Raw genomic sequence first — 144,179 nt, 5'->3', positions numbered from 1 at the left:
AAAAGGGCTCTCTGGCAGAATGGTTACAGTGCCGGTTCATATTTCAAAAGAATAGGATGTTGCTTACTTCAATGTGGGGTGGCCTGGTGGAAAGAACAAGGGCCTGGGAGTTAGAGGAACTGAGTGCTAATTCTGACTTTGCCATTTACTTACTGGGTAGCCTTGAGCAAGTCACTTGTCTGTGCCTCAGTTTCCTCATCTGCAAAGGGGTGATTAAATACCTGTACAATGCTTTGCACATTATAAACACATAAATTTCTGAACCATTTCAACCCCTTTCTCAATTTTCTCTTTCTCGATCCCTTCACCGATCATCAGGGACTTCAAAATCCACATGATTATTCCTGGTGACTTTTGCACTGCCCAAATGCTTTACCTCCTGAACTCCACTGACCTCCTGATTCACCCCAACTGACCTCCTGGGCCACATACTCGATCTCTACTTGCTGTACAATTTTCTACTTCATCAACTTTGAGATTCCACTCTCCTACCATAACCTCCTGACCTGTCTACTCACCCATAATCTTCTTCCTGGCAAATCTATTTTATCCTTTCCCCTAACCACCCCCTTCCCCAGACCTCTGGTCCTTTGATCCCATCTAATTTTCTAAAGTCATCATGCCCCATCTGTTCTCCAAACCCAAGCTACCCTCTCAACACAAAAATCCACACTGCCCTCTCACTTGAACTCAATTCCCTCATTCCCCTATACTTCTGCCAATCTTGTACCACCATCCCACAGCCTTGAATCACCTCCCCTCTTGTGTATGAGCTGCATATCACTACAGGCAGAAATCTAATCAAGAGTCCAAACTTATCCATCTTGAACTCATTCTTACCGCTTTATGTGCTGCCATCCACCCAGCAACAGTACTTTTCTCCACATTATTAACTTTCATGCTAATTGCCCACAACAGCTGATTGTGACTTTCTAAATTCCCTTCTCAACACCCCCTCCTAGAGAAGTAGCATTGTGAATTGGTGAGAGCAGGGGCCTGGGAGGCAGAAGGTCATGTGTTCTAATTCAGGTTCTGCCACTTGTCTGCTCTGTGACCTTGGGCAAATCGCATCGCTTCACTTCTCTGGGTTTTGGTTACCTCATCTGTAAAATGGATCATTTTTCTGACAAATAATTTAGGCCATATCTCATCACTCCTCAAAAACCTCCATTGGCTGCCCATTCACCTTTGTATCTAAGAAAAACTTCCTACCATTAGCTTTAAAGCACTTTATCACCTCTTTCCCTCTTAACTAGCCTTGATCATTTCCCAGTACAACCCAATCAATCAGTCACTTCTATTTGAGCACCTGCTGTGTGAGGAGGCACTGACCTAAGCGATTGGGAGAGTACAATATAATAGTTATTTTCATTTTACCTCTTCTGGCACGGATCCCTTGCCCCCATTCTCCACTGGGCCTGGAAATCACACCCCCTTCAATAAATCAATCAATTGTGTTTATTGAGTGCTCACCGTGTGCAGAGCAATGTACTAAGAACTTGGGAGAGTACAATATAATTGAGTTGGTAGACACATTCCATGTTTACAGTGAGATTACAGTCTTCATATGACAGACTACCACCCTACCCACGTTCAAAGCATTTTAAAAATCATATATCCTTTAAAGCCTTCCCAGTCTGTCATTTATTTCCCCTATGCACGCTCTCCTCTGCTTTGACTATATGCTTGACAGTGTATCCCTTAATTATTTTGACTTTTAGCCCACCACACAGTACTTATGTAATTATTCCCATCCTCTATTACTTCCCTCATCTGTTGTCTCTTTTAATGGCTGTCTCTTTTTGTAAACTCTAAGCACCTTGTAGGCAGGGATCACTTCTATTAACTCCATTGGATTTTCCCAAGTGCTTAGTATACTTGGGAAGGTATCATGCTGTTGATTAACAAATACCATAGTTATTACTGTGTGATCCGTGCCTCTTTCCCCTTCCCGAATCTCTGGGTCTGAAGGATGAAACAATTATCAGGGTAACATGCAGGCATGTACACCACTGGGAATCTAAGCATTGATTTCATGCTTCCTGTTTGTGCCTAGAACAAGACACTCAGGTACATCAGTGGCAAACAAAATATATTCTGGAAAAAAGAAAATATGCATTTTGCTACAATTCTATACACAGTTTTCTCATTTCCTCACCACCATGGCACTGTTCCAAGAGTAAGAGAAGTCATTTGATCCAAATAGGATTTAGGTCTACAATCACAAATGGGGGGTGGGGGAGGTAAACTCCACACATTTTAATGTTATACAGCAGTTCAGCTATATTGTGACTATTGTTTCCTAAGTCTGGAAACAAATCTCTTCCATTCACTTAGACTCTTTCCACATTTTACCAACACTTGGTTTGCACAAGCAATATGTCAATAAATGTAATTATAAATCAGTTGATAATGCATATTGGAATTTGTTGGCTGTTCTAGACAGTTTTAGAAAATAATATATAAATGTCCCAGAACTGGGACTGCAGCTTAAACAAGTCAAATATTTTCAACTGAATCCCAGCTAGGATAATTTTCAGTGCCGATGACATCTATGTCTGGACTCCAAACTCTGTTACATCATAGTCTCCCAAGCATTTACTAAGTTGTTCTGGGCACCGTAAGGGCTCAGTACCATTGATTGACTTAAGTATGCTCAGTTTACATGCCACAGGATTTTGGGACTCGTGTCAGTGATGACTAGAATGACAGTTGACTTTAGCCACAAACTGTTTGCCTTCCTCTCAACTCTAATGGTCCCTGAGAATAAAGGGAAAGGAAAACAAACTTGGAATGGAGTACCAAAATCCCAACATCTAGTTATAGATAAAACCAACATGACACTGATTAAGCAGCTCACGGGCAGTTTGGCTGACTTCTTTTGCAGAGAAAAGCTATTTATTCCCAGTTCATGAATACTATCAATCATATTTACTGAGTGCTTACTGTGTGCAGAGCACTGTACTAAGCTCTTGGGAGAGTACAATATATCAGAGTTGATAGACACATTCTACCATTGACTCTCTCCCATGCTGCTGCTGCCCAGCACAGGGGAGTTTTGACTTGAAGCACTTGCTAGCCACTGCCTACAACAAGCTAAACTAAGCAAGCTTACACCTCTTTTTTTTTCTTTTAATAGTATTTGTCAAGTTCTTACTATGTGCCAGGCATTGTATTAAGCACTGGGGTAGATACAAGGTAGGACACAGCTCATGTCCCACCTGGGCTCCCAGTCTTAATCCCAGTTTTACAGGTGAGGTAGCTGAGGTACAGAGATGTTAAGTAACTTGCCTAAGGTCACACAGCAGATAAGTGGTAGAGTGGAATTAGAACCCAGTTCTTTTGACTCCCAAGCCCAAGATCTATCCATTGGGCCGTGCTGCTTCTCAAACATCGTCTTTGCTTGAATTATAGGCTTGATAGTTTCAATCCTGTAAAAGGATGGAAGGAAGAAGACAAGGAAAGAAGAAAAACAATTTCAGTCCAAAGATTTTACCTGAATAGAGTCAGGGGTAGGGAAGTAAAGGGGGCAAGGAAGGAGTAAAGGCTGTAGGGAGAATATCATCCTAATAGATCAGACTTCTAGTTTTATAACAGAGTTTGGTAGACACATTCCCCGCTAACAAGCTTACAGTTTAGATATGAAGGAGGAGGCAGACATTACTGGAAATTAATAAATTATGGATATGCCTTCCAAACCCACATAAAAATGTGCTTAAATATCCATTTCCATCTTTTCTGGTCAGTGCATATAGAAATGCATACAGAGGGGAAGATGATTCCCAAAGCATGTTACTCGATGTTTCATCAGAGTCAGTCAGTTATATGTGTCAGAGTCAGTCAGTTATATTTATTGAGTCCTTACTTTGGGCCGAGCACTGTACTTAACGCTTGGAAGAGTACAATATAACAGATCTATTTATTCCCTGCCCACAACAAACTTACAGTCTAGAGGGGGAGCCCGACACTGATATGAATAAATAAATTACTGATATGCACATAAGTGCGGTGGAGCTGGGAAGAGGAATGAGAAAAGGGAGCAAGTCAGGGCGATGTAATCCTGGCACCTTCCTGGACTACTGACTCACCATTGTAACACATTGCAAAGGGGAGGAAGTGGGATTCCTGAAGCTCCCTGGAGGGTGGAAAGTGTTTTAGGAATTTGCCTTTGTGTCACAAGTACTGGAATTTATTGTTGCCAATCACTCACCATGTGTAACCATAGCTCTGCGTGTGCTATCTCATCTCTAGATAGCTGCAAGCTTAGACCTGGGAATTGAAGGAAAATCCCTATTGGAGTGCTTGGGACAGTCTTAGATTTAAAATGACACCTTTAATTTGAGGGGTTTTCTTGCCTTCTGAAGAGACAGATATTCTAGTAGCAACATGTGGTTTTTGGACAATATGGGATTTTTTGTCATTAACATTCCCTTAAGGAATTGTACAGTACAGAAAAACTTGTCCCTAAACTTGAAGTACTTCATATAGACTGTGAATCCGTTGTTGGGCAGGGATTGTCTCTATCTGTTGCCTAACTGTACATTCCAAGCGCTTAGTACAGTGCACTGCACACAGTAAGTGCTCGATAAATACAATTGAATGAATAAATATTACCTAATCACTCATTTACTGAGCACTTAATTTAGGCAGTGCACTCTACTAAGTGCTTGGGAGAAAATAATATAATAGATATGGTAGACTTGTTCCCTCCCCACAAGGAGCTTAGTTTAAAGGGGGAGATGGAAATCAAATACATTATGGATATGTACATAAGCACTATGGGGCTGATGGGGGTGGGGGGGGCAAATAAAGAGTATAAAGGGTGTAAGGATGATGTGCAAGAATAAAGAGTATAAAAGGTGTAAGGATGATGTGCAAGGGAGAGGGAGTAGAGGATATGAGGGTTTAAGCGCAGACGTTTCTTGGAGGAGATGTGATTTTAATAAGGTTTCGAAAGTGAGGAGAGTGGGTAATTGCTTGGTTGGAGCTCTTTGACCAAAAGAAATTGACGGAGTCATAACCCATTGTTATTTTTAGGTCTTATTCTTGTTTCTGTGTCCCACAGCATTCAAGCATTATCTCAGCACACCATCTATCAAACCTTGTAAAAGTTTTCCTGTAGAACATATTATCCTTTTATGTTTGTGAGCCATCCTGTTTGATGGGTGGGAGAAGAGAGAGTAGGGTTTATTTTGTATTTTTTCCTTGTTTTTCATAGGATGTTGTTCAAACACTCCAGGTAGAAGTCCTGAAATAAAGCAATGGTTAAGGGAATATTGAAAATATGACATTAACCTCCTGTGAGAGCAATTTGAGCTTTCTTTGGAAGGTCTCCAACAACTGAAATGAATGGCTTTCTAGCAGTTTTGTGAAGCTGTTGTTGATAGAAACCTTTTATTTTGTGCTTTTATATTTTAGTAAATTTAAGAGCTTTCCCAATTCATTTGTAAGACCTCAACCATCTTAAATTATTTCTGTGATAAAATCTCAAATAAGAATTGTCTGTTCAAAGTTTGAAGCCTCTATTCCACTTGTAATGTGCTCTGTGGAAGATCTAGGCCCTTGCACTCTTGCAAAATATGATTCTGGTAAATGTTTGGAACTGATTTTTGAAGTTTAATAGTTGGCCCTGCCAAACTTTAGTGTACATAGAGATCAAAGAAAAAATTTGGCTGAATGTGCCATATTTTCTTTCCATCAGGAAAGTCATTGTGTGCAACTGTGCTTAGTTCAAATGATTTCAAAAGTAATATTTAATATTTAAAGAAAAATACTAGTTAAGTTTCTGTAGAGTTTCTCATACATTATTTACCTTGAAGAGACATGCTGAACTACATGATAAAAAATATAAACTTTGAAGTAGGAGTATATTTTCATTGCTCAATAAAGAATCTGAAATTATTTTTCAGATTATTTTTCATGTTCTAATAATAATAATGTTGGTATTTGTTAAGCACTTACTATGTGCAGAGCACTGTTCTAAGCACTGGGATAGATATAGGGTAATCAGGTTGTACCACGTGGGGCTCACAGTTTTAATCCTCATTTTACAGATGAGGAACTGAGGCACAGAGAAGTTAAGTGACTTGCCCACAGTCACACAGCTGACAAGTGGCAAAGCTGGGATTCAAACCCATGACCTCTGACTCCCAAGCCCGTGCTCTTTCCCCTGAGCCATGCTGCTTCCTTAATAGGTTTTTGAAACTAGAATAATGTATTGGAGAATGAAAATAAGCATATTTCATACTGCATTCATTAAATCAATAAAAAAATGTTATCTAACAAGGTAAGTTTTCTAGTTTCATCACTATTTCTTTTTTGTTTAATAGTATTTGTCAAGCACTTATTATGTATCTAACACTGTACTAAGTGCTAGAGTGGGTACAAGTTAGACCAATTACAGTCACTGTCCTATATGGGGCTCATAGTCCAAGTAAGAAGGAAAATAGAGACTGAATTCCCATTTTGCAGTTGACAGAGAAGTGAAGTCACTTGCCCAAGGTAACAAACCAGGGTTAGAACCCAGGTCCTTGGGCTCTCAGGCCCATACTGTGTCCAGATTTCTCCTCCAATTTTTACAACAAGGTAATATAACTAGAGCATCAAATTTTCTGTCAATAATCAAGGTATTTAAGGTGAAAGAATGTTGCTACCTGTTGTACCTAATCACTTCAGTTCCCAACTCACATTCTTATCAATCTATGGCATTTACTGTAATAATAATAATAATAATGGCATTTGTTAAGCACTAACTATGTGCCAAGCACTGTTCTAAGAACTGGGGTGGATACACGGTAATCAGATTGTCCCATGTGGGGCTCACAGTCTTAATCCCCATTTTACAGATGAGGGAACTGAGGAACAGAGAAGTTAAGTAACTTGCCCAAAGTCACACAGCTGACAAGTGGCAGAGCCAGAATTAGAACCCATGACCTCTGACTCCCAAGCCCGTGCTCTTTCCATTGAGCCACGCTGCTTCTATATGCACTGTGTGTACTGGAGAAAGTACACTGCAACAGAGTGGGTAGGCATGATCCCTAACAGTCTATAAACATTAAAATGCATTACAGGTAGGGGAAATAGACTGTAAAGATATGTGCATAAATGTTGTGGACTGGGGTGAGTATCAATGAGTCTAAAGGATACACAGCCAAATGCATCATTAAAGCAGTAGGGAGGGCAGAGAGGGGAATGAGGACTTAAAAGGAAGAGGAAGGAGGACTTAAGAGGAAGGCATCTTGGAAGCGAGGTGGTTTTAGGAAGGTTTTGAAGTGGTGGACTGTTGGATATGAAGGGAAAGGGTGTTCCTTTCAATCAACCAATCAATGGTATTTATCGAGCACTTACTGTGTGCATAGCACCCTAGTAAGTGCTTGGGACGATCCAGTATAAGAGAATTGGTAGTTCCAAGCTCAAGGGAGGATGTGGGCAAGTGGTTGGATGCGGGGTAGATGAGATGGATGAACCGAGAGACTAGGTTGGCATTAAAGAGGAGTGTGCTGATTGGGTGGTAGTAGGAGATCAGTGAGGTAATATGTGTGTGTATAGAGGGTAGTACGGGAGAGAGGGGTGTGCTCTGGGCATGAAGTGATTGAGTGCTTTAAAGCTGATGGAAAGCAGTTTCTGAATGATGCGAAGATGGAGGTATCCATTAGAGGCTTTTGAGGAGCGGGATCATATGGTCGGAACTGTTTTTTTAAGAAAAATAATCCACACCTCAGAGTGAAGTATGGATGGAGTGAGGAGAGACAGGAGTCAGGGAGGTCAGAGAGGAGGTTGATGCAGTAGTCATTGCAGGTTATAAGTGCCTGGCCCAGCAAAGTAGCAGTTTGGATAGAGAGGAAAGAGCAGAATCTAGAGACGTTACCATCCTCTTGTCTAATCTCACTGCCAACCCCTTGCTCACACTCTCCTGCTGACTGCAACTCCCTCCCCTCCATATTTAACAGACCACCACTCACTCCACCTCCAAAGACTGATTAAAATCATATCTCCTTCAAGAGGTCTTACCTGATTAAGCCCTCTTTTCTCCTATTTCCTCTTTTGTTGCCTAGGTACTTGAATCTGTGCGGTTTCAGCATTTGATATTCACCCCACACTCAGCATCATAGCACTTCTGTACAAATCTGAAATTCATTTGTTTTAATGTCTGTCTCCCACTCCAGACTATGAGCTCTTTGTGGACAGGGGATATGTCTACCAACTCTTGTATTATACCCTCCCAAGTTTGATAAGATAGGCTGTTAATCAAGAAAGGTAGCCTACAAGAATCCTAGAACTTGAGAACCATTAGCTGTGAGAGGTTCCCAAACTCCTTGTGGCCAGGGGATGTGTCTATCAACTTTGTTGTATTGTTCTCTCCCAAGTATTTAATACAGTGCAGTGCACACAGAAAGCACTCAATAAATATTACTGAACTACTTTCCCACTCCTCCCCCTCCCACACCACCCTGTGCCTTCTGGCAGCTCACCCGACTAATTGACTAATCTCATCAAGAGAAGAACTATCCAAATGGTCTTTCAAGAGCACATTCTAGTGCTCAACAACCACTTCAGTGAGAACATGGTGGTTTATTTCCTTATATCCAATTGAAATCCCTCATGCTAAAGCCTAAGTGTGCTTCATTTTTATCTTTTCTCAGTGGAGATGGTGAATACTTGTCCCTTTGCTCTAGGGAAGCACCCTTCATATATTTATCAGTCGATAGCAGTTATGGTTTGCTTACTTTGTACAGAGAACTGAACTAAGTGGTTGAAAAAGTAAAATGGAGGTAAGACTTGATTCATTCAATGGAGATGTTTACAATATAATGGGGACAGATGGGGAAACAAAGTAGTGGAAGCAAAAGGGAAAAAAATTATTAAAATCCTCCCTAATCTCTTTACTGTGTGAAAAATTTCAGTTCCTTGAATCTGTCACTGTTGTTGTTTTCCAAACATTTCTGATGATTTGCTAATAATAACGATAACTGTAAGAATCATTAGAGAAGCAGCGTAGCTCAATGGAAAGAGCCTGGACTTCAGAGTCAGAGGTCATGGGTTCAAACTCCGGCTCTGCCACTTGTCAGCTGTGTGACTGTGGGCAAGTCACTTAACTTCTCTGTGCCTCAGTTACCTCATCTGTAAAATAGGGATTAACTGTGAGCCTCGTGTGGGACAACCTGATCACCCTGTATCTACCCCAGTGCTTAGAACAGTGCTCTGCACATAGTAAGCACTTAACAAATACCAACATTATTATTATTATTATTATTAAGAATAACATTTTTAAGCACTTATTAAGTGCTGAATTAAGGGCAGATTGGACTCAGTCCCTGTCGCCCACCAGGGCTTCCAGACTAAAGTAGAGGGAGGACATGTATTTTATCAGCATTTTGTAGGTAAATGAACTGAGGCACTGAGAAGTTATGTGACTTACCCAAGGTCACACAGCAGACAGGGCAGAGCTGGCAATGGAACACGGATCCTCTGACTCCTAGACCAATGCTCTTGCTTCTTGGTACTTTCTGAACAGCTTAGTGTATTGTTTTTCACTCAATACATATCATTACTATTATATGTCATGGGTAACATTTTTGGATGATGATCTTCTTAATCTAGAAATCACTGGGTTTACAAAATTATGTGCGGCCCACTGAGCATTTCAGCTTTTCATGACCATCACTGTAGCCAACCCAATCTTGCTTTTTCCCACGCTTTTTGACTTCAAACTTTCCATCTCATCAAATTCTACTTCTGCATTCTCATTAACTCATCAATCACTCCCGTATTTGACCCATTCCTATGAAATCTACAAAGGCCGTAAGATAAAACAGTATATTTTGGACTTCTCTTATAATTGTGTAGATAAACGGAAATAAGTTATGGTACTTCTACATTACATCTCACTGAAAAAATGTATTTCAGTTTGCTCCTGATCCAAAACTGCCATCAGAATCTTTCTTTTTCCACCCAGGTCTCTTCCCATGCTGGGGACATCAAATGAAAATATTCAGCCTATGTTTTATGAGCTGTGCTTTTACTTAACCAGGAATTTGAAAAGGGGAAAATGATCTAGCCTGCCACACTTTCTTTATGAGAACATCTTCTTTATGATCTATGGTTCCACTGAGTGAATGTACAGATCCACCATAACTCTGGAATCATGGGTCAAGCAATGCTGCAAACATATATCCTTTCCTGTCAGACATTTCACCAATCCTGTAGTTTGTTGAGCCAATGTTATTACTTTCAAATTTGATTTGCATGTTTTCAACAAAGATGTGCGTATGCCTTTACATGATAAGTAGCAGTACCTGACTTCAATTTGCATTATTACATTTGACTTCCGGAATGAAAATGTGAAGCAGCTTATGATGGTAACTATAACTAGAATGATTTTGTGGTAGCAGAAGTGACGACCAGATGGGGAGCAGTGTGCTCTTCCTGACCCCTCTTTCAAGATCCTTGTCCACAGCCAATGGACCTGACTAGTTCTGAATGATCCTGAACCCCTGAAAAACACAAAACTCTTTTCCATAGAGTAGCTCTGGGGAACTAGTTAAAATGGTTGCTAGGCAGCCCGTTCATCTCTTTAGGATTGGTTAGAACTTTATTCATGTTTACAGAGATTTTCTGACAAATGCTATGATAAATAGTCCTTTAGCTTCATATCATTGGGAGAACTAATAACTAACAGCTTTGTATCTTTTTTATAACAATTGATTACAGAGAAAACTAAGTTTGTATAAAGATGGCAGACTCCCAGAATTCCATGTTTTTGCAACTTTGTATTTTGACATCAATTTCTGGGTGGCATACCAGTGGTGCACCCACTTCAGTTTTTTCAGACATTATTGTTTATATTGTATTCCTCTGTGGTTTACTTGGAAGCTCTATGCCCCAATACAGTCACTGAATCTAGAGTCTAGTTTTTGTCATCTTGGGAGATGTATAGAGCTCCCACTACGTCTTGTGGGATGTTGCCTACACGATTATCTGTTGGCTTTCATAATGACTGAGTCTTTTTTTAAATGGTCAACCTAAAAATTCCCTTTTTTAGTTTTCTCAGATTACTCCAAAGTATATCCCTTCAGGCCATACTGAAGAAATCATCCCTTGTTAGTAATTGCTAAATACTTATGGAGACATATTTCCTTTGGAGTTGCACTGAGTCTCTGTCTTTTTCCCTCAAGTTAAAAGCTGTCCTCAATCATCCATCAATCTTTGCCTGTTAAGCACTTGTTATTCGTCCTACTCTTCCAATTTCTTCTTCCTCTATGAATAAGTGAAACTGGATATCATGAGGGTGCATATGGCATATACATATATGATTTTTGATATAATAATTATTGTATTCGTTAAGTGCTTACTATGTTCTAGGCACTGTACTAAGTGCTAGGGTGGGGACAAGCAACTTGGGTTGGACACAGCCCCTGTCCCAAGTGAGGTTCATGGTCTTAATTCCCCTTTTCCAGATGAAGTAACTGAGGCACAGAGAACTGAAGTGACTTCCCCAAGGCCACACAACAGACAAGTGAGATTGTCAGGCTTAGAACCTATGATCTTCTGTCTGCCATGCTCATACTCTATCCACTATGCCATGCTATTTCCCCTGATGAGGATGAGACCATCCCTCCCTCCCCTCTCCCATGTCTAAGACGCATAGCCAGGCTGAATTGCCCCCAGAAGACATGGCCAGGAGCAAGCAAAGGCTGAGCTGGCAATATCAAGATGCCACAATTTCACCACTCTGAAGTCGTGCCCTGTGGAAGGCCTATTTTTTTCACACGTGGTGAATGTATTTCCTACAGTAGTCCCTTAGACTTTGAGCCCTATATGGGACAGGGACTGTGTCCAATCTGATTATCTTGTTTCTATTCCAGTACTTAGCACAGTGCTTGGAACCTAGTAAGTGCTTAACAAATATCGATTATTTCTTACTTTACAGCCAAACTCTCTTTCAGTAAATTGGTTGTGGGCGTGGTAGGTTTCTACTAACTCTGCTATATTGTTATATCCTACTCTCCCAAGCACTTAGGGTAGTGGTTTATTCATTCATTTAATCGTTCAATCAATTCATTCAATTGTATTTCTTGAGTGCTTACTGTGTGCAGAGCACTGTAATTAACAATTGGGAAAGTACAGTAGAGCAATAAACAGTGCCGATCCTACCCCACAAGGAGCTCACAATCTAGACGGAAGGAAACACACATAAATGCAAATGAACTGACATCAATGTAATCAAATTATAGATTTATATTAATTGCTATGGGGCTGGGGGGAGAGCAAAGGGAGCAAGTCAGAGTGATGTAGAAAGGGAGTGGGAGATGAGGAAAAGTGGGGCTTAGTCTGGGAAGCCCTTTTGGAACAGATGGGCCTTCAATAAGACTTCAAAAGAGGGGAGAGTAATTGGTGGATTTGAAGAGGGAGGGAATTTCAGGCCAGATGTAAGATGTGGGCCAGGGGTCGGCTGGGAGACAGATGAGATCGCGGCACAGTGAGAAGACTAGCACCAGAGGAGTGAAATATGTGAGCTTGGTTGTAGAAGGAGAGAAGGGAGTGAGGTAGAAGGGGTCAAGTAGATGAAGCCAATGGGGAGGAGTTTTGTTAGATAAGGAAGTGGATAGGCAACCATTGGAGATTTTTGAGGAGGGAGGTGACATGTCCTGAACGCTTCTGTAGAAAGATCATCTGGGCAGTAGAGTGAAGTTTGGACTGGCGTGGGGAAAGGCAGGAGATTGGGGATGCAGTAATCTAGGTGAGATAAAATGAGTGATTGTATTAACGTGGTATTAGTTTGGATGGAAAGGAAAGGGTGGATTTTAGCAATGCTGTGAAGGAGGATGTAAGCACTAAATAAACACGACTGAAGGAAGGGACGTGATATCATCCTTCGCACAAAGAAAAGAATGGAGCTAAGTGAATGACACTCGTACTGATTGGTTTTCCATATTTCCCTGGGACTCTATTTTCCCAGAATTTTTATTTTAATTTTTACCAAACCTGTCCAAAACAGAGGTCCTTATATCTTCCCAGTCAATCCCTGCTCTCCTCCCGACTTTCTCATCACTGTAGATGGCACCACCATCTTTCCTGTCTCACAAGCCCAAAATCTTGGTGTTATCCTTGACTCTCCTCTCTCATTCAACCCACATATTCAATCCATTACCAAATCCTGTCGGTGCCACCTTCACAACATCCCTAAAATCCACTCTTTCCTCTCCATCCATATTAATACAATCACTCATCCTATCCTGTCTGGATTACTGCATCAGCCTCTTTGCTGGCTTCCAGTATCTTGTCTCTCCCCACTCCAGTCCATACTTCACTCTGCTGCCCAGATAATTTTTCTACAAAAATGTTCTGGACACATCACCACACTCCTCAAAAAACTCCAGCAGTTGCCCATCCATCTGCGTCTCAAACAAAAACTCCTCTCCTTTGGCTTTAAAGCACTCCATCACCTTGCCCCCTCCTACCTCACCTCGCTTCTCTCCTTCTACAACCCACACTTCACTCCTCTAGTGTTAACTTTCTCATTGTGCCTCGATCTCGCCTGTCTGGCCACTGACCCTTAGCCCATGTTCTGCCTCTGGCCTGGAAAGTCCTCCTTCCTCTAACCCATCAGACAACCACTTTTGCCCACTACCCAGCCTTATTGAAGGCCCATCTCTTCCAAGAAGCCTTCCCAGAATAAGCTCCACTTTTCCTCATCCCTCACTTCCTTCTGTGTTTCCCTGACTTGCTCTCTTTGGTCTTCCCCCGTCCCAGCCCCAAAGCACTTATGTACATATCTGTAATTTATTAATTTGTACTGATGTCTGTCTCCCCTACTGTAGGCTGTGAGCTTGTTGTAAGCAGGGAATGTCACTATTGTTTTATTGTTGTATTGTACTTTCCCAAGCTCTTAGTACAGTAATCTGCACACCGTAAGAGCTCAGTAAATATTTATTCATTCATTCACTCATTCAACTTTATTTATTGAGTGCTTACTGTGTGCAGAACAGTGTAGTAAGTACTAGGGAAGTACAATTCAGCAATAAAGAGAGATAATCCCTACCCACCACGGTCTCACAGTCTAGAGTGGGGGAGACAGACATCAATAGAAGTAAACAGGCATCAATGTAAAGAAATAAAATTATAAATAAATACATATATACCTAAGTGCTTTGAGGCAGAGGCGGGCATGGAGGAGAGCAAAGGGAGTGAGTCAGGTTGACATGAAAGGGAATGGGAGCTGAGGAAAATACGATTGAATAATTTATTGAGTAAATTTTTCTTTGTTTTTATGGAATTTGTTATGTACTTACTATGTGCCAGACACTATACTAAGCACTGGGATAGATACAAGCTAATCCGGTTGAACACAGTCCATGTCCCAAATAAGGTTTACAGTCTTAATCCCCATTTTTCAGATGAGGTAACTGAGGCTTAGAGAAGTGAAGTGACTCGCCCAAGTTCATAGAGCATACAAGTGGTGGAGCCAGGTTTAGAACCCAGATAATAATAATAATTATGGAATTAAGCACATTGTGCCAGGCACTGTACTAAACCGTGGGGTGGTTACAAGCAAATTAGGTTGGCTGCAGTTCCTGTCCCACATGAGCATACAATCTTAATCCCCATTTTACAGATGAGGTCACTGAGACACAGAAAAGTGAAGTTATATCTTCCCATCCAATACCTGTCCTCCTCCCGACTTTCTCATCAGTGTAGATGGCACCACCATCTTTTCTGTCTCACAAAAGAGACAAGTGGCACAGCCGGGATTAGAATCCATGATGCTTCTGACTCCCAGGCCTTTGCTCTATCCACTAGGCCATGTTGCTTCTCTATCTCTCATTGCTTCAAGTTTGCTAATGTTTTTCTCACTCCCTTTGGGGTCCTCTGCTAATTCATTCATTCATTCAATAGTATTTATTGAGCACTTACGGTGTGCAGAGCACTGTACTAAGGCTCGGGATGTAAACTTCGGCAACAAATAGAGACAATCCCTGCCCAACAACAGGTTTACAGTCTAAAATGGGGATACAGACAACAAAACAAGTAGTCGAGCATCAATACCATTAAAATAGATAAATAGAATCATAGATTCTATAGCTAATCCCATCAGTGTGCCATTATCACCTTTCCCCAGACTTGTTTTGTTTAACAAAGAAAATTTTCTTCACTCTTCCTGATTCATGTCCATGTTTAGCCATTCCCTTAAGCAAGGAAGGTTCTGGGGTGGGCTCACTCTGGTACATGTCCTTTCTGAATTAACTCCCCCAGTGCTGCCCGAATGGTTTATAAATTACTCAGGGTTTGTGTCAGCGTGAAGCAGATCTGTTGGACTGTGTTCAACCTGATTAGCTTGTATCTACCCTGGCGCTTAGAACAATGTTTGACACACAGTAAACACTTAAGAAATGCCATCATTGTTATTATCTAACCACAGGTAGGAAAAATTTCCAGATTTCACCTTTGAGCTATTGATACCTGGCTCATTGTCCAACTAACAATAGCAGAAGCCACTCAGAAGACTTTGTTGTTGAGTTTAGGTGCTCAACAGCGAAAAGGAGCTAGGAGCTGTGTCACTCAATGGAGAGTGCACAGGTCCGGGAGTCAGAGGACGAGGGTTCTAATCCCAGCTCCACCACATACCTGCTGTATGATCTTGTGCAAGTCACTTAACTTCTCTGCCTCAGTTCCTTCATCGGCAAAATGGGGACAAAATACTTCTCCCTCCTTAACTGTGAGCCCTGTGGGGGACGAGGACTGTATCTGGCCTGATTATCCTATATCTACCCCAGTGCTCAGAACAGTGCTTGGCACATAGTACTCAACTACCATAACAAAGGGCTGAAATGTGATGCTCCTGCAGATGGAGTTTTGCTGTAAGATTTCAACCTCATCCATGCTACCTGATTGGCCTGGCAACCCATTCAGTGAACATCTTATGTTTCTAGAAATGGGGGCAACTTGACAACTTTCCTATCTGTAGGGCCACTGTTAATCTTCTTCTTTTATAAGGACTCAGCTGAGGCTTAAAATGCAGTTGCTAGTTTTGGTGCCATACTGATGTTGATTGTCCAAAGGACCAGAGGCGCAAGCAGCAAGCTTAAATAAAACCCAAAAAACCAAAAGCAAACAAACAAAAAATTTCTCCCCAGCAACTATTTATGTATAATAATGTCTGTCTCTCCCTCTAATCTGCAAGCTCATTGTGGGCAGGGAATGTGTCTGTTTCTAGTTATATTGTACTCTCATTCATTCATTCAATCGTATTTACTGAGTGTTTACTGTGTGTACAGCACTATACCAAGTGCTTGGAAAGTACAATTCGGCAACAGATAGAGACAATCCCTACCCAACAATGGGCTCACACTCTACCAAGTGCTTGGTAGAGTGGTTTACAGACAGTAAGTTCTCAATAAATACGATTGACTAATTATTTACAAGTATTTTGATTACTTTTATTTTTCTTTCTTGTAGCATGGCAGTGATTTTGATTGCTTCACAGTCAGAGATAGAGCTGATATGGATACTGTTGTCACAAATTCAGCAAAGCCACAGCGAAGTTTATGAAGCAAAGATGGGGGAATATTTCACCAAGAAAATTTGGTTCTTTTCAATTTTCTATTTCTCCACTCAGATTTATTTAAAACAATTTGCAACTAATATTTAGCAGCATCATGGGAAGTCAGTTATATTTCTTGAGTGTTTACTGTGTAGAGAGCACTGTACTCAGCACTTGGGATAATATGGTATAACAAAGTTGGTAGACCCACTCCCTGCCCACAATAAACTCACTGTCTAGAGGGGGAGACAGACATTAACATAAATTATGGATATGTACATAAATGTTCTGGGGCTGAGGGAGGAAAACTAAATGCAAGGGTGACACAGAAGGGAGTGGGAGAAGAGGAAATGAGAGCTTAGTTAGGGAAGGCTTCTTGGAGAAGATGTCATTAATTCATTCATTCATTCAATCTTATTTACTGAGAGTTACCAAGTTCAGAGCACTGTACTAAGCACTTGGAATATACAATTTGGCAACAGATAGAGACGATCCCTGCCCAACAACAGGCTCACAGTCTAAACAGGGGAGACAGACAACAAAACAAAACAAGTATTCTTGTGTCAATATCACCAAGATAAATAGGATCATAGATATATACACATCATTAACAAAATAAATAGAGTAATAAATAGTATATAGAAATATACACAAATAGTGTGGGGAGGGGAAGAGGGTAGAGCAGAGGGAGGGAGTAGGGGGAATGGGGAGGGGAGGAGGAGCAGAGGGAAAATGAGGGCTCAGTCTGGGAAGGCCTCGTGGAGGGGGTGAGCTCTCAGGGCTTTAAAAAGGGGAAGAGAGTTTGGCGGATGTGAGAAGGGAGGGCATTGCAGGTCAGTGATAGGGCGTGGGCCAGGGGTCAATGGAGGGACAGGCGTGAACGAGGCACCATGAGGAAGTCAGCAGCAGAGGAGCAGAGTGTATGGGGTGGGCTGGAGAAGGAGAGAAGGGAGGTGAGGTAAGAGGGGGCCAGATGATGGAGAGCTTCGAAGCTAAGAGTGAGGAGTTTTTGTTTCATGCAAAGGTTGATAGGCAACCACTGGAGGTACTTGAGGAGAAGAGTGACATGCCCAGAGTGTTTCTGTAGCAAGATAATCTGGGCAGCGGAATGAAATATAGAATGGAGCGGGGAGAGACAGGAGGATGGGAGATCAGAGAGGAGGCTGATGCAGTAATCCAGTCGGGATATTATGAGAGCTTGTACCATCAAGGTAGCAGTTTGGATGGAGAGGAAAGGGTGGATCTTGGCAATATTGTGAAGATGAGACTGGCAGGTTTTGGTGACAAGTTGGATGTGTGGGGTGAGTGAGAGAGTAGAGTCAAGGATGACGCCAAGGTTGCGGGCCTCTGAGATGGAAAGGATGGTATGCTGTCCACAGTGACAGAGAAATCATAAGGCTTTGACGGTGGGGAGAGTGTTTGTCGGATATGAAGAAGGACGGCATTCCAGGCCAGAGGCAGGGCATGGGAAAGAAGTCAGAGGCAAAATAGATGAGATCAAGGTAGGGCATTAGAGGAGTAAAGTGTGCAGGCTAGATTATAGTAAGAAAGCAAAGAGGTAAAATGGTGGGGGAGGGGAAGAAGTGAATGAGTTGCTTTAAAGTCAATTGTGAGGAATTTCTGTCTGTGCCTTAGCCAGTTTTTTGTCACCTAATTCATATAGGGGCCAATTATCACTGCTTAATGTGTTCCTCTGCCCCACCATCAATAAAATGGTGAAGAAAATAGGACCCTTAAACTGGAATGAAAATATTTCATATCTGCCTTTTAATCCCAATTTATAAGGAAAATAAAGGCTCACATTGTCCTTGTGACCTGAATTCCTAGTCCCTTGCCATGACACCATAACCAGGAGCCAGTTGTTTCAGTAGCTGCTGCAATCTTTGCCAACCATATAGTCCAGCTGTCTTCATCTCTGTTGTGACCAATATGGCTGTTGTAATACCAGTAATACCATGGTAACCATTTATTGATCAGCCACTAGGTGTGATACACTCTATTAAGTGCTTGCATTAAGCTGTAAATGGGTCTTGAATGCACATAATCTTTGCAAATACCTTGCACCTATTCATATTCACCTTCTGCCAGTCAATCATATTTATTGAGTGCTTATTGTGTGCAGAGCACTGTACTAAGCACTTGGGAGACTACAGAGAAGCAGCGTGGCTCAGTGGAAAGAGCACGGGCTTGGGAGTCAGAGGTCATGAGTTTGAATCCCGGCTCTGCCACTTGTCAGCTGTGTGACTGTGGGCAAGTCACTAACTTCTCTGTGCCTCAGTTACCTCATCTGTAAAATGGAGATTAACTGTGAGCCTCACGTGGGACAACCTGATTACACTGTATCTACCCCGGCGCTTAGAATAGTGCTCGGCACATAGTAAGTACTTAACAAATACCAACATTATTATTATTATTACAATATAACAATAAAACATACATGGTCCCTGCCCACAACAAACAACCAACCTGGCCAGGACAAGGGACTATGAGTGACATTGACTCAGACCTCCAATGCTACAGTCAACACCTTCATTGATTTGGTATCTCAGTGCTGAATTCTTCGTGACTAGACTGAGGCTCATCTGTAACTTAAAATGGGACTCTCTAGCTGTCGAGTTCACTAGAATGTGAATGGCAGTGAGGCACATTAGCAGAAGCAATCAGAATTTAGCCAAATCTGATCAAAATCAGCCCGAAGGAAAGGAGGACCTCAATAAACACCTCAAGATTAATTCAACAGTACAGACTCTGTTCTTCAAGTTACTGGTGCCACTGCCCTCTTCTGTATTTTCTATGCAGTTCGTTGTGGATAGTAACGAGTTCATGAAAATACGTTGGGTTCTAAGACATTCTGTGGGCAGAGAGAAATGTTAAACTTATCTGCAAGACTGTCAGTGATAGTTTTTGGACTTGGGAAGGATAATTGAAATAGTCTTTTAATGATTGCAAAGCTAAGGAGGAATTTAATAAGCCTTCAAACATCTAAAGAGTTACTACTTACATTGTGTGGTGAACAGCTGTTCTTTGTTTCCACTGGGCATTTAGACAAAGATCTGGGCTAGACATAAGGAATCTTTATTTAGAGATTTTAGGAGTGTTACCAAAAGGATTGTCTTCTGTTTCTTCACAAGACCTTGAATGATGATTTCCTATTACTTGATGCTGTGAGCCAAATTAGGAGAGGATCAACCTTTTACTCTTGCTGGAGTCAACTCTATCCCTGCAGCTCTAGGGCATAGAAATTTTTAGAACGTATATTACCATGGAAAGTTGTGGAATCTCTTTCAAAGAAGATTTGTTAAAAAAAAAAAAGATGTCTGGAGTCAAAGGGATTGACTAAAGGACCTTAAAAATTCCTTCAGGGTATATTTAATGCTCATAGTAATAGTAGGTTTGGTAGTTTCTTAACCAGTGAATCATTATAGTATTCATTTCATGACTGCTGTGGGCAGAGCACTTTCTAACTCTAACCCACTTCCACTCTCCCATCTCCATCCTCTTGTTCATGTTGCTCTCCTGGCTTGGAACTTCTTTCCTCCCTCCCCCTATCAGGCAGACCACAGCTTTCTCTACATTCAATGTGCTTCAGAATCCCCCTTCGACAAGCCTTCCCTGATTAATCGCCCAGACCCCTGGTCCATGTAATTCCAGCACCCAACTCTAGCACTTATGAACTTATATGCATCCTCAGTGGAAAGAAAATTGAATCAGAGAAGGCTTCTTGGAGGAGATGTGATTTTGAGAGGGGTTTAAAAATGGGGTGAGCAATGGTCTGTCCTATGTGAAGAGTTCCAGGTAAGGGGGAGAGCATGATAAGGATTAGAGGTGAGAGAGAAAAGATTGAGGTATAAAGTTGGCTTGAGGGGAACAGGCTGTGTTGGATGGAGTGGAAGGAGAAGATGAGTGGGAGGGAGAGAGATGATCAAGTGTCCTGAAGCGAATGATCAATAATTTCTGCTTGATGCATCACTGGAGAGTTTTGAGGATCAGGAAGATGTGCAGAATGACATTTTAGAAAAATGATAAAAGCACAGTGAGGTATAGACTAGAGAGAGGAGAGACAGGAGCTCATAAGATTAGCAAAAAGGCTAACAAAATAGGCAAGTCTGGCTGGGTTTCTGGATGGAGAAGATAGGAGAATTGTGTCTTTCCTGACCACCTGCAACTCTGAGGGCATAGTTCCTTACTTGGGCCCTTTCTCTACCCTATTTATCTGCTGTGTAACCTTGGGCAAGTCACTTAGCATCTCTGTGCCTCATTTACCTCATCTGTAAAATGGAGATTAAGACTGAGCCCCACATGGGACAGGGACTGTGTGCAATCTGATTACCTTGTAACTACCTCAGTGCTTAGAATAGTGCTTGGCACATAATAAGAACTTAAAAATACCATTGTCATTATTACAAATTATTTATATTAAAAATTTATTCATATTATCATCTGTCTCCCCCTCTAGACTTATTGTGGGCAGGGAATGTTTCTACCAACTCATTTGCAATGTATTCTTCCATGCTGTCAGTACAGTGCTCTATACCCACTAAGCACCCAATAAATACCACTGATCAATTCCCCTTAAAGAGAACCCCCAGGCCACCAGCATGACAGTGATTTGATGACTCTTGTTTCTTAGCTGGTGAAGTTGACACAAACAGATTGGTCCACTCCTAATTCATATATTGGCCTTTAGTTCTGAACCATTCTCGTGCAAGGTCCTAGGGAGATATCGAAGACAATCCCTGAGTTCTGGGAATTTGCATTCTACATGTATTGCATTCTTAATCTAGATTTGATCATATCTGGCACTGAACAAAGATAAACCCAAAGGCATGAAATAAAGCCATTTGTCTTAAACTGATTATTTAAATCCACCTCAAATAGTAAGTATTAAAATTCACTGTTATTCTGAACAGTTGATCTGGACTGAAAGAAGAAAGGGCATTTAACATAAATTATCTCTAGTGTATGCAATTTCTATTATTACTGGTGGTAAACACCTTGACTCCTCTTTCTTCCAAAAAGTCTGAATTACCCAGTAGCTATTTTAAACTCAAGTAACTATTGATTTTCTTTACTTTAATACTCAGACTCTTCGTATTTTGGACATCTTTCCAAATGTGAATTGGATAAACTTTTATAGCTACAAATTCATTTTGTTTTGTTTTGTTTTTTTCATCCAAAATGCTTTAACCTCAAGGTATCCTTGTGAGATGGGAACACAAACGTATATGAGGGAAGCAGTGTGGCCTAGTACAAAGGGAACATTCCTGGGAGTCAGGACCTGATTTTTAATCCCAGGTCCATAACTTGTCTGCTGTGAGACCTTGGGCAATTCATTTAACTTCTCGTGCCTCAATTACCTCATCTGTAAAATGTAGGTTAAATTCTTCTCCCGTGGATTTAGCTCCATCTGAGACAGGAACTGCCTCCAACTTGATTCTCTTGCATCTTCCCCAGCAATTAGTACAGTGCTTGACAATAGCAAGCACTTTAAAATACTATGTATTATATGTGTGTGTGTATGAGAAGCTTAAGAGAAGCAGCGTGGCTCAGTGGAAAGAGGCTGGGCTTTGGAGTCAGAGGTCATGGGTTCGAATCCCAGCTCGGCCACTTGTCAGCTGTGTGACTTTGGGCAAGTCACTTAACTTCTCTGTGCCTCAGTTACCTCATCTATAAAATGGGGATTAAGACTGTGAGCCCCACGTGGGACAACCTGATTCCCCTGTGTCTACCCCAGCGCTTAGAACAGTGCTCGGCACATAGTAAGCGCTTAACAAATACCAACATTATTATTATTATTATTATGTATGTGTATATCCCCATTTCCCAGATGAAGGGATCGAAGCCTAGAGAGTTTGGATGTGCCTGACTCTCTAAATCAACCAATCAATAGCCTTATGCTATTAAGTGCTTACTATGTGCCAGACACTATACTAAGCACTGGGTTAGATATAAACTAATCAGGTTGCACACCATCCATATCCCACGTGGGTCTCCCAGCTTAATCCCCATTTTAGAGATGAGGTTACTGGGACACAGAGAAATTAAAAGTGATTTACCCAAGATCACACAGCAGAAAAGTGGTTGAGCCAGGATTAGAACCCAGGCCTGTGCCCTATTCATTAGACCATGCTGCTTCTTGAAGAACATTAATGGGTGCAAAGTATTGTACTAAACATTTGGGAGAGTATAATACAACAGAGTTGGTAGACATGATCCCTGCCCCCTCTCATCTCCCCATTCTTTGGTCCAGTGTACTGCATCACTCATGCCCTTGAGTTTGTACCCCCTAAGCACTTAAGTACTCACCTCAACCCTAAAGCACTTACATGTCCTTATACTTATTTGTTTCCTATCCTGTTATTCATTTAAATATATGTCTTACTTGCTAGATTGTACACTCCTTATTCTTTACACAATAATGGCTCAATATTTTTTAGTACTGATTGATTGAAGTCACAGATTCAAGTGGCAGACCTAAGACTAGAACCCAGATCCCTTGAATCCCAGACTTGTGTTGTTAGTGAATAGAGCCTGGGCCTGGAGGTCATAAGGTCATTGGTTCTAATCCCAGCTCCACCGATTGTCTGCTGGGCGACCTTGAGCAAGTGACTTCACTTCTCTGTCCTCACTTATCTGTAAAATGGGGTTTGAGACTGCATCCAACCCGACTTCGCTGAATCCACCCCAGCTTTTAGTACAGTGCGTGGCACATAGTAAGCACTTAACAAATGTTATTATTGTTAGAAATCACACAGTAAGCATTTAAACATTATTATTATTATCATAAATTTTGTGATTATCTGGCTGGAAAGACTTCTTATTCTTTTCAGGAACCATACTCTGTGCTACTGTATCTCCCACCTCTGAGACAATTGTTCTAGAGAAGCAGTATGGCTTGGTGGACAGAGCACGAGCCTGGGAGTCAAAGGTCGTGGGTTCTAATTCTGGCTCCACCACTTGTCAGCCGTGCGACTTTGGGCAAGTCACCTAACTTCTCTGTGTCTCAGTTCCCTCATCTGTAAAATGGGGGTTAAGACTGTGAATCCCACATGGGACAACCTTGTATCTTCCCCAGTGCTTAGAACAGTGCTTGGCACATATTAAGCACTTCACAAATGCATGCCATTATTATTATTGTTCTTACTCAGAGGCTTCAGAAGTGGTAAGGCTGCCTCAGAGAATCTACCTCTTCTTCTGTGACTTTGGCATTGATTTTGATAGGGAAATCCCACCTTAAATATAAAGCAGTAGTGTTATCACGTTCAAGTGAAAGTCAACAAAAAGTTAAATTTGTACACATTGGTTATGGCTGTTTACATCATTATTCACCCAGAGAGAGTCTGGAGGACAGGGAATAAACATGTCTATATATTTCTTGGGAGTTTGGAGAAAATCATAGTTACATGCTGTGCCTCAATGCTGTAAATGTTAATAGCCTCACTTTTGAGTAATTGAAAAGGTTCAATTTGTCTCAATTCAGCATTTTAGGTTGAGCTGCTGTAGTTTTCTTAAGAGTACCTATAAACTGCACGAATATTCTCAATCCTTATTACCACCAACAAAATGGTTTATTGGGTGACTGGAGATCAATTGATTGGACCTGGTCCCCACCCTCAAAGAACTAAGTCTAAACATAGAAACAACAAATGGTTTACTAGAATCAATAACATCAAAGTCTATAAATAATGTAGGCTCCGCCCTAGTGGCAAGAGCACAGGCTTGTGAGTCAGAGGTCGTGGATTCTAATTCTGGCTCCACCACATGTCTGTTGTGTGACTTTGGGCAAGTCGCTTAACTTCTTTGGGTAAGTCGCTTAACTTCTTTGGGTCTCATTGACCTCATCTGTAAAATGGGGATTAAGACCTGTGAGCCCCATGTGGGACAACCTGATCAGCTTGTACCTACCCCAGCACTTAGAACAGTGCTTGGCACATAGTAAGCCCTTATCAAATGCCATTATTATTATTATCTGAAAGTACCCCCATTGGGGGCTCCAGATTCAACCTCCCTTCATTTCTGCAGAGAAGTCAGATTTAGGAGGCAAGATGGCTGCAGCACCTCAGAGAGGGATGTGGAAATGTGTGAGAGTATGGAATCCGGTCAGCCCAAGTCCAGTAGTAGAAACCTGGGATTGGTCAATAGTGGGTTAAACAGGGAAAAAGCAAATGAAGGATTCAGTTAGTCTACCTCACAACTCCTTCTTGGGATGCTAATAAACATATGCTCCCCCTGTCACTTAATTGGCTGTTAAGCCCCCTGAGACCTCCCCCCCTCGTTTTCTCTCTTCCCTATTTCCAGGCTTCCAGAGGGGATTAGTTGTAGGTAAAGGTCTGGAAAAAACTAGCATGATCTTAAGCAGCGTGGCTCAGTGGAAAGAGCCTGGGCTTGGGAGTCAGAGGTCATGGGTTCGAATCCCAGCTCCACCGCTTGTCAGCTGTGTGACTTTGGGCAAGTCACTTAACTTCCCTGTGCCTCAGTTACCTCATCTATAAAAGGGGGATTAAAACTGTGAGCCCCACATGGGACAACCTGATCACCTTGTATCACCCAGCGCTTAGAAAAGTGCTTTGCATATAGTAAGCACTTACCAAATACCGCTATTATTATTAATATACTAAAAAACCTTCTTCATATTCTTCCCTGACAAAGAAACTATCATAAAGAAAACAAGCCTATTATGAACACAAGATAATCAATCAGTACTATTAATTAGGTACATAGCCCTATATTTAGCACTTGGGAGAGCACAATAGAATTAATAAACATGACCCCTACCTCCAAATATTGCAACTTCATGCCCAGTGAGAAATGACCTCAGGAATGGCTTGTATGTCCATATACACTGTGCTCATGTCCAAAGCAGTTATTCAAATGTGGATGCCCACATAATCACACTTCTTTGAGTGCTTGGAGATGCTGAAATGATTTTCAACTACAACTTCAAGTGACTGAAATGCTGTAACACACACTTCAGGCATTTCCAAAATCGATTATCAAAACACCATAGAACTGGCAGTAGATCTGTTGAACATCCTAGCAGATTAATTAGGTCAGAAACACCCTACCTCACCACAACATTTCAAGATTTTTAAATAAACTATATTGTTTGTTGTTCTCTAGCTACAACTCAAAGAAGGGGGCTCGGGATTCATTATAACGTGGGGTCATTTAATATTTTGAAAATGCTTTTTTAGAAGGTTACAGTTTCAATCATATCTTCAGGCTTCAACTGCCAGTGCTGGGAACTTCCAGAACTGTAGAAGTTTTAAAACAAGTTAGATGTTTTGGAAGCTACTCAATCTTTGGGTATGTGAGTTTTGTTTACTCTTAGCAAAACATAGTTTCCACTTTGAAGGGGAAAATCCTTTGAATATATTATAAGGAGACTCATAGACCTTCTGGACTTGAAAGAGTATTTACAAAACATATTTTGATGAGTTGAGTAAAAGAAAGAAGCATACAAATTAAATTTCCCTTAAGATACACATGTCTAAAAATGAAGGCAAAATATAATTTGGCATTTATAAAAACAGTGGGAGATTTACCTACAGGCCAACACAAGCTTGGCATTGGAGAGCAGAAAATTATGAACGCCCTCCTTCCTCAAACCTGGCAGACAATTACTCTCCTCCCCTTCAAAGTCTTACTGAAGGCACATCTCCTCCAAGAGAACTTCCCAGACTAAGCCCCGCTTTTCCTTATCTCCCATGACCTTCTGCATCACCCTGACTTGCTCCCTTTGCCCTTCCACCCCCCCCCCACTTCCATCCCCACTTATGTATATATCTGTCATTTTATTTATTTGTATTGATGTCTGTCTCCCCTCCTCTAGACTGTGAGCTCATTGTGGGCAGGGAATGACACTGTTTATTGTTGTACTGTACTTTCCCAAGTGGTTAGCACAGTATTCTGCACACAGTAAGCACTTAATAAATATGATTGAATGAATGAATGATGGAATGAATGCAATTCTTACTCTGTCCCCATCCTCACTGTTGCTGGGGTAAGAGGATTGCCCTGAAGTGGCTGAGCAGACTTTAGTTTTTCCACTGATACTGTGCTTTCTCCTGCACCCCACAACTCCTATTAGCTGAGATGGGACATCAGAACTGAGGTGGTATCTTGCTGATTTACAGTAAGGTAAATTGTTAATCTGATTTGCTCCCTTTATTCGTTATCCCACCACCACCCCAGCCTCACAGCACTTCTGTATGTCTGTAATTTATTATATACTGTCTCCTCCCCCAGACTGTAAGCTCATTGTGGTTAGGGAATGTGTCTGCTATTGTTATATTGTACTCTCCCAAGTATTTACTAAGGTCCTCTGCACATAAGTGAGTCCTCGATAAATGTGATTGATTGATAAGACTCAAAATACCTACCAAGACTGTATGGTCCTAGTGGGCAGGGACTGTACTTGCCAACTCTATTATACTTTCCCAAGTACTTAGTACAGTGCTCTGCACACAGAAAGTGCTCAATGAATACCACTGATGAGTAAGAGTTTTCACCAAATTCATCCTGGGTCTACATGGACAAAGCAGAAGGTTGTACAACTGTTGACTAAGTCTAGGCAACCAGGACTAATTACAATCTCAGCTTGTTAAAGTGACATTTGGAGGCCTGGGAAAATAAGGATGCTTTCCTTTCCAGAATATTAAATAAGAAATCACATTAATAACACATTATCTGATCCCCAATGGAGACGAGTGGATTGCAAACTGGTGTCAGTCAGTCAATAGTGTTTACTGAGCACTTCCTTTGTGCAGAGCACTCTACTAAGGGCTTGGAAGGGAACATTCTAACAATAAACAGACACATTCCCTGCCCACAGTGAGCTTATAGTCTAGAGGTGTGTCTATATCTTTGATTTGGCTCAGGCCTCATAAGGCAAAGAGGGGAGAAGAGTCAAGAATGGAATGGTAGTGAAATGATTGACTTTTCAGAAACTTTTGACTAAGATGGAAGCATAAAGCCTGGTAAATTATCGATGAGAAAAATGTAATATGGGCAATATTGAACAATTGATATTGAACAATTGTGGGACTAAATAATAATATTTAAGTGCTTATATGTCAGGCTCTGTACTAAGCCCTGGCATGGTACATTCATTCATTCATTCAATAGTATTTATTGAGCGCTTACTATGTGCAGAGCACTGTACTAAGCGCTTGGGATGAACAAGTCGGCAACAGATAGAGACGGTCCCTGCCGTTTGACGGGCTTACAGTCTAATCGGGGGAGACAGACAGACAAGAACAATGGCACTAAACAGCGTCAAGGGGAAGAACATCTTGTAAAAACAATGGCAACTAAATAGAATCAAGGCGATGTACAATTCATTAACAAAATAAATAGGGTAACGAAAATATATACAGTTGAGCGGACAAGTACAGTGCTGTGGGGATGGGAAGGGAGAGGTGGAGGAGCAGAGGGAAAAGGGGAAAATGAGGCTTTAGCTGCGGAGAGGTAAAGGGGGGATGGCAGAGGGAGTAGAGGGGGACGAGGAGCTCAGTCTGGGAACGCCTCTTGGAGGAGGTGATTTTTAAGTAGGGTTTTGAAGAGGGAAAGAGAATCGGTTTGGCGGAGGTGAGGAGGGAGGGCGTTCCAGGACCACGGGAGGACGTGACCCAGGGGTCGACGGCGGGATAGGCGAGACCGAGGGATGGTGAGGAGGTGGGCGGCAGAGGAGCGGAGCGTGCGGGGTGGGCGGGAGAAAGAGAGAAGGGAGGAGAGGTAGGAAGGGGCAAGGTGATGGAGAGCCTTGAAGCCTAGAGTGAGGAGTTTTTATTTGGAGCGGAGGTCGATAGGCAACCACTGGAGTTGTTTAAGAAGGGGAGTGACATGCCCAGATCGTTTCTGCAGGAAGATGAGCCGGGCAGCGGAGTGAAGAATAGACCGGAACGGGGCGAGAGATGAGGAAGGGAGGTCAGAGAGAAGGCTGACACAGTAGTCTAGCCGGGATATAACGAGAGCCCGTAATAGTAAGGTAGCCATTTGGGTGGAGAGGAAAGGGCGGATCTTGGCGATATTGTAGAGGTGAAACCGGCAGGTCTCGGTAACGGATAGGATGTGTGGGGTGAACGAGAGGGACGAGTCAAGGATGACACCGAGATTGCGGGCCTGAGAGACGGGAAGGATGGTCGTGCCATCCACAGTGATAGAGAAGTCTGGGAGAGGACCGGGTTTGGGAGGGAAGATGAGGAGCTCAGTCTTGCTCATGTTGAGTTTTAGGTGGCGGGCCGACATCCAGGTGGAGACGTCCCGGAGGCAGGAGGAGATGCGAGCCTGAAGGGAGGGGGAGAGGACAGGGGCGGAGATGTAGATCTGCGTGTCATCTGCGTAGAGATGGTAGTCAAAGCCGTGAGAGCGGATGAGTTCACCGAGGGAGTGAGTGTAAATGGAGAACAGAAGAGGGCCAAGAACTGACCCTTGAGGAACTCCAACAGTTAAAGGATGGGAGGGGGAGGAGGCTCCAGCGTAGGAGACCGAGAATGATCGGCCAGAGAGGTAAGAGGAGAACCAGGAGAGGACAGAGTCCGTGAAGCCAAGGTGAGATAAGGTATGGAGGAGGAGGGGATGGTCGACAGTGTCAAAGGCAGCAGAGAGGTCAAGGAGGATCAGAATGGAGTAGGAGCCATTGGATTTGGCAAGAAGGAGGTCATGGGTGACCTTAGAGAGAGCAGTCTCGGTAGAGTGGAGGGGACGGAAGCCAGATTGGAGGGGGTCTAGGAGAGAATGGGAGTTAAGGAATTCTAGGCATCGATTGTAGACGACTCGTTCTAGGATTTTGGAAAGGAAGGGTAGTAGGGAGATAGGACGATAACTGGAGGGGGAAGTGGGGTCAAGAGTGGGTACAAGCAAATCAGGTTGGACACAATCCCCTGTCCAACATAGGGCTCATAATCTCAATCCCCATTTTACAGATGAGGCAACTGAAGCACAGAGAAGTGAAGTGTCTTGTCCAAGGTTATACAGAAGACATGTGGCAGAGGCAGGATTAGAACCCATGACCTTCTGACTGCCAGGCCCATGCTTTATCCACAATGCCATGCTGCTTCAACAGTGGTATTTGTTAAGCAGTTACTATTTGCCAAGTACTGTATTAAGCACTGGGGAGGATACAAGATACAAAATAATCAGGTCCCACATGGGGTCACAGCCAAAGTAGGAGGGAGAACAAGTATTGAACCCCAATTTGCAGATGAAGAAACTGAGACACAGTGAAGTTTACATGACTTGCCCAAGGTCACAGAGTAAGTGGCAGAGGCAAGATTAGAATCCAGGTCCTTTGAGTACTAGGCCTGTGCTCTTTCCACTAAACCATGCTGTTTCTAGGAAAATCATGAAGGGAAAGGATTCATGGAGGTCTGGATGTTTGTTTTTGTGATCTATATGATACTTTTTTATGTTATTTAAGCACTTACTAAGTGCTGGGATAGATAAAAATGAATCCCTGTCCCTGTCCCCTAGGGTCTCAGAGTCTCATTAGGATGGATCCATTCATTCAGTCAGTCATTTTTATTGAGCACTTACTGTGCACAGAGCACTGTACTAAGCGCTTGGGAAAGTACAGTACCAAAATAAAAAGAGACAGTCAAGAGACAGTCCCTGCCCACAATGAGCTCACAATCTAGAAGGAGGATAACAGGAGAACTGAGGCATAGAGAAGTTAAGTGACTTGCCCAAGGTCACAAAGCAACTATTTGGCAGAGCTGGGATTAGAGCCCAGGTCTTTTGACTCCCAGGCCATGCCCATTCTACTAGCCTATGCTGCTTTTCCACTTGTATTACAGGGAATACTGATTCTGAGACCTAATGATAAAAATTGTCATGAAATGCTTACTAAGTGCCAAACACTATACTAATTGCTAAGGATGATACAAGATAATCAGTTCAGACCCATTCCTTATCTTATATGGGACTCACAGTCTAAGTCGGAGGGAAAATTGTAATCTCACTGTGGGCAGAGAATGTGTCTACCAACTCTCTTTTATTGTACTCTCCCAAGAGCTTAGTACAGTAAGTGCTCAATAAATAAATAAATGATCCATTGATGACCATTTTACAGATGAAGAAAATGAGACACTGAAAAATTCAGTGATTTCCTCAATGTCACGCAGGTAACAGAACCAGGAATAGAACCTTGGTCCTCTGACTCCTAGGCCCATCACTCTCTCCCATCTTCCAAAATCACACCTCCTCCAAGAGATCTTCCCCATTTAAACCCCCATACTCCCTTCTCCCACTTCCTTATATGTCACTTATGCACTTGGATCTGTAGTTTTGTCAGCTGTGTGACCGTGGGCAAGTCACTTAACTTCTCTGTGCCTCAGTTACCTCATCTGTAAAATGGGGATTAAGACTGTGAGCCCCACGTGGGACATCCTGATTCCCCTGTGTTTACCCTAGCGCTTAGAACAGTGCTCGGCACATAGTAAGCGCTTAACAAATACCAACATTATTATTATTATTAGTTTTTAAATACTTGATATTCTCCCCACACTCAGCCCCAAAGAAGTTTAGAATATGTCCAGAATTTTTGTAATGTCCATCTTCTCTCTCTAGATTTATGGGCAGAGAACATGACTACTTACTCTATTGTACTCTCCAAAGTGCTTAGTACAGTGCTCTGCATAGAATAAGTGCTCAGTAAATATCATTCATAGATAGGGCATGTGGGGCTGAGTCTAGTCCCCTGATATTTATCACTATCTATCATGGGATGACCAAATTTGAGCATCCAGTTTAAAAATCAATCACTGAATCAGTGGTATTTATTGAGAGCTGACTATGTACTGTACCCTTGGAAGACTAAAATACAACAGACATGTTCCTTGCCCACAATACACTCAATCTAGATGGGGAGATTATTAATGTAAATGTTGGGGTTGAGGGGGATGGAGAGAATATCAAATATCCAAAGGTCACAGATCCAAATGCATAGGTGATGCAGTAGGTGAGAGATGGCCAGGGGAATAAAGGGCTTAATCACGGAAGCCCTCTTGGAGGAGATGTGACCTTAAAAATGCCTTGGAGGTGGAGAGAATGGTGGTCTGGCTTATGGGGGGGGGGAGTTCTAGGTTGGGGGAGGATTTGAGAAAGCGGTCGTCAAGAGAGACAGATGGGATCAGGGCACTGTGAGTGAGCTGTCAGGAGTGGACTTCCCCATACCCCTTGGGCAGTGAGCACCCCTGTGACCTCTCATTCTCCTACACCCAAGGGCATTCCATCCAACTACCACCCCTTACTCCATCACTACCACCCTTAAAATAGATAGAACTTGTTCCTCACTGAACATTTTTCATAACCTGAATTATCTGGATTATAGCTTCATCCTTTGCCTTGGTTCCTGCCTATGTAATCTTAGCTTTAATGAATGAAAACACTTTCCAAAAAAATGCTTTTGTTTTCGAGGGAAATAGTAGCAAAATCATTTCATCAGGAATATTTTCTCTTGAGGACTTGAAGCCTTTTGCAAAGAGAGCAAAGAGAGATGTTATGAAAATTCAAGGAATAGCAACATGGTTATCATGACGCCTGGAAAAATCCCCAATTTATTTCCAAATCCTGTTCATTCTGACAGATGAGGAGGAACAACCCAGATAGGAAATGTCGACCTATATTCAGCTAGTTTATTGTTGTTAATCTATCCGATGAGATAAAGTTTTTTAAGTAAGCAATTGCACAGGCCACGATGCATGTTATACTATAATAAAGCTTTGCTTGAGATGTTTTGTTAAGCATAAGGTTAAAGCCAAGTGTTTCTAACACTATTGAGGCTATTTCATTATTGTGTGAATTATGGAATAATCAGATTATTTCTTTAAAAACTCCCACCCTTTGGAGCAGTTGTCTTTGAAGTGTATTCTATATAGAGTTTTAATCCTTACACATATATTTCGAGTACTTATAACTCTTCCATTCATCCACAGATCTCTAATTTTTTAGTAGCAGTAAGAAGAAGCATGGCTCAGTGGAAAAAGAACGGGCTTAGGAGTCAAAGGCCATGAGTTCTAATTCCGGCTCCGCCGCCTGTCAACTGTGTGACTTTGGGCAAGTCAGTTAACTTCTCGGTGCCTCAGTTACCTCATCTGTAAAATGGGGATTAAAACTGTGAGCCTCACATGGGGCAACCTGATTACCCTGTATTTCTCCCAGCACTTAGAACAGTGCTTGGCCCATAGTAAGCACTTAACAAATACCAACTTTATTATTATTATTATTATTGATTAAGTACTTACCATGTGCAGATCACTTTACTAAGCCCTAATATTTTATTCCCTTTTCATGGAAGGAAGCACTGTATTCTTACTGGTGAACGTATAGAGTAAATCATTCTCAGAAATTTCCTCCTGCTGCTATTTGTTATTTAAGGGACCAGTTCTCTGGGCAATGTAACCGGGAGTGGTAAAACAGCATTAGGATGTCGAGGGTGTCTCCCCAGCCACTTCTCTGGAAGAATGTTTGTTGAGAGAAAGGGAGACTAGGCAGTGGCTACTTTATTCCCCTTAGTTTGCAGTCCATTTGGAGAATACACTGTTGCATGCTCTATGTCTACCGGGGGGAACTCAAATCTCACCTACACATCTGACACCAAGACTCTCCTCCCTTCTCATTCACTCCTATCAATTGATTAATGCTATTCATTAATAATCATCATAACAATATTAATAATTGTGGTATTTCTTAAGCACTTACTATGCACCACGCATTGTTCTAAGTTCTGGGGTGAATACAAGCTAATCGGTTTGGACCTAGTCCATATCCCACATAGAGTGCTCACTCTTAATCCACGTTTTACAGATGAAGTAAATGAGGCACAGAGAAAAAGTTAAATGACTTGCCGAGGTCATACAGCAGATAAGTGGTAGAGCCAGGACTAGAATCCAGGACCTTCTGACTCCCAGGCCCATTCTCTATCCACTAGGCCACCCTGAGCATTTACTGTGTGCAGAACACTTCACTAAGGGCCTCGGAAAGTACAGTGCAATAGAGATGATAGACGTGCGTCACAAGGAGCTATAGTTTACAGGGGGATTCAGTCATTAAAATAAATTACTGAGCAGGAAAATGGTTGGGTATAAGGATATTTACATAAGCCTGCATTAGTCACTCCTGTCATATTCTTTTTCCTTAATGGAAGCAATAGCTGGAAATGTGCTGCAGGAAATTATTTGGCCTTCAGGGCAAATCCTCAGATCTGGGTCAACTCTACCTAATACTGACCCCTGGAATCTAGGTGAAAGAATTACCACCCATGTAGGTGAAGGTTTGGTGATGGGTGATTTGGGGGGAAGAGTTAGAGTCTTGGGGAGTTAGTGTAGAAGAAGGTAAAGAAAGGATGAGTTTCCAGAAGAGAATGAAGGGAGGGTTAATGGGAGAATATGGGAAGGCAAACTGACAGAGTTAGAATGAGTCAGTGTCAGTACCAAGTTGTAGACTCTAAAGAGTGTTCAGTAGGTACTTCCCGACTACATGAGTAACCTGACAACCAAGCCACTTTGGAATCCTTACTTCAAGCATTGATTGAATTGCTCACATCATTACTCTTTGGCCTGATCAATCAATCCATCAGTGATATTTATTGAGTGCTTATCATATGCTTGAGAGAGTACAATACAACAGAGTTGGCAGGATCCCTGCTCTCAAGGAGTTTGCCATCTAGCGAGGATGTAAAATAAATGGCTTATATTGCTTATTTCTCTAAGGTCATTTTTGAAATTGGCAATTCTTTTGATAAGGCAAAACCAGAGATTAAGCTCTTGCCTCTTTTAAAGTGGTTATGCCAAGATTGCAACAGGTAATATGAGGATTCTTATCAATTTACATAATTTTTGCTTGAGTTGTTTCTACGCTTTAGATGTCTTCAATTCCGGTAAGAGAAATGTGAAACCACTTAACAACTAAATTCCACGGAATAGCATTTTTTTCAAATTCCTTTGAACATATTTAGCAATGCAAGTCCCATTAAAATCAATGATAGTAACCCTAACCCTACTGTCAGAAGCAGAAAATGTCATCCACTATGAACTGAGAAATTCTTAGACCGAACATAGTTCCTCCTTAATTTATTCAAGCTTCCTCTCTTCTCAGCCTACTTCAAAATACCCGACTACTTGATCTTATATGTATTCAAATGCTTATAAAATGAGCAGCAAGAGAACCTCAACAAAAAACATATTGTTCTAATCGGTAATGAAAACTCGCTAATGCACTCAGAATTGTACATTGTGCTGGTGCAGTAAACTGTTTCCTTTGTGGCTTTGACAACATTGCCTATGAACATAATTGAATGTCACTCGTTTATATGTTTGCAAATAAGGTCCCTCTGACATTCCACCTGGGAGCCTGCACACACAGTAGTCTGTTTACAACAGAGAAGCCAAGCATATGGGCTGAGGACTGGATTTGGCCCCAGAGCTGTGGCAAAGTCTTCCTACCCGTTTTCAGCCAGTCTGCCCATTCACAGTGAATCAGCTCCTTCAGAAGCAGAGCTCCCCATCAACCAATGAGAGGTGCAGCTTCCAGAACTGCCATCTCACTAGGGGACCGTCGGCTGAGACGTGGGGTAGAGGCCTTAATACACGTACAGGAAATCTTAGTCTCAAATTGGGAAAAAAAATTAGAAAAAGACAGGAAAAAGAATGGAGCTGCCAATTACATTGAAATCAACTCATCAAAATGATCTGATCCCTCCCTGCCATTTAGCACACTGATAAGCTTTAGAGGGTGGGAATTGGAGGTTAAAGTCAAAGGAGTTGCAGGTCTTCACTAATTGCTGTTGAACTGAAGTGTTGCTTTTTTCTTCCTCTGTTCCTCTGCTTTGCATTCTTTGGCAAATCAACCTAGGATGAATTATTAATAATAATAATTATTAGGGTACTTGTTAAGCTCTTATTCTGCGCCAGGCACTGTTCTAAAGGCTAGGATAGTTACAAGTTACTCAGGTTGGACACAGTCCCTGTCCCACATGGAGCTCACAGCCTTAATCCCCATTTTATAGATGAGGGAACTCAGGTCCAGAGAAGTTAAGTGATTTGCCCAAGGTCAAACGGCAAACATGTGGTGAAGCCAGGAACCTGATCACCTTGCATCTCCCCAGCACTTAGAACAGTGCTTTGCACATAGTAAGCGCTTAACAAATGCCATCATTATTATTATTAGAACCCAGGTCCTTCTGACTCCCAGGCCCCTGCTTTATCCACTAAGCCACGCTGCCTCTCTTATGATAGCAATAATAATAATGATAGTGGTATTTGTTAAGCCTTTACCACTTTACTAAACCCTGGGTTAGATATGAGATAATCAGATCAGATACATTCCTAGTCCCACATGAGGCTTACATTCTAAGTAGGAGGGGGAAAAGGTATTAGTCTCATTTTATAGATGAGAAAACTGAGGTACAGAAAAGTTAAGTGACTTGCCCAAGATCATATAGCAGGCAGAGCTGGGATTAGAACTCAGGTCCTCTGACTCTCAGGTTCATGCTCTTTCTACTATGTCACACTGCTTCAAATTAAAATATATATGTATGTTAGAACTGGAAGACTTTGTTGGAACTTAGAGAAACAAATTTCCTGAGACTTACAGCCATCCACATATGAGGATGATGCTGGTGACTAAAATTGACCGTCAAAGTACAAAGCATTTTTACTTTACAAAGAGCTTGCTTTCTCATGGGGAGCACATGGCTTTAGGATACTTTTAAAGAGCCTTTGAAATTTTTTTTTTTAAAAATCAGCTGGGTGTATATGCTAGTGAAAATAGTCAAAATGCTCAAGGGAATTAAGGTAGGTTAAGTTATTAGAATATAAATGATATTTGAAAGAGATTTGGGGATTCTATGTTTAGGATTGTAAGGTTTTGAAAGAAGATATTCTTTTTGACAATGATAAGTCTTGCTGCAGGGTTCCTAAATCTAATGTGAACACCTGTTAGTGATGCCAAAATGCCTGAATTAAAACATATTTCTGATATTTCAGTTATTAGATTAAAATCTGGAACCTTCAAATGCATGGTAATTTTCATAGGAATCTTTTGGGGCTGTCTTTAGTGTAAAGATTGGCTCAGTTTGATTCTGAAAGACTTTTAAATTGATAACTAAATGAATGTGCACTGGCCATATTGATGCAATTTTACTTTGTATCAAATCAAGAAGTCAGAAAAAGTAGTATGTGATAGCATGCTGTTAAGACATATTGAAATGATAAAAAAGTCTATTTAATAAACTCTTTAAGCAAAATGCTCTGGGAGGATGAAAATATTCAGGTAACAAGCTGACCTTAGGAGTCACATAGAAAAGATGTGTGTAATGTATTATTCAGGGGGTATGCATTACTTATTATAAAATAATAGAGGCTTCAGTCCTTTCTGTGTGACCATTAGAGAGATCAGAACATAATCCAGCCTTCATAATGTAATTGAGTACTGCGAAAATATCCCAAATGATTAATATCCCAGACATTATGCAATGCTACTACAAGGTAATTTTGTCTTGACACAGAATAATTGTTAGTCATCTGCTGCTTCTGAAGACATAGGCCCCTCCTCCCCCAGGTTTCTACATCCAATCAAAGGAGTTTCAAGCAGATATAAGGGCTTCTAAAACAAACACCAAAAAAATTACTCATTCAATGTTAGACTCCTAATAGGAACCTTGAAAGAAAAGAAAACACAAAATCCACTTATCTCATTCAGAAATGTCAAAGTGCTTCACCAAGAAACAGAATTGCTTCCACTTTGAGGCCAACAGATGATGTGAGTAGCTGAACAGTATAGCTAAAACAAAACACAAAGACTGAGTTATTGAAGCTTCATTTTCAAGCCAACAGATTGAGAAATGGCATCTGGTTCTAATCATTCCTGTTGAATACAGTTATCCTTGATGAGGTTCTTTGGGGTTTGATGAGGCTGGATAGTTTGTCTGTGACATCATTTCCTTGTCCATACTGACTGGTCCAGATGGAAAAATGACTGACAGCTGATATAACAATAATAATAATGTTGGTATTTGTTAAGCGCTTATTATGTGCAGAGCACTGTTCTAAGCGCTGGGGTGGAGATAGGGTAATCAGGTTGTCCAACGTGAGGCTCACAGTCTTAATCGCCATTTTACAGATGAGGGAACTGAGGCACAGGGAAGTGAAGTGACTTGCCCACGGTCACACAGCTGCCAAGTGGCAGAGCTGAGATTCGAACCCACGACCTCTGACTCCCAAGCCTGGACTCTTTCCACTGAGCCACACTGCATATCTGGAGGATGCTGGTTTCTCTGCATTCCTCCCCTCTCCCCAACCCAGGGATTTAAAAAGCCAGAGAGAGATTCTTTCTCTGTCAACATGCTGTCACCAAGATTTCTGGGGCAGATCTAGAGAAGTGACCAATGGTGACTTCCCAAACAGTTTTTGCATCCATATTGCTCATAACCTGAAAATCAATTTAAACTTTTTAGGCACACCTACCCTCAAAGGACAAACTGCCATCAAGCAAGGCCACTGGGTGGAGCGGCTGGAAGAAAGGCACTGAACAGGGATTCATTCAATTGTATTTATTGAGTGCTTACTGTGTACTGAGCACTGTACTAAGTGCTTGGGAGAGTACAAACCACAATAAACAGACACATTCCCTGCCCACAATGAGCTTACAGTCTAGAGCAGGGAAGATAGATATCAATACAAATAAATAAATTACAAATATGTACCTGAGTGCTGTGGGGCTGGGAGGTAGAAAGAGCAAAGGGAGGAAATCACGGTGACACAGAAGGTAGTGGGAGAAGAGGAAAGGGGGGGCTATCTGGGAAAGCCTCTTGGAGGAGATGTAACTTCAATAAGGCTTTGAAGAGGGAGAGAGTAATTGTCTATCAGATTTGAGGAGGGAGGGCATTCCAGGGCAGAGGCGGAATGTGGACTAGGGGTGGGTGGCAAGATAGGCGAGGTCGAGGCACAGTGAGAAGGTTTGCACTAGAGGAGTAAAGTGTGCAGGCTGGGTTGTAGGAGAGTAGTGAGGTGAGGTAGGAGGGGGAAAGGTGATTGAGTGTTTTAAAGCCAGTGGTGAGGAGTTTTTGTTTTATGCAGAGGTGGATGGGCATCCACTGGAGTTTTTTGAGGAGTAGGGTGACATTTATTCATTCAGTTGTATTTATTGAGTACTTACTGTGTGCAGAGCACTGTACTAAGGGCTTTGAAAGTATAATTAGGCAATAGGGACAATCCCTAGCCAACAACGGGCTCACAGTCTAGAATAAGTTTAGAACACGGTCAAGTCTAGTTCAGACATGTCCTGAACTTTCTTGTAGAAAAATGATCCAATCAAAAGAGTGAAGTGTGGACAGGAGAGGGAAGAGACAGGAGGCATGGGAGGTCAACAAGAAGGCTGATTCAATAATCCAGGTGAGACAGGATGACTGATTGTATTAACATGGTAGAGGTTTGGATGGAGAGGAAAGCGTGGATATTAGCTATGTTTTGAAGGTGGGACCGACAGAATTTAGTGATAGATTGAATATGAGGCTTGAATGAGAGAAAGAAGTCAAGGTTAACTTCCAGGATATGGGCTTGTGAGACAGGAAGGATGGTGGTGCCATCTATAGTGATGGGAAAGTCAGAGGGAAGACAGGGTTTGGTGGGAAAATGAGGAGTTCTGTATTGAAGATGTAAAATTTGAGGTGACAGGAGGACATCCAAGTAGAGATGTCTTGAAGGCAGAAGGAAATTCAAGACTGGAGAGAGGGAGATCATGGATGGAGGTGTAGATCATGGATGGAGGGTATCATCTGCATAGAGCTGGTAGTTGAAAGCCATGGGAGCGAATGAGTTCTCCAAGGGAGTGGATGTAGATGGAGAATAGCTGTGGACCCAGAACTGAACCTGGAGGGACCACCACCCCCCGCCACCAGTTAAGGGGTGGGAAGAAAAGAAGGAGCCCATGAAGGTGCCTGAGAATGAACAGCCTGAGAGATAAGAGGAGACCCAAGAGAGGACAGGGTAAATGAAGATAAGGTTGGATAATGTTTCCAGAAGAAGGGGGTGGTCCACAGTGTCTAAGGCAGCTTAGAGGTTGAGGAAGATTGGGATGGAGTAAATGCCCCTGGATTTGTCAAGAAGGAGATCATTGGTGACCTTTGAGAGGGCAGTTTCTGTGGAATGAATGGGAAGGAAGCCAGATTGAAAGGTGTATAGAAGATAATTAAAGGAGAGGAATTAATTTGAGATAGCTGGTGTAGACAACTCATTCAAGGAGTTTGGAGAGGAATGGTAGGAGGGAGATGGTGCTATAACTGGAGGGAGTCATGCAGTCAAGGGAGGGTTTTTTAGGGTACTGGAGACATGGGCATGTTTGAAAGCAGTGGGGAAGAAGCCACTGGAGAGAGAATAGTTGAAGAAAGCTAATAGAGAGGGAAAGAGGAAGGGGGCAAGAGTTTTGATAAGGTGCAAAGGAATGAGGTCGGGTGCACAGGTGGAGGGGCTTTTGAGAGGAGGCATGAGTTGTTCAGACATTGATAATGATGGTTGGGAGGGCTGGAGAGGATTGTTGAGACAAGTTAGATAAAGCTCTTTCCCATTCTTCCATTCACCAGAAAAAAGTTGGCTACCCTGGAGGTCAGAAAGGATATGGCTGAATGACCTTGTAGGTCATCTGGTTTAATCCTGATTAACAACGATCGTCTATTAAGGAGAGCAGAAGAACTGTGGATAACTTAGTGCATGTCAGTGTCTCAAATTAAACTAGTTTGGTCTGGCAGTGAATTTCAGTTAGTCAGTAATGGCTGAGTATGTTTCCAAGGAAACAGAGTGAAATATTAAGTGTAATGTAGACAACGGAACCATTTGTCAGGCTCAGTTTTTGGTTTTGTCATACAGTTCTCACTTGGATTACTGCCTACTCTTCCAACCACTCCATTTCAATCAATCAATCATATTTCCTAGGCATTACCATGTGTAGAGCACTGTACTAAGCAATTGGGAGAATACAGTATAACAGAGTTGGTAGACATGGTCTCTACCCACAAAGAGCTTACAGTCTAGAGGGGAAGATAGACATCAATATGAATAAATAAATTAGGGATCTGTAAATAAGTGCTGTGGGGCTGAGGAAGGGGTGTATAAAGGGTGCAAATCTAAATGCAAGGGTGACAAAGAAGGGAGCCGGTGAAGTTAATGAGGGTATAGTGAAGGCCTCTTGGAGACAGTGTGCCTTCAATAAGGCTTTGAAGGTGGGGAGAGTGATTTTGCGTCAGATATGAAGAGGGAGGGTGTTACAAGCCAGAGTCAGGATATAGGTGAAAGGTCAGTCATGAGCTAGAAGAAACTGAGGTACAGTGAAAAGGTTGGCATTAAAGGAATGGTGTGTGGGCTGGGTAGTAATAGGAAATCAGTGAGTTTATGTAAAAGGGAGAGAGCAGATTAAGTGGTTTAAAGTTGGTAGTGAGGAGTTTCTGTTTTACTCAGAGGTGTATGGGCAACCACTGGAGGTTCTTGAGAAATGGGGAAACATGGACTGAATGTTTTTGTAGAAAAATGATCCTGGCAGCAGAGTGAAGTATGGACTGTAGTGGGGAGAGACAGGAAGCAGGTAGAAATTCCAGTTTCAGCCATTGGTTCTGCTATCCCTCCTCACTCCAAACCACCATCCTTCAGCCCTCTCCATATTCAACACCCTGCTAAAATCCAACCCGTTCCATGAAGATTTTCCCATTGAATTCCTTACACTCAAGCCAAATCACAGCACATCCAGCCCTAGCACTCTCACTCCCTTCTGCGTTACCTTGAGTTGCTCCCTTTGTCCTTCCCCCCCCTCAGCCCCACAGCACTTATGTACATATCTGTAATTTGTATTGACGTCTTTCTCCCCCTCTCCCCACCCCACTCTAACTGTAGATTTTAAGTTTGGTGAGGGCAGGGAATACATCTATTTGTTGTTGTATTATACTCTCCCAAGTGCTAGCACAGTGCTCTGCACCAAGTAAGTGCTCAATAAATATGAATGAATGAATGAATGGATACTCATGCCAATCCTCTACTACACTCATACTATCCTCACCTGCATCTTGCGGTAAAACCCTGATGGGCAACCTACCAGCCAGGATCTGCAATAGGAGCCGAAGGAAGGGAAGACGAGAATGACAGGATTCAGCAATAGGACTGAACCTAAAAAAGAAAATCAGAGCAGTGCAAACAGAGAGAAGGGATAAAAGTTGACAGTGTGAGGAAAAGCATCAGCAACATCAATTAGATTTCCAGAGTCCCCAGCTTTTTACAGGTAAATCTTTGCTCTGAACTAGGCATTCTTCCTGTCTTAGTAAATAGCATCTGACAGATTCATGTTCTCATCCTTTCCTATAGTCCTGGCCCCCTTCCCCATCCTGAAAAGTTCTACAGCTCCCCACTGACTGAGGTGGCCAGTTGCCCATTTTCACACTCTGCAGTCCAAGTTTCAGCTGGTTTACTCATTATCCTGTTCCCCTAAAAAAAACTCTTACCACTGATTGTAAGCTCTCTGAAGCCAGGAATCATGTCTCCGAAGACTTCAGTACTGTCTCCAGGGCTTACTAAAGGCAGAGAATCAGCATGGCCTAATGGCAGGCGCACCAGCTTGGGAGTCAGAGGATGTGGGTTCTAATTCCGGCTCTGCCACTTTTCCGTTGTGTGAACTTGGACAAGTCACTTCTCTGTGCCTCGGTTACACCATAAAATGGGGATTAAGAATGAGCCCCCTGTGGGGCTGAGAATGGGTCCAACCTGATTACCTTGAATCTACCCTAGTGCTTAGAACCAGGCTTGGCACATAGTAGGTGCTTAACAAATACCTTATTTATTATTTATCTGCACAGATCAAGTGCTCAATAATAATACTGATTTTTTTTTTAATGGTGTTTATGTGCTTACCATGTGCCAGGCACTGTACTAAGCACTGGGGTAATAATAATTACCTGCTCCTCCTCCCCTCCCCATCGCCCCTTCTCCCTCCCTCTGCTCTACCCCCTTCCCCGCCCCACAGCACTTGTATATATTTGTGCATATTTATTATTCTATTTATTTTATTAATGATGTGCTTGTATCTATAATTCTATTTGTCTATTTTGATGCTCTTGATTCCTGTCTACTTGTTTTGTTTTGTTGTCTGTCTTCCCCTTCTAAACTATAAGCCCGTTGTTGGGTAGGGATTGTCTCTGTTGCTGAATTATACTTTCCAAGCGCTTAGTACAGTGCTCTGCACACAGTAAATGCTCAATAAATATTATTGATTTAATGAATGAGTGAATAATGGTGAAAATAATTGTGGTATTCATTATTTATTACGTGTCAGGCACTGCACTGTGTGCTGGGGTAAATATAAGGTAATAGGGTTGGACACAGTCCCTGTTCTACATTGGACTCACGGTCTTATTCCCCATTTTACAGAAGGAGTGACTGAGGCACAAATAATTGATCAAGGTCACATAGCCAATAAGATATGGAGCTGGGATTAGAACCCTTGTCCTTCTGACTCCTAGGCTCATGCTCTAACGACTAGGTCACACTGCTTCTCTGATATTGTTGTCTGATTTTTTTTTCAGTTCCTAGCCTCCTAACAGCTGCAGCTCCTGTCACTGAGTTCCACAGCTCAGAAGTGGAGGCTGGGGTCCCATGACCCTGAGAGGGGAACACCATGTCCTTCAACAATATGATTCACATGACCTCAGCTCATTATGTTGACAGCACATGTACCTCAATGCCCAATATTCTCAAGTACTACTGAGGCCCTCTTCTCTAAAGTAGTCAGAGGTTGTGGTTTCTAATCCTGGCTCTGCCACTGTGTGATTCTGGGCAAGCCACTTAACTTCTCTGCCTCAGTTACCTCATCTGTAAAATGGGGATTAAGATTGTGAGCTCCACGCAGGACAACCTGATGACTTTGTATCTACTTCAGCACTTAGAATGGTGCTTGGCACATAGTAAGCACTTAACAAATACCTCATTATTAAATTAGAGTCAGTGTTGGTTTTCTTTCTTGTCTCTATTTATTTCTTTGCCATGGAGACAAGGAATTCAGAGCCAGGAACAGGGAATTTGTTGTCTATAACTTGATATGTTATCCTTATGTAAACACAGTCTTGTTTGTGTAATTTATGATGGTATACATGAAAACCAACAGTGTTTGAACTAATTTTCAAGCTACTTACTACATACTTTTGAAACTAGGAAATATAGTGACAGGTCCTTTAAATTGCTTGTTTTTTCTCAAACTACCAAACGTGTTTTATCACTTATTCTCCACAAATGCCCCAAAATGCAGTCCTAGGGCTTTCTATTCTTGACCAGGGAAAATTTAATTAACTAGATAGTGGTATTATTAGTAAACACTCTTCAGGCTTCCTTTGCAGGAAATGAGACCATTATATGCGTCTGAAATGAAATCTTGCCTTGGTTGCTTTGGAGCAATGAGTGGCAAAGGATCACATATGTTGTTATGATAACACATAGATAAAAATAGATAGAAAAAGTATGCGTGGACAGTAGGCAATTCGCAAACATTTGTCACTTGTCATTTTAGGGGGTTTATTATAAATTTCAGGATATTGCCTGCTGCAAAGATTATACAGTAAGTTATTGTGGTTCAGTGAAATGTACGACGAAAAGAGGCCAATTTGTTTTGCCAAGCTCCTTTAAAAAAAAAAAATGAGAGGAAAGTGAGAATTTTTCTGGTAAGTTACAATTTCTCACCATTGGAAAGGGGGAATTTACATCAAGAAGGTGGAAAACAGATTTATAAAATGGATATACTGATGAGACTATTCAGAGGAAGAAATTTTGGGAAGGTACAGTCTCAAAAAGATTCCTCAGTTTCAAGAACCCAAAAGTTTCAAGCTCCATTTACTAGGAATAAAATGCTGAGACCACAAGTTTGAGTTGCTGTTTGGTTGTAGTTGGGAAAGGGCACCACGTTAAAAACGTCACCTTATTCAAGTATATTAACTCCCTGGGTGTCTTCAGACATCGCTTACTTTACTTTCAAAATTTACACTTCCTTTAGCAATCAAAGGCATTACAACTATGGAAGAGTAAGCTGGTTGTTATTCAGCCTCATGCATCAACAGCTGAACTGTCAGTTAAGAGCTAATTGCAGAAACTTTATTACTGGGATGATCAAGAGCCAGTGAGCACACAGCTTGATTTTTCAGATCCAAAACTTTGCAGTGTTGGCAATTAGGAAAATCTCTTTTTTTGAAAGTCTTAAATTAAGCAAAATTGATATGGATGTCAGTTATGGTGAAAAATAAATTCAAAATGCTGTTTTTACTGTTGCTTTTATAACGTAAAGTAATTCCTTTAACCTTTCCCAGCAAAGCTTGTATGATTTAGCACTTATTTTAGTACTGCAATTTGGCACCTATAACAATTATGATGCTTGGTAGGGGGATAGGGGAAGGGAATAATGCCTTATGTCTTTGGTGACTCAATCATGAAAGGTTTTCTTTACAACATTTAAGTCTTATGAGAATTTAGAAGATGCTTTAATACAGGGGGCATTTCAAATACGATATCAAAATGAGTAAAGCTAATTTAAGGAATTTTCATTTTGAAAAGCTTGAGTTATGGAGCCAAATTATGGTCAGTAAGTGGATCCTAGGAATGAAATAAAAGATAGGAGATGTTGGAAAGTTTTATGACAGTAGGAAAAAAAATTGTTAAAGGATTGAGATTTTGATATGCTTTATGTGTTCTCTGAATTTTCAAATGCTAATCTACATTTTACAATAGCACACAGTGAGAAAGGTGAAACAGTGGCACTTGAGAGAAGGTGTGGTCCAAGACAAAGAGAATAACAATCAGTCTGGAGAGGTGTGGGTTGAAGGAAATAATTAGAAGATGAAACTGATTGCAAAACGTTTGGACTTTGAGTCAGAAAAGACCTATGCACATTAAACAGGATGTTGAGAGTACATCCTGTGTGCAAAACTATGGCATAGATTCAAGAAAATCATAAAGGGTTGATGATCTAAGAAGGAGAGCAAAGGTTTTTTGGAGGGGTTTTTGTTTTGTTTTTTTGAATCTCCATTTTACAGATGATAAAACAGAGGCATGGAGGGGCTGGGAGATTTGCTCAAGGTCACACAGTAGGACTGTTGTCGAGCTGGGACAAAAACAGGTATCTCCTGACTCCCAGATCCATGTTCATTTGGCTAGGCCACACTGCTTTGCCTTCATTCATTATTCTATACACATTAAGACTTTCCACTGCCACACTATAATAATAATAATAATGTTGGTATTTCTTAAGTGCTTACTATGTGCAGAGCACTGTTCTAAGCGCTGGGGTAGCTACAGGGTAATCAGGTTGTCCCACATGAGGCTCACAGTCTTAATCCCCATTTTACAGATGAGGTAACTGAGGCACTGAGAAGTGAGGTGACTTGCCCCCAGTCACACAGCTGTCAAATGGCAGAGTGGGGATTTGAACCCATGACCCCTGACTCCCCAGCCCGTGTTCTTTCCACTGAGCCACGCTGCTTGCCCAGTGAATTTGCCACACATGCAACATATGCAGTTATCTCATCTTCTTCTTGTTATCCTGATCTATCCAAGCCTTAGCTAAAAGAAATTATCCCCTTTCCTCAACCCTATATACCAGACTGGTCCACCTACCTCTAGTCCGCTGTTCTTCCTAGCTGTTCCTTTGCTATTAAAACCTTTTCCGTGTCTGCTGTCTTGTAGGGGTCCATTTCCCTGATCAGTAGCTCCTTGCTTATCTTCTTACCAGTGAGTCTTCTTACACTCCCACCCGGCAAAGCTGAATTGCCTAAACACCAGTGAGCTGACTAGTTTCAATGCTCCAAGACCATTTAATGGCTGGTAGGTTACCCTGATGAAACTGTAAGAAGTCAGATGGGCCCTGTGAATGCAGACCAACTTTCAGAGAGTTTAGATGTTCCTATGACTTTGTAGGCCCTTCTCAGGATCACACCTGAGTACTGTACAAGGCTATGGGAGGACGAGAGAAGCAGAGGCATACCCATTCCATTCCTAGCCTTGGGCAGTGCTAAAGAGTGGAAGGCAATCTGCTACAAGTCAAAACTCACTTGTGCTGGGCAGCAGCAACACAGGAGAGAGTCGAGGGCTGAGACTCAAATTTACTGCGTGGAAAGAGGCAATGGTAAACCACTTCCATATTTTTACCAAGAAAACTCTATGGATCCACTACCAGGTCAATTGCAGATGAAGAGCAGGTATTCTGGGAGAGATGTGTCTATGGTGTCACTATAGGTCGGAGATGACTTGACAGCGTAACACAAGACAAGACAGCTTTGTTGCCAATCAGTGTGGTATGAGTTTTGATACCTTTGCATCCCACCCATCTGTCAATTTCCCAAAGACATAATGGGTTTTAGGTTCTGATTTCTATTTTTATGCTATTTGTTAAGCGCTCTGTGCCAGGCACTGAACTAAGGACTGAGATAGATATATAATAATAAGGTTTGATACCATCCTTGTCTCACATTGGGCTCACAATTTTAATCCCCACTTTACAGATGATGTAACTGAGACACAGAGAAGTTAAGTGACTTGCCCAAGGTTACACAGCAGACAAGTGGTGGAGCCAGGATTATTTCTTTGTCTACCTGAATATTTTTGATACTATGTATATGTGGTGTAGTTCCTAGTTGGCCTAATTTACTAATAGCATTAAGCTTCTTTTCTCCACGGAAAATATTTGGTTGTGGATATGGCTCTCTTGGTACGGCTGGTATGTAATCTAACTTCTTCAGACTGATTTTGAGTTTATAGAGCTGTGCTGACTTTGCAAAGCAGTTCATAATTTTCAGGGTATATTACTTCCACACTACTGCCATCAACTTCAAACAACTCTTGGTGACTAATTCAAATAGTTTTAATAATGCTCATAGCTTGCTGAGTTGGAAGAGTTTTCCAGGGAATTAAAAGTCCATTCTGACATCAGCAGACTCCTTGTTGCATCACTTTTTAATTTTTTAAATGGTATTTGATAAGCACTTACCATGTGCCAGGCACCATTCTAAGCACTGGGGTAGGAACAAGGTAATCAGGTTGGACACAATTCTTAAATATAGCAATATAAAATAGGTTTAATGGGACTGGATCTACTTTATAGACCTATTTCACTCTGGTAGTGATAGTAAGCCCCTCTCAGGATAGCACCTGGAGAGTTTCCAGTTCTCTACCAGTCTCGGCTTCGAGAGGGAGAGTCAAGCAGAGGCCTGTCCATTCCATTCCTAGCTTGGCCAATGATTAGTGATCGGAAGGTCATCTACTACAAGTCAAAACTCCCCTGTGCTGGGCAGCAGTGGCATGGGAAATAGTAGAGGGAGGAGACTCAGGTTTACTGCGCAGAGGTGGCAGTGGTAAGCCACTTTGGGATTTTTACCAAGAAAACTCCCTGGATCCACTACCAAGATGATTGAAGATGGAGGCGGGACGTTCTGGGAAAGATGTGTCCATGGAGTCGTTGGGGGTAGGAGATGACTTGACAGCATAAGACAAGGCAAGTGATAGGAAAGGGGTTGAACAGGGCACTTCAATTTCTGATTTAACCAACCATTCTGCTGTAGAATAACGTTGTCCCAGTGGGGCCAAGAACATATGCTTAATCAACATCAATCCAAGCACCTAGTACATGGCTAAACACTAATAACAATAGTATTATTTGTTAAGCACTTACTAATGCCAACCACTGTTCTAAGCACTGGGGTAGATTCAAGATAATCATGTCAGACGCAGGCCCTGTCCATCATGGAACTCACAGTCTAAATAGGAGGGAGAATAGAAGATTGTTTAAAGAGAGTACTCTTTAGTCTGGGCAAATGTATTGGTAAGTCATGTTTTGAACCTCTGCAATGCCTAAACTAAGGGTACCCTCATTCAAGCCTACTTGGACAGGAACTATGTTCTACCTGATTATTTTGAATCTTCCTCAGTGTATCGTACAATGAATGCTTGGCACAAAGTAAGTATCTTATAAGTACTATTATTATCATTATCAGGTATTAATATCTATTTTACAGATGAGAAATTACGTGACTTTCCCAAGGCCACATAGCAGTGGCAGAGTCAGAATTAGAATCCAGGTGTCACACAGGTCTTCTTACTCCCAAGTCACTCTTTCCACTAATAATAATTGCATCGGTTAAGTGCTTACTGTGCACCAAGCACTGTTCTAAACACTGGGGTAGATACAAGGTGATGAGGTTGGATACAGTCTCTGTCTCATACAGGAATCAGAGTCTAAAAAAGGAGGGAGAAGAGGTATTGAATCCCATTTTGCAGACGAGGAACCTGAGGCCCAGAGAAATTAAACAAGTTACCCAAAGTCACACAGCAGGCAAGTGGCGGAGCCGAGATTACAACGCAGGTCCTCTGACTCCCAGACTCCTGCTCTTTCCACTAGTAATAATAATGTTGGTATTTGTTAAGCGCTTACTATGTGCAGAGCACTATTCTAAGCGCTAGGGTAGACACAGGGGAATCAGGTTGTCCCACGTGGGGCTCACGGTCTTAATCCCCATTTTACAGATGAGGTAACTGAGGCACAGAGAAGTTAAGTGACTTGCCCACAGTCACACAGCTGACAAGTGGCAGAGCTGGGATTTGAACCCATGACCTCTGGCTCCAAAGCCCATGCTCTTTCCACTGAGCCATGCCTACGCTATTTGTTTTGCTACAATTACTGTATGCATTTAGCAGAAAAGATATGAAGATCTACAAATAGGGGTCTGCCTGACAATTAAAAAATACATATAAATAACCATAGCAGATCCAAAATGGTAGCCTCATTTTCTTCAATATGGTAGAAGAGGAATACTTTTCAGGTAGTCTTTGTTATCATTGGTCTAGGCCTTGAGATTCCTAGGTTGGAAAATAAGGTCATAAGCCTACTTCATTACTGTGCTGATTAACAACCAGAATTCAGAGTTGCAATTGGTGCCATCCTCACACAAATGACTGCCTGACTTAATAGCTCCTGAGTCAGGAATGTGGCGGATGAGAAGAAGCATGCACAGGCCTAGTAGTCAGAGGATTTGGATTTTAATCCTTGTTCCACCACTTGGGAAAAATCAAATCGCTTCTCTGTGTCTCAGTTTATTCATCTGTAAAATGGGAATGAAATACTTGTTGTCCCTTCCCCTTAGGCTTTGAGCCCCATGTGGGATAGGGACTGTGTCTGATCTGCTTATATTCCTACCCCAGTGCTTAATAGTGTCAGCCACATAATAAATGTTCAACTATTACCACAATTATTATCAACGTGATATAGATGAGGAGTTGGGCAATTTTGAACTTCTCTTCTTCAAGTAGGTGAACCTACTGATGCCAGAGACTCTGGAAGAGGCTAGGAGGTGGTTCAGTTAATAATAATAATAACGATGGTATTTAAGTGCTTACTATGTGTACTGTTCTAAGCGCTGTTCTAAGCGCTGGGGTAGATACAAGGTTATCAGGTTATGCCACATGGGGCTCACAGTCTTAATCCCCATTTTATAGATGAGGGAATTGAGGCACCAAGAAGTTAAGTAGCGGGCCTTCACTGTTGGTGGTTTCATTGGGATGATACGCCGTGCTTGCTGAACTCCACCAACCTGTTTGTCCTATGTGGCATCGTGACTAAAATGGAACTTCTTTCTTGCAAATTTCTCCTGGAAAACACTGGACTCTAGGTCCAAGAAGAGGTGATTGACCAAATGGGCATTAGTGACTTGAAGGATAAGTCCTGTGTGGAACTGCTTAAAAACCCTAGCCAAAACTTAAACTGAAATTCTAGGCCCTAAGAGGGTTAATATACATACAGCCTACCAGAACACCCTTCTTGCCATAATAATCAGACTCATTTATGCAGAAATAAATATATATATGGTGTTTTTTTTTAAATCGGCTCCAACCAAGTGGGCTTTTAATGAAAAAAAGATCAGCTCTTTATGAAAGAAAGGTGTTTATGAAACACCGACATTATTTTAACAAGGAACATATTTCAAAAGTATGCCTTTTATTCCTGAAATGAAGTATTACAAAAACAGTTCTCTCCTAGAAAGATTCTTTTATTATTGAAAAGTTTTGAAGACAGTTTGGGAACAGATAATAAAAAGATTGTTCCCGAGGTGGTAATGGGTTTTCTTCTTTTAGTAGTTCAGCTAAAAAAAAAAAATCCCTAAAATTCGGACATGCAAACAAAAATTAACAGCTCAGAAACCCAATCCTTTCTGAATGACACTTTACAGCATTTTCGGCAATCAAAAGAGAGTCATTTTTGTTGACAGCTTTGTCCATTTAAAAAATGGATTTAACTATTTTCTTCAGGTTTTAGGGTTGTTTCAACATTTTCTGCTTGGAAGCAAGTAAAAATCACAATTTACAGACAGTGTGAAATGCATATTTCTCTCCTGCTAATTTTGCCTGTAATGAGAAAAGTGTTTGCTCAGTTTTAAAACCAGGTTTATAAATCCAGTAAAAATAGTCTCTTGGAAACTGAACAAAGAGTCAATCAATGTCACCCATGCTCAGCCTGATTCAGGCTCTGATGTAGCTGGGCCAGTGCTATCCTGGTGGGCTAAACAGATCGGAATTACTTCCGGACTATCGGAGTCCCTTGTTTCCTCATATCTAGTACCCACCCTAATAATAATGATAATGGTATTTAATAAGTGCTTACTAAATGTCAAGCACTGTTCTAAGCACTGGGGATACATACAAGTTAATCAGGACCCTGCAGGGCCTACTTAGCTGATGGATCTAAGTGGTGGATCCTTCAGGGTCTGTTAGAGATGAATGTGCTAGGCCCTGCTGATGACTGTGGATGAGACTTTGATTGCCTTGACTTCTCCATTGCCCCACACCCTTATTAGACCCTGTGTTTATATGTGTGTAGAGAGAGGTCTTTGATATTCATAAACCAGTGTCACTCATAATAAAGCTCATCTACCGGTGTGTATGTGAGTGAGAAAGCAAGATGCTGTCATTCCTCATGCCATGTCTTCTTCTTTGCAGTCCTCATTTGCAGCACCTGGCCCTGCTGTTGCTTTTCCCCCTCTGTTTCACAGTCCTCTCAAGCCTCTGCTCAAAAAGAGTCAATTGAAGCATGCCATGCTGGTCTGTCTGTCACATTGTTTCCTAACCTAGAGGGACATAGGAAGCAGCTTGGCTTAGTAGAAAGAACATGGGTTTAGGAGCCAGCAAACCTGGGTTAAACCCCAAACTCTGCCACTTGCCTGCTGGGTGACCATGGGCAAGTCACTTCAATTCTTTGGGCCACTTTCCAGCTCACTGTGGGTGGGGAATGTCCATCTTTATTGCTGTATTATACTTTCCCAATCTCTTAATTCAGTGCTCTGCACACAGTAAGTACTTAATAAATATGATTGAATGAATGATTTAAGACCTGTTCTCTCTGCTACTCAGACTGTGAACTCTATGTGGGACTGGGATTGTGCTCAACTTGATTATCTTGTATTTACCCCAGTGGTCAGTATAGTCCTTGGCACAAAGTAAGCATTGAATAAATACCACACATTAGTGCTGTGTCTGAGGTTTGTTTTTTTTACTGAAGTTAAAACATTTCCTTTGCCCTTATTCATCTTCCTATACTGGTATCCTACTAAGTAGCCTCCCCAACAGAGTTGCACCGAATAGAGGCCCAGTAAATGCTAAGGCTGTTTCTGCAGCTGATAGCAGTAATAATGAGAGAGGTGGTAGTGGGCGTATTCAAAGCAGCTGCCTCTTTTGTCTATGTCAGGAGCCCTTCAGAGTAGTGGGCTTCCACAAGGAAGAAAAATCACCCTCATGTGCCAACTCCACTCCATTGCAGTACTAACATTTTCTTTTCTTTAGCCCCAAATTGTGCTTCTTTTTAATTTAATTTTAATAGAACACAGGCGGTCAAAAGAGAGAGAAAAGCACAAATAAACATAGAAGCATTGTTTTTTATTGAACAATGTGGCTTAATTTATCAGTGAGGATAATTGGTTCCTCTTGGAATTTAGCTTGGGAACACATGTATGCCTCCCTGTTTCATGGAGTTTTCTCAACATAGATCACATGTTAACCCTGCATCCCCTCAGCCTTTAACAATTTACTTGGAAATCATGGGCAGACTATGATTCCAGAAATAGTCTACATGAAGTGCTGCTAATGAAGTTTGACAAAGTTGTACCCAATCCAGATCGAGCTATATTACCTAGCCAGAATTCTACATCAGTGGATTTTTAGTGTTTAATTGGTGAAAAAAGATGGAATACAACTTGATTTTATTAATGAACCTTAGACGCATTCCGTGCATTTCCTCTTTGCTCTTTGGTAGTTATGACCCTAATTCCTTGTGCCATCCTTGTAAAGGAAAAATCTTTGAAGAGCTATAGGCTCTAGCTCATTAGAAAATATGGAGAAAATTTATATCATCTGTGAATACATAACTAGGTAGCAAAGCATTTCAGCCACAGGAATGCCATTTTGGGATCATTTGGCTTACTCATGATGCAGAGTGATTGTGGCTCATTTTTCTTTTCCTCTCTCCCTCTCACACATGAATGAGGATGGGAATATTCTAGCAAAGTAGAATGAAAGCATGGATTCAGATAATTCAGATTAACATCATCTGAAGTTTGAGGTAAATGGGTAAGACGGGGTGGTCACTTGAACTGTCAGTAACAGTTATTACCGATGTTGAACTTGGGTGCTGAGGACTTGTGAGCTGGACTTGCGAGCTGAGTGCCTGGATTGGTCCTGGAGTTTCAGAATAATGGGGAAGATCTCTGACACCTTTGACCTAGGTAGGAGCCAGTGACTATAGCCAGTTAGAGAGCTCCAGAGCCATGCCGGAGTGGATTCATTCATTCATTCAATAGTATTTATTGAGCGCTTACTATGTGCAGAGCACTGTACTAAGCGCTTGGAATGAACAAGTCGGCAACAGAGACAGTCCCTGCCGTTTGATGGGCTTACAGTCTAATCGGGGGAGACGGACAGACAAGAACAATGGCAATAAATAGAGTCAAGGGGAAGAACATCTCGTAAAAACAATGGCAACTAAATAGAATCAAGGCAATGTACAATTCATTAACAAAATAAATAGGGTAATGGAAATATATACAGTTGAGCGGACGAGTACAGTACTGTGGGGATGGGAAGGGAGAGGTGGAGGAGCAGAGGGAAAGGGGGAAAAGAGGGTTTAGCTGAGGAGAGGTAAAGGTGGGGTGGCAGAGGGAGTAGAGGGAGAAGAGGAGCTCAGTCTGGGAAGGCCTCTTGGAGGAGGTGAGTTTTAAGTAGGGTTTTGAAGAGGGGAAGAGAATCAGTTTGGCGGAGGTGAGGAGGGAGGGCGTTCCAGGACCGCAGGAGGATGTGGCCCAGGGGTCGACGGCGGGATAGGCGAGACCGAGGGACGGTGAGGAGGTGGGCGGCGGAGGAGTGGAGCGTGCGGGATGGGTGGTAGAAAGAGAGAAGGGAGGAGAGGTAGGAAGGGGCAAGGTGATGTAGAGCCTTGAAGCCTACAGTGAAGAGTTTTTGTTTGGAGCGGAGGTTGATAGGCAACCACTGGGGTTGTTTAAGAAGGGGAGTGACATGCCCAGATCGTTTCTGCAGGAAGATGAGCCGGCCAACGGAGTGAAGAATAGACTGGAGCGGGGCGAGAGAGGCGGAAGGGAGGTCAGAGAGAAGGCTGACACAGTAGTCTAGCCGGGATATAATGAGAGCCCGTAGCAGTAAGGTAGCCGTTTGGGTGGAGAGGAAAGGGCGGATCTTGGCGATATTGTAGAGGTGAAACCAGCAGGTCTTGGTAACGGATAGGATGTGTGGGGTGAACGAGTGAGACGAGTCAAGGATGACACCGAGATTGCGGGCCTGAGAGATGGGAAGGATGGTCGTGCCATCCACGGTGATAGAGAAGTCGGGGAAAGGACCGGGTTTGGGAGGGAAGAGGAGGAGCTCAGTCTTGCTCATGTTGAGTTTTAGGTGGCGGGCTGACATGCAAGATGACTTGAGAGAGCAGAGCTTCTGCTTGCTGATGTATTTCCCCCTTCCTGCCAATCTTAAACATTCTGGAAGGGTATTGGCCTAACAGTAATAATTATGGTATTTGTTAAGCACTTACTTTGTGCCAGGCACTGTAGTAAACGCTGGGGTGGTTACCAGCAAATCGGGTGGGACACAATCCCTGTCCCCTATGGGGCTCACAGTCTCAATCCTCATTTTACACATGAGATAACTGATGTTCAGAGAAGAGAAGTGACTTGCCCAAGGTCACACAGCAGACAACAGTGGAAAAGGTGGACATGTACCCTATCCCGGCTCCTCTCTCTACAAATTAAATACTAATGATTGCTGCCATTTTTCACTTCAGTTTGCTAATGTAGTTAATAGTTCATGCACACTTACACACATACATCCAGTCAGTCTTCCCAGCCAACCCTGTCCTCCCATCCCTTTCTAATCAATGTAGACCACACCACCATCTTACCTGTCTCACGGGCCCATAACCTTGGCATTATCTCAACTTAGCTCCCATAGGTTCACTGTCACTAAATTCTACACAACATCTCTAGGATACCCCTCTTCTTCACCATCCAAAATAACACCTTGTTCGAAGCTTTGATAATATCCCACTTTGATTACTTCATCAACTCCTTGCTGACTTCCCTGTGTCCTCTCTCTCCCTTCTTCAGTCCATACTTCACTCTACTGCCCAGAACATTTTTCTAAAATACTATTTAGTCCACATCTCCCCCCACCTCAAAAACTTTCAGTGGTTGCCTATCCACCTCTGCATCAAACAGAAACTCTTTACCACCAGCTTTAAGGCAGTCAATCTGCTCTTCCCCTCCTAACTTACTTTACTAGTCTCCTGCTATAAACCAGCCATCACATTTTGATCCTCCAATGCCAACCCACTCATTGTATGATATTTTCATTTCTATTGTTACCAAATCCTTGCCCAGGTCTTTCTCTGCAATGCATTCCACAATGTTATGGTCATTATTTTTATATCATCATTTACATAGTCTTGAATAATGGTCATTATTTTTATATCATCATTTACATAGTCTTGTAAGACTTAGTTAACAATGATGGACTATATCCATCAATAAGTTATTAAGGAACAGAGACATTTTGGCAATATACAACTTAACCATACACAAATGCACACAAACATAGATATATTTATATATACACATACATATATTTCTCTGGCTGCTCATTCTCAGCCTCTTTCATGGGCTCCTCCTCTGACTCCCATCTCCTAACTGTGGGTATCCCTCAAAGTTCAGTTATGGGTCCCCTTCTTTTCTCATTTATACCCAATCCCTTGGAAAACTCATTTGCTCACCCAGCTTCAACTATCACCTCTATGCTGATGACATCCAAATCTACATCTCCAGCCCTGATCTCTCTCCTTCTCTGCAGTCTCACATTTCCTCCTGCCTTCAAAACATCTTTACTTGGATGTCCTCCCATCACTTCAAATTCAATATGGCTAAAAGTGAAGGTTCTAAAACTAAACCTTCTGATTTTCCCACCCAAATCTTGTCCTCCCACTCACTTTTCCATCACTGTTGACGGCACCACCACCCTTCCTGTCTCTCAAGCCCATAACCTTGGCATTATCTTTGATTCCTCTCTCTCGTTCCACCCACATATTCAAGCCATCACTAAATCCTGTCAGTTCTACCTTCACAACATCACCAGAGTACTCCCCTTCCTCTCCATCCAAATTGCTGTCACATTAATGCAAGCACTTATCCTATCCTGCCTTGATCATTTTATCAGCCTCCTTGCTGACCTCCCTGCCTTCTGTCTCTCCCCACTCCAGTTCATACTCCATTCTGCTGCCCAAATCATTTTCCTCCCAAAATGTTAAGACCATGTTTCCCCACTCCTCAAGGAACTCCAGTGGTTGCCCATCCACCTCTGCATCAAACAAAAGGAAACTCCTCACCATTGGTTTTAAAGCACTTATCACCTTGCCCCTCCTACCTCACTCATTACTCTCCTACTATAACTCAGCCTGCATACTTTGTCCCTTCTCACCATACTTCAATCTCAACTATCTCACTGCCAACCTCTGGCCTACATCCTACCTCTGGCCTGGAACACCTTCCCTCCTAATATTGCTCTCCCCCACTTCAAAGCCTTATTTAAGTCACATCTCCTCCAAGAAGCCTTCCCTGACTTAAACCCTCCTCTCCTCCTCTCTTCTTCCACTTCCTTCTGCCCCACTCTTCCTTCCTCCTTCATTCATCCTCCTTCCCATCTCCACAGGATATATGTATATATCTATAATTTATTTATCTATTTATTTATATTAGGGTTTGTCTCCCGCTCGAGACTCTGAGCTCATTGTGGGCAGGAATCTGTCTGTTGTTATATTACACTCTCCCAAGAGCTCAGTACAGTGCTTTGCACACAGTAAGTACTCAATAATAATTGATATTTAAGCGCTTACTTTGTGCCAGGCACTGTAGAAAATACTGATAAATATGATTGAATGAATGAATATATATAAATAAATGTTTCTTCACAGTAAAAAAAAAAGCTATAGAAGTAGATGCTTAAAAATGATTTTATTTTCAGAAACCACAGGCACCTTCTTCCTACTTCTTGAGGTTTCACAATAACCTCATACACCCTCTTCAATGTAACATTATCTTTCAACATTATCTTCCTGACTGCCAGAGCATAGGGAAGTTTAATGGAATTAGAGCTGGGAAACAAATTTCTCACCTTTGGCCAGTTCAGCAAATAAAAAAATACTGCTCATGGAAAAAAAAAATCTCATTGTCTTTTCATCAGTATAATACCACTATTTGTAATATTTACAAGTGAAAAGCACTTATATCAGCAGGAATATCACATTTTAATCACTAAACTGACCATTTTTATTAGATTCCTTCAAATTAATGATTTTTTCTTTTTTGCCAGGAGTAGAGGAAAATGCTACTAATTGACAAAAATGGAACTATTCATTTTTTAGTAGAGGTCAGTCTATCTGAGAACAATATGTTTCAGATAACCTGTATTGCCCTTCTAATACACCTGCACAATGGGTTATTCCATCATCAGGGAAGTCCTCTTCAAGAATGAATGACAAATATTTGCATATTTATTCATTTTTCTTCAATGGGCACCTGTCTTGCACAAAAATATTTTCGTGTGTTATTTTGTCTATGCTGGAAGACTGGCTAATTAGTTAATTGGATTCACTCCTCTGGAGATGTGTGTTTCAAAGATGATTATTTACATAGCACCAGGGTGGGCCGTATGGGGAGCGATGTGTCCATGGTGTCGCTACAGGTCGGAGATGACTCGACAGCATAAGACAAGATAAGACCATACGATCCATCAGTCAGTAGAATATATTGAGTGCTTACTCTATGCAAAACACTCGACTAAGAATTTGGGAGAGTTCCATAGAGTAGCCATTCACCCAGATGTATATGAATCAGTTCAGTTTCCAGTTTTTCTGTCCCTTGTCTGGCATGGATTCAGCATTGGTTGTTTGATATCTCTATTTTAAATATTCCACTTTTCCCTGCTTCCTCTCCTGTCTCTGTGTTCCTGTGGTTCAGATGCAGCAACTATTTTCCCCCCGACCTCGACAATAAGCTCATCATGGGCAGGGAATGTGTCCGTACTCTCCCAACTGCTAAGTACAGTGCTCTGCACACAGTAAGTGCTCAATAAATATGATTGAATGAATGAAAAGCATTGGAAAAAATAAGGAGGTCCTGGCTAACCCTAGAGTAATACTCAAAGTTCAGACTAGCTCCTTGTATTGTCCAGAAATGGTACTTGTGACATCAACTAATTTGTTCTCTGTCCACATAATGCTTATGAAGTCTTGTGTATCTCAATCTCAGGTACTTCTGAGTGCCTTAGGGGCCACCCTAGAGTTCAGTAGAGTTAGTAGACATATGACCCCTGTCCTTGAGGTAAAAATCGAATGGGGAGACACACAGGAGAAGCAGCATGGCTTAGTGAATAGAGCACAGGACTGTGTGTCAGAAGGGCCTGGGTTCTAATCCTGGCTCCGCCACATGTCTGCTATCTAACCTCGGGGAAGTTATTGAATTTCTATAAGCCAGAGTTACCTCACCTATAAAATGGGATAGGCCTGTAAGCTCTATTTGTGACACAGACTGTGTCCCACCTAATTAACTTGTATCTATCCCAGTGTTTAGAACAGTGCTTAGCACACAGTAAATGCTAAACAAATACCATAAATATGTTTATGATAACAACATCACAGATAAGAAGCAAAAGAGAATGGAAATATGAGTAGGTCAGTAAGTGCTTAAATAGAATATTTGTAAATCAATTATTACCAAAGTGCTGTGGATGGTGGTGTTTGTTTTAATGTGGACATTAAACCACAGTTCTTCTGAACCTCCACCCCAACTTTTCAGATTTAATTCAAAACTTTCAATATGTCACTTCTCAAATGCTTGACATATGCATTTAAATAAAGTTTTCCTCTATTGGATGATATAAATTAACTAATATAATAGTTATGCACTACCTCAACCTGAGAATAAATTCAAAATTCAGCTTTCTATACCGAGCTTTTATTAGAATGAATTCACTAGGATCAAATAAAAGAAAATCTTAAAACAAACACATTTCCTTTTTATTAGAATCTTATTTTGGAAAATATATCCAAGGCTTTAAAAATGTGGTTGATCTTTCTACTTTACATTGTTACATTTTTATTAGTTTTGAGGGCCTTTTCTTTTGAGAGAAATTTAAAAATTTCCAATAATATTTGTCTTTGATTACTGCCAATTTCTTGGTCTCCATAATTAAGTTCTTAGTCTAGGGTCCGATCATCTCCAGACTAGATTATTGTAATCTGTTCCTTACTGAATCACTCTTTCAAAGACTTTCTTCTGCTACCTAGTCTACAAACTGCAGTCAAATCATTCATCTTCTCTCAACTTTCCAGTCAATCAAACAATGGTATTTATTCAGTACTTATTGTGTGCAGAAGATATTACATAGTGCTTAGGAGGATATAAAAGTTAGTTGACATGGTTCCTGCACTCAGGGAGTTTATAATCCAGTGGTTTACGTCATCCCTCTCTGAACTCTGAATTGTTTTCCATTGCCCTCCCCAGGAGCCAGATACTGTCCTTCTCACATTTCTATATTTCAGAGATAGAGGTAGAAAAGAGGAAGGGAATAGAAAACATGACAGAGTGGAGATGTGAGAGAGGAAAGGGAGAAATGGCGAGGGGCTAATTAACAAGAATTAACAAGCAAAAAATAGTGCTCAATGTCTATTTACCTTTCCTTTAAGGGCCAATTAAATTTATTTTAAGCTTTAAATATTAAGGCATGTAAAATTATTGTATGGGGATTTTGCCATTTCCTCCAGAGATGTTTCAGGGTGGATTATCTACAATGCTTGTTTGGTTGGTTTCCTTCTGTTTTGTTCTCATTTTGGTCTTGCCATTTCCCAGTAGATCTTCTAGGAACTTTAGGGGAAAGAGACAGAGATGAAAATCAAATGCATCCATTTCAAAATTGTATTCCTCAGCCTTGCTTCCAGTTGATTACTCCACCGCTAGATGGTAAACTTTTTAATAAGGGATCCTGCCTTTTAACTCTATTGTACTCTCCTGAGCGATTAGTAAAGTGCTCTACACAGAATGAGCACTCACTCATTGATTGGCCTCTTCAGAAACCTTATCCTAGTGAAAGTTTTGAGTAGTCATATTCTCACACTGCCCATGAAGCAGTGTACTTCAGTTTCTAATACAATATTGCTCCCAATGAAATCCTATCCAAGCATGCAGGTGTAACTGTAAAGATTGATGTGAGACTGACAACCCATTCCACATTGTGTGCTCACAAAGATTGTTCCTTACTGTGCAGATATATGTGCAGAGCCTAGATCTACTTCCAAGACTGCCTCTCATTCTTTGGATCTTCACAGAATCCCTGGTAAAGAACAACAAACCCCTCTTACAAATGTATGCAGCTTAAGTGGAGATTTAAATGGGAATTGTATGCAAACTGTGAATTTAGGGCTGAGATGAATATTCCATTATCCATATTCTTAGGTCCTACATGCCCAGCTTTATCTTTGCTAACCCTGACAAAGTGAGATTTGATGCATTTCAGTACTCTAGTCACTGCCATATCCCTCACATTGTAAGTATTTGGATAAAATCCAGGTCTGTTGGAAGAGCCTGTCAAGCAAAAAATAAAGATAAATCACTGTTCAATTAAGAAAAAAGCTAGGCTGCTCTTTCCTGGACAGGTGGCATATGATTGTGGGTTTCAAGGTTGGCAACAAAGTCTTCCATGTTTCAGCAAAGGTTTGAGGTTTAAAGATGTTTCTTGGATGCTTGATTCTTACATTGGCCCTAGAAACCTCACTCTCCTTGAAGCTTTGTCACATATCTTTCTCTGCTTGAAGTTTCCAAGACTATTTTTGTGACCATTGTCCAACAGGCAGAGCAAAGCAAGGAACATGTTAGAATTTTATCTATTGTTACCAATCCCTTTTGGGTGCCTATTGGCTGAAAATCAGTTTATGCCAGGGTAAGGGGATTTCTTGGCACTGTAGACTTAACTGCTCCCCCATCCTGTTTTGAAAGATGTCATTTCTATTTAGTTTGTGTTAGTTGAGCCCATGACTGCCACTATTCTCTGTACAAGGATGAATGGAGTAGGTGAGTGCCTCTTCACATTCGTGTGTCTATAGATGTGTATATGTATTATATATTATGTATTATACATACCAAAATACCAATAAATATATAGTATAGTATATATATATACCTATATATATATAGGTGTGTATATATATATGAGTATTTTCTCTGTATCCCTTGAGGTTCTTTTAAGATATGGGGGTAGAAACTAAATTTTGGTAAATAATTCTCTCATCATGGTTAAGTGAGTAGACATGTGACTTTTCATTTTTGTGTATATATAGGTGTGTGTGTAGACATATGTGTATGTGTAATGGGTATTTTCTCTATATGCTTTGGGGTTCTTTTCCTGGATGAAGTGGGGGAAAAGCTAAATGGTTGCAAATGTTTCAATAAGTCTGTGATGGCTAATGACAAATTTAAAATAATGAGCTTGGTGGACCCAAATGTCCAGAGTGGTGACTTGAAATAAATTTAACAATGAGAAGAGAACTCATAAAATATAATGACAACTAGGTTGTGCTACAATCTAGCAAAAAAGAATAGTTGATCAAGATCTGGAATTGGAGAGGTTTTTTGTTTTTTTTTAAACTGCATCAAATTCAAAGGTTCATCCAACATTTTCATATCGTTACTATATATGTCATCAATCATTAATTTCAAAATCAGTAATATTGTGGCACTTTTCTCTCATTGCATTGTTACTATTCAAGGCAGCATTCCATACAGAATTTATACTGGGTATTGCTTGCTCAAATTTGGTTAAACATAGGTCATTGTTTCTTGCATAGCTCTGATAGATGTGTAGTATACTAATTTAATTAATAGCCCTCAAAGCAGAACAGGTTTACAGGGGCAGTAGAAGGGAAGGAAATTTAGAAAAATATGTGAATTTGACCCAAAGGACTTAAAAGCATGAACAAACTTTTATGAAGAACTAATTCAGATTCCCTTTCCACAAAAGTAAACTCAGTTTCATGTTTTGATTGCTTCTTTCATTATTATTCACCTATTTTCTCAGATGAAAAGTTGTTTCCTGTAAATTTCCAACTATATTTTTGAGAATGAAAAGTTTTCCATAATTTAAATAGCAGTTGTGACTTCTCAATGCTCTTCTAAATTATCAAAAAACCTTAACGTCCTGTGACTGTTCATGTTTCTTAAAAGCAGTTTTTCATTTCAACTAGGAACGGATACAAACAATATTTTTAAATTATTTCATGTACTGAAAACATTTGTTCTTTTGAAAAGAGCAACTTTAAGCCAAGGATCTGTCTTATGTTTTGGGAAAGTATGCCCTCCATCTGTTATGCTAATTCTGGGATTTTCTTATAGAGAGAACTCCAGTGGCAAGCTCAGGACCCCAAGGGGCCTGTCCAAATTAAATCATCTTCGTTCTATTCCATTTTCCATTCCCATATTAGTCCCACCTCTTTCTGCACAACTTTTCTTGTGTGCATTGCTTTCTCTCAGAACCCTCGATCCGAATCTAAGCCCCCAATCCAGTTGTTACACAGGTGTTATGTTACCTTAGCACTAGCGCGTCTGACTCCGGGATTCCCCAACTCTCAGGTGTAACTTCTGTTCATACTGCCCTCATCTAATTCTGATAAAAATCATTATCTGGCTCTCCTTAGCCCAAGACTGTAAGCTTTTGAGGGCAGGGAATATGTCTACCAACTCTACTGTCTTGAACTTTTCCAAGCTCTACACACACAGTAAATGCTCGCTAAATACCCTACTCTTTAGCATCAAATCCTGTCAAGCTACCATAACTAGATCCCCCTATATCATCATTTTTATTCTCACGATATTTTATTATGTTTTGAAAGATAGGGACATGAATATTTGCTGAATACTTCTACTGTAGTTTAAAATATGAATACAGGAAACTTCCATGATCTTTTTTGACCATCTCCTCTTCTAAGAGTGGATATATTAATGGTGAAGGTGGTATTTATTTAGCACTCACTATAAGCCAAGCACTGTGGTGTCCAATGTACACTAATGAGCATTAAGTTCAGATCCATGCTGTGCCTGATTTCAGCCCCATTAAAATGAAAATTGACTTTCCACTGATAATATTTTATATCCAGTTAAAACTAAGGCATAGTCTACTTGTTCTTACTACTAATGAGAATACAATTATATGTAGTCCTATATCAAATATGTGACTTGTTTTATTTCTTCCGGAGGATTACAAAAACGGGAATAGATGTGTCGTCTAGTTAATTAAACACTGGCATGTTACCCTCTTGCTTCCAATTTGTCTCCCACCTGCTATGAAGGAATTACTGACTAAAACATTTGGTCTCTGAAGTCACCCTCATTTCTGGCCAATAATGAATTTTTATCATTTTTTTTTTGGTGGATAGGGGAGAACCTGATTACTAAGCAGTGAAACCTGAGCATTCTACTAAGAAGTAGTCCTTATACTATTACATCAAATTCCGTTTTCTTCAGTTTTCACCCCAAGAGGATGCTAGCTCTGTGCCTCTAGGAGAAAAGTTGGCAGGAGAACTGGGCCCCTCAACAAACCTCCTTCAAAACTAATCAAAGCTGGAAAGAGAATTACTAGCAGCACAACAGAAGGGACCACACTGATTTTGCAGCTATTTCTGCTTAGGGACAGAAAGGAGGTTGTTTGTCTTTGGGCAGTAGTATTACTTCCTGGTTATGAGGAATCTGAATATGTAGTGACCATCATCATCAGAATTCTTTGCTGTGTTCAGAACAGTGTACTGTTTCAGAGAGTATAACCAGATCAGAAACTTACTACTGTTTCCTACCAGATACCATCTTCCCTAAATCACAATCCCAGTATATTCTCAAATATACACCCTTTTAAGGCTAGGGCTATTTCCTATACTGGAGGCCAAGCCAAGAAGATGAATATTCTAGTGCTCTATCCAAAGAATGGTTTAAGCATTTTCAGCTGTCCTACAGAGGGGGAGAAATAGGCCTCTAAAAATAGGAAAATAGAGGCCTTTTAATGGTATTTGTTAAGTGCTTACTATGTACCAGGCTACCTTCTGAGGTAGATACAAGCTAAACAGTTTGGACACAGTCCATGTCCCAAAGGGGGGTCATAGTCTTAATCCCCGTTGTACAGATGAGTTAACTGAGGCTCAGATTAGTGATGTGACTTGCTGAAGTCAATTGTAGGCTATTCCATATGTATCTTTTTATCAGTATATATGTATATTATATGTATTTGTGTGTACACATATATTCACATCCATATGATATGATCGCCAAGCCCCACATCATAAGTTTCCTGAAGACAAGACCGCAGAGCTGCAGTAAACTAAAAAACTTGGGATTGATCAGATGGGAGTTTTCAGTGGAAAGCATATGACCCTGGAACTCACTAAACCTCTTAGTTCAATGCAACTTGAGTTTATTTACCTCCAGGGCACAATGTAAAATGTTTTATTTATCCAAGTCTGTGTTTAGCCAATCCTTGGTTTGAGCAAAAGTAAAGTCAATTTTTAGTAGCCTTTAAATATTCTTCGATTTCCCAATTACCATACTCAACGAGTAATATACTCCCAGAGGTTCTGAGACAGGTAAAGGTCTATAAATCTAAATAAAAAAAATTATGGGGATGGGGGAGGGAATTAGTGAATATATTTTGAGTGAACTCCATCTGTAGCACATTAAAGGCTCCAAAACATAGGGCCTTCCAGATCTGAAAAAGTTCTACTATTGTAATTAAATTTCCTAGATAATAAGCTCTGAATAATTCTGGGTCCTTTTCAGTTCTATAGAGTAGTTTTGCAGAATAGTATTAAGCATGAGAAGATATCAATCATTTATTGAGCACTTACTCTATGCAGATCACTGTACTAAGCACTTGGACAAGGACAGTAGAACAAAGTGGGTAGCCACCTTCCCTACCAACAAGGCTCCCTTGGCGTCTTCTCACTTCAGTGCCATCTATGCACTTAGATCTGACCTTTGGGTATTTTTTAAATGCTATTTATTAAGCACTCTATTAACCATTGGGGTAGGTAAAAGCTAATCAGGTTGGACACATTCCATGTGTCACATGGGGCTCACAGTCTTAATCCTCATTTTACAGGTGAGGTAACTAAGGCACAGAGAAGTAAAATGACTTGCCCAGGGTCACACAGCAGACACGGGCAGAGCTGGAATTAGAACCCACATCCTCTGACTCCCAAGCCCGTGCTCTTTCCACTAAACCACGCTGCTTGGCAACGCTGCTTCTCATTTGATATCAGCCTCACACTCAGCCCCATAGCACTTATATACATATCTATAAATTATAAATTATTCATATTAATGTCTGTCTAGACTACAAGCTCACTGGGGGCAGAGAATGTGTCTATCAACTCTATTGTACTGTACTACCCCAGAACCTTTTACATTGATCTGAACACAGTAAGCACTCAATAAATACCACTGATGATGATGACTGATGAAGGAACTTACACTGTAGAGTGGGAAGCAGGCATTAATGTAAATTAATTACTGATATGTACATAAGTGCGGTGGGACTGAGGGTGCGTGAATGGAGGGTGGAAATCCAAGTGCATGAATGACAGAATTGAATAGAGGAAGAGGAAATAAGGGCTTAGTTATGGAAGATATCTTGAAGGAGATGTGCTTTTAATAAGACATTGAAGACGTGGAGAGTAGTCTGTCGGATATGAACGGGAAGGAAGTTCCAGGCCAGAAACAGGACATGGGCAAGGTGTCAGTGGCGAGATAAAATGAGATCAAGTTACTGTGAGTAGCTTGACATTAGAGGAGCGATGTGACCAGGCTGAGTTGTAGTAGGAAATATGAGAGGTAAGGTAGGAGGGCACAAGGTGATTGAGTGCTTTAAAACCAGTAGTAAGGAGTTTCTGTTGGATGTGGGGGTATATAGGCAACTACTGGAAGTTCTTGAGGCATGGGGAAACGTACTGAACATTTTTGTAGAAAAATGATCCAGGCAACAGAGTGAGGTATGGACTAGAGTGGGGAGTGGGGAGGCTGGGAGGTCAGCATGGAGGCTGAACAGTAATCAAGGTAGGACTGGAGAAGTGCTTCGATTAATATGGTAGCATTTAGGATAGAAAGGAAAGAGATTTTAGCAATGCTGTGAAGGTTGAACTGACAAGATTTGATGACAGATTGAATATGTGGTTTGAATGAGAGATATTAGTTGAGGGTAACACCAAAGTTAAATGTTTGTGAGACACGGAGGATGGTGGTGCTATCTACAAAGATGATAAAGTCATGGGGGAGGACAGGGTTTGGGTGGGAAGGGAGGATTTCTGTTTTAGACATGTTAAGTCTGAGGTATTGAATGAACATCTAAGAAGATCTGGGTAGATACAAGTTAATCAGTTTTGACACAGTCCCTGTCCTACATGTGGCTCACACTCTTAATCCCCATTTTACAGATGATGAGGTAACTGAGGCACAGAGAAGGGAGGTGACTTGCCTAAGGTCACATAGCAGACATGTTGTGGAGTCAGCATTAGAACCCAGGTCCTTATGACTCCCAGGCCTATGCTCTATCCAATAATCCCCGCTTAATCTGAGATTAGTCTTTTGTAAGAATCACCAGGAATGTGAATCCTACATACGCATCCTGAGGGGCTCTGAATAGTAATTTATGGTGGCTCTCAAAAATTATATTTCATTCACTTATATTACTGCATTTACTCTCCTACTCTGACTATTGAACAGCAGTGTTTTGTGTGCGTGCACACACACAAACACACACACACACACACTTTTCTGCAGGTTTAGTACTCCAAAACCTAAAATAACTTTTTTTAAAGTTATTTCTTAAACACTTACTTTGTGCCAGGCACTTTAGTAGACACAGGTAAATCAGTCTGAACACAGTCCATGTCCCACAGTCTTAAACACCATTTTATAGATAAGGTAACTGAGGGACAGAGAAGTTAAATGACCTGTCCAAGGTCACACAGCAGACAAAGCAGAGCCAGAATCAGAACCCAGGTCCTTCTGACTCCCTGCCCATACTCTATTAGTCCTTGCTTCTCCATTTTAACGATCATCATTACTACCATGACTATCTATAAGATGCAGAGTACTGTAGTAGGTACTTGGAGAGCATACTGAAGTAAAAAAAAAAAAATCCCTACCTTTGAAGACTTTCAATCTGATGGGAGACAGTGGCTAAAATTAATCAAACTATGCAAAAAGTACCCATGAATGTCACTCATCTCCCAAGGGACTCTTCCTTTTAAGAAGAATTTCACTGGAACAAGTTCTAGAATAGCTTTCCGAGTTCTCTGGGATCAGAGGGGCTGGCGATGAAAATCTACTACCTCCTTCAGTGTGTTAGATGAAAGGTTTTAAAGCATGAGTAAGTGGTCAATGATAACTGCAGAAGCAGGCTCACACACTTAGGCTACATAGAAGTAAGTAGTGGGAGAAGTTTGTTTAAATAGCTGTTCAGTCGTGAGCAGAATGAAGCAGCTGCTTGGCATCCCCCAGGTCTTGTCTAAGTGTCTGTGTTATGGAGAAGACCAGCCCTCTCTAGTTGTTAGCTTAGACACATGGCTAGGCTTTGACCAGAAAAGTAGCAATTTCAGGACTCTCTTACTACTTTCCTGTTGCCCGATTTACCACTCAAAGTGCAGTACTAGAAGTTCCCCTGGCCCCCTTTGAATTGAATAAACTATTAATTTGCCATTCTGCTACAAATTATTATTTTTTTTCAAATTACAATATTGTGACTCAACTCACAGTAAAATGCCATCTATCAGAGATTTGTAGATGGAACTTGGATTTAATTTTAGCAATAGTATTTTTTTCATTCTGCTTCCATGTTGTATTTAAGAAAAAAATGCTTCGATAATAAGGGGTCTTATGTAAACATTGTAACGAGGCAAACTTTGGCATAAAATAATGCGTTATCATAGCAGCATGAATGCAATGTTTTCAGATATCTCGTAAGATTTGAAATGAGAACATTTTGCACATATTTCAGTCATTAGCACGTTGTCAGATGGAACTCATAATTCAAAATTTTGCCTCAGTACTAGCTGTTTAACTTGTACAGAAGCCAGTTTAACTGTGGTTACCTTCTAAATCATAGTATTCCAATTGGCTGATGATTTTCATCCTATAAATCCACACCCTAGCCTGAACTAACTACCCAACTGTTAAAGAAAAACATGTAGGAAACTTCACCTTTCTCACACATACTCTTTTCTTAAAATTTCCAAATATTAAAGCAGGATTTAGTATGACTCATATAATTTCAGTTTGAGTATTTGAAATTAGTTACTGGCAAGGTAACCTGAAATGGTTCAGAACTAAGACCTGTGAATGTGACAAACCATACAAGTATAATTCATCAAGTCATGTGATAGAGACTGAAGAGGAGAATTTGGTGAATAGAAATACTACCAAAGGATTAGGCAGAGTGACTTCATTAATAAACTGAAAAGCTCCAGAATGATGCACTAGACAACACTGACTTTCCAAACAAAACCAGTTTGAAACTACTGATTTCAAGTAGCAGCTGCTTAATTGCTGCAGAACAGATACTTGAGCAGTTGTTGAGATTTGCACATGCAAATAAGCTTTCTCACAAATGTATTAGTAACACAGCTACTTACTAAAGCTGCTAGTTGAGTTACTCAATGATTGTGACATTTAGCCATTTCAGGAATTGAGCTCTATAGAACAGGTGGTTGTGGCATACAGCTTCAGTTACTAACAGAGGCAAATAATAAGGAAAAGAATATCAGTTTGAGACTTATTGCACGGTTTACTGTTTGTACATATGTGTACTTACATGAATATTACATTATTTGACAGTATTAACAGTGGTGAGATCCTACTGATGTTCTGTGACATATGGTGATTGATAGTATGGTCCATAGTTTGTGCCGCAAGTGCCAATTCCATGTTAATTGGACTCAGTCTCATCCATCCCAAGATTCTGACAAGGTGGGAGAGTTTCCAGTCAGAACTGAAAAGACCCAAAACGTTGGCTTTCCAGTCTAACTCTTTGAAACCTGGACCCTTCTAGTTCCCATCCTCTGTAAAATTCCTGCCCCTTGCCCTCACACTCAAAATGAAAAGTTGACACTTATATTCCCTACGGATAAAGATTGGTCTTTGCTGGGATGATGAGATTTTCAAAAGAATCCTCTGCCTCGTGGTATCCCGATCTTTCCAAGTCTCAGCTTGCAAGGAGCAATCTCTTTCCTGATTGTCATGTCTGTAGCAGCTGTCTCCTGAACATTGGCTTTTGACATCCAACAAGCCTTTGTTCTAAACTTCTCCCCTTAGCCACAGCCGCCATACAGAATCCAGTCAAGTACTCTAATATCATCCATTCTCCTCAGGTGTTCCACCTAGCAAAGCTGGCTGGTGATGAGCGTTGCCTCGTTGTTGATGAACTGACTTCATTACACTGTTTCTATTGGTGATTCTGATTTGTTATTTAATTGTCTTCCCCCAGATTGCCAACTACCCAGCCGTGAATTTGCAGAAGTGGCATAAATTGGAGCCAAATTTGCTCATGTCTTCAAAGCTCCTAAAATATATCGGTGTCCAGAAATACTGGCAGAGCCGTGCCAGGGGTAGTGGCAGGAGGAATCTCAGCAGTGTCAATACCACTGCTTATAACTACAACAATTACCATTTCAACTATGTTTTCTCTGTCAGTGCCCGATTGAGGAGTCTGTCATGAGTCTGGCCAGCTGCTCCCATGGGTATGGTTGCCACACCTTGGCAGTTCTTCTGATCTGTTCATAAAAAAGTTTGAAATAAAAAATTGTTTGGAAAACAATCATCATCAGCAGTTGGCAACCTGGTTGTAGACTGTAAGCACTTTGTGGGTAATAATAATAATAGTATTTGTTAAGCCTTTACTATGTGCCAATACCTAGGATCCAGCTGGAGATTGAATCATTCTAGATTCAGGATGGCTAAATTTGATCCGAATTCGATGCTATATAGTTAAACAACTGAATGCCAATCTCATGAAGTAAAAGCTTCAGTCTTCAAAAAGTATCTGTTGAATCCTTAAATGAAATCCATTTGGATAAAACCAGGTGTTGAGTAGGCTTCTCCTCTTTCAAATGCTTTCAAGTAATAATTTAATTATTAGAATTAAAGAGTTCTTTTAGTTGGAATTGAATCGTAATTAGTACCATACTCTAATTTATTTGCTGAGTTCTCAGAATACTGTTATGCCCCCAATTTTATAGGCAAATCAATTAAATGTGTGTCAATAAAACTATTATCCACCCTCAAAATTTTTGAGGGTAATAATCAAAGATGCAACAGATAGATTAACCATTAAACTCAAACACCCTAAAATGAGAAGCTTGAACTAAAAATAAACTTTTAAGTGAGTTTCATAGACACTATTTGTTGGTATTTCTGTTCTTAAAAACTTCCTATGAGGCAAGCTGCCTAAAAATCCTTTGAACGCTTTGGGAAAGGTATGTTTTTGGCCAATTAGAAAGATTACAAGACATTGGATAAATTATCATATCCCATGATCAGGTCAACTTGATTGCCCATAAACCTGAGTTGTTGGACTTTACTAATTTAGCTATCGTTCTTAAAAGACCTAGTTACTGTAGAATCCACCTAATTGGCACCCTGATCAATGATTTTGCAATTTAATTGGTATAATTACCATGAACAGACTTGGAGTTCTGTATTTAATGACTTTCACCAATGGATATATGATCTACCTTTTCCATTTAAATGATGTTATGTTCAAGCATATTCATAGCTCTTTATAGATACCCCAAGTCCCCGAAGGTACTGAGCTGTTAAAGAAAATGCATTCAAAATTAATATTTCTCAAAGCCAAAGATAATTCAGAAGTGCAGTCTATCTAACTTTGGAGAGAACGTGATCAATCAGTAATACTTAATTTAGCAACTAAAGAAGCACTGTGGCTTAGTGGAAAGAGCATGGGCTTGGAGTCAGAAGTTGTGGGTTCTAGTCCCAGCTCGCCACATCTCTGCTGTGTGACTTTGGGCAAGTCACTTAAGTACTCTGTGCCTCAGTTACCTCATCTGTAAAATAGGGATAATAATGTTGGTATTTGTTAAGCGCTTACTATGTGCCGAGCACTGTTCTAAGCGCTGGGGTAGACACAGGGTAATCAGGTTGTCTCACGAGGGGCTCACAGGGATTAAATCTGGGAGCCCCATGTGGGACAACCTGATTAATAATGTTGGTATTTGTTAAGCGCTTACTATGTGCAGAGCACTGTTCTAAGCGCTGGGGTAGACACAGGGTCATCAGGTTGTCCCACGTGGGGCTCACAGTCTTAATCCCCATTTTACAGATGAGGTAACTGAGGCACAGAGAAGTTAAGTGACTTGCGTCAGAGCTGGGATTCGAACTCATGACCTCTGACTCCAAAGCCCGGGCTCTTTCCACTGAGCCACGCTGCTTCTCTAAGAGAAAGACGTAGTCGGCAGGATTACCCCAGCACTTAGAACTATGCTTGACATATAGTAAGCACTTAAAAAATACCATCATTATTACTGTTAACTACTGAATATGAATCACTCAGGAGACTACCAGAGAAACAAAAACTCATTCCTTGGCCTCAAGGAAGTTGAAATCTTATGGGGAAAAGTAGAAAAATAAATGATTTACAAATACTGTGAGAGGATATAACAGGAAATGTGGTCTCTAACAGGAAGACAGTGATTATTTTTTGAAGTTGTTGTTGCAAAGGTTGCATGATGGGTTGGCACATTTTGATTTATTCCATGTCAATCAGGCAAAATCCTTCAAGATGATATGATAAATAAGTGCTTTTCATTGACTACTCATGGATTGGCTTCATAGCTTGAATTACTAGGTCACCCTAGTTTTTGAGCAGGAGGTAGTTCCAGGGAAAAAGAAACACTCCATGAAGCTCAGGTGAAAGGGACCCATGAAGCATGTGGACTGTCCACTGGAGACTCATGCGAGTGTTTTCAACTAGTGTCTCAAAGTATTAGCCTGGGTTCCAGAATAAGTCAGTCAGTCAATAATATTTATAGAGCACTGTACTAAGCACTGGGGACAGTACAATTTAACAACATAGCAGACACATTCCCTGCCCAGAATGACCTCACAACCTAAAGGGGAGAGTGTTGCCGGAAAGCACTTGCGGCAACTCACCAGACCTCAGACCCTAAGGGTTCATGCAGGCTGAGGTCCAACTCCCCACTCATCATTCTTGACTCCAGAGTGGTAGTTGGAGTGGGGAAAGTTAGTTCCGCTACTCCCTTGCATTTATTTTCTTAATTTAAGAAATGGAAAATAAATATTTGTTTGAATTTTTCCTTTCTTAAATGGGCCCGCAGGGGCCACTCTATCCATGGAAAGGCTGGCCCATTACCCAGTCGGGGGTCCAGGGCAGGAGTAACTCACCCCCGCCCAACCCAGGCTGAGAAGACTGTGGCCACTGACTAGGTCTGGTCCACAGCAACACGGAAAGCAGGGCAAAGGCCTGTATCTCCATCCGATTGGCATTGACTGCTCCCCATATCCAGCCAGAACTGACCCTCCTGAGTGCCAGCCCACAAAATTGCCACCCAACCAAATTTTTACACCAGCTTCAGATTGCATCATATGATTGGCAGAGGTAGATAATGGTAGGCAGTGTCTTTTTGGGTCATAGTTCAACCTCTTTACCTCAGGATTGGTAGAATTGATAAGATGCCCAGAAAAACTCCTAAGCCAATCAAATTCCCCTTATGCAGATTGCATCCTCTCATGGACCCATCACAAACTGAAGAGCTCTTACCTTAACAAAGGCCCCAGGGCTCACAATCACCCTTATGTGCTCCTCATATGCCTTGTCTAACATCATCAAATGTTATTTCTTGTATTTCTTAAGAATTGTCCTGTGTCCTGTTTCAGCAAGCAAGATGGGTGTTTTGCATGTGAAAGTTATGGAGTGAAAAAATTATGCTATTCCATTTCCTTTTGCCTTTTTACACAATTGAAATTTCCATGAGATTTATGAGAGATCTAAAAAAGTCCTTTAAACATGGCCATATCAAAAGGAGTGGTAGTTTTCCTCTCAAAAACATCATAGGGGTTTTTTTTTAAGTTTCTCTCCAAGTTTTCTCTTCCTTTTCTGTCTCTTCAAGGGTTTTGATCAGCATGTACTTATACAATAATGCTGGCACCTTTCTGAGTTTTGTACGCAACAATGAAAGACTAGGGACACCAAGTAAGCATAGACTCTGCCGTACTTTACACTGGGTTTTAGTGATAGGTTCTGGAATATATGTGCTTGATTGTTGCTCAGTCTGTTGCAAGAGAAGCAGCATGGCCCAATGGATAGAGCACAGGCCTGGAAGTCAGAAGGACCTGGGTTCTAACCCAGCTCTGCCACTTATCTGCTGGGTGACCTTGGGCAAATCATTTAATTTTTCTGTGCCTCCATATCCTCCTCTGGAAAATGGGCAGTAAGATTTCAGGCCACATGTGGGACAAGGGACTGTGTCCAGTCCAAGTTGCTTGAATCTACCTCGATGCTTAGTACAGTTCCTGGCATAGAGTAGGTGTTAAGCAAACACCATATTTAAGTTCAAGTTTCCCTTCATCTCAAATACTGTGGTTGCTATCTTAATGAGACAGAAATTACTTATAGTGTCCCTAAGGGTAGGATTTTAGGTCTGATGTTTAAGACACACATATAGATTTATGTGTGGACTTTTGTTGTCTTTGTTCATTTGAGCTTATTATTTGCAAGTCTTTAGTGTGCAGTATTTATGCCAGGCAGCCTGAACTGATACCTTTCGGAATGCCAAATTCACATGTGCTTTTATTTCACATTCTGTGATAGTACTTTTTCTCCTTGATGTCTAATCTGACTGAAGTTCAGCTTTGGCATTCCAAATCCTGGTAATATTGGATTACTATTGATCGGTTTGAGGCACTGGTGTCAAAGGGTTCATTTCCCTGCTTGCACTTGCATAGGTCAGATCTCTTGACAGGTGATTTTGTGAGAAATCTGGGGGTCAATTTAGGTTCTGATCATTACAAATCTTTCTCCATAAACCCCTCCTTGGCTTTCTAGGAATGGGACAATCACAATCAGATATGCTTGCTAGATCGAGGCTCCTTGTGATTTCTTAAAAATCCCTAAAGAGGAACTTGGCCATAAACTGCCCAATTATTTGGCAAGATTGGGTTCATTCAAATGGCATCGCACTACCGATCCAATAATAACATTAGTATATGTCCAAATCAACCTCAAATAGAAATCATCAAATCCATTTTGATCAATTGAAAACTCTGGCTTTGTAGACCAAAATTAAGTGGCAGGTGTTTTTTCATTTAATTTCACAGTTTTTTCAGTTAAGATCTCTCCCTATTTACTGGGCTTTCCTTGAAAAAAAATCACTAGTGTATGAGGAAGAGCAAAAGAGACCACCTGAAATTTCAATATAGCCCAAAAATTGATTTTGAAAAGAATGAAATATTAGGGTGAGACTAGTATTACTTTCTGCATGGGAAAACTTAATAGCACACTGAAATAATGTCAAGTTTCAGCTTGTGTTTAAACAGGACTTGTTAATATTACTCAGTTTCTAACCCTAAGGAATACCCTGCTAGTATTTACTAATGCAATTGCACTTATGAACTTAATTACACCTTCCTCAGCACTCATTGTTCGTATGCACACTCAGTTATTTATTTTAACCATTCTAATATTTTCATGTTTGTCTCCCCAGTTTGAGCAAGCTAATAATAATAATAATTGTGGCATCTGTTAAATGCTTACTATGTGCCAGGCACTGTTCTAAGCACTGGGGTGGATACAAGCAAATCGGGTTGGACACAATCTCTGTCCCACATGGGGTTCACACTCTCAGTCCACATTTTACAGATGAGGTAACTGAGGCATGGAGAAGTGAAGTGACTTGCCCAAGGTAACACAGCGGACAAGTGGTGAAGTTGGGATTAGAACCCATTTCCTTCTGATTCCGAACCTGTGCTCTATCCACTATTCCATGCTGCTTTGTGGGCAGGGATTCATTCAGTTGCATTTATTGAGCCCTTACTATGTGCAAAGCACTGTACTAAGAGCTTAGAATGTACAATTCGGCAACAGATAGAGACAATCCCTGCCCAACGACGGGCTCACAGTCTAAACGGGGGAGACAGACAACAAAACAGAACAGAACAAAACAGTCTGGCGTAAATATCATCAAGATAAATAGAATCATAAATATATACACATCATTAACAAAATAGAGTAATAAACAATATATACAAATATGCACAGTGCTGTAGTGAGGGGAAGGGGGAAGAGCAGAGGGCAGGAAAAGGGGAATGGGGAGGGGGGGAGGAGCAGAGGGAAAGGGAGGGCACAGTCAGGGATGGTGTCACTTTTTAAAATTTTTTTACTAAGTGTGTAGCACAGTGTGCCATATTAAGGTGTGGTAAATGCTGCTATTATGAAAGGAGTGTAAAGCATTAGCTTGGATTGTGCAGACTGGATTTTGTTGCCATGAGATTAGCGTGTTTGTCTCCTTTTGGCTAAGAGATCTGATAGACCACTGCTGCCTACATACCATTGATGGCTCTGAACCCCATTTCCTCATCCCAATACCAGTCTGCCTGAGGCTCTGGGAATTGACTTGATGTCCATTAGGTGTCAGGAGAGTTGGGGCAATGATTGAGTAGGGATGTGGAAGAGCTGGTAGGTGGAGCCAGTGAAGTGATAATGCTTGTGGGGTTGATAATAATAATAATAATGATAATAATAACACCTGTTGTATTTGTTAAGCACTTATTGTGTGCCAAGCACTGTACTAAACGCTGGAGTGAAAACAATCAAGTCAGGTTGGACGCAGTCCCTGCCCGACATGAGACTCACAGTCTCAATCCCCATTTTACAGAGGGGTTAACTAAGGCACAGAGAAGTGAATGGACTTGCACAAGGTCCCACAGCAAAAAAGTGGCAGAGATGGGATAGGAAAGTATGACTCCCAAGCTCGTGTGCTATCCACTACACTATGTTGAATTTGGTAGCATGGACTGTGAGAGAAGCAACGTGGCTTAGTGGAAAGAGCCTGGGCTTGGGAGTCAGAGGTCATGGGTTTTAATCCCAGCTCTGCCATTTACCAGCTGTGTGACCATGGGCAAGTCACTTAACTTCTCTGGGCCTCAGTGATCTCATCTGTAAAATGTAGATTAAAACTGTGAGCCCCATGTGGGACAACCTGATTATTTTGTATCTACCCCAGCATTTAGAACAGTGCTGGGCACATAGTAAGCGCTTAACAAATACCAACATTATTATTATTACTGTGGTTCAAAAAAATGGTACTTGGCTTCCAAAAGTGCATTGCATTGCGCATCTCCACCTGCCCCCCTCCCTGTTATATTGATATTTAACAGTTGGCTTGCCTTATGCTGATTTGGGCCCCAGTTGAATTTTTCTACCAATACCTAGCCTCGAAACTACGCTCACCCCATAAGGCCATACAGGATACACTTCTTAACAATGTCCTTCATTTTTTGCAAGAACAAAGAACAGCCAAGTATTACCTGTGGGTGAAGGGGCCTAATTTGACTCTTAGTTGACCAGGAGCCTAATTTGCTGTACTGTACTCCTTATTCCTACTTGAATTTTCACAACTGTCACATAAAGGATGTAAATCCATACAGGCCATTTAAGACTGAAACCAGGGCCCCAGAATTGCAGAATATAAACTGACACAAGAGTTTCATGACATAGTAAATTGCATTATCATTATTCAACCTATAGCATACCTCTTGAAGCAATTCCATTACATTGATTCCAAGATACTGACTTCCAGATGAATTTCACTCACAGGCAGATCATGCCATTGTATTTCTTAAATTCTTAGCCATTCCTTAATTTAAAACTATATATTAGATTAGTTTTTACATCCTGATTCATATTTTTTGTCTACTGTAAAAATAAGGTTAAAATTATTTTAATTAATATTTTATCAATGTCACCATTCAGTGGATAATGGAATAGGCTACTCTACTATTTCTATGTCAAAATGTCAAAAATAGACCCCTTAAAGCAATGCATTTCAGGATATCATTAAATAATAAACCTAAAAAATATGAGGGGAAATACAGGTGTGAGGAGAAAAAAACTTTAATGAGAAAAGTCATGATCCTAAATTTTCCCACCAAGAGAGTTAATCCTTGGAAATCCTGCAAATCAGCTAATCGTGTAGTATCATGCATTTCAGCAGACACCATTAACTCAATTAAAAAGAAAGGATATAAAGTAATTTAGTAGTCTCTAATTTACTAAAAAATAGAAAAACTCAGGAAACAAAAACAATCTATATAATTCACTCAGAATTGAAGATTTTCAAATCGCTAACAATTTAAATCAAAGCAGCAGTAATAAGTATAATGTTTCCAATTACATCAATTCACCTCCTAAATTTAAATAAATAAACCCCATGCCAGAACTCTGCTGAAGCAAAATAAGCAACAAATATTCTGTCCATTTGGCCCACTTGAGCTATTTTTCAAGTAATTCAGGTTTGATGAGATTCCAAGTACATGATGCTGAAAATTGTGGCTTGGAAGTCTTATACTCAGTTAAATTTTAGGATATATTCAGTTCACTTTTGTAGGTAGTTTTATATATGCTCATTCCTCAATTGCTTTTCTCATCCCAGGATGCAGTGTTCAACCTCTGAACAGATGTATCTGTGTGACTGTGGGCAAGTCACTTAACTTCTCTGTGCCTCAGTTCCCTCAACTGTAAAATGGGGATTAAGACTGTGAGCCCCATGTGGGACAACCTGATTCCCCTATGTCTACCCCAGCGCTTAGAACAGTGCTCGGCACATAGTAAGCACTTAATAAATACCAACATTATTATTATTATTATTATGTATCTGCCCTAGTATCTTCAAGGAGTGTTGGCGAGAAAATCACTGTCACAGCCAAGCAAAGATTAGGGGAGAACAAGAGGGTAGAAGAACCCCTGGAGGATGGGCAAAAGTAAGGAAGTGATTTAAAACAAAAGCCTTAGGAAAAGATTGGACAGAGTTCATCCCCTCTAGACTGTAAGCTCATCCCTCTAGACTATAAACTCATGGTGGGCAGGGAATGTGTCTATTGTTATTTTGTGCTCTCCCAAGTGCTTAATACAGTGCTCTGCACACAAGAAGTGCTCAATAAATATGTTTGAATGAATCCTCCAGCCCCACAGCACTTATGTGATGAGAGTTATTATGAGCTCTCTCTCTCTCTGCCAACCTGCCTCAGCTGGCCCAGGACATCTACCATTGCCCAGGACAGAGAGCTGCCCGAGGACACTTTCCCTCTACTGAGCTGCCTCAGCCTTCCCAGGTCATCAAAATTTGGAACCGCTGCCTACCATCTGCCCACCAGGATACTTAGATCACCCTCCTAAACAGCTGCGGCTGAAAAGTGGCCATTCCTACCTCTTCCCTCTCTCTGTAGTCCAGTCTAAATGTGCAGAGGAGAACACCAAAAAGATGGAGCTGTCTGACATCCAGGTGACAACAATCTGGCTTTTTACATATCAACTGCTGCCTGCCTTCACACCGACCTAGCCTTAAACATTCCCATCTTCAATCTGAATGACCCAAGGATCCACATTCAATTCAGCAATTAATCAACGGAACCACCAGATTTGGTAGTTAATTCTGTTGAGGTTGTCAAGAGAAATTTACCCCTCCATTTGCCCTCAATATCCTCCCTCTAATCAACCCATCCATGTCCTTCCTTCCCAGCACCCCTCCTCATCCCTCTCCAGCTAATTCCTCTCTGTTTTCCCATCCCAGCACCACCTTTCATTCATTGCCTCCTCCCAATCTGTCCCCCATCAACTAACTCACCCCCATCCAACTCCTCCCTACTCCTTGCACTGTCATTCATTCAATCGTACTTATTCATTCATTCAATCAGATTTATTGAGTGCTTACGCTATGCGGAACGCTGTACTAAGCACTTGGAAAGTACAATTCAGCAATAAAGAGAAAGAATCCCTGCCCACACTGGGTTTACAGTCTAGAAGTCCCCTCCCTCTGCCTCACCCAGTTGAGGCCTATGAAACCACCATTACATCAGGGAAAAGCTTCCCTTCATGCTTCCTGACCCAGTCACTACTCTACCTTGACATCTCAGAAACCTGACTCTCTCCTGATGATACTGTCTCCTCTGCCATTATCTCTAGAGGGAGACTCATGTTCTCCCACTCCTCAAGACTCACTAGGAAAAGTGAGGGGGAGGAAGGAGTGGCTTCCTTCTCACTCTCCAGTGCCACTTTTACACCATTTCACCACCCCATCCCTCTTTTCCTTCCTTTGAAGACCATACCATCTGCCTCTACTACCCCACTCCAGTTTACCAGTCACAGACATCTACCATCCCCCAGGTGCCAACTCCAACTTTCTGAACCATTTTGATCCCTTTCTCATATTTCTTGTCTCTTTCTGCATCCCTAGGGGTGGGGAAGAAGATCCCAGATCCTAACCCCTAGATCCTTGGGGACTTCAATATCCATGTGGACTATTCTACTTCTGACCGCTTTCTATCATTCATCTCTAGTCACTGTACAATCTCTACTCTCACTAACTCTGAAATCCCTCTGTCTGACACAACTTCCTTACCTGTCTTCTCTCCCACACACTCCCTCCTGTAAATCTGTCCTTTTCCCCACAGAAACCTCTGATTGTTTCATCCCGTCCCCCATCTCAAGTCATATTACCCCATTTAGCCCCCAAACCTACCTTCTCTTGATGACCGAAGTGACGCTCTCCACACCACCTTGTCTACTGAACTCAACTCATTCACTCCCTTATCCTTTGGCTGATCTTGTACCACTAATCCACAACAATGGATCATGTCCATAGTCGGTTTCCTTCACTCCAGACACAAGCTTTGCTGGTAGAAATCTAGGTATCAGGCCAACATTGTCCAACTTAATTCAATCCTCTCCTGCTTTAACTCTGCCCTCTCCTCTGCCTGACAACATTATTTCTCCATCTTTTTTAACTCCAGTGCCCACTGCTCTCCTCAAACACCTAAGCTCGACATCCCCCATCACTTGCCCTTAATGACCTGGCCATGTACTTGATTGAGAAAATTGATATCAGGAGTCATATCACTAAAACCTCCCCTTGCTTCCCTCCAGCCTCTCCCTCCTCCAGCCCCTTTTTCAATTTTCCTATCTTTCCCAGCAGTAACTCAAGAGGAGACCTCCTGACTCCTCTCCAAATCCTTGCCTTCCACTTGTGTCTCCAACTTATCAAAACACTTGCCTCTTCTTTTCTTCTTTTCTTCCCTCCCTGACCATCATTTTCAACTGTTCACTCTCCAATGGCTTCTTCCCCACTGCCTTCAAAAATATCTCTCAAACATGCCTTCCTTGTCCTAAAGTACACCTCCCTTGACCCCACATCTCCTTCCAGTTATCTCCCTAGTGTTAACTCTAGATCTAATTTATTGCTTTAGACTCTCAGCTCGTTGTGCACAGGAAATGTGTCTACAAACTCTGTTATAGTGTACTGTCCCAAGGTGGTAGTACAGAGCTCGGCATACAGAAGGCATTCAAAATGATTGCCCTGTTGCCCTTCTACCACTCAACTCCAAACTCCTTGAAGAAGTTGTCTACGACCACTGCCTCCACTTCTTCTCTTCCAATTCTCTTCTTGACCCTCTCCAATCTGGCTTCACCATCTTCACTACATAGGAACTGCCCCTTCTATATTCACCAGTGACCTTCTTCTTGGCAAATTCAATGGCCTCTATTCCATCCTAATCCTCCTAGACCTCTCATCAGCCTTTGTCACTGCAGATCACCCCATTTTCCTGGAAATATTATCCAACCTTGAATTCAGTAACATTATCCTCTTCCGGTTCTCCTATTACTCTGGCTGCTTATTTTCATTCTCTTCCCCCCTGCTTCCACTCCCAAACTGTGGAAGTCCCTCAAGATTCAGGACTAGGCCCCCTTTCTATTTTCCATATAAACCCCCTTCCTTGGAAAACATATTTGCTTCTATGGCTGCAACTACCATCTCTATGTGGATGATTCCCAAATCTACTTCTCCAGCCCTGATTTCTCTCTTTCTCTTCTATATCATATTTCCTCCTGCTTCCAGGACATCTCTACTTAGATATCTTGCTGACACCTCAGACTTAACATATCCAAAACAAAGCTCATCTTCCCAGGCAAATCTTGTCCTCCCCATGACTTTCCCATCACTGTAGATAGTACCACCATCCTCTCTATCTCACAAACCCATAACCTTGGCATTATCTTCAACTCATCTCTTTCATACAATCCACATAATTAATCTGTCACCAAGTCCTGTGAGTTCAACCTTCAAAACACTGCTAAAATGTCCCAATTCCTCCCCATACAAACTCCTTCCACGTTAATCCTATCCTGCCTTGATTACTGCATCAACTTCCTTGCTGACCTCCCTGCTTCCTGTCTCTCCTCACTTCATTCAATCCATGTTTATTGAGCACTTACTGCGTGTAGAACAGTGTACTAAGTGCTTGGGTGAGTACAATACAGTAAAAAACAATTACATTCCCTTCCTACAATGAGTTTATGGTCTAGAGGACTGCTGCTCAGATTATGTTTTTTGCAGAAGTGTTCAGTTCATGTTTCCCTACTCCTCAAGAACCTCCACTGGTTGCCCATCCACATCCGCCTCAGACAGAAAGCCTATACCATCTGGTTCAAAGCACTCCATCGCTTTGCCCCTCCTACCTTTCTTCCCAGATTTCCTACTATAACCAGCCCAAACATTTTACTCGTCTAATGCCAACCTACACACTGTACCTCAGCCTTGTCTGTCTCACTGCTGAGTCTCTCCCACATCCTGCCTTTTGCCTGGGACTCCCTCCCTCTCCACATTTGAGGGACTTTTACTCTCTCCATCTTCAAAACCTAATTAAATGCCCATCTCCTTCAAAAGCCCTTCCCTGACTAAGCCATCATAACCTCTTCTCCCACTCCCTTCTGCATCATCCTTGCACTAGGATTTGCCCCCTCTAGCCCTGCCCCCAGCCTCATAGCACCATTTGCATATATGTAATTCAGTTTATTCATTTTTATTAATGTCTATCTCTCCCTCTGGACTGTGAGCTCACTGAGGACAGGGAACATGTCTCTAACTTTGTATTATCGCACTCTCCAAAAGCTTAGTACAGGGCTCTGCAGATAGGAAGTGCTCAAAAAATACCACTGATCGATTATGTACATATCCAGCTGTAACATTTTATTTTAGGTTTCCCTCTCTAGTCTGTAAACCACTTGTGCACAAGGAATTATGTCTACCTAGTACATTATGCTGTCTCAGAGCAGAGTGGGCAGAGACACGAGGGAAGGAGGTCAGCAAGGAGGCCAATGCAATAACTGCACATGTCATGTTTCCCCTAGGACTATCCCAGTTTGGGTTATTGTCCTATAATAATAATAATGTTGATATTTGTTAAGCGCTTACTATGTGCAGAGCACTGTTCTAAGCGCTGGGGGAGATACAAGGTGATCAGGTTGTCCCACGTGAGGCTCACAGTCAATCTCCATTTTACAGATGAGGTAACTGAGGCCCAGAGAAGTTAAGTGACTTGCCCACAGTCACACAGCTGACAAGTGACAGAGTCTGGATTTGAACCCATGACCTCTGACTCCCAAGTCCACGCTCGGGAGTCAGATACAGGTCATCGTTGTGCAGTCTCAGAGTTATAGGAGGCACAACTCCCAAGAAGAAGCGTGGACAGTAGATGGAGAGGTCAAAAGGTCTAGAGGAGATGTTCAACACAACCTTCCCAAATGAGAGGGGTAGGGAGTTGGAACTGAAATGATGCAGCAACAGAGACCTAAAGGTCTGGGGGACAGCCCTCTAATCCTCCCTAACTAAAGCAAGTCTCCCTCCCTAAAGCAAATCTAAAGTCTAGTTGGAATGGTGGATGAAAAACTCAAGCAAAACTATTCAGTTGAAACCATTTTAAATATCAGAATTCAAGACCAACAAATTCCTTGGAGGAATGTGCAAATGGGATTTTGAAGTTAGTAAAAAAGGAACGGGATCTTTTGGTTTGCCCAGAGTTCAAGGATCACAATTTTGGGATTTTGGTTAATCATGAACATTTTCACTAAAATCAACCTCAGTTGCTAACTGAAGGTCTATGCTATTTGTCAATTTCTATGGTAAATGGTTGGTCAGATAAATCCCCATTTACAGAAGGTATTCACTGAAACTTTAATAGTTGGATTTTGTCCCTAGGGACATTTAACTAGTGTTGGAGTAAGGGAAATCAGACATTGCAGCTCTCTTACCTTTAATATTCTGACTTTCTCAATCCAGGGCTCTAGACCTTTTAAAATCAAAGCTATCACAGAAAATCACGTAATCTGAACTATGAGATGATTACTACTGGCAGGCTTTCAAGGAACAGAGCTACATAATTAAATCTTCTCCTTAACATTTAGGTACCAGAATTCCTAATTGCCATAGAAATATTCAGATAAAAAATATTCTTTTTATATTAGTGGCACAACCAAAACAACAGTAGAATACATTACTTTTATATCAGCTCTGAGACATGCAAAAATTATGTTTACAAACAGTCTTTATTAGGGCTGACAGGTAGTGATGATCCGAGTTAAATCTTTAATTCTGGACATCCAGGGCCTCTGTCCCTTCATTTCTCTTCTCTTATTGTTTTTGTGATGAGTTGAATTAAAATTCTTATTTATTATGCATGTGGTGTGCACAGCTCTTTCTGATCATCTGTGGTTATATGATTTTATCCTGACTGAACAACTGTTCTGAAGCCCCCTATTTTGAATATCTGAAAGGAAGCCTGGTTAATAATTTGTAAACTCAAATAACCCAGCAAGCCTTGACTTTTACTGAATGATTATTGGAGACTAAAGGATAATTCTCTTTGGATGTGATCCTGAGAGCACGTTATGCAGGATTTGAATGATTATACCTTACCACACACCACAATTTGCTTATTTTCAAAGGGAAAATCGTGAAATGTTTGTAATCATCCCACAAAATGATGCCTGTTGTGTTGTAATCCCTCTTATATTGTGGTATTCTGATAGCTTTGTATTCCCAGACTAAGCTTCCTCTTTCCTCATCTCCCACTCCCTTCTGTGTCACCCTGACGTGTTCCCCTTGCTGTTACGCCCTCCCAGCCCCACAGCACTTATATACATATCTGTAATTTTATTTATTTGCATTCATGTCTGGCTCCCCCACTCTCTCTCTCTCTCTCTGTATCTCTATATATAGGAATTTGTTAACCACTTTCTCTCTCTCTCTGTGTGTATATATATATATATATATGTATTTGTTAACCACTTACTATGTACCAAGCACTGTTCTAAGCTCAGGAGTAGATACAAGTTAATTAGGTTGGACCCAGTACCTGTCCCTCACAGGGCTCACACTCTTATTCACATTTTACAGATGAGGTAACTGAGACACTGAAAAATTAAGTGACTTGCTCAAGGTAACACAGCAGATATGTGGTGAAGCTGGGATTAGAACTCAGGTCCTTCTGACTACCAGGTCCGTGCTCTATCCACTAGACCACACTACTTTAAAACCGCAGGGGGCTATGGTAGAGGCCCCACTGCTGCCTGTGAAGGATGAGGGAAACAACACAGGTCCCTCAGTTGGACTGGAGGCTGCATCCTGTTGGTCTGGGAAGAGCACTGTCCCGGTCACCACCCTAGAGTTGTCCAGAGCCTTGCCAGGAACTGGGACAGATCCCTGTAGGGGTCAACAGTGCAGCAGGAAAGTTCACTGATCTCCTGGCACTGGGAGGGACTGGAGTTCCCGAGATATTTTCCCACTCAATATCACCCTCACATAGCCACTTTAAGAGTGCCCAGTTCCCTCTGCAGGATCCCAAAATCTTTGGAAATGGGTGGGGATCTGGGCCCAATAAGCAAACGCCATTGCATTCATTCTTTAAACCACTATTAATAATGATAAAAATATAATGATGATGGTATTTGTTAAGCACTTAATAATCATAATGTTGGAATTTGTTAAGCACTTACTATGGGCCAAGCACTTGTTAAGCACTTACTACGGGCCAAGCACTGTTCTAAGCGCTGGGGTAGATACGAGGTAATTAGGTTTTCCCACATGAGGCTCACAGTCTTAATCCCCATTTTACAGATGAGGTAACTGAGGCACCGAGAAGTTAAGTGACTTGCCCAAAGTCATACATCTGTCAAGTGGTGGAGCCGGGATTAGAACCCATGACCTCTGACTCCTAAACCCGTGCTCTTTCCACTGAGCCACGCTGCTTCTTACTATGTGCCAGGCCCTGTACTAAGCGCTGAGGTGGATACAAGCAAATCGGGTTGGACACAGTCCCTGACCCATGCAGGGCTTACAGTCTCAATCCCCATTTTACAGATGAAGTAGCTGAGGCACAGAGAAGTGAAGTGACTTGCCGAAGGCCACAAATCAGTCAATAGGCAGAGCAGGATTTAGAATCCATTACCTTCTGATTCCCAGGCCTGTACTTTATTGACTACTCCATGCTACTATTACCATCCAATGGTTCTTGAAGGGGCCTTAACAGCAAGGGAATAACTCATGATTCCAACATCTGTTCTCACTCCCACGGTTGGTTGCAAGAAGCTCAGATGTGTCTTATCTTCTTCCCCCCCCTTCCCTTCCCAGACAGATGCATCTTTCCGGTACATAAAGATCAGTCGCTCACCACTGAGATCCCTTTCAAATGCAGTTGCAGAGGTTGGAACTCTAATGATTTTTTTAATAAAGTGAAATGACTATTTATGAGTGAATTAAGTAGTAAATAGAAAACATCTCCAATTTGCCTTTTCCCTTTCTCTAATTCATGAAGCCTAATAGAAAGAGCAGGGGCCTGGGAGTCAGAGGACTCGCTTCTAATCCCACTTCCACCACGTGCCTGCTCTGTGACTTAGGCAAGTCACAACTTTCTGTGCCTCAGTCTCTTCATCCGTAAAGTAGAGATTCAATGGTGGTTCTCCTTCCTATTCAGATTATGAGACCTATGCATGACAGGGATTGGGTTTCACCTGATGATATTGTTTCTTAACCAAGGGGTTTAGAACAGTGCTTGGCCCAGAATAAGCATTTAACAAATAGTACAATTATCAGTATTTCCCGTTCTCCAGGACCTTTTCTACTTTTCTGTGTTCCTCTGACCTTTTTTTTGGTCTCCCAGATTTCTGGTTCATCACCTCTAGATCCTTCTTAATAATAATAATAATAATTCATTCAATAGTATTTATTCAATAGTATTTATTGAGCGCTTACTATGTGCAGAGCACTGTACTATGAGCTTGGAATGTACAAATCGTCAACAGATAGAGACAGTCCCTGCCCATTGATGGGCTTACAGTCTAATAATGGTGTTTAAGTGCTTATTTTGTGCCAAACACTATGCAAAGGGCTAGATAGGTATCATTGTATACAATAGGTATACAATGATCAGGTTAGACACAGTCCCCTGTCCCTCATGGGGCTCAAAGTCAAAGTAGGAGGAAGAACAGGTATCGAATCATCTTACAGATGAAGAAACTGAGGCCCAGAGAAGCTAAGTAACTCACCCAGGGTTACACAGTGGCAGAGCCAGGATTAGAACCTAGGTGCTCTGACTCCATGGCCAGTGATCTCTCCACTAGACCAATTGGTCCTCTAAGAATTATAATCTCCTACATTCCTTGGAGATCCTAACCTCTGGACCACATTGCCCATTATGAAGATGAGGAACACTTTCTCCTATATCTTGTTCCCTGGGATCTCCCATCTCCAACTCTAGAATGAGTTGGTTATGTACTACTTCTATCCAATTAACTAGTCACTTCTCTAAATTCCCAGTCTTCCCCTAGCTGGGTAAACACGGAGGTCTCAGCCATGTACAATAATAATAATAATAACTGTGGTATTTGTTAAATGCCTACTTTGTTCCAGGCACTGTACTAAGCTCTGCAGTTGGTACAAGCAAATTGGGTTGGACACAGTCCCTGTCTCTCAAAGGGCTCGCAGTCTTAATCCCCATTTTACAGATGAGGTAATTGAGGTATACAGAAGCGAAGTGACTTGTCCAAGGTCACACAGCAGACAAGTGGCAGAGCCAGGTTTAGAAGCCATGACTGTCTGATTCCCAGGCCCATGCTCTATCCACTATGCCATACTGCTTCTCTATACAGAGGTACCTCTTCCAGTGAGCTGTTTTTGTCCAGGAGGGGATCATCGGGAGTGAACTTCTACCTGCTTTAGTAACTCCTGAGGTTTTTAACCACACCTCTATATGGGGCTAATTTGGGTGGTCATCACTTGAGGCCTTGTGCTGTGTCCTGGAGAGGCAGGGGGGCAAAGTTGTATGAGGGCCAAGTCTGTTCCTCACCCCATTAGCTAGCTAGGGATTGTGTCCCGCAACCACTGTAGAATCCCTGGCTTGTAGGTTTGATTGGCACTGAGGGGGAAAAAAAAGAAGAAAGCATCTGCTTTTTTAGTAATTTGAGCTGGAATGGAAGAATTGTCATTTTTGTATTCATTTCCATGCTCCTTTCTGGACCAACCTGGCTAACTTCCAGCCCTGGAAAAAAGTCACACTTTGGGGATAAATAAATGGAAATTATTCTATTTTAAGTATGGGACACTTGTGGATTGCTCCTAACTGATCTGTTTCAGCTAGTTTCACTAGGATTTCACCAGTCATATTCAGAGTTGCTTCTGCCTCTTTACATTACAAATTACACTCATGTATTCAACTTTCCCTTTATTTTCATTCAAATTATTCATTCAATAGTACAGTGCAGAGCACTGTACTAAGCACTTGGAATGGACAATTCGGCAAAAGATAGAGACAATCCCTGCCCAGTGATGGGCTCACAGTCTGAGGATTCAGTAAACAACGGTAATATTCATATATGACTATTTAGCTGTATATCTTTGAAGGTGATACTCTTAATAGTGTATATAAGTGTAGCGGAACGTATTGATAAATGATAGTTCATCCATTCTGCTTAGAATGTATGTTGAGAACTCCTTGCTGTTAATAATGATAATAATTATGGTATTTGTTAAGCACTTACTATGTACCAAGCACTGTTCTAAGCACTGGGGTGGATACAAGGCTATCAGATTGTCCCATGTTGGGCTCACAGTTTTCATCCCCGTTTTACAGATGAGGTACTGAGGCACAGAAAAGTCAAGTGGCTTGCCCAAGGTCAGACAAGTGGCAGAGTCAAGATTGGAACTCACATTCTCTGACTCCCTAGCTTGTGCTCTTTACACAAAGCCACGCTGCTTCTGCTGTTTTGGCTGCCTGCAAGACCTGCCATTGGTTTTGAAATTGCCTTGTAGACTGCCATCTTCTCAAACCCTCTTCCCAAATAGGAACAGGTCTCCTCACTATTGATGCATGACACATTGATCCGCCCACTGAGGTGGTCTTCCTTTTACTATTATTTTGCATGATCTGCAGTGAGATTTCACTCGGGCTTTAAAATTTTTGATCAGTCTTCCCTGCTTGTGTGTACCTGACCCTTTCTTCTTTCCATACTACAGCTTCATGCTATATTGTAAGAGCCTTAAGGGCAGAGATGGTGTATAGTAACTCTAATGTACTCCCCTAGATGCTTAGGAGAGTGCTCTGTACAGAATAAGGGCTCAATAAATACTATTAACTGATTTATTCTGCTACTGTCCATCAAATTAAATTGTACTGTTTAGTAAAGCTGTGTTGTGATGAGATTTCTTCTATACTAATTAGCTGACTGCATTCAAGGCTCTTCTATGAACCGTACGCTCTGGACCTTCTTCCTTTATTGTATGCTTCCAAACCTCTAGAAAAATGCTTAGCCTACAATAAGTATTTGAATATACTGATATTGATGATCAATCTGTCAATCATATTTATTGAGTGCTGTGTGAAGAGCAATGTATAAAGCACTTGGGAGAATACAGTGAAAGAATTTAATAGACACATTCCCTGCCTGCAACAAGTTTACAGTCTAGGGGGGAGGTATCTGACTTCCACCTATATATTCATTCCCAGTGTTTAGTACAGTGCTCTGCACACAGGAATCTCTTATTATATTCTATTTCTACTACTATTTTTGACCTGCCATTTGATGTTGAATGTGATGCTAGGAAAACTTCTCAAGAAGTGGACACCATTATTTAATCTTCATTGATCTACAATTTTGTATGAAGCTTGTTGCTTCACTGTCACTACACTCTGCCTGTCAATCAATCAATCAGCATAATTTGAGAGCTTAGTTTGTTCAGAGCACAGTTCTAAGCATGTGAGAGAGTATCATAGTATCATAGAATATGAAGACACAGTCTCTGATCTCAAGGAATTAACAATCTAGAAAGAATCTGACAGTTCTGTCTGACAATGTCCCAGAAAGTTTGCTGGCTTTCATGGCTTGGAGTTCTATTTCACTGAGTGTCTTTGTACAGTGAGTTGCCTAAGTAGCAAAAATGATTTGACTATCATTGATAGAAATCTTCATTGTATGCAGTGGTGCTAACTTTTATTTTGACATAGTGAAATTGGGGTGGGGCTATGTTAAAAGAGGGGAAAGAAAAGAGAGTTTGGGAGGAGAAGGGGTTGAGGGAAAAATGGAAGAATAAGAAAGATGGGAAAGAGAGAGGAAGGGTAAGAAAGGGAAAGCTTCTCATCATCCCTGTAACGCAATCATCACTGAAGTTGCTGTTGTCACTGTTTTTCCTGTACTTGCTGAGGTCCAAGGATGGACCTGAGGTTCCTATACCTGTATCCCCCTGGTCCCGCGGCCCCAAGGACTAGTTCTATGCCTGCTTCCCTCTGCTCTGCGTGGGCAAGCATCTGGCAGTTCCAAGCTAGAAAGTGGTGCCAGGTCTGAGGCCTCATCTTGTTTGTACAGTTGCAGTGGCTCTGGAGCTGTGACACCCCCAGGTTTTCTCTCCAGAGGATTCTGGATGGATCACGGGTGGCCAGTTCATAAGCTCATGGGAGTCGGGTCTGAGAGAAGAGCCCCTGACCCAGCTCACAGCCTGATCAGGAAGAGAAAAGGGAGCAGCCCCTCATATCTCCTCTGGCAGTGCTGCCCCTCTCTACCACCTTCTGATGCTGAGCCCTGAGTTGATTAGTTGACTATGCCATGCACCATCTTAAGTCAGGCATGCTCGTGATTGTGAGCTGTTCCCTAAGAAATTTCAAGTATTTGCCTTGTTTTTTAATTTTATTTTTCAACCAAGGATCTTGAAGCATTCTATTGAGAAACTCCTGAGGAAGGAAGGATAAATAAGAATAAGTAGGATAACCTCAAATTTGGATCCTAGTGACTTAACTTCTTTAGAAAAATAATGTCCACTGTATACCTTATAATAGTCTCCATGAACCATCATGCTTATAGAACCATCATACTTATAGAAGGAATACCCAGACAGCTTATGAAGATTGACAATTGAATTAGACTAAAATGACTACAATTATATTTCCATTGACTACACAGGACACCGTGGGGCTCAGACCCAAGTTAAATAATAAAGAATCATTACGAAACGATAATCAAAACAGTGCACGACTAACACTGAAAATGAGATTTGCAGAGGCTTTTCTTAAAGGGCAGCAATCATCTCTGGGAGAATCAACTTCATTGCACCATCCAGACGTGTAAATTAGAGCAGCCAACTTTGACATGTGCTCGATTCAAGCAAATCTATATAAGATTTTAGAAACTGAAAAAGAACTTGGTGGAGACAAATAACCAGGCTATGAATGTGTTCAATTGCCCAGGCTTAACTAATGCAGTGTGTTAGACTAGCTAAAAACTGAATTAAGAAGTGTCCTAGTTGAGTGGAAATTGCACTGATTTGGAAGTTTGAGTTCTGTAGCAGGTCTTGTTCTTCCAGTGTCTCACAGTACCACTTTTGCCTAGTCTTTAAGTCTCTATAAGCCTCAGTGTTGCTCTGTGTCTTAGAGATATGTAATGAATTTTAAGTAGATCTGTATTCTGGAAAGCAACATTACCTAAAGGAAGGAACATGAACCTGGAAGTGAAGGAATCTGGGTTCTAATTCTGGCTCTGCGAGTTAGTTGCCTATATGTGACCTTGAAAAAACAATTTAACTTTGCTGTGCCTCAGTTTCTTCATGTATAAAATTAAGATAAGGTACCTGTTCTCTCTCCCCCTTAGAATGTGAGCCCCAGATAACACATGAACTGTGTCTGATCTGCCTATATTGTCCTATCCCAGTGCTTAGTACAGTTCTGGGCCCATTATAAGAGTTTAACCAATATGATTCTTCTTATTATTACTATTTCCCTGCATGAGTCCAATTCTTTTAACTGATAGTGCACAACCTTAGACAATGATCATAATGTTTCACAAAGATATTTGTGGTTCTAAAATTTCAAAGTGAACATTTTTTTTTAAAATCTGCTTTTCTTTTCTGACCTGTCAATTTTGAGTTTGGTTTTCTGTGTTCTATCCATTTTTAGACTGGTTGTCTTTAGGGGAAAAGTCAGAGAACCGAATGCAGCATATCATTAAAGAAAGGAAATAGGAGCTCTAAGCCAGTGGCTATTGTTTCTGCCCCAACTAGTCATGATGGAAAGTTATTAGAGCCTATTGGCTACATTGGCTGATGCTTAGCATTCCACATTGTTTGAGAATCAGCATTTCAAATATAATGTGAGGGCTACTCTTGCTGGGAGACTCAGCAAGGGGACTAAGAACTGGACCTCCCATTAAACTTTCCTGTGTGACAAAAAAACACTCATCTTCCTACAGCAGAGTTGAGGGGCGGTATGTTCAAAACCTGAAAAAAGGAGTTTGTGCAATTTCTCTTCTGTAGGTCACTTGGATCTTGCAGTTAGTTCAGGTTCCTGCTAGGAATCTCCACTGCAATGTAACATCCTAGTCAGCAGGAACTTGCAGGCTCTGAGAGTACTGGAGGAATAGGCTTGGCAATGTCCAATAATATGGACTGTAATTAAAACAAATTATTTGCTAAAAGACTCGGGTTACCTTGATATATTGCAAAAACTCCAAATCAATTATATGTGCTAGTGGCCTAAATTGTCAAAGAGCAATTGGGGCTGTGTGTTTATTTACCTTACATGACTTCACAGGACCCAAATCCAAAGTAAATTTCTTTAGTGGGCTTGCCCTTCAAAAATCTCCCTATCAAAATAGGGAATCTAGTGGGAGAATCTTTTAAAATTGATTTAATTGTGTCTTTGTTATTAGCAAGGCTTGGATTATGTGAACAAACAAAAAAAGTCATGACAGGCCCATAAAGATCTTTCAAACAGAATTTAAAAAGCCATTTTATTTTATCTTTAAGAATGTGCTTTTTGTACTAGCTCAGCATTTGATAGTAGCACTTAAGTAAGCTGTAGCCAATGGGTTCAACTTTCACAAGCAATTACATGTGTTTCACTCTGTTCTTTACACTGGGAATCTGGGCTAGCTTTGTGGAAACACGATGGGAAGTTGTGAATGATGCATAAAATTAGTATTTCCTCCTAGTATAGAGAGAGAATAGTTTGCTCTGCCATGCTTTCCACTGCTGCTTCCTGAAATACTGTGCCCTCACTACAAATCTTTGCTTTCCAACAAGTAAAGTCTTGAACACCTGCAATCAAGATTTTGCTCTCCTTTACTTTACCAAAACCATATATATTAATGTCTCCAATGACCTCCATCTGACTGATCTTATGAGCTTTATTCTTCCCCCATCCTTTTTCATCTCTCAACTGCCTTTAATGCTGTTGACTAGACCCTTCTCCTAAAAACATTTTCAGAGCTTGTATACTGAAACTGTACTGCTCTGGTTCAGTTCTTATTTCTTCAACTGCTCTTTCTCAGTTTCCTGTGCTACCTACTCACCATTTTGTATCTATGGATGTCTTAGAAGGCACAGTTCTGGGTGGTTCATTCTCCTCTCTTTTCTCTTATTCTTACTCATGGCTTCAGCCCCTACCCAATCTACAGCTCCAGCCCTGTTCTCACTCCTGCTTTATGATCTTGAAGGCCTTCCTATCTCCAAGACATCCCCACATAGATGGATGACTTGTCAATACAATCTCATTTGCCTCTGTTCTAAAACATAGGAGAATCATGTTTCATGTTCCTGATGGAACCTATGTTCAGGACAGGTTCCTAGACCAGCTGCACACAGCAGACTTTTCTTACATTACAACTGCAATCTATCCAGATAGATGTGTGTTGTTGAAGGAGCTTCTTTATTCCTTTTCAGTATAAAAACAGATGTTATGAAAAAAGTGAAAGGAGCAACACAGTTTAGTGGAACAAGCACCAGCCTAGGCATCAGAGGACCTGGCTCTGGTTCCAATCCTAGCTCTACCACCTGTTTGTTGTATGACCTTGGGCAAACTATTTCATTTCTCTGTGGCTCAGTTTCCTAATCTGTGATATGGGGATTCAACTCCTGCTCTCCCTCCTACTTAGATGGTGAGCTCCAAACTTTGGTGGCCTTGATTGTCTTGAGTTTTCCCTAGTGCTTTATACAATCAAGCAGTCAGTGGTATTTAATGAATACTTACTGTGTGCAGAGCACTGTACTAAACTCTTGGGAGAGCATAAGAGTCAGTAGACATAATTCCAGCCCACAACAAGCTTAAAGTCTACAGAGGGAGACAGACATTGAAATAAATTTCAAATAGTGGAAATAGTAAAGAATAAGGATATGTACATAGTGCTGTGGGGTTTGGGTGGGTATCAAAATGCTGAAAGGGTACCCGGAAATGTAGATCTACCTGGAAATGTAGATCTTTGAGAGAGAAAGAGAAAGAGAGAGGAGTGCAGATAGAGGAAAGAACAACTTGATCTGGGAAAACCACTTGAAGGAGATTTGGTTTTAGGAGGACTTTGAAGGTAGAGTGAGCAGTAGATTTTTGAATATCAAAGGGGAGGGAGTTCCAGGCCAGAGGGAGGGATTGGTGGTGGGATAGATGAGATCAAAGTGCAGAACATATGTTGGCATTAGAGTGGAGTGTACAGATTGGTTTGTAGTGGGAGATAAGTGAGGTTAGGTAGGAAAGGAGAGCTGATTCAGGGATTTAAAGTCACTGGTAAGGAGTTTCTGCCAAGATGAGTGGACAACTATTGGAAGCTTTGGAATAGTAGCGAGATATGGAATGAATGTTTTTTGTTTTTTGTTTTTCAGAAAAATGATCTGGGAATCAGAGTGAAGTAATAACTGGAGTGGGGAGAAATAGGAGGCAGGGAAGTCAGCAAGAAGGCTGAGCCAGTAGTCAAGGAAGGTGCTGAAGATTGAATCAAACTGGTAGCAGTTTGGATGGGGAGGAAGGTGCAGGTTTAGTTTGGCTGGGGAGGAAGGGGCAGATTCTAGAGGTATTGAGAAGATAGACCTGATAGAATTTCATGAAAGTGCTTGTCATATAGTAAACACTTAAATACCAGAATTATCATTATTAATTGGGGTATATGTTAAATTGAACCTAAGACTCCTCCTACAAACTTTCCAATTGTGGTTATCTCCCCCATCCTTGTCCCAACAATGTGCTATGATAGATTTCTTTTTATCTCTTCTAGAGGAAGAGGGGCTTTGACTGGCAATAACACCTATACTCTTTCAAGAGTACAAGAGACTTAATTTTCATATAATTCTTTGAATATTTCACTTATGAAGAGAGTAGAGGAAAAAAAGCAACTTAAGGTTCAAACCAAAAAATTGGATATTGTGGCAATGTGGACAAGCACATTCTATCAGTTATTCACTGTTGGTTACTTTCACTCAATCACCGACTTACATGATTGGCTTATTGTTGAGCCCATGTCCTTTGGAAAAGGGAGAGCGATGGGCTCATTACATGTTGTTTGTTCCACAATATGTGAGTCTGATGCTGTAAGACAGGGAGCCGAATACCAGATTTTATATTTTCCTGACATTTTTCATATTGTAAATAACTTCATGGAAAAGGAAAAAAAAAACTGTACTCTATGTCCTCATGGAAGACCCCAAACTAGAGCCTATTAAGGGAACGATGGCTCTTGAGGGCCACAAGCACTTCCATACTATAGCAGCCAAAATCCCGTGGTGCCACACTCACTTCTCTTATACTGGACCTCCTCAGGATAGGCTAATTTGCTACAGCTGAGCCCAACCCCATTCACCCCCAGGTTCCTGGCAGTCACTGGCCTGATGGTTGACAGGTGTGGTGGCTCTGGGCTCAGCAAGAGAATGTTAACCCCTTTTCTGCCAGACTCAATAGTAGCGACTATACTGTCTCTCTCAGTGGCTAGCAATCCCGACCTACCCCATCATGGTGAACCAGCATGGACTCCATTAGAAGACTGAAGCAGAAGCTATTCCTGAAGATGATAGATCATGAGATTACAAGGTGGCATGAGGTGAATAAACTGAGCAATGAAAGTGGAGAGAGAGATTTTTGGAATGCAGTTCAAAAGAAATATTCAGGTTTTTTTCCTAGGGAGTAGAAAAATATTTAGTTGTTTTACTTTCCTTTGATGTTGCAGCCTTTTGGAAACACCAAGCATCTTTTTTTAAAGATCAGATGATTTGAAAGGGTGTATTTTTTCTGCCATTTTAATTATTTGATTTGTTTTCTTTTTCATTTGCTATGCTTTGGTTCACAGTCAGGAGCAAACTGAAATGGCTTCAGACCAGGAGTAGGCCATCGTAAAAAGCTCAGATGACAGTGGGAAATTGCTTTTGTGATAAAGGGGAGCATTAATAAACTCTTCTCTCATGTTTACTCTTTTATACTAGCCCAGGAGGAGTTGTTTAAACTACCCCATTGACAATGGTTAGCTGGTAACCAGCTTGTGAAATGTTCCCTTGTTTTGTGGGTGGTGGTCAAATTTAGAAGTATACACATTTTTCTGAGCTGGTCTGTCTCTACAGTTTAAACTCCTTTGTTTTCAAGAGATCAGGGAAAATATTAGGGTGGCCCAGAAAGTACTTCATAAATTATTCTTCAGGGTAGGATAGACTGCAAGCTCACTGTGGGCAGAGATTAGGTCTACCAACTCTATTATATTGTACTTTGACAAATATTTAGTACAGTGCTCTGCACATAGTAATAAAGACCATTGATTTATTGCATAAAATGGTTCTGAAAGACCTCAAATCTCTTTCCAAGGCCTTGATGCTGCAGGTGATTCAAGGGATTTTGTGACTTGGTTGAATCTGCAGTGGATCTTTTATTATTTTGTGGTGTTTTTTTTCCAAATGAGTCCCAAGGTTGGTTGAAAACCTAGGCTCTCCAAGAATATTGATTCAGTATCTTGCATGTCTGCCTCTAGGAACATCATGCACCTTTAATATCATCCTTTCACTCAGTGAAGTAGACAAGAAAGAGACTGTGGTACAGATGTCCAAGGCTGCCTAGGGTGAGTGAGTATCACAAGGAAGGTAAGGTCCTTTGGCGTCCTTTGTTCAAAGATTAAAGTCACATTAGCCTTTTGTGCTGTGTTGCTTTGTTTGTCCTAGCAGCTCAAGCTGATTGTCTGCCTTTTCAATCTCCCATATCAGACTTGTATTTTTATTTTTTTGTTTGACTGGGTGAAGAGAAAGCCCAGCAGTTACTATGAAAGGAAGAGAAGATTACAGCAACTCTTAACCTAAAATTCAGAATTTTATCTCCTACAGCGATTTTTTTAGCCAACCGACAAAGTGCAAATAATGTTTCGGCAATGGGGTTCTCTTTAAAGTATCTTCTATTTATAAAGTCTATAAAACATTAAACAACAAAGTCCACACTTTTGCTGTCTTTCAGGCTTAATGATCTTTCCCTCTTATACTCAATGAGCCAATTGGAGGAAAAAAAAAACCCCACCAGGAACATCTTTCCTTTTAGGTTTTCACAAAAGAAAACTCCTCAAAGGGCATGGAAGAGCTAGACTGGTGTTTCCCAAGCAGGGTGCTTATCATAGTGTTCTACATGTTGCCTCAGGAGCTAATCTGGAAGTGAATAAAACAATGAAATAAATTTGAGAAGGGCCATCATTTCAAAGTGTCTCGACGATAGGCATAGCCCTTTCCTCCTTGTACCAGAATCTGTCATATCTCCTGAGTTATTGCTTTTAACACATCTGTGTGATCTTTTTGATCAGATGACAATGTTCACTAGAATCCTCTCCTGTATAAAGTAAAAGTTTGAAAGTTTTTGTTCTTTTTCAAATTGACATTTGTTCTTCAGAGCCTGTAATGAGAAACTGCACAGATAGTTGGAAAAGGAATGTGTTTGCCTAAAGACATCTATAAATCTTTTCAATCTCATGTTTCTCACAAATTAAATGAGTAAAAGTGGGCAGAAGTGATTTAATAGATTTCTATATTTCTATTTTATGATCAATTTTTGTATAGCATTTATTTTAGATATTTCTTCAAAATTTTACATTAAAGAGTGCATGGCAATGATCAGAAATTTTGCATTTGTTTCCCTGCTTCAAAGTAAATTCTAAATATTTCTTTGAAACAATAAATTGGAAAATAAATAGATCAGTAAAACTCTCCAGTTATTACAGGAAAATAGTTGCTTTGCAAACTAAAAATGAATTTAGGGTGCTTCCGGTCAAATTTTGGTTACCACTAAACTAATCTTTTAGATCTAGCAACAGTTGAATCTACATTGCTTCAAAAATGGAAGCTAAACTATTCATTCAATTTGCAATTTTAGAGATTCTCTCTGTACATGTGTCACTCTCAATTTCCCTTAAAGGTATTAATGAATTTGTTAGATAAGTGGAAGGCTTCCAAATTCTGTTCATGTGTCAAATTTCATCTCTAGTAGAGCGACCCTCTAGATGGATTCTCCGGCATCCCTTGTTTAGAGGTATGAGACCTTTCTGAAACAAAGGTCATACATAGAGTTGGTGGCTCAAATGCATGCATTTGACTTGAAGGTACAATTTTTTTTCTCTTATATCAGTTATCATTTTACTGTTAATTTCTCCTGTGGCAACACAATAGTGTCATGTATTTTACTAAGTGCATAGTACAGTGCTCTGTAAGTGCTCAATAAATACCATCACCTGATGACACAAGCAAATCATTTTGGACAAATCACATCCCATGTGGGATTCATAGTCTTAATTTCTCTGTTCTTCAGTAACCTCATCTGTAAAATGTGAATTGAGTGACTTCCCCAAGGTCACACAGCAGACTATTGGAGGAGCCAGAATTAGAAACCAGGTCCTTTTGACTCGCTGGCCCATACTCTACCCACTAGGCCCTGGTGTTTATCCTATCTAACCTTGCTCACATCCACTGCAAACTGGACTGCAAATTCATTTGTCTAATTTCAACCCACTTACTATGGCTGAATTTTGTCTCTCTCACCACTGACCCATCGCTCTTGTCTTCCATCTGGCCTGGAACTCCCTCCCCCTTCATATCCAACAGACCACCAATCTCCCCTTCTCTAAAGTCCTACTAAAAGCATGCCTCCTCCAAGAAGCCATTCCTACTGGGAGTCAAAGGTCGTAATCCCAGCTCTGCCCCTTGTCTGTTTAACCTTGAATAAATCACTTTACTTCTCTGTGCCTCACTTAGTTCCTCTGTAAAATGGGGATTAAGACTGTGAACCCCATGTGGGATATAGACTGTGTCCAACCTGATCATCTTTCATCTACTCCAGTGCTTAGCACAGTGCCTGGTTCATAGTAAGTGCTTAACAAATACCAATGGAAAAAAGCATATATGTGTATATAGGAATATAGATGCATATATGTGCAGTTGCAATTTTATATTGGCTAGTTGGCTCAGAAGGTTAGAATGTAGTGCTAATAGTGCCAAATTTGTGGGTTTGAGGGAGCGTGGCCTAATGGATAGAACACAGGTCCGGAAGTCAGAAGGACCTGGGTTCTAATCCCTACTCCACCAATTGCCTGCTGTGACCTTGGGCAAGTCACTTCATTTCTCTGTGACTCAGTTACCTCATCTATAAACGGGGGACTGTGAGCTCCATTTGTGACAGGGATTGTATCCAACCTGATTTGCTTGTATGCACCCCATCACTTAGTATAGTGCCTGGCACATAGTAAGCACTTAAGTACCACAGTTTTTATTACAATTATTATTTCCTGACCCTATTCTCCTTCCTTTCTGCCTCACCTAGACACTTGAATCTATTCCCTCTAAGCATACTGATACTCATCCTCCTCCACCCCCACAGCATTCACATATATTTCTTTAAACTCTTCTGTTTCCCCTGTCTCTATTTTAATGTCTATCACCCCAAATGTGTGGTATCCTTCTTGAGGGCAGGGATCATGTCTACCAACTTTATTGTATTGTACTCTCTCAAGTGCTTAGTACAGTGCTCTGCACACAGTAAGCACTCAATAAATACCACGGATTGATTGGTATTTTCTACCCCATCAACATCCAGGGGACAGAGAGCACTGGGAGAGAGCTGGCCATGTGAAAATCAGGCAGCAGTGGCTGAGTGGTCACTGGTTCCCCTGTTACTCTTTCCTTGGCTGTATGGCTCCAGCCAGACCTCTTGCTGTGCTCACTGTCCTCACCTCTATTTCTCTCTCTTCTGTGCCAACTCTAAGGATTTTTCTGACAACCTTAATACAGCCCCAAAGTTCTCCCCAGCCCTTCTTTGCAAGACCACTACTACTGCTCCCTTCACCTCCCGAGCTGGCCAAAAATTCAGCAGGACCAGATGGCTACTGTATTATTAAATCAATACAATCATATCTATCCCCTAAATATATCCAGAGATGCTGAAGATAGCTATATTATCTTCCACAGACCCAGAGTACACCCCTATCCCTGGTGAGTCACCTAACATTGTTTGCTGTTAGATATATGAGATAGTAGAATCTATGCAACCCATAACAACCAGGAAATCTGTCTAGGGTTAATCTGTGGTAATTACTGAGCACTATGTGTCTAAAGCAGTGTATTGAGCGCTTGGGAGAGTACAATAGAGAAGCAAATGAAACATATTGGATGGAAGCAGCAAGTGACTCCCAAATGCTTAGTACAATGTATGCACCCAGAGGGCACTCAGAAAATATCATTAGTAATAATAATAATGACAATGATAATTGTAGTATTTGTTAAGCACTTACTATGTGCCAGGTACTGTTGTAAGCACTGTGGTGGTTACAAGCCAATCGGGTTGAACACATTCCCTGTCCCACCTGGGGCTCACAGCCTCGATCCCCATTTTACAGATGAGGTAACTGAGGCACAGAGAAGTGAAGTGACTTGCCCAAAGTCACACAGCTGACGAGTGGCAGAGCTGGGATTAGAACCCATGACCTTCTAGCTCCAAGGTCCATGCTCCGTCCATTTGGCCACACTGCTTCTCAACTACTGTGTAATTCTAAATACTCATACAAGAAAGCAGTGTTGATTATTGAGTGTTTTCATCAGTTGAGTCAACTGTATTGAAGATACCCTTATTCAATAGGGTATCTTTTAGGGAATAGGGAAGCAGCATGGCTCAGTGGAAAGAGCCTGGGCTTCGGAGTCATAGGTCATGGGTTCGACTCCCAGCTCTGCCACTTGTCAGCTGTGTGACTGTGGGCAAGTCACTTAACTTCTCTGTGCCTCAGTTACCTCATCTGTAAAATGGGGATTAACTGTGAGCCTCACGTGGGACAACCTGATGCCCTTGTATCTACCCAGCACTTAGAACAGTGCTCTGCACATAGTAAATGCTTAACAAATACCAACATTATTATTATTAATGTACTGCTCCCTTTGATTATGGAAGGAGTTAGAACAGTGTTCTAAAATTGTCTGCCTTACCTTCTCATTCAAATCCAGATTTATCAGCGGATTGCTCCTGGTGAGATTTAACCTGTGTGTTCCAATCAAATGTTCCAATCCAACTCCAAATATACCATGATAGGGTCTCCCTACCTCTTTACAGATCAGCCTCCCTGGAGGATAACCCAGGAAGAAAGTCTTCTATCAAGTGGGGTGAAGTCTCCGTCTTAAGGCAAATAGGAAAGATACCTCCCTTTCCCAGTTTTTGCCTTGTTGCGTGAGGCAATAATATCAATATGTCACTAACTTGGGAATGAATTATGCAACGTTTGAATCTCTATTCTATCTGTCCCAGCACTTAGAACAGTGCCTGGAACAAAGTAAGTGCTTATCAAATACCATAATTATTATTATTATTGAAGGGTTCCAGCTAGACTGACCACTATCAAACCAACTACTGCTGCACTGCTAAAGAGATGATAAGACTCGACCTTCAATCCTCCACATGAAGATGATTGTAATACTAAGATTTGTTAAACCTGTTCAGTGTGATTTCAGCAGAACTGAATTAAGTACTGGGATTACATGGTTAAGATTCAAAGGCTCACAAGTTTAATGAAAGAGGAGAGACACAGAGAATATTGAGGCTACAGGAGCAGTAGTAATAATAATTATGATGGTATTTGTTAAGCACTTACACTGTACCAAACACTGTTCTAAGCACTGGGGTAGATACAAGATCATCAGGTTGTCTCATGTGGGGCCCACAATCTTAATCCCCATTTTACATATGAGGGAACTGACACACAGAGAAGTGAAGTGACTAGCCCAAGGTCACACAGCAGACAAGTGGCGGAGCCAGGATTGGAACTCATTACCCCTGCTCTTTCCCAAGCCCATGCTCTTTCCACCAAGCCACACTGCCTCCCCTAATAGTGGTCATCAGTGTAGTTTTTTTATTATACACCCACTGGATGAAATTCACTGTACTAGGTGCTTGGAAAGTGCAACAAAATAAGGGGATAACACTCAATAGGAGAGTGGCAGAAAATATTTACAAATAGAGTAATCGGAATAATCGAACATACATATATACAAAAACACTGAGAATGGGCACAAATATGTATAGGCAAATTTTAAAAGATATTTAAAATTATAATTAAGCATATCAAAGTAAGATAATGCAAATATCTTTAGGTATCTCACCAATTCAGACAAAATGTGTTCCGGGTGAAAAAACTGCCACAACCTCCCAAACATCTTCATTATGTGGCAATGGGCAACTTCTGGCCTGCCACATCTGTGATGGGGCATGGTTTTTCATATTGCTAGAAGGCTGAGAGAAAGAGAGAGAGTGTTAGAGAGACAGAAAGGAAGGGAGAGAGAAGAGGGGGTTGGGGGGAAAGAGAGGGAAGGGACCACTTTGATCTTCCAGAAGTTCCTTTAGTTTGGGAACCCTCATCTGCCTCAGTACTTACATCAGTTCTTGACATAAAATGGTGCTTCATATTATTATTAGTAGTAGTTTTTCATAACAAAAGCTAAAAATCCTGCAAATATGGCAACCACACTTCAGTAATTTTCTAAATCTGGACTGTGGGCCTTAAACTTGCCAACCTACTAAGGCCTGGATTGATCTCCAACATTAGGCATTTTCTAACACAAGTCAAAGATATGAAAAATGGTACAGCTCCTGGACCTGGGAAGGGAACTTCCTACTTAAAGAATTGTTTGGACATTTTGTTAACAGATGGGACACTGAGGGAATGTCACATACCTTCAAAGATGCCTTCTTAATTACTGGCTTCAAGATGATAGGGGAAAGAGCTGATCTTACCAGACTATGGAATTGCTCTCCACTGTTAGAAATATTCTAGCCAGACTTCCTGGAATTCAACTACACTGGTTTCACTATGGATTCTTTGAATCCCTATGTGGCTTTTCAGTGTAGACAAAACCCAAATGGTTTCCAGTTTGCTTGAAGAAGGCCAAGATCCTTGACAGACATATATATTCATTGGCAAATCAGATTTTATGCTTTCTTTAAATTCTGCTCCACAATATGACAGTGAAAAGATAGACAGCGTAATGAAAAGTCCAATTGGTAAGGCTAGCATGCTCTTTCTGAAACCAATAAACAGAGGGTGATGGTAACAAGCTTGTAACAGAAGGTTCTTCAAAAGACCCCAGTTGCAGACAATTTTTCCTGTGGTTGTGAAACTAGGGACCTAGCAGAGTTTCAGCTGCATCAACGACAAGCCATACTCAACATTTAATGGCAAGATCACCCACTATGAAGTCCCATGATACAGTCAATTCATCAGCACTGAAGTTATATTCATTGCAGTCCTACTTAGCCGGGTACAACAAAAGAAGAGAATGGCTGAATACCGATACAAAACAGCTGTTGAATGGTGAACTGGAATGGGACATATGTAAGCAAGAGAGGCAGAAACCAATCTTTTAAAGACGCTGTGAAAGAAAGTTCCAGGCAATGTGGTATATAACAACAAAGGTTGGAAGACCACAGAAGCAGTGGAAAAAAATGCCTGGCATGCTTTAATCAGAAGAAATGTTTCTCTGTGAAGAAACTGAAAGATCAAGATACCGAGAAACACATTGAAACTACCCCTGAAAGAGTGACTGAGTCAAGCCACTGTGCCTCTTGGTTACCTGGATAGCATAAAATTCTGAAAATAGATCCCCAAATATCATGATAGTAATGATAACAAGAATAACTAGGTCACTTATTAAAGACTTACTATGTGCCAAGCACTGTTTTAGGCACTGGGGACAACATGCTATAAGTGGATCGGGAACATACCTTGTCCCACACGGAGCTTACAGTCCAAGAATGAGGGAGAACAGATATCCCCAATTTTTATAGATGAGAAAACTGAGGTACAGAGAAGTTGTGACTTGTCCAGCAGTCAATAGTGGATTGAAACCAGGTTTCCCAAATCCCAGTCCCCTGTTCTTGCCACTAGATTCTTCTAGACTGTAAGCTTATGGTGGGAAGGGAATGTCTGTTATACTGTTGTGTTGTATTCTCCTCAGAGCTTAGTACAGTGCCCTGCACACATTAAGCGCTCAATAAATATGATTGGTTCTGGTCCTTCATGATGTAGTTGTGTTTAATTTGATTTCCTTTGAATTCATATTTGTAAAGCCTCTACCTCAAAGAGAATAAGACAAGCATCCCTGTAGAGTGAGTGAAAATATTCAGGACTCACAAACTTGATCCATCCTACAGACCTATATTTGTTGACTTGAGTGGAGGATCGCCCTCAGAAAATCAAATTGTACCTTAACAAAGAGTCAGGGCCCCAGCCATTGGCAGGAAGTTTCAAACACAAGCTGCACTTCACATCTCTGGGTTTAACAAAGATCACATATCAAAGCTTCATGACCAAATTAATGTGTGGCTTATCCCTCTCCCCAAGGTCTTTCCCCTGGTTTTATTATTACTGACAATATTGTAAGAGCGGTGTGAAATGGCCAATTCACACATGTGCCATGTTTCGTTCACTGCCTGAACCTGCTGGAACATGATTTTCCTAAGAATGATGACAGTAATAAACATCTTCTGGCAGAGGCTTGCAAAATCTGCACCCATTTTAGTCACTCAGTAATGGCCCATAAAATTCTTTGAGAACTGCAGGAGAAAAACAATGTACATACTCATGCATAAATTAAAATGAGAAGTGCCTGATCTATGGAACTCAACCCTTCACGAGCTTGTTAGGTTTGTGGAGCAATAACATGGCACATGGGCATGTGAGGTAGTCATAAGAAAGGTGGTTCCTCAAAGCTAGAATCAGAAGACAAGCAGCACGCTTCAGCAAATAAGTGGAAGTCCTCCAGTGTCAATAGGAATCAGATAGCTGTGACTTAAATCCTCCTAATCAATAATTTCAGAAATGTAGTGAAAACATTTACACTTTTGCTATAATTTACAGTTAAGAAATGTGCTGTATCATATTGATGTTCTACACAAAAATGTGAGATTAGCAAGAAAATGCATAAAAGTGAATTTGTACAATGCCTGGATTTTTTTAAAAAAACCAAGCATAAAATTTAAACTCCAGCATCGTTATCAATGATGAGCCCCTAGCATTTCTTGAGCACTGAATGGAACGCCAATTATTATGACCCGCCTAGGAACATATTTGTAGATGGAGCTCATATAGAAGATGTTAACTTATTGCTTAAGTACAATGATAATCATTTCATCCTCCCAGGGAAAGATCAAAGTCATTCGGATCTATCTTTTAGCGGCTTCCAGATTTTCTCTTCTGAATATGTTCTTAGTTGAAAAAAATACTCCATTTTTTATGGACATTTTATAGAGAAGCAGCGTGGCTCAGTGGAAAGAGCCTGGGCTTCGGAGTCAGAGGTCATGGGTTTGACTCCCAGCTCTGCCATTTGTCAGCTGTGTGACTGTGGGCAAGTCACTTAACTTCTCTGTGCCTCAGTTACCTCATCTGTAAAATGGGGATTAACTGTGAGCCTCACGTGGGACAATCTGATTACCCTGTATCTACCCTAGCGCTTAGAACAGTGCTCTGCACATAGTAAGCACTTAACAAATGCCAACATTATTATTATTGGCCATAGTAATTTCAGCTATTTATGATAGAAGTTTGATGAAATGAAATGAGGAATAAACAAATGAGAAGGAAGTGATCAACCTATTAATACAGTGAATTTCTTTAATTTTACTAAAAAAGGATGACCCAATCCATATTAGGGAAAAAGTCTGTTAGAGAAATGTTTCCACTGCAGTTTTGTTCCAGTATAATCCTCCATTGCTTACACTGAAGATATGACCTATGCAAACATCATTCCAATGGCTTTTGACTTGAAATAGTGTGGAGGATGAAGGAGAAAAAAAGGACATTTTTAAGGTGGCTCTCCCTAAGCTTGTCTCAGTTTCTTCTGTCTCTCCATCTTTCTGACTGTCTCTTCCTCACACACACTCTCTCTTTCGCTCCCTACCTCCTTCTCTATCTTTCTCTTTTCCCCTCCCTAATTCTCTGGAACTGAGTGAAGGTTCTTTATGACCCGAGAACAAGTCTACCAAATCTGTTGTACTCTCCCAAGCACTTAATACAATGCTTTGCACACTGTAAGCACTCAATAAACACCCATGATTGATTGCCTCTTCCCTATCATCCCTTTTCTGTAACTAACTCCTATTTACAATATAGTATCTCAACTTTCTATTTGAATGACCACAAATTCCAATCTGTGGGGTACAAATGCATGTGGTTTTATTGTTTGTTAAATCCTTAAGCATGCAATCTGTGATTGCTGTTTTTTTTTTAAATTATCCTCAGCATGTTAGATTCTAAGCGACTTATTGGAGCAGTTTACTGTATACAGCTGTCTTTTGTTTTCTAAGATGCTACTACTGACATTGAAGTCCTATCCGTTTGATCAACAATGCATTCCACATTGTAAAAATGATAACAATTGTGATATTCATTAAATTATTACTATTTACTAAACATTTTACTAAGTCTGGGGAAGATACGGCACTGCCCTTGTCCCCCATGGGGATCACAATCTAAAATGGAGGGAGATGAGGTATTGAATTCCCATTTTACAGATAAGGAAACTGAGGCACAGAGCAGTTAAGTGATTTGCCAAAGCCACAGAGCAAGCAAGTGGCAGACATAGGATTAGAACCCACACTCCTTGAATATCAGGCCCATTTCCCTACCTCTAATCTACACCATTTGTTCATGTGCCCATTAGCTGACAGGTTGAAGCAGCATGGCTTAGTGGAAAGACCTTGGGCCTGAGAGTCAGAGGACCTGGGGTCTAATCCCAGCTTGGCCACTTGGCAGCTCTGCGACCTTGGGCAAATCAATTTTTCTGTGCCTCAGTTCCTTCAACTGTAAAATGGGGATTCAATATATATATTTTCTCCCTCTTACTTAGACTGTGAGCCCCATGTGGGAAAGAGACTGTACATGAACTGATTTGTATCTATCCCAGAATTTACAACAGTGTTGACACATAATAAGTGCTTAATACCACACATACACAAAAAAAAGATTGAATTTTAGACACTAGGAGAGTGCAACCTTTTCAAACACAGTATGATACTTGTGAGGGAACTTTCAGTTATTTCAGTTTTGAATGAATCAGTTATTTAAAACAAAAAATGGACTGAAATAAAAAAAGCTGTAGAGTTGATGCTACAATGAGACTAACAAGGACTTGAAAAAAAAATAGAATGATAAGGCTTACAGTCTAAGCAGGATGGAGAACAGGTATTGAATCCCCAGTTTGCAAATGAGGAAACTGAGGTGCAGAGAGGTTATGCGACTTGCCTAAGGTCAAACAGCAGGCAGGTGACAAGCCAAGATTAGAAAGCAGGTCATCTGACACCCAGGTTTCTGCTCTTTTCACTAAACCAGTGCTGCTTGTGGGCAGGGAATGTGTCTGATATATTTTGTTGTACTCTCCCAAGTGGTTAATACAGTGCTCTGCATATAGTAAGTGCTCAATAAGTAGGATTGACTGACTGACAGACTTCCAACTGTATGCTTGGAAAAACAGTTACTGCTGAACTGAAGTGTTTGCTGCTTGAAGACCCTGTCTTGGTATTTGAGACTGCCCCTTAGAATTCCCACTGGTTCAAATGATCCCTCTCTTTACTGCCTAATGCCGGGATGACTGGCCTACAGTGGGAATTTCTCCACCTACAGCTTTTAATAATAATGTTGGTATTTGTTAAGCGCTTACTATGTGCAGAGCACTGTTCTAAGCGCTGGGGTAGACACAGGGGAATCAGGTTGTCCCACGTGGGGCTCACAGTCTTCATCCCCATTTTACAGATGAGGGAACTGAGGCACAGAGAAGTTAAGTGACTTGCCCACAGTCACACAGCTGACAAGTGGCAGAGCTGGGATTCGAACTCATGAGCCCTGACTCCAAAGCCTGTGCTCTTTCCACTGCGCCACGCTGCTTCTCAAGATTGTTTCCCACTCCAATTTGGAAATGTTCATTCTACCTGTCTGCTTGTGGGTAAAGCCTCTCCAATCACCTGGTGGCCAAACCTGCTGTCATCCATTCTCTCATGGGCCCTGCCCACCAAGCTTAGTTTGATCATGAGCAGGAGAAGCAGTGTGGCTCAGTGGAAAGAGCACGGGCTTGGGAGTCAGAGGTCATGGGTTCAAATCCCAGCTCTCCAACTTGTCAGCTGTTTGACTGTGGGCATGTCACTTAACTTCTCTGTGCCTCAGTTACCTCATCTGTAAAATGGGGATTAAGACTGTGAGCCTCATGTGGGACAACCTATTTACCCTGTAAACCCCAGTGCTTAGAACAGTGCTCTGTGCATAGTAAGCGCTTAACAAATACCAACATTATTATTACTATTGTTTTAGTGCCCATGAACTGACTGGGTTCCAGGACTTCTGTGAAGCTGATTTTGCCTTGTCACTAGGGAAATGGTGGCCACTTGAGCTGGTTAATCATGGTGAGGGAACAAACCACTGAGAGACAGAGAAGCTAAAGAAGAGGAGAGTTAAATAGCCAATGTCACCATGTGCCTTTTGAGTGCTTACTATAGTGCTGTGCATAAAGTAGACAAACACCACTGACTGATGGACTAATTGATAATTCTCATCAATTCATACATTCAGCATAGTTGGTTTCTACTGGCAATCTTCCAGTGTCCTCAGAAGCAAATTGACCCTATACATCTTTATGTAATGGATGTGGCTGATCACCATGTAGTAGACTAAAAATATTCACAAATGCATACATTTTGTCCAATTGTGCTCATTCACGTGTTTAGTAGCACTGATCGTAGCATACAGTGGATAATACTAAATTTTTCCAAAAGAGTTGGGTAGAGTCAATTAATAGCAGGAGAAAAATCAGTCAGCAAGATTCTTTTTCCCTTCCTCTTTTGGTACTAGCCTCACATAATTTTTTTTTTTTGTAGTGAAAATGAATATTATCATTATCATTGAAGTTCAAATGGCTATCCCCTTTTGATGTAGGCTGGAGGGCCTAGGAACAAAGAGCTTAACCAAGAGTCAGAAAAACGGGATAATAGCATTGGTTTGTCACTGACTTGTTCAGATGCTGGACAAGAAATAAGGATAATAGTTCCAGTCACTTATCTCACAGTGGTGTCCTAAGGCTCACTGCCTTAACACTTGTAAAACACTTTGAGCTTTTAGATGAAAGGTGGTAAGTACAAAGCATTATTATTAGTATAGTGATAGAGTAAGAAAGAAAAAGGCAGTGACTGATTTCCAGGCAACATCAAATCTACGGGATTTGAAATCTATAAGTCATTTAGCTGGGGCAGCTACGCCATAGAGAACCATAGGCTTGCAGAGTCTATGATGCTAAATGATGATATGCTTAAGACAGGATGAAAATTTTCTTTAAGTGACAAGATTGTGTGACCCTAGAAAATTCTCTGAAGGGTAAAGAAGAAAGGATTCCTACAAGTGGTGCATTTAGTCTAAAGTGCCTTTAAATGTACATTTTAATTGCCGGGAGCTATTTTGTTTACTAGCCTAATCACGGTCCAAATTATTGAAGCTCAGCTCATCTGACAAAATAGGTGAGCTTCCCGATTATAAAGTTAGATTTAGTGTGACAATGTCATGTGAGTGGCAGAATAGTATCAAATGAGCAGTATATTTAATCATTAGAAAAGACCACGCAAGATAAAATGTTTCCATCCAAGGAACTTACCTTAATCTAACAGACTGAAATGATAAAAAGGATTAGGAACAGAACGGCTTAGAATTTAACCATTTACAAAATTTCTCATTGTTTAAATAAAGATAATTAAGAGTGCAATGCTCTGGTTCTATTACATACCTATTGAAAACCAGGAGACTTCTTTGGGTGAAATAGCTAGTCACAAAAAGATATACTTTTCACAATGTGAATTCCATAGCCCTAAACAGTTGGGAGACTGACTCATTTAAACAACCACTAGATGATTCCTTCACTTGGAATCTTGGACTACTTAATTAGTGGAGGTTTGGTCAGAAAACATTGAACCACACTGAGAACCTTGAAATAGTCTGAGAGTCATATAGAACTGTTATTTTCACAGTCACTTCCTTTTTGGCTATTCTTTATGCCTGCATTTTTAACAAGCAGTCCTAAACCATTGTGCCTAATTTGTACAAGAAAGTAAGGTGGATCTGTATCATTCTCTTACTGCTGAAAGTTTGGGGGAAAGTTTAAACATTATGGGATCACATATTTTTTAATTCAAAATGGAGCAAAAGGAGGGGCTTCAAGGGGTGAGTCTGATGGTTAAAGTTTTCGGCAAGACAGAAATGATGGAAAGTGGAAAGAGGAGTCAATGAAAAAATGAGATAAACAGGCCAAAATTAGATAAAAGTGATGCTGTGTAACGAATCTGATGTCTTAGACATAGTTCTTGTCCCTAGAGGGCAAGGGGCAGGAGGGGAGAAGAATAAGGGCTCACAATCTAATTCCCACTTATGTACTGATAAGCAGCATGACCTAGTGGGTACCAAATCTGTTGGTCCCACCCCCACAGCATCAATACAATCTACTCTTTCCTGTCCATCCAAACTGCTATCATGTTAATACCATCACTCATTCTATTCCTCCTGTATTACTGCATCAGCCTCCTTGTTGACCTCCCAGCCTCTTGTCTCTCCTCAATTTCGTCCATACTTCACTCTACTGCCAGGATCATTTTTCTACAAGAACTTTCAGGACATGTCCCCCCACCCTCTCAAAAAACTCCAGTGGTTGCCCATCTATCTCCGTGTCAAACAAAAACTCCCCACCACTGGTTTTAAAGCAGTCCATCACTTTGCCCCCTCCTGCCTCACCTCACTTCTCTCCTATAATCCAGCCTGCCCACTTTGGTCCTGTTTTGCTACCCTTCTCACTGTGCCTCATTCTTGCCTGTCTCACCACTGATCCCAAGCCCATGTCCTGCCTCTGGCCTGGAGCACCCTCCCTCCTCAAGTCTGGCAGACACTCTCTCCCAATTCAAAGACTTATTGAATAATATAATAATAATATTAATGGTATTTGTTAAGCACTTACTTTGTGCCAAGCACTGTTCTAAATGCTGGGGTAGAAAAGGTAATCAAATTGTCCCACATAGCGCTCACAGTCTTAATCTCCATTTTACAGATGAGGTAATTGCGGCACAGAGAAGTTAGGTGACCTACCCAAGATCAAGTCAGCAGACAAGTGGCGGAGCTGGGATTAGAACCCAAGACCTCTGACTCCCAAGCCCATGCTCTTTCCACTAATTCATGCTGCTTCTCCAGGCACATCTCCTCCAAGAGCGCTTCCCAGACTAAGCCCTACTTTTCCTCATCTCCCACTCCCTTCTGCATTGCCCTGACTTGCTCCCTTTTCTCTTCCCCCGTCTCCCAGCCCTACAGCACTTCTTTACCTATCTGCAACTTTATTCGTAATGATGTCTGTCTCTCTCCTTCTAGACTGTAAGCTTGTTGTGGGCAGGAAAAGTCACTGTTTTTTGTTGTACTTTCCCAAGGGCTTAGTACAGTGCTCTGCATGCAGTAAGTGCTCAGTAAATACGATTGAATAAATGAATGAAGAGCGTATGGGTCTGGGAGATAGAAGGACCTGAGTTCTAATCCTGACTCTTTTGCTTGGCTGTTGTATGACCTGGGGCAAGTCATTTCCCTTTGCCACCTCCTACCTCTCCTCGTTATTCTCCTTCTGCAACCTAGCCTGCACACTTCTATCCTCTAATGCTAACCTTCTCACTATACCTCAATCTCACCACTATCCCCTCACCCACATCCTGCCTGTGGCCTGGAACACCCTCCCTTCTCAAATCTGACAAACAATTACTCTCCCTGTCTTCAAAGCCTTATTGAAGGCACATCTCCAAGAGACCTTCTCTGATTAAACTCTCTCATTTCTTCTTCTCCCACTCCCTTCTATGTCATCTGATTTGCTCCCTTTATTCATCCCCCCATCCCAGCCCCAAACTACATATGTACATATCTTTAATTTGTTTATATTAAATGTCCCTCTCCCCCTCTAGGCTAATATATTAATATATCAATATTTATAGTAATCGCTGTCTCCTCCTGCTCCTTGTGGGCAAGGAATATGTTTGTTATTGTTATGTTGTACTTTCTCAAGTGCTTAGTACAGTGCTCTGTACATGGTAAGCGCTCAATAAATGAGTGAATGATGAGTGAGTGAATGAATTTCTGTGTACCTCAGTTCCCATATCTGTAAAGTGGGGATTAAGACTGAGCCACATGTGTATCCACTCTGCACATAGAACTGTGTTTGGCACATAGTAAGTGCTTAACAAATACCACCATTATAATTATAATTATTACTAGGTGCCAGGCACTAAGCACTGAGGTAGATACAAGGTAATAAGGTTGCCCCACATGGGGCTCACAGTCTTAATCCCCATTTTATAGATGAGGTAACTTAGCCCCAGAGAAGTGAAGTGACTTGCCCAAGGTCACACAGCAGACAAGTGGCAGAGTTGGAATTAGAACCCACAAACTCTGACTCCCAAGCCCATGCTCTTTCCACTAAGCCACACCACAGTTATTATTATGATGATGATTATTCCCTCCCAGCACTCAGTACAGTGCTCTGCTCACAGTAAGTACTTAACAGGTAGTATTACTATTCTACTAGATATTCTCATAAACAGAAGAGATTGATATATTCTCAGTCACCCACACCCTCATCCAGAAATACCCAGAGAACCGACACTCCCCTCAAACTTCTTGAAACTATCAGCTGGCGTGGGGATGGGCAAAAGCCACAAGAAGAGAGGAGTTAAGAGACAGCCTCAGCCCTGTAGTCATGACCACCACCATTCTCTGGAGATTCTGCTAAGTCTGCTCATAGTAGACTCTGTGGTCAGCCTTTGCTGAGGGCAGAGACCAGAAACTATATGGGATTTCCAGGGAGCTTCAGGCCACACTTACCTGTTGTTGAAATGAACTGTTCTGTGGTTCCACTCCATCACTAATGCCTCAGACTCCTCCCTCTCACTACAGTAGCAGCCTTAATGGCCCAAAACAGACCTGCCTTGCCAGCCTTCTTTCTGTTGATGGAGTGAGGGTATACTGGATGGTTGTGATTTCCAGTGCTCTTTTTTCTTGACCTAATGGAATTCCACAATGAGGAATTCAAGGAGTTTGGCTTTCTCTAGGATTTTTGCAACGGAAAAAAAAAAACGAACTAGCTTTTATTGAGTTCAATCCACAGGACTGCCAGCTGGGAAAGATCTACAGTATTTATTTTCAAGCACAAGTCCAGGAGGCAGAAAGACCTTTTTCTAATCCCATCTCTGCCAGGTGTCTGCTTTGTGACCTTGGGCAAATCACTTAACTTTTATGCCCCAGTTACTTCAACTGCAAAAATGGGATTAAGACTGAGCTAATTATTAACAAATACCAAATGTGTAATCATGGTATTTGTTAAACACTTACTATGTACTAAGCATTGAACCAAGCCCTGGGGCAGATGCAAAGTGATTAAGTTCAGACACTGACCTTGTCCAACATGGTACTCACAGAATGCCATTCCCACTCCATGATCCTCCAGACATGAATTTCTCTAGGCCAGATAAATTATGCATAATGGTTTTAAAGATGGGTGTATTAAGCTATATATGATTGCCCAGGATACATTTACATTTAAGTTCCTGGAAAAAATGGAGATCAATTAGATGTAAAACACAAATGAACTGTCTTCACATAACGGAAAGCAAAGCTACCTTCATGTACAAAAGCATTTGATTTCATGTCAGTTTTTTTTTTCCAACATGTGGTAAGTATTTCCTTGGTTTTAAAATATGATGTCTATCCAAATACATTTTGAGAAGGAGTTTAAATTACCACACACCCTTCTAATTTTTCTAAGGGAAATTTGGACAATGTAAATCTTACCAAATGGATATATAAGGGAAAGCCTTGCAAGGCCTTTATCCTTGTGATACCTAAAACCTGTGAAATTGAGGAGAAATCAGACCAAACAGTGGCATTGGCTTCTGGTTTAGGGTCAACAATCTGTTCCAAACTACTGCTTGAATCTCTGCAGGAAAAGACAAAAATCTATAATGCCAATGGATTAGGAGAACAGTCTGCCTTGGGTCTCTGAACCACCAGGCAGGTTAATTTGAGAGAAATACCACTAACTATTTTAGTAACACATCTGAGTTTACCATGCATTTATTTGGGAAAAATTAAGAAAAACAACTTTTCAAAAATGCTATTGTCTTTTTTTCTTATAATGTCACTAATTTATTCTGTAGTTGTTCCAATTTCCTGATGTTGTGTCTGCTTCACCTATCATGTCTGCAGGATGTTTTCTAAATATGCCAGTTTCACTTTATGTAAAAAAATTTGCCTCCCAATACAAAGTTATTTCTAATGCAGGACTGAGCTACTTTGTGTATGACTAGTCAGGAAGCATTAGTAGGTGATTGATTTCTTCCATCATGGGGCTCCCTCTTGGCACATAGTAAGCGCTTAACACATACCACCAATATTATTATTATTCTTAAATGCATGTGGTATTTAAATAAGGAACCAGTCGTTGACTTGGTAAACCCTTCTGTGACACTTATCCTGTGGAAGGATGAGGGGAAAAAAGTCAAAAACAGCATATGTCAGGATACCTCCACCATATTCTCGATCCCCAAAGACGACGACTGTCAACATTTGTGACTTCAAGCTAGTCCATGTTTTGATATTATTGTTCATGTTCCTAGAGGGAGGGCTGTGGAAGGACTTTTGCATTCATGTGGAGGAAAATGTTTCAGCTGCTTTTTACAGGCACTGATTGCTCAAGACAAAGTGATTGACTGCTACATGGGCTGAGGCTGAGGGACATAAACATACTATAATATGTTTTGTCACAAACAATCACAGATTAGGGCCCTTTTCACAGGTGATTGAACAAAATGAATAACAGAATTGGGACTTGGATTCTGATGCCTTGTTGCTCATGTAAACTCAATGTTTTGCATTTTAAAATTTGTCAAATGCATAAGCCTCTGCTTAGGGAATAAACTCTATTAATCATGACATTTCTCTGGGTGTACTTGTAGACAGCTCCTTTTTTTGATTAAGCTTCACATACCATTTTAGGTAATAAAGCAAGTGAGTCATTAACAGCACAGCCTCACTTAAGGCACTAGAAATCACTAGTAACGGGTGAGACCTTATAATGCATAAACTCTAACGGTTGTATTCCAAAAGGTAACGTAACCTCGGTAAAGCCGTTCATATTAATAATCCCCACAGTACCTCTCAGAGAGATGCAGATGTAGAATATATTTAGTCCCATTTTACAGGCTATGAAACTGAGGTACTGGGAATTAAAAGACTTGCTCAAAAATCACACAGTGAATTGCTTCATTACCTCCTAGCCTTTTGACTGCCAATTCAGTCAAGGCTTTATCTATATCCTGTGCATAAACTAGGCTTTCCATTTTATTCTTCAGGGTCTAATAATATTTGCATTTAAGAACATTAGGGAGTCTTTCTGCAGGATAAGTTTGAGCATTAATTTTAAGCTTGCATAAAGTGTCAATTTATTAAGCAATAAATTGACATTTTTTTAATACCCTGCCAAATGATGGAATAAGGTGTACTCTTTGAAACACAAATAATAGTTCAGAGAATCCATTTGAGTTATAAAAGATTTAGGAATAGGGAACCTCAAGTGACTTTCTCATCCAGTGATTTTCTTTTTATGTTCTGAATTGAAGGAAAGTCTGCCATAAATTAAATAGAACTCTGTATTTAGTTAGTATTTCATTTTATTTTCTTCCAAGATAGATATATGATGAGAAATCACTTAAAGGAAAAAGGACCCATCTTTTTTGTAACCATTTCCAGACCATGCATACTGGATTTTCCAGGAGACTGACTTGAAACTGTGAGGAACATAACCAAAACCAAGTAAATTCATTAAGATTTAACTCTCCCCCACAAAGTACATCTGATTCTCCCTTTGTGACATGGCTGGTGATTATGGGATAGAAGAACATCGAGGTATCAACAAAATACAAGCATCAGCATCTTAAATGTGAAAACTGTGTTTATGCTGAAAAAAGTTTGGAAAAAATACCAGTCTTTAATTTAAATCTGTCTGGGGTTGGTCTAAACTTGAGTTCTGGCTATTTTCAAAGACTGTTATCATGAGTATTTACCAGGATAACATCTGCATAGCATTATATGCACCCAGAGAACATCTTTTTTCAAGAAGCATGTTCATTGTGGTCCTTTACATAGATTTTACTACCACATTAAAGCAATCAGAAATGGAAAAAATGTTTCAAACCTCAAACATGGACACAGACTAATATTAAACGGAATCTTATAGTTTATGAATTGTTGCAGTAACTAGAGTCTATGGAATAAAATGCTGTTCTGGGAACTTGTTTCTCTAAGGTAAATCAGCAAGCCATTAACCTTAAGTGCTTCAACCAGGTAATTCTGTAAATGTCATGTACAGTCAAATACTGAAGTGACACTACAGTGAATATAGCAGAGAGAACAGGGAAAGCATTTATCAATTAGTCGTTCTACAAAAAAATCTTACATGCCCTTATAAAGCCATTATGAAAAGAAGTACTAGAGGGAAGCTAAAAGGGTAAGTGTATGAAAAGAGAAAAAAGTGCAATGAAAAAGCATTTTCAAAATGATTCATTTTGAAGAAACCAAAGGAAAAATAAATAGGTGGTTCAAAATTACATGACATTTTATGCTTATCATCATTTTGAAATATGGAGAATGCATATCAAAGCTTCCTTAATCACTAATGCCATTTTGATCATTTTTGCATAATACATTCTATATGTATGTATATTAAGTTATATATATTCATATATATATTAAATAAGGCAATATCATTTTGGTTTAATCAATGAAGTAAACAGATTTTAGTGGATCTACAACATTTGGCAATTTTCAATTCAACTAGTGATTTACCCCTGAAAATATCTGGGTCACAGAAATATCTTCCCAGGGTGAAAGTATGCATTAATATGCTTTTGAAAGTGGAAGATTCTTTACACGCCACTAACGGAAACCATGTTTCAGCTATGAATTTAAAGCAAACCAAGACTCTCTGAGTTTTACAGGGTTGACATGTCAATGCGAAGACACATCATATTTGATTATGTTGTCGCTTTATATCCTCTGGCTATTCCCTGACACTCCGCAGGGCTCTTGTTCTACTTTCTGAGCTTCTTTACAAGGCCTTCTTTTAAGGCTCCAGGCCCAAACAACATTTTCAGGACTTGATAGTATTTGTTTTTCTGTGAACAAGCACTTCATTATTGGGTGAACAAAAATTGACTTTTGATTTTCAGTTTGTGGAAGTGAAACTGGATCTCAATACTCAGCCTATCAAAGTCACTAGTGAAACCAGGTCATTCAATAGCCTCAGAAACCTGCAAAATAAGCTCTTTCTGTTTGGGTAAAATGAAATAAGATCATGGCTTAAAAACAGGTGTGAATGCTGTTATTTTTCAAAAAGTTTTTCTCCATCTTATGAATCTAAAATTCCCCAGTCTATAATGTATTAACTGAAGAAACTTGGATTAAACCCAATAGATGAGGTCCATTAATTAGATAATCAAGTAGCTAGACCATTAATTCTCTACAGTATTATCTACCTACCTAGTTTAGTTCTATCTTGTTTCCCAAATAGTTCCCAGACATTTGAAAGCCATGAATCCTGCATTAATTTTTTAATATTTTAAAAGCCATTTGTTTAGTGCTTACTATATAATAATAATTATAATAATAATAATAATGGTATTTGTTAAGTGCTTACTATGTGCAAAGCACTATTCTAAGCACTGGGGGTTACAAGGTGATCACGTTGTTCATTCATTCAATAGTATTTATTGAGCGCTTACTATGTGCAGAGCACTGTACTAAGTGCTTGGAATGAACAAGTCGACAACAGATAGAGACAGTCCCTGCCGTTTGACGGGCTTACAGTCTAATCGGGGGAGACGAACAGACAAGAACAATGACAATAAATAGAGTCAAGGGGAAGAACATCTCGTAAAAACAATGGCAACTAAATAGAATCAAGGTGATGTACATTTCATTAACAAAATAAATAGGGTAATGAAAATCTATACAGTTGAGCAGACGAGTACAGTGCTGAGGGGATGGGAAGGGAGAGGGGGAGGAGCAGAGGGAAATGGGGGGAAAAGAGGGTTAAGCTGCGGAGAGGTGAAGAAGGGGTGGTAGAGGGAGTAGAGGGAGAAGGGGAGCTCGGTCTGGGAAGGCCTCTTGGAGGAGGTGAGTTTTAAGTAGGGTTTTGAAGAGGGGAAGAGAATTAGTTTGGCGGAGGTGAGGAGGGAGGGCGTTCCAGGACCGTGGGAGGACGTGGCCCAGGGGTCGACGGCGGGATAGGCGAGACCGAGGGACAGTGAGGAGGTGGGTGGCAGAGGAGCGGAGCGTGCGGGGTGGGCTGTAGAAAGAGAGAAGGGAGGAGAGGTAGGAAGGGGCAAGGTGACGTAGAGCCTTGAAGCCTAGAGTGAGGAGTTTTTGTTTGGAGCGGAGGTTGATAGGCAACCCACGTGGGGCTCACAATCAATCCCTATTTTACAGATGAGGTAACTGAGGCGCAGAGAAGTTAAGTGATTTGCCCAAAGTCACATAGCTGATAAGTGGCAGAGCCGGGATTAGAACCATTGCCCTCTGACTCCCCAGCCTGGGCTCTTTCCACTGAGCCATGCTGCTTCTTGAGCATGTAAATCACTGTACAAAACACTGGGGTAGATACACATTAATTAGGTAAGATACAGTACATGTCCCACATGAGGCTCACAGTCTTAATCCCCATTTTTAGTTGAGGAAATTGAGGCATAGAGAAGTTACATGATTTGCCCAAGGTCACAGAGCAGATAAGTGGCAGACCTGGGATTAGAATCCAGGTCCTGAGTTCTTTCCACTGGGCCACGCTGCTTCATTTATGACAAACTAAAAATATTCCCCTTAGAAAACAAACACTTTTCAAATTCCTTAATCTCATTACAAGTCTCTTTTAGCTGGTGAATTCTATTTACCACCACCTTTTTGTTAAGGGTTTTTCATTTTTAGGTATTTTATAGATGTTTTGTCAGAAACTTGTTTCATATGATTGAGATCAGGCCATTTACCTGTACAACTCATGACTAGGACTAAATCTATGTTCTAAATGATTCAAGAAAGATGTGCAATTAGAAACATCAAAACTCCATGAAAGCTCCAGTAATCATGGCCGAATCAGGTCCCCAAAAAGGGTAATGACCATATTTGAGACAATCATTCTTGCAAATTGGGAGGACTAGAAAGAGAAACATACTAAAGCTAGAGTTTACAAGATAGCAATTAAAACCACTATGGCTTAAAGCTGCAAGTATCAAGATTGAATGACAAATTACCAGATAGCAGTCACCATATGCTCAACTGCATGGCTACAAAAGTCTTTCCGTGGTGAAGCATCTGGAAAAGAGTTCAAATTAAAAATAACCCCAAACTAAATCAAGCTAGCTTCAGTCATACCCCAAGCATAGCTGAAGAGCAAGGGGTTATATCATCCTTGTCCTCAAATAATTTGCAGTCTAAATGGAGTGACAGGCAGGCACAGATTTATTCATTCAATCGTATTTATTGAGCACTTACTGTGTGCATAGCACTTAGGAAAGTACAATACAACAATAAACACAATCCCTGCCCAAAATGAGCTTACAGTCTAGAATTGGGAAGAGAAACCTTTTCAGGTTCTGTAGGGCTGGGGGTGGGGGAGGACAAAGGAAGCAAGTCAGGGTGATGCAGAAGGAAGTGTCAGAAGAGGAAATGTGGACTTAGTCAGGGAAGACTGCTTGGAGGAGATGTGCCTTCAATAAGTTTTTGAAGATGGGGAGAGTAATTGTCGGATTTGAGGGAGGACATTGCAGGCCAGATGCAGGATGTGGGCAGGGAGTCAGCTGTGAGATACATGCAGTAGGAACAAGAGTAAAGACAGATTTACCTTATGGAAAAACTAAGCAAAAAATGCAAAAAAAAATGTAATGATTATGTACATAAGTGACAAGTGGGGCAAAATGATATGCAGAAGTGGGAATTGATCAGGAAATGTCTTCTGGAAGAATTGGTTTGCTAAGAAGAATTTGAAGGTGGCAGGAACATGATCAGGCAGACTTGAGATGGTGGCGGTGGTGGTGAGGTATGTTCTTTCTATGCAGAAATGCATACAACTATCCAAGTAGTTCATGCAGAAATGTGTTGCAGATGGAAGAACTGTAATGATATTTGTCTGAAATTTGGAATTAGCAATCCTACTTAAACCTATCAATGTTTAACTTGGCTCTTATTGGATTCTAAATCCAAAATCAAATGCTAACTGGGACCCAAATCTTTTGATATTTCTATATTTCTCGGTGATTTATTTGATGTACTTCAAAAACTTGTGGCACAGTTCCGATACATTTGGGTGCCCATTAAATAGCTGTAGACTGACTAACCAAGTATTGACATGAAAGTCCTCTGAGATAAAACAACTGATGTCATTGAGAGCATGAGAGATTAAGGAGCTGTACAAAGAACACTAGTGAACGTGAACTGGCTTGCATCCTATCTAGGATTAAGCATAGAAAATGTGGAATTTAGGCCTGGAGCCCCCTTTGTTTTATTGTCTAACATTAGCTCCCTTTTTAAGAATCCTGACAAATAAGAAAGCATGTTTTGTTCCTGCTTCATTAGAGGCAGCAGTAGTTAATGTTTATAGAATATCAATAATGCAGTTTGTAGTTCTGCATAATTAAAGACACCCCATGTTAATAAAATAACTTGAAAAGAGACTGCACAAAACAAGGCATAAATATGCTGATGCATTTAGCCTTATTTCAGACAAGTTTAATTACAAAGATATACACCTATAAAAATATTTTTCTGTCACTTAGAGCTATCAAGCTTTACACCCATTTATGATATTAGTGAGAAAGAGCAAACATTATCATAATGACCCATGGTTTAATTTTTGTAGGGATGGGTATCTAGATTTTACATTTACATATAAGCATATGTAAATGGAATATATTTTTCATTATTAAAAACATGTTTTAGATATGTCACAAATTAGTGGGAATAGGTCAAGACTCTGAGTCAGATGACCTGGGTTCTCATCCCAACTCTGCCACTTTCCTGTTGCGTGACTTTGGACAAGTTAGTTAACTTCTCTATGCCTCAGCTTTTGCATCTGTAAAATGGGGATTCAATACCTGCTATTCTTCCTACTTAGACTGGGAGACCCAATTGAGCCAGGGACTGTGCCCGACCTGATTATCTTATATCTACCCAAGCACTCACAAACTGCAAATTGCCCTCTCATATCTACCATATCGTGTTCCAACCTTCAAAGTGCCCCTAAAACGTCACCGCCTCCAAGAAGTTTTCCCTCACTAATGGTGTCCCATTTCTGTTCTTGTCACCCTAGGGCCACTAAGTGCTCATGTGGAAACTGTTTTTTTTTTATTTTGGTCCTTTTTATAACGGTATTTGTTAAGCCCTTACTATTTTCCAGTCACCGTACTAAGCTCTGGGGTACCTACAAGCTAAGCCAGTTGGACATGGTCCATGACCTATATGGGGTTCACAGTCAATCCCCATTTTACAGATAAGGTAATTGAAACACAGAGAAGTTACGTGACTTGCCCAAGGTCACACTGCCAATAAGTGGCAGAGCCGAGACTAGAACCATGGTCCTTCTGATTCCTAGGGCCATGCTCTATCCATTAAGCACTGCTGCTTCTGAATCATTCATTTTTCTTTTCATTTCATTATTCATTCAATGTTTTACTTTTTTACATTATCTTTATCATTTGGACTCTTTAACTGCATGTCTGGCACGGTATAATCATTTTTTTTTTCCTTCACTATGCCGTCAGCTCCTTGAGGCCAGGGACCATGACTGTTGTACGTTCCCAAGTCTCTATTACATTGCCCTATCCAAACAGATCCTCGGGAAATGCTCTTGATGATATCGATATAAATTAAATTTGCATAAAGAATGTGTTCAGGTGTATGGATGCCTAGCTCTGCTTTGGTCCAGATGGTCAAAAGAATTGCCCACATAGAAATTCTCAATCTCAAAATCAAATCGCTGTTAGATTCTGAACTCCTTCAAATATTCTGAATCTAAATTTCACAGAATTGTGCTAAGCTTTTGGGTATGAGGGAGCAGGGAAGCAGGTTTCAGAGTGGACTGAAAAGGGAACTGATTCCACTTGCTTTAGGTATTCTCAAAATACCATCTTAATTCAGAGAAAGAAAAAGGGGAAAAGGCAGGTTAGATTAAAATTCTTACATTTTCCTTTACATACTTCAATAAGAGATTTTTATGAATTAATCAGTTATTTATTGAGTGCTGTGTGCAGAGCACTGTACTAAGAGCTTTGGAGAGCACAACAATATAACACATTTCCTTCCCACAACCACCTTACCGTCCAGAGAGGGAGAGACAGACATTAATATAAATTATGGATATGTACAAAAGCACTGTGGGGCTGGGAGGGGGAATAATAATAATTATGATGGCATTTGTTAAGCGCTTATTATGTGCTGAGCACTGTTCTAATCTCTGGGATAGATACAAGGTTCAGGTTGTCCCATGTGGTGTTCACACTCTTCATCCCCATTTTACAGATGAAGTTACTGAGACCCAAGGAACTCAAGTGACTTGCCCAAAGTCACACAGCTTATCAGTGGCTGAGCCTGAATTCGAACTCACAACCTCTGAATCCCAAGCCCGGGCTCTGTTCACTAGGCCATGCTGGGATGAATATAGGGAGGAAGTCAGGGTGAGGCAGAAGGGAGTGGAAGAAAAGAAAAAGAGAGCTTAGTCAGGGAAGGCCTCTTGGAAGAGATGTGCCTTCATTAGGGCTATGAAGGGGCGAGAATAGTTGTCTCAGATATGAAAGGGAAGAGCATTATAGGTCAGAGGCAGGATGTGAGTGAGTGGTCGACAGTGAGATAGACAAGATTGAGGTACAGTGAGAAGGTCAGCAACAAGCTTCCTGGGTCCAAGGATCACAAGGCTAAAAGTCAAAGGCTACGGGACTGGAGAAATCCAAGGTCACTCATCTCTGGAATTTGAAAAGCACTACCTGGGTTGCTGACTGGCTAAGCCCTTCTAAGAAGTCATTATTTGCTAGATGTATTTCATCCTCTAAACAAGGGCTTAGATGGGAAAGATCTCTTAGAGGAGTTATGATCTTAATAAGGTTGAAAAGGCCAGGAAAATAGTGGTTTGTCATATACAAAGAGGGAGGAAGCTCCAGGCCAGAGGGAGGACCTGGGCAAGGGATCAGTGATGAGATAAGTGAGATCAAGGTACACTGAGTAGGTTAGCATTAGAGGAGTGATGTTTGTTGGCTGGGTTGTAGGGGGAAATCTGCGAGTTAAGGTTCATTCATTTATTAGTATTTATTGAATGCTTACAATGTGCAGAGCACTGTAGTAAGCGCTTGGAATGTACAAATTGGTAACAGATAGAGACAGTCCCTGCCCTTTGACAGGCTTACAGTCTAATCGGGGGAGACAGACAAAAACAATGGCAATAAATAGAATCAAGGGGAAGAACATCTCATTAAAACAATAGCAAATCAATAGAATCAGGGTGATGTACATCTCATTAACAAAATAAATAGGGTAATGAAGATATATACAGTTGAGCGGACGAGTACAGTGCTGAGGGGATGGGAAGGGAGGGCAAAGGAGCAGAGGGAAAGGGTGTTAAAAGAGGGTTTAGCTGTGGAGAGGTGAAGGAGGGGGTAGAGGGAGCAAAGGGAAAAGGGGAGCTCAGTCTGGGAAGGCCTCTTGGAGAAGGTGAGCTTTAAGTAGAGTTTTGAAGAGGGGAAGAGAATTAGTTTGGGGGAGGTGAGGAGGGAGGGGGTTCCAGGACCGTGGGAGGATGTGGCCCAGGGGTCAACGGCAGGATAGGCGAGAACAGGGGACGGTGAGGAGGTGGGCGGCAGAGGAGCGGAGCGTGCGGGGTGGGCAGTAGAAAGAGAGAAGGGAGGAGAGGTAGGAAGGGGCAAGGTGATAGAGAGCCTTGAAGCCTAGAGTGAGAAGTTTTTGTTTTGTGCGGAGGTCGATAGGCAACCACTGAAGGTTTTTAAAGAAGGGGAGTGACATGCCCAGAGCGTTTCTGCAGGAAGATGAGCCGGGCAGCAGAATGAAGAATAGACTGGAGAGGGGAGAGAGAGAAGGAAGGGAGATCAGAGAGAAGGCTGACACAGTAATCTAGCTGGGATATTTCTAGAGCCCATAGCAGTAAGGTAGCCGTTTGGGTGGAGAGGAAAGGGCGGTAGGATGGGGAAAGCCAATTGAGTGCTATAAAGCCTATGGTAAGGAGTTTTTATTTGCTGTGGAGGAGGATGGGCAACTCCTGGAGGTTCTTGAGGAGTGGGGAGACTGAACTGAACTTTTTCTAAATAAAAATAAAAAATAATGGACAGGAGAGCGAAACATGAACTGAAGTGTAGAGAGACTAGAGGAAGGAAAGTCTGTGAGATGCTTGATGAAGTAGTCAAGGCAGAATATTATGAGTTAACAATAATAATAATGATGGCATTTGTTAAACACTTACTTTGTGCAAAGCACTGTTCTAAGGGCTGGGGAGGATACAAGGTCATCAGGTTGTCCCACGTGGGGCTCACAGTCTTAATCCCCATTTTACAGTTGAGGTAACTGAGGCACAGAGAAGATAAGTGACTTGCCCAAAATCATACAGCTGACAAGCGGCAGAGCTGGGATTTGAACCTATGATCTCTGACTCCCAAGCCCGTGCTCTTTCCACTGAGCCATGCTGCTTCTCTAAATTCTTGGATCAACATAGTAGCACCCTGGATGAAGATGGAAAGGCAAATTTAGAGATGTTGTGAAGGTAGTATACACAGATTGAATGTAATACAGATGTTGTGGAGAATGCCAAGGTTATGGACTTGTGAGATGAGGAGTACAGTGGTTTTGTCTCTATAGTGATGGCAAAGATAGGGGAAGACAGGATTTGGATGGGAAGATGAGGAATTCTGTCTGTACACATTAAATTTGAGGTGGTGGTGGAACATCCAAGTAAAGATGTTCTGAAGGCAAAAGACAATATGAGACTGAAGAGAAGGGGAAATATATTAATGTTAATAATTATGGTGCTTGTTTAGCACTTACTATATGCACAGCACTTTTCTAAGTGTTGGGGTAGATACACGTTAATCAGGTTGGACACATTCCCCACATGGGGATTTTAATCCCCATTTTACAGATGAGATAACTGAGGCCCAGAGAAGTTAAGTGACTTGTCCAAGGTCATACAACAGACAAGTGACAGAGCTGGAATTAGAATCCAGGTCCTTCTGACTCCCAGGGCCATGCTCTATCATCTGGGTAGAAAGGGTAATTGAAGCCGTGGGAGTGAAGAATTTTCCAAGGGAGGAGGTCTAAATGGAGAATAGAAGGGGACCCAGAAATGAGCCTTGAGGGACACACATAATTAAGGGTAGACGGCAGAGGAGGAGCCAGAAATGAGCAGCCAGAGACCTAGGTGTTGAACCAATTGTCTTCCCCTCTAGACTGAAAGCTCAATGTGGGCAGGGATTGTGTCTATTTATTGTACTCTCCCAAGTGCCTAGTACAGTGCTTAACAAATATATTGAATGAGTGAATGAATAAATGAACGAACCAGGAGAGTCCAGTGAAAGTGAAGCCGGGGTTGGATGATGTTTCTAGGAGAAGGGGGTGATTGACAGTGACGAAGGCGGCTGAGAGGTCTAGGAGGATTAGGATGGAGTAGAGACCACTGGATTTGGCAAGAAGAAGGTCACTGGTGACCTTAGAGAGGTCAGATACTATGGAGTGAATATGGTGGAAGCCAGATTGGAGGGGTTCAAGGAGAGAATTAAAAGAGAGGCAATGGAAGCAACAACTGTAGTCAACTTAGTAAGGAATTTGGAAAGGAATGATGGAAGGGAGTTGAGGTGATAGCTGGAGGGATCTATAGAGCCAAGGGAGGGTTTTTCTTAGGATAAGGGATACATGGTCCTGGGAATCAGGGGACCTGGGTTCTAGTCCCTTCTCTGCCATTTTTTTAAATGGTATTTGCTAAGCACTTAAAGAGGACCTGGGTTCTTCTCTGTCATTTTTTAAAAAATGGTATTTGTTAAGCGCTTGCTATGTGCCAGGCAGTGTACTAAGTGCTGGGGTAGATAGAAGCTAATCAGTTTGGACATAGTCCATGTGCCACATGGGGCTCCCAGTCTTAATTCCCATTTTTTAGATGAGGTAACTGAGGTACAGAGAAGTGAAGTGATTTGCCCAAGGTCACACACCAGACAAGTGTGTGCATGGCCTAGTGGCAAGAGCATGGGCTTGGGAGTCAGAGGATGTGGGTTCTGATCCCAGCCCTGCCACATGTCTGCTGGGTGACCTTGGGCAAGCCAATTTCTCTGTGCCTCAGTAACCTCAACTGTAAAATGGGGATTAAGACTGTGAGCCCCACGTGGCACAACCTGATTACCTTGCATCTACCCTAGCACTTAAAACCATGTTTGGTACATAGTAAGTGCTTAACAAATGCCATAATTGTTATCATTAATATTATTATTATTAATTTTCAATAGTATTTATTGAGCGCTTACTATGTGCAGAGCACTGTACTAAGCGCTTGGGATGAACAAGTCGGCAACAGATAGAGACAGTCCCTGCCGTTTGACGGGCTTACAGTCTAATCGGGGGAGACAGACAGACAAGAACAATGGCAATAAACAGCGTCAAGGGGAAGAACATCTCGTAAAAACAATGGCAACTAAATAGAATCGAGGTGATGTACAATTCATTAACAAAATAAATAGGGATATATATATACAGTTGAGCGGACGAGTACAGTGCTGTGGGGATGGGAAGGGAGAGGTGGAGGAGCAGAGGGAAAAGGGGAAAATGAGGCTTTAGCTGCGGAGAGGTAAAGGGGGGATGGCAGAGGGAGTAGAGGGGGAAGAGGAGCTCAGTCTGGGAACGCCTCTTGGAGGAGGTGATTTTTAAGTAGGGTTTTGAAGAGGGAAAGAGAATCAGTTTGGCGGAGGTGAGGAGGGAGGGCGTTCCAGGACCGCGGGAGGACGTGACCCAGGGGTCGACGGCAGGATAGGCGAGACCGAGGGACGGTGAGGAGGTGGGCGGCAGAGGAGCGGAGCGTGCGGGGTGGGCGGTAGAAAGAGAGAAGGGAGGAGAGGTAGGAAGGGGCAAGGTGATGGAGAGCCTTGAAGCCTAGAGTGAGGAGTTTTTGTTTGGAGCGGAGGTCGATAGGCAAGCACTGGAGTTGTTTAAGAAGGGGAGTGACATGCCCAGATCGTTTCTGCAGGAAGATGAGCCGGGCAGCGGAGTGAAGAATAGACCGGAGCGGGGCGAGAGAGGAGGAAGGGAGGTCAGAGAGAAGGCTGACACAGTAGTCTAGCCGGGATATAACGAGAGCCCGTAATAGTAAGGTAGCCGTTTGGGTGGAGAGGAAAGGGCGGATCTTGGCGATATTGTAGAGGTGAAACCGGCAGGTCTTGGTAACGGATAGGATGTGTGGGGTGAACGAGAGGGACGAGTCAAGGATGACACCGAGATTGCGGGCCTGAGAGACGGGAAGGATGGTCGTGCCATCCACAGTGATAGAGAAGTCTGGGAGAGGACCGGGTTTGGGAGGGAAGATGAGGAGCTCAGTCTTGCTCATGTTGAGTGTTAGGTGGCGGGCCGACATCCAGGTGGAGACGTCCTGGAGGCAGGAGGAGATGCGAGCCTGAAGGGAGGGGGAGAGGACAGGGGCGGAGATGTAGATCTGCATGTCATCTGCGTAGAGATGGTAGTCAAAGCCGTGAGAGCGAATGAGTTCACCGAGGGAGTGAGTGTAAATGGAGAACAGAAGAGGGCCAAGAACTGACCCTTGAGGAACTCCAACAGTTAAAGGATGGGAGGGGGAGGAGGCTCCAGCGAAGGAGACCGAGAATGACCGGCCAGAGAGGTAAGAGGAGAACCAGGAGAGGACGGAGTCCGTGAAGCCAAGGTGAGATAAGGTATGGAGGAGGAGGGGATGGTCGACAGTGTCAAAGGCAGCAGAGAGGTCGAGGAGGATTAGAATGGAGTAGGAGCCATTGGATTTGGCAAGAAGGAGGTCATGGGTAACCTTAGAGAGAGCAGTCTCGGTAGAGCGGAGGGGACGGAAGCCAGATTGGAGGGGGTCTAGGAGAGAATGGGAGTTAAGGAATTCTAGGCATCGATTGTAGATGACTCGTTCTAGGATTTTGGAAAGGAAGGGTAGTAGGGAGATAGGACGATAACTGGAGGGGGAAGTGGGGTCGAGAGCGGGTTTTTTTAGGATGGGGGAGACGTGGGCATGTTTGAAGGCAGAGGGGAAGGAGCCCTTGGAGATTGAGTGGTTAAAAATAGAAGTTAATGAAGGTAGAAGGGCAGGGGCGATGCTTTTAAGAAGGTGAGAGGGAATGGGGTCCGAGGCGCAAGTGGAGGGGGTGGCACTTGCGAGGAGGGAGGAGATCTCCTCTGAGGATACTGCAGGGAAGGATGGGAAAGTAGGGGAGGGGGTCGGTGGGGGGGAGGGTAGAGGCGGAGGGGTGACTTTGGGGAGCTCAGACCTGATCGTGTTGATTTTCATGAGGAAATAGGTGGCCAGATCATTGGGGGTGAGAGATGGGGGAGGGGGAGGAACAGGGGGCCTAAGGAGAGAGTTAAAGGTCCGGAACAATCGGCGGGGGTGACGGGCATGGGTGTCGATGAGGGAGGAGAAGAAGCTTTGCCTGGCGGAGGAGAGGGCAGAGTTAAGGATAAATTTGAAGTGTGTGAGGTCGGCTTGGTGCTTGGACTTTCGCCAGCAGCGTGGCAGAGCTGGGATTAGAACCCATATTCTTCTCACTCCCACACCTGCTGTGTGACCTAAAGCAAGTCACTTAACTTCTTTGTGCCTCAGCTTTCCCATCTAAAGGGATTCGATACCTGTTGTGCCTTTCACTTAGTCTGTGAGCTCGTTCTGGGACAGGGACTGTGTCCAATCTGGTTATCTCATTTACCCCAGGTTTTAGTTCAATGCTTTGCCTACAGTAAGCACTTAACATTTAAGATGATTATCATTATTATGATTATCATTATCACTATTATAGTTCTATTTCCAACCAAGCTCTACCAAAACAGTCAGCCTGGTTAATAGGAAGGTCATGGCTGCCTTTATGGATTGAAGCAGGTCTGGGAAATTTATTTCATTGAAGGTCAGCCCTCTAAAATCTGTAAGCTTCAGTGGTTTGGGCTTTCTCCAATTTAGGCAGCAAATAGAATAGAGACCCTTCAGCAAGAACCCAGAGGACCTGATTTGGGGCTTGCCTGAACTTACTAGGGATGATGATGATAAAAATAATAATACAGTTAAGCACTTGGCATGTGCCAGACAATGCACTAGACATTGAGCTAGATACAAGATAATCAGGTTAGATACAGACCCCGTCCCACATGAGCCTGACTTACCCAGAACCAAAAGAATCTTCCAGTAGTGAAGGAGGGATAGGGCAACAGGCTATTGGTTCTTGAATCCCTCAATTCTATTTCATCAGGCTAACCCAGCTCAGTGGAATATCACCTTTCATTTTGGATTTCCATCTGCTATTCCAATTTTAGCCTCCTAGGACTTCTCAAATAAAGTCAGAAGGATCAGGGCACAAACTTAATATAGTTTTCTTTTTGTAAGTGAATTGCATTTTCTTTAAGGATGCAGTTTCAGAGGAAGAAAAAAAGGAATGATTGTGTTAATCTGTATCTTGAGTTTTATGATGGCTCAGTTTAATGGAGGTGTTGTTACTCAATCGATTTTGAACATTTCTTAAAACTGTTTAGTTCCTAGTCATTTTAGAAAAGATTTTACCACAAATTTAATCATTTGAAGACTCTTATAATAGCTACATTCAAGATTTTCCGTGGGTATTTATATAGATATTTTCCTCAGAACTATTGTAATAGGTTAATTTCTATCTAAGTAGTGTACAGCAAATAAAACAATACCTGGTGCTGAAAAACAAATATATGGTGTGTATTTTTCAAGGATTCTTCCATTTCCTTCCTAATTTTCATTTTTATCCCATTATTATTATTTTTTTAAAGAACTCTACTCCCCATTAGAAGACAGGCTTCCATATGTTTAAAAAATGCAATTTAAAAAGGATCAGCACATTTTTAATAGAAACATTATTCCACATCATATTCACACATTGTGATAAGAAAAAAATATTTCAATTGAAGAATATTTTTGTTTCCAAAACAGCTAAAATCCCAAGAGTGCAATGCCAATACTAGGAATTTAAAAACTAATTTGGACAAACATTCTTATAGCACTTTTCTTAACTATAAAGCTTCATTCTTCTATTTTACATTCTTTTACATTTTCCTGCTTCTGTTTTTTTTTTTTTGAACACCCATCTGTGTCTGTTACCAAAGAAAACATACCCGCAAATCCCATTCAGTGTTTTATCAAATATGGTAGTCTTACTTCTATTTTCGTAAATCATAGTTTCCATCATATAAACTTATTTGACAAACTATGCCTACTTTGTCAGTGGCAGCTCCGCTTTCCAACTAAGGGTTATTTGCTTTTTAGACACCATCAATGCAATGCCTGGAAATCTCTCTTTATATTTATCCTGTGCAAAATCTTTTATGTGCCATAAACAAGAGTCTGGGGCACAGTGGAATCTCACATTTCATCATGGTTGCTATAGCACTAGTGACCTCTGTCCAGAATTTTGATAACACAAGGCAGATCCAAAACAAGCCTGTTAGAGTTATTTCATTTATTTGACACCTCTGACAGTAGGGAGAGTCTTTCCTACTAACAGACACATTTCTGTAGACTTTGGTATGCACCATGTTCTTTGTGCATATGATTTAATATGGGTTTGTGGCATACCTGAGCCCACATTTCTCCATGCTACACTATTTTCAAACTCTTTTGCCTATTTGGTTTTTAATTTAGTTAATGGAACTATCATTACCCTATTTAGAGTTGAATATATAGTGGACAATGATTAATTTATCCAACGATTGTTTTGGATTGCATTTGTGTATAACAAAGGCTCTTCTTTTCAAGTTTCCCTGAAGGCATATCTGGATAGACTCCATTTGCAGTCTTTGTATTTTCATTTACTTACATAGGAAAATATCTCCCTCTTTTCTAATGAATTCATCTACCATATCTGTGTCTTCTTTCATCTAGAATACCCTTCCCTCCTTTGTTTCTGATAACACCCACATCCTGGATTGCTGCCGGAGAATGTCTAGTATTAGCATTTTGTATGGGTTAATCAGCCAGTATTTGCATGCATAATTTAATCACAAGGAGTCATATCCATTTTTTCTGACTTGAGAGAAGGAAAGAAAGCAAAAAAGTGACAATAGGAGTCTTGATATCCACTGGGTATGTTCTGAGGCTCTAGAATCAGAATTGGGGTCAGATCTTTCTGATACAGATTTAAAGATAATGGTTTCTTCTCAAACATATTTTAGGAGCCATCCTCTAAAACCTCTATTCAAAAATTAGAAGTCTAATATATAAACTACTGTTGTGTTCCCATTCTTTAGCAGTCCTGGCCCGAGGGTAAATAGCATAAATCTGGTTATTCACTGGCTCACAGGACAATCAGTTGCACTCTTCACAAAGACTGATGATAGTCCATTAATAATGATAATGATGACAATTAGAAGGGGCTTATTCTATGCCATGTACTGTGTGAGGGGATACGGACAAAGTAATCAGATTGGACACAGTCCTTATTACACATGAGGATCAGTAGCATGGCCTAGTGGAAAAAGCATGGGCCTGGGAGTCAGAAGGACATGGGTTCTAATCAGCTCGGTCACTTGTCTGCTGTGTGACCATGGGCAAATCACTTCACTTCTCTGTGCTTCTGTTACCTCATCTGTAAAATGAGATTGAGACTGTAAAGCCCACATGACACAGGGACTGTGTCCAACTTGATTTGTTTGTATATACCCCAATGTTTAGTACAGTGCCTGGCACATAGTAAATGCTTACCAAATACCATCATTAAGAAGAGAGGAAGAACAGGTATTTTATCCCTATTGAATAGATGAGGGAAGTGATACTTGGGTAGGGATTGTCTATCTGTTGCCAAATTGTAAATGTCAAGCACTTAGTACAGTGCTCTGTATACAGTAAGCACTCAATAAATACAATCGAATGAATATGTGAAGAACTACATGACTTGTCCAAGGTCACACAGGAGGTAAGTGAAGGAACTGGGATTAGAGCTCTGATAGCTGAATTCTTCACTGCTTTTACACTGAACACTGTGTGCAGACCACTGTATTAAACCCTTGGGAGAGTACAAAAGAATGAGTTTTGACTCTTTGAGGACAGAGATCATGTCTATCTACTGACTTACAGTATGATGCTCTTACCACTGGGGAATACTGCCCCTCTGAATGCCATGAGAAAGGAAATTATGATTTTAGGCAATGATCCAGGTATTTGCTCATTTTAGAACTTCTGCATCTAATCTATAATAGAACAATGAAAAAAATCACTTCTCTCTCCATTTAGGACATCATAATCATACTGATGCTATTGAAATAAAAATTTTCCCTTTAAGGTTGAGGATTTCAACATCCTTATCACAAGTTTTCTCTTTCCTTTTTAAAATTTACACCTTCAATATTTTATACATTTTATTCCAGTTCCTAACATCTCTAACATTTTCCTCTTCTTTGATTTGTCTAGACAATTGATTGTAAAGACAAATCAGAACCTTATTATCCACATCCCACCTCAGAGCAGAAGCTGCTGGCAAAATGAAAAACCCTCAGATTTTTTTAAAATCTTCTATATGTTGCCTAATAAAAACATAGTCCAAATATGTATTTTTCTCTTCCATAAAAATTCAATGGGACTCATGAAAATAGCCTGAGTGAATTTTAAGCCTAGTCACTTCACTCCACCTCACTGGGTGGCCACAGATAGATTATTAAATAAGCCTCTTTCCCTGTATTTACTCTGAAATAAGATGCAGATGTTTATGTTGAGTTCTCATTTCCTTGAGGAAGAACAAATAAAAGTGTCTGTAAAGCACTGTTTAGTAAACTCAATGAATGCTAAAAAGTACATTACTAAAAATGGATAATCTCATATCTGGATGATTTCTATACTATGACTTGCTAATCCAGCTTGACTGAAGGAAAGGTAACATCTAACAGTATTCTACAAGTAGTCTCTATAATCATTGTCAGTCAATTTATCAGCACAGAAAGTTGATTTGTTCTTTGGAAAGTAGGAAACACCCACACGAGACAGTAGAATGATGATGGGAAAATGCAAGTGCATAATGTCAAGTAGGCCAAACTTGTTTAGTTGAAGAAAAATGATGTCTAAAATCTCGAGGGATACAAGGAGAGCACCTGTTGATCGAGCATGAAGAAGATACCAGTAGGGTTGAAGAATTCATAGATCCTAAAGTTAGCACCAACTGAATTATTCAGGATTTACTTCCAGAAGCTAAGTTCCTTCTCAGCATAGGTGAGTTAATCAGAGATGACTTTTGCAGATTTGAGGGCCTCTGAAGTTAGATATTGAACCTCCTTCCTATTGAGCTCATTAAAGTTAGCCCCACCCTCACTCCCTTGAACCTACAAGTTTCCCTCCCCTTCTCAGTGTTCACTGACTTTATGGACTTCAAAAATATCCCCCAGTGGATTTTCTCTATTCACCCCACTCCATCCCACACATAATCAATCACATTTGTGGAGCTCTGTCTGCAGGACACTGAACTATATGCTTAGGAAGAAAACACCACAATTAGTAGACATGTTCCCTGCCCACAATGAGCTTACCAGAGCTGACCTGTCTAGCACCCCTTACAGAGGCTGAAGGTGGTGAGAGTATGTAACAAGTAAGATGGGACAGTCCAGAACCAGGAACCCAGAAAAAGAATAAAAGTTGTTGGGCCTATTCTAGTTTGAATTACTTCAAGTGAGCAGTTTTTTTATATTTTTTTCTTTTTTTTTTCTTGAGGAGGGGTGGGTGTTTGTTAATTGCTATGTGCCAGGCATTGTACTAAATGCTGAGGTGGGTACAACTTAATCGAGTTAACTGTACCACATAAGACTCACAGTCTCAATCCTCATTTTACAGATGAGGTAACAGAGGGCACTGAAAAGTTAAATGATTTGCCCAAGGTCACACAGGACATAAGTGGCAGAGCCAGGGTGAGAACCCAGGTCCTTCTGACTTCCAGACCCATGCTAGCCTGCTTCTCCATTTTTAATACCAAGCTGAGCCATGTGGATGGGGTCTTCCTTGTGGCATGGGAACTGGGCTACCCCTCATTGCCAAAGAGCAGACTTGGCCACAAAGTGCTACTACTCCCACACAGGGCCACTATAGGGGGTTGAATGCTGGGTCTTCCAAGCAGCCAATCAGTCAACAGCCCCGCTGTTGACTCCAGCAGCAACTCAGCATGGTGAGCACTGGGGAAAGCTAATCCACCATCCAGTTTCTTCTCACCGTCCCCTTGTCAATCTCCAACACCTGCTCACCTTATGGAGACACTGCTGTACCCACCAGGTCAGTGGGGAGAGTGAGGATTCTGAGCATTAAGGTTGTCCCTGATTATCCCAGACTGTGAACAGGAAGAAGACAGGCAGAGAAGGAAGGTAAATGAGCAGAGGGCAAAAGCCCACATGCCTCACTTGCCATTTGGGTACAAGGATCACATTCATTTCTGGGTGGAGAAGGACACCTCTTCTTGTTCAAACTGATTTTGTGATTCCAGGGGAAGTGAGTGTGATGGAAGGTGAATCCTAAAGCATCTAAACTATTAGAATAGGTTTCCTCTTAGACAAAACCTGATCTAAAAGCTTCACTAATATGTCTAGGATATAATCTTACTAAAAAATAATAGTAAGTAATGGACTGTCCTGGGCTTAGATCAATGCAATCAGATCAAATGTAGTAACTTGTTGAATGACGGCATAAATAGACCCACTTGTTACAGTGTGGATGGAGGAAAAATTTAGCTCTATAAAAGATCATGAGACTCAGACCCCATTGTAAGAAAAAGGTTCCCAAATTCCAGTGAGAGAAGTACATTTACTATTTTTAACTACAGAGATTTTGACTTCAAATCCAAAATATGGAGGAAGATCCATATGTTTTTTTTTTTTACCTTTATACCTCTTTATAGTTCCCTATATCTTTCTATGTATCTATAGAAAGAGCCCACACACTTCACTCCTCTAATGTTAGTGTTGCAGGCCTCCCAGTTCATACCAACCAGCACCTTCCTGGACCTGGGAAGCCTCAGTGACACACAGTAGAGTTCAAGCCACACCTCTAATCACAAGGTTACTGTGGAACATTTTTACTTAGTTTTACTAACCTGCATGAGAATCATACATACATACACACACTCATTCCACCAAGGGTCCACTATCAGTCTGTGGTCAAAGGAGCCCAATCTGCCAATGCTGCTTCTTTTTACTTCCAAATGCTACTCTCCTACTGCTTCAATGCTTGCTTCCCTGTGCTGCTTCTGCTGCAGGTGCTTCAGCATACCTCTGGGCTGCTTCTCTGCAGGTGCCTCCTTCCACTTCACAGCAACAGCCATTTATCTGTCTTAGGCATTGCAGCTATGGCTGTAGGTGGCAGTGGTTGATTGTTCTAGGCCTGTTACCAGGTAGAACAGAAAGACAAAGCCCCGCCTCCCTCCATGCTCAGCCCCCACAGGCTCTCAATCACCTGTTTCAGGTAAAGCCCATCAGTGCCTTTGCAAAGTCTCTCCCTTCTTGTTGTTTGAAGGATCACAAACAGTCATTAACAAGGCAGCTTGTTGTGGGCTCACCACAGTTAGCCTACTCTCTACACTTGGATCTCATCTATCTCATATCAGTATCCTTCTCAAATCCTCTGTTCTGCCTGGACCTCCCTCATTCTTCATATCTGACAGACCACCTTTCCCTCCACTTCCAGAGCCCTACTAAAATCGCATCTCCAAGAGGCCTTCTCTAAGCCCCCATTTCCCCTATTTACTCACACTTCTGCATCATCTATGTACTTGGATCTCTACCCCTTAAATACTTGATATTCAATCTAATCTTGACCACATAGCACTTATGAATATATCTTTTTACTCCATCATTTCTCCTATGTGAGCCCATTGTAGACAGGGTTTGTCTCTATTTGTTGCTGAACTGTACTTCCCAAGTTCTTAGTGCAGGGCTCTGCACACAGTAAGCACTCAGTAAATACAATTGAATGAATGAATGTCTCACCCTGTAGACTGTAAGATCCTTGTGGGCAGGGAGGTCTACCAGCTCTATCACGGTGTACTCTCCCAAGCATTTATTATAAGTGCTCTGTATTTAGCAAGTGTTCTATAAATGTCACTGATTGATAACCTTATTGCTATTAACACCTGAAACACAAGAATGGGATGAGTCCAGGATAGCTAAGAGCCACAAGTCCCAGTTTGTGTTTTTCCTAGATCTGTACAATGAAATATAGGAAATGGTACCTATTTTAAAATTGCAATGTTAAGTGAATCTTGGTAAATATCAATAGCAATTCTTGTCCACTAGCTATCTGTATTACACAGGGCTGGGAGTCTGAGGAGCTGGGTTCTAATCCTGCTGTAACTTGCTTGCTGTGTGATACTGGCCAAGTCACTTTATTTCTCTGTGTTTCAGGTTCCTCAAAACTAATAGGGATTCAATTACTGTTCTCCTTACTTGGACAGTGAGCCCCCTGTGGGACAGGGACTATGTCCATCCTGATTAACTGGTATTTACCTCAATGCTTAGAATAGTGCTAGTAAGTGCTTAACAAATATATTAATAATAATAATCACAATATTTTTGTCCATTAACTGGAATCTACCTCAGTGCTTAGAACAGTGTTTGACCCATAGTAAGCACTTAACAAATACAATAACACTACTGATAATAATGATAAAAGGCATTATAATTTCTTTCCACCCCTAGAAGGGGAATTTCTGTTCATTCTTTCTTTCATACAAGTCCTCTTTTTCCTGGTAGAACACCTTACTGGTAATACCAGGTTTTTGCTATACAGAATCTTTCCAGGCAATTGAAGCCGTCAGGATCTCTTTCCTGGATCACTGGAACAATCTAAGCATTTGAAGATGAGAGGGAAAAGGAGTTGTATTGAAGCCTCCTCAAATATACCTTCCAGGTTTGGAATATGAGTTCTCTATCCATCATTGGCAGAATTCTGTTCTTATTTTCTTCATGCCACAGCCAAGCAATTGTCTCAATTGCATCTAAGAGATTGAGTCTGTTGTTCTTACATTCCTAAGAGCCTTCCAATCGACACTGCCAGAACTGTTCATGGATAGCTAAGAAGAAAAATATGCCAGAAGAACAGAAGAGATGAAAAATCGATAGGGACAGAGAGAGAGGAAGGGAGAGGAAGGAAAGGAGGGAGCTGAAAACAGATTAGTCCTTAGATTCAGTCAGTTTGTAGACCAGTTAGGAAGGAAATGGGGCTAAAATATTTCCTAAAGAAAAAGTTAGTCATTTTACAGGGATTATGTAGGCTATGAATCACATGTGGGACAGAGATTGTGATTATCTTGTATTTACCATAGAAATTTGTCCAATGCTTGGCAAGTAGCATTTAAACTACCAGTCAATCAACCAGTGGTATTTATTGAGTGCTTACTATGTGCAAAGCACTGGACTAAACACTTTCAAGAGTACAGTACAACAGAGTTGATGAAACATGTTCCCTACCCACAATGACCTTAGAGTCTAGGGTGGAGATAGAATTATGGATATGTACATAAATGCTGTGGGGCTAAGGGTGGAAAGAATATCAAGTTCTTAGAAGGTACAGATCTAAGGGAATTGGTGATGCAGAAGGTAGAGGGAATAGGGGAAAAGAAGGCTTCACTGGAGAAGTCCTCTCAGGAGAGATGTGATTTTAATAAGGATTTGACAGTGGAGAGTATGGTGGTCTGTCGTATATGAAAGGAGAGGGAGTTACAGCCCAGAGGGAGCATGTGGGCAAGGGGCTAGCAGTGAGGTAGACAAGACTGAGGCACAGTGAGGAAGTTGGCGATAGAGAAGCAAAGTGAATGTGCTGAGCTTTAGTAGGAGATCAGTGCAGAAGGATAAGAGGGGGTAAGCTGATCAAGTGCTTTATAGCTGGCGGTAAAGAATTTCTGTTTGTTGTGGAGGTGGATAGGCAACCAGTGAATGTTCTTGAGGAATGGGAAGACATGGACAGACCTTTTTTTTAGAAAAATGGTCCAGACGGCAAAGTGAAGTATGACCTGGAGTGGGGAGAAAGCAAGAGAAAGCAAAGATGCAGATGCAATAGTCAAAGTAGGATTTAAGTGCTTGCATCAGCATAGAGCAGTTTGGATGGAGTGGACAGGACAGATTTTAGTTATGTTGTGAAGGTAGAACTGTCAGGTTTTAGTGACAGATTGAATATGTGGGTTGAATGAGAGAGATGGGTCGAGGATAATAACCAAGTTTCCAGGCTTGTGATACAGGAAGAATAGTGCTGTTTGCAGTTGTCTACAATGATGGGAAAGATTGGGGAGGACAGGGTTTGGGAATCTGAGGAATTCTGTTTGGACATGTTCAGTTTGAGGTGTCACTGAGACACCTACCATCCTAATTCTGGGAGTCTCTGGAGGCTAAGTACTGGATCCCCTTCTATTCTCGATTTTACCCACTCCCTAAGGATCATTTGCTCCCATGGCTTCAACTACCATATCTATCCAGATGATTACTAAATTTACATCTCCAGCACTGATCTTTATCCTTCTCTGATGATGATGATGATGTTGATGATGGTATTTGTTAAGCGCTTACTCTGTGCCAAGCACTGTTCTAAACGCTGGGGTAAATACAAGGTAATCAGGTTGTCTCACGTGGGACTCACAGTCTTAATCCCCATTTAGACCGGGATTAGAACCCATGTCCTCTGACTCCCAAGCCCGGGCTCTTTCCACTAAGCCATGCTGCTTCTCTTAGGACACCACAAACTTAACATGTCCAAAACAGAAATCCCTCATCTTTCAAATCCCTGTCCTCTCCCTGACCTTCCCATCACTTATAGACAGTATCATCATCATCCTCCCCATCCCACAACCCCTTAACCTTGGCATTTTCATAGACTAGTCTATGAACCCACACATTTGATTCATCAATTACTGTTGGTTCAACCTTCACAACATCGCTAGTCTGCCCTTTCCTCTCCATCCCAAAAGCTACCATGTTAATAATAATTAATAATCATAGTAATGATGGTATTTGTTAAGTGCTTACATGTGCCAAGCACTGTTCTAAGCACTGGGGTAGATACAAGGTAATCAGGGTGTCTCACTTGGGGCTCACAGTCTTAATCCCTATTTTACAAATGAGGTAACTGAGGCACAGAGAAATTGAGTGGCTTGCCCAAGGTCACACAGTAGAATAATGTCAAGGCCGGAATTAGAACCCATGTCCTCTGACTCCCAAGCCCCGGCTCTTTCCACTAAGCCATGCAATCCAAGGACTTATCTTAACTCGATTTGATTACTGCAGCAGATTCCTTACTGACCTTCCTGCCTCATGTCTCTTCCCACTTCAGTCGTAATTTCACTCTGCTGCCTGGATCATTTTTCTACAAAACCATTCAGTTCATGTTTCCCCACTCCTCAAGTACTTCCAGTAGTTGGTTGCTCATCTGCCTTTTGCATCAAACAGAAACACCTTAAAGATTCAATCACCTGTCCCCTCCTACCTTACTTCCCTGATTTCCTGCTACTTCCCAGTTCGCCCACTTCACTTTAATACCAACCGACTCACTGTACCACAATCTCTTCTATCACACCACTCACCCTTCAACCCCCAACCTTCCTCTGGCCTGTAACTCCCTCCCTCTTCATATCCAACAGATGATCATTCTCCGCACCTTCAAAATCTCATTTAAAGCACATGTCCTCCAAGAGGCTTTCCCTGATTGGGTCCTCATTTCCTCTTTTCCCACTCCCTTCTGCACTTGGATATGCACCCTTTATTCACCTCTCCCTCAGCCCCACAGCACTTATCTGCATATCTGCAATTTATTTATTTATACTAATATCTGTTTTTCTCTCTAGACTCTAAGCTGCTTTGGGCAGGGAACGCACTTACCCACTCTAAGCTGTACTCTCCCAATCATTTAGTATAGTCCTCTGAGCATATTAAGTTCGCAATAAATATGATTGATTGATTGACTGAGACATCTAAGTAGAGATATCCTGAAGACAGGAGAAAATACGAGACTGCAGAGACAGAAAGAGGTCAGAAAATAGGGCTTAATTGGGGAAGGCCTCTTGGAGGAAGTGCAATGAAAGGGGATAGGGATTAAAAAGTGGAATTGATGCATACGTCTATCCTCTTCCACTTGAGATGATAACTGCAACAGTGGGATTTACTGAACTACAATCTCTATATGGGTGATTCCCAAATCTACCGTTCCAGTTCTGACCTCTTTCCGTCTCTGCAGTCTCGTATTTTCTCCTATCTTCAGGATATCTCTACTTAGATGTCTCAGTCAATCAATCATATTTATTGTGAACTTAATATGTTCAGAGGACTATACTAAATGGCTGAGAGAGTACAGCTTAACAGAGTGGGTAAGTGTGTTCCCTGCCCACAAGCAGCTTAGAGTCTAGAGAGAAAAACAGATATTAGTATAAATAAATTGCAGATATGCAGATAAGTGCTGTGGGGCTGAGGGAGAGGTGAATAAAGGGTGCATATCCAAGTGCAGAAGAGAGTGGGAAAAGAGGAAATGAGGACCCAATTAGGGAAAGCCTCTTGGAGGACATGTGCTTTAAATGAGCCTATCCCCTTCCATTGCACTGCCTCCAAGAGGCCTTCCCCAATTAAGCCCTATTTTCCCCGGCTTCTCTCCCTTCTGTGGCACCTAGGCACTTGAATCAATGACACCTGGGCATTTGATATTTGCCCCACCCTCAATCCCACAACACTTATGCATATATATCTTTAAATTCTATATTATAAATTATTTATATTAATGCCTGAATCCCCCTCTAGACCATACCCTTGTTGTGGCAGGGAACCTGTTTGCTATTTGCATTGTACTGTACTCTCATTCATTCAGTAGTATTTATTGAGCGCTTACTATGTGCAGAGAGCACTGTACTAAGCACTTGCAATGTACAATTCGGCAACAGATAGAGACAATCCCTGCCCATTGACGGGCTTACAGTCTAATCAGGGAAGACAGACAGACAAAAACAATAGCAATAAATAGAAACAAGGGGATGTACATCTCATTAAAACAATAGCAGTAAATAGAGTCAAGGGGATGTATATCTCATTAACAAAATAAATAAGGTAATAAATATATATACAAATGAGCGGACGAGCACAGTGCTGAGGGGAGGGGAAGGGAGAGGGGGAGGTCATAGGGAAGGAGGGGAAGGGGGCTTAGCTGAGGGGAGGTGAAGGGGGGCAGAGAGGCAGCAGAGGGAGCAGAGGGAAAAGGGGGAAGCTCAGTCTGGGAAGGCCTCTTGGAAGACGTGAGCTCTCAGTAGGGCTTTGAAGAGGGGAAGAGAGTTTGGCGGAGGTGAGGAGGGAGGGCATTCCAGGACAGCGGGAGGACATGGGCCGGGGGTCGACGGCGGGATAGGCGAGAACGGGGGAGGTGAGGAGGTGGGAGGCAGAGGAGCGGAGCGTGTGGGGTGGGCAGTAGAAAGAGAGAAAGGAGGAGAAGTAGGGTTTAAGAAACTCACAGGGTTTCTTAACCAAATTGCAACATTTAAAGAACATTGTGCTACTTATGAAGAGAACTTTTCCCTCTAATTTATATTTGTTTCCTTGAAAAAGATATTTGCGACTGAAAGAAACTCCAAAACAGAGTTTGCAGGTCCAATCTATCATCTCACTGAATGAATGATGGATCATGGAATTCCCCACTGTGAACGATGGATGGGCCTCTGTCCTGAGACTTCCAGAATGAGAATGCCGCAAAGTAATTGATTATAGTGATAGTGTCACTCACACCGTTGTGCTCCTGCCAGTCATGTCCCAGCTGGCACAGAGCACAATGACTGAGTAGGAGAGCATTGCAAAGTGCCTGCCAATGTATTCTTCCCTATGGCATCATGTAAGGCCTATTGACCACTCCCTCTGGTCACTCCAACTCCTGTGCCATTCCTTTATATCCCAGCTGGTGAGATATAATAATAATCCCTATTATTATTATCATTGTGATTATTAGTGTTATGGTATTTGTTCAATGCCTACTATGTGTCAAGCACTGTTCTAAATGCTGGGGTAGATACAAGTTAATCAGGTCAGAAACAGTCCCTAAGGCACAATGGCTCACAATCTCAGTAGAAGTCACCATGATATCACAGTCTCATTAGGAAAGCAGTGTGGCCTGTTGGAAAGAGCACATACCTGAGAGTTGGAGGACCTGGATTCTAATGCCAGCTCTGCCACTTGTCTGGTGTGTGACCTTGGACGAGTCACTTAACTTCTTGGTGCCTCAGTTTGCCCATCTGCAAAATGGGGATTATAGCCTCTCTTCTACTTAGACTGTGGACATTATGTGGAACAGGGACTGTGTCCAATCTAACGATCTTGTTTCTACCCCAGCACTTAACATAGTGCATGGCACATATAAGTGCTTAAAAAGTAACGTTGGTATTTGTTGGTATTTGTTAAGCGCTTACTATGTGCTGAGCACTGTTCTAAGTGCTGGGGGAGACACAGGGGAATCAGGTTGTCCCACGTGGGCCTCACAGTCTTCATCCCCATTTTACAGATGAGGGAACTGAGGCACAGAGAAGTGAAGTGACTTGCCCACAGTCACACAGCTGACAAGTGGCAGAGCTGGGATTCGAACCCATGACCTCTGACTCCAAAGCCTGGGCTCTTTCCACTGAGCCATGCTGCTTCTCTAAAGTACCATAATAATAATTAATATTATTATGATTGTTAGACGATGCTGCTACTCCATATAATTCAGTCCATTTATATAAAGTGCTGTAGAAGATCTGTTTACTTTTTTCCAGCTACTAAACCTCCTACATTTACCATATGAGTTTAATGGTATAAACATTACAGTCTGGTAAAATGGGTTTAATGACTTTCAAAATGGAGGAATCACTGTGAACAAGCCAAATAGTCCTCGTGACTCCTTTCTGGAATGACAGAGAAACAGTAATATGTGAGCTTTTTCAAATAAGTTCTTATTTAAAAAAATCTAACAGTGAAATACACATAAGCTAAAAATATAAATCCCAAATAACCCAGATACACATCTATTTCTTCATGCATCACTCAAGACTATTGGATTATGTGCCAAGATTCAAGGGATCTAAATCGGGAGATCAGTATCTTCAAATGCTAAAGAAATTTTTAACAGATTTACCTATCTATGTATTTATATATCTGCTATTACCATAGCACTTTATTCATGCAATTAACCTTTCCCTTCAAACCTTCAGCTCATTACAACACTTGATGTGCATAGTGATTCATTTAAAAATTATTCCTAATTATATTGGATAAATGCATTAATGTCGAAAGATGGAAATCAGGCATTTTCTATTTTTAAAATTAAGTTTTGAAAACAAATAGTGAATAGTGACAGTTTTGTTTGTTTTTTGTTTGTTTGTTTTGGGGTTTTTTGTTTTGTTTTTGTTTTTTTTCATGACATTTATTTGGAAAGGCTGCAACCCAGAGAAAATGGCATTTTAGTCCCCTTTTTTTTTGGAACAACTAGTTCTGGTTAGGGGGTTAAAAGGGAAATCTGCCAGGGATCATTTCAAGAGATGCCTTGAGATGGCAAGAATCACACCCAAGTAGCAAGAATCCTGGGAGTGAAACAGAAGATGGGATTGCAATATACATAGCAAAGAACCGAATGGATCTAGCCTGGGAGGAAACCAGGAAAATTCATTCATTCATTCAATAGTATTTATTGAGCGCTTACTATGTGCAGAGCACTGTACTAAGCGCTTGGGATGAACAAGTCGGCAACGGATAGAGACAGTCCCTGCCGTTTGACGGGCTTACAGTCTAATCGGGGGAGACGGACAGACAAGAACAATGGCACTAAACAGCGTCAAGGGGAAGAACATCTCGTAAAAACAATGGCAACTAAATAGAATCAA

The 144,179-nt window shown here is 41.3% G+C and overlaps 1 long non-coding RNA gene across 1 annotated transcript; it reads right to left on the bottom strand.

The window, feature by feature from the left end:
- Positions 1-36,037: 36,037 nt before the first annotated feature.
- On the bottom strand, positions 36,038-113,211 carry LOC114811311. Its single transcript, XR_003758990.1, has 3 exons — positions 112,903-113,211; positions 102,137-102,266; positions 36,038-37,321 (listed from the first exon to the last, which is right to left on the bottom strand). It is a non-coding gene; the product is annotated as an uncharacterized LOC114811311 (long non-coding RNA).
- Between the last annotated feature and the right edge of the window lie 30,968 nt (positions 113,212-144,179).

The sequence above is a fragment of the Ornithorhynchus anatinus genome, chromosome 4 (assembly GCF_004115215.2).
Source record: "Ornithorhynchus anatinus isolate Pmale09 chromosome 4, mOrnAna1.pri.v4, whole genome shotgun sequence".
NCBI classification, from domain to species: domain Eukaryota; kingdom Metazoa; phylum Chordata; class Mammalia; order Monotremata; family Ornithorhynchidae; genus Ornithorhynchus; species Ornithorhynchus anatinus.
The sequence above is the reverse complement of the archived record's forward strand: the minus strand, read 5'-3'. Positions and strand labels throughout refer to the sequence as shown.